The following is a 135,549-nucleotide window of genomic DNA, read 5'->3' as shown; positions in this document are numbered from 1 at the left end:
AAGGGGGCCAGGGTGGGGGGACCAAGGGGCAATGTTCTGCCCCGGTCCCAGAAAGAGGCCCTGGAGCCTAAGGAGGTTTTATCGGGGAACACACATCTGGCCCGCAGATGTGGCTCCCCTCCAGGGCCGGCCTGCCTTCCAGATGGGGGACGGATGGACCGACGGATGGGCCGAGGCTGGAGCATCCGCTCGGCCCTCTCCCACCCTCCCCGGATTCCCACGGGGCGGAGGGGGGACAACGGGCCGCCAGGCTGCCCGGACTGGGCTGGGCAAAGCCAGCTGGAGGCAGGGAGGAGGGATGGTCTCACAGCTTCTCCATTTCCTCAGAGGAGAGACAGCCAAGATATTATCACCGGGATTGTAGATGGGAGAAGCATTTAGCGTAATGCTCTGCCCACAGTAAATGCTCTATAAATACCACTGATTGCTTCATTGAAAGCAACTTCCCTGAGTCCAGGAGCCAAGGGCAGGGTAGCAAGGTTGCCCGCTCTGTGGACGCATCTCTGCTTTCCCACCGTTCTGAGCCACCAAACACCAGTGCCCGGCCCCCATCCTGATGCCCATTTGTCGATAACATGGGGCTGGGAGGACAGGTAGGTAGGGCAGTAGGACGGGCAGAGACAAGGGAATGGCCTAAATAACCTCTTATGGTCCCTTCCCGGTTGATGAGAGACTCAGCTCTTAAAATGGTAAGCAAAAATATGCCAATTCACACCTCCTAGGTTTGAGTCTCCAGGCTAGGCAGCCAGGAATAGGGATGGTGCCCTCTTTCCCGCTTCCTCCCAAGACGGCACGCTGCCCCTCTTTGCCACCAGCCCCCTCCAAAATCTCCCCAGTTGCTCCCGGAGGTCAGAACCGTGGAACCTAATCCCCTCAGGCTGGGAGAGGCTGAGGTCTGCAACTCCGGGCAGAGGGGAGGGAGGGGGAGAGGCGGGACTCCAGGCCTGGAGGCTGTTGTACCCAACCCCAGCCTTTTGTCCTTGGCTAATCCAAATCCCAGCCCCTTCACTGGAAATCACATGGGAGGGACTCCAAAGGTGGTGGATGGAGGGACTTGGATTCTACCTCTCAGCTCAATCCATGACCCTCAGCATGATGGGCCACGGTTTCCACAACTGACCCTCCTCATCGATCAGTCAACATGGCAAAAAGGACAGAGCACAGGCCTGAGAATCAGAAGGTCGTGGGTTCCACCACTTGTCTGTAGCGGCACCTTGGGCAAATCACTTCACTTCTCTGTGCCTCAGATACCTCATCTGTAAAATGGGGATCGAGACTGTGAGCCCCAAGTGGGAAAAGGATTACGTCCCACCCGATTTGCTTGAATCCACCCCAGTGCCTAGTACAGTGCCTGGCAGATAGTGAGCACTTAACAAAATGCTGAAATTGTTATTATTACTTTCACTCAGTGGTATTTATTTATCCCTTACTGTGGTTAGAGCAGTGTACACCGTGCTTGAGAAAGGACAGTACAAGAGTTGGTAGGAAGGATCCCTGCCCTCAAGGATCTTAGTCTTACCGCTACTCCAGTAGTAAATAGCAACTCCTCAATTCTCAGTGAGCTCCCATCCCCCCCCCCCCGCAGGACCCCTGGCCCACCCACCTCTTTCCTTATTCCCCTTTCTCTTTGCCCAGCCAACCGGGGGCGGTCCCTCTCCAGCCCGGAGCGGTTCGCTCACCCGAATCTGCCCCTTTTGGGGGACGGGGAGGATCTCCGCGCATTGAGCAACAAGACGAGCATGCAAATTTAATACAAATTGATAAGCAAATAAGCTTTCTCCCCAGCCCACGTGCAGCCAGGCTCCCCGCAGGTCCCAGTCCCCCCACTCCGTACCACCCTCCGCACTGCCCCGCACCACGCAGGGGCCCGGTTTGAGGGCTGTCTGTGGCGGCATTCCCGAGCAGCATGTGTTTTCTCTCAGGCCTGCACAGGCCGGCGCCCCGAGAGGAGCCGGAGCGGAAACCCTGGCCTGGGCTGAGCATATTTTAGAGCTGGAGGAGGAGCTGGGACACGGAGGAAGCGGGGGCTCTTCCCTTCTCCGCTCACCCCCTCCCTCCAGCAGCTCCGAACCCCCAACCCCTGAAGGCCCCGGCCAGATTGCAGATCTATGCTCTCCCTGGGGGTCGGGGAAGAAGTGTTGGAGCAGGGCCAGGCCCCCCAACCCCTCCTCCTAGAGCTGCTTTTGAGGGGCTAACAGCTAGGGCAAGTGAGACCGGGAGGAAGAAAACCTCACACTGTTTTCCAACCAAGAAGACTTCCAGGAGGAGAGGAGGTTTTACGGTGCTGCAGGGCTCAGAGGAGCTAGTGGGAGGTGGTGATAGAGAGACAGTGTGACTTAGTGGATGGAGCACGAGTTTGGGAGTCAGATGGACCCGAGATCCAATCCCGGCTCTGCCACGTGTGTACTGTGTGACCTTGGGCAAGTCATTTAACTTCTCTGTGCCTCAGTTATCTCATCTGTAAAAAATGAGGATGAAGAGTGTGAGCCCCATGTGGACCAGGGACTGTGTCCAACCTGATTAATCTGTAGCTGCCTCAGTGCTTAGAACAGTGCTTGGCACACAGTAAGCATTTAACAAGTATCATAATTATTATTATGATTATGGGGGATGAAAGGCCTGGGGATAGAGGAGGGGGGCTGGGAGATTTCCAGCCTGGGGCAGCCTGGATGTGCAGCCTCTGTCCCCACCATTTCCCCACTTTCTCTGCCCTCTACCAGGCCCCCCGGTTCCCCTCTGGAGGGGCAAGAACTCCCAGTTGGCCTCATTTGGGGGAGGGATACGAGGGCAGGAGGAGGCCGTGCCCAGGTTCCTGGGCCTTCGTTCTTGCCCTTACTTGGGCGCTGAGGCTCCGCACCCCTCCCCTCCCCAGTCCCCACGGCGCTGTTTATACCTTTAACACAAACACGGTGGGGCTCCCGGGGGGTGAAGGTTGGGGGGGGACGGTGCCGAGAGCCAAGGAGCTGGGAGGCCCGGGACGGGGGGGACAGAGTCTTAACGCTACGTCCCCGGCTCCTGCCGGCCTCAGTTTCTCCTTCTGCAGCCTGGGGAGGCCCCCCCAAACTGCTAATCAGACCCTGCAGACCCTGTGGCTCCAGGGGAGAGCTAGACCAGATGGAAGCGGTGCCCCGGGGGGTTGTCTATGTGAACAACAGAATCAGTCAAGAATAATGACAAAATTTATTACAGGCCAAAAACTACGCTAAGCACTGGGGCGGATACAAGGAGCAGCGCGACCCAGTGGAAAGAGCACGGACCTGAGAGTCAGAGGACCTGGGTTCTAATCTCCGCTCCATCACTTGCTTGCTGGGTGATCGTTTCACTTCTCATCGTCTCAGTTATCTCATCTGTAAAATGATAATTCAATTTCTCTTCCTCCTCCTACTTAGACTGTGAGCCCCAAGGTGAGACAGGAACTGTGTCCAACCTGATTAACTTGTCTCTGCCTCAGTGCTTAGTTCGGTGCTTTGCACACAGTAAGCATCTAAAAATACCATTTAACAAAATAGAATCAAAATATCATTCTACCAGACACAGTCCCTATCCAACATAAGGCTCCCGGGCTACTTGAGGGAGAGCAGGGTCCTTATCCCAGTCAGTCAGGCAATAATATTTACTGAGCGCTTACTGCATGCAGAGCACTGCACTGTACTGATCACCATTTTACGAGGAAACTGAGGCACAGTGGCCACGCAGGTGGCCAGTGGCAGAGCTAGGATTAGAACTTGGGTCCCTTGATTCACAGCCCCACACCCTTTCCAGTAGGGCTGGCACGCCCGATGCCTTGGCCGTGGTGTGGTCAGTCCCGGAGTAGGAGCCTATGATGTCTTCCACGCTGATTGGGTCCGAAAGACATCGCAGGGGTCAAAGGGACCATGGGGGTTATGGGGACCACAGGGGCTTTGGGGGCCGCGGGAGCCACGAGGTTCTTTCCATGAATTGCTGACCCTCCCCAGCCGCCTTGGGGTGGCCGGGATGTTGGTTTAAGCCATTTTGCATGGGTCACTGCTTTCCTGAGAGCAGGGTCTACTGCCGACCCCTTGCTCTCTTCAGAAAAGTAACTTTCAGGGGGGACTCGGCCACCCAGTCTCCTCTCTCGCTGGCCTCCTGCCTCCCCCAGCCTAGTCGAGGAAAGGAAGTGCCGGTCTCCAGAGATGGCCTGTCCAGTCCCTGCCCAGACCCTGTCCCCGGCCCCCATCCCAGCACAGCCCTGCCCATCCCCAGGCACAGCTCAGCCCTGTCCAGCCCTCTAAAACTCCAATCTCACCCTTCCCACATTCCCTACTGGTCCCACAGTGGGCAGAGCCCTGACTCCACCGCCCTGGGCAGCCTAGGGGAGGATGCGTCAGTGAGTTGGCGGTTAAAACATACTTGTGGTTGGTGACTTTGACTTACCCCCTGGTCCTGGTGAGACCTGGCTTGGTGCTTGGCTCTTGTGATAGTGACTTTTGACTTGGGGCGGTGGGGGGAAGAGAGCCCCTTCTGAAGACTTTGGATTGCCCCGGTGTTGGAATTTCAGTCTTGATGTAGGGGAGAGAGGGGGTATTCTCTGAAAGCCTTGTGCAATTACAGCCCCCGACCCCTCAGAGGGCGGGAGGAGGAAGATTCGTTTGGCTTCTTCCCCTATCTGTAAATTTATTTTTAATGTCTGTCTCTGACTAGGTGGTAAGCTCTTTCAGGGCAGGGATCACATCTGAAATGTACTCTTCCAAGTGTTCAGTACAGTGCTCTACACAGGAAGGTTCGATAGATGCCATAGATTGAATGAGCTATCCTTTCTTCTAGGTAATCAATCAACAGTATTTATTGAGTGCTTACTATGTGCAGAGCTCAGCTTAGTACAGTGCCTCAGCGCTTAGTACAGTGCCTGGCACATAGTGCTTAACAAATACCATTATTATAATTATTAAGCACTTGGGAGAGTAATAATGATAATAATAATAGTGGTATTTGTTAAGCATTTACTATGTGCCAGGCACTGTACTAAGCGCTGCGGTGGATACAAGCAAATCGGATTGGACGTAGTCCCTGTCCCAAGTGGGGCTCACAATTTCATTCCCATTCCCCATTTTACAGATGAGGTAACTAAGGCACGGAGAAGTTAGGTGACTTGCCCAAGGTCACACAGCAGACAGGTGGTGGAGCCGGGATAGGAACTTTCTGACTCCAGACCCCGTGCTCTATCCACTACGCCATGCTGCTTCGGTACAACAGAATTACCAGGCATGTCATCTCCCCACAACAAGCTTTCGATCTCCATGATATCTAACCTTATTCCCTCCTGCTGCATCGTGGTTCAGCCTTCTCATTCGGGTGATGGAGTCTCCCGTTATAAACGGTGGATGAGCCTCTATCCAGCCGCCAACGCTTTGGGATGGAGAAACTGCAGGAAAGAATGGATTCCAGTGATTCAGCGCTGGTGCCTTGCTCAGTGTGATGCCCACACTCCAGTCCCAGCCCGTCTTCCTCCCACTGGGGCCCAGAGCTCAGTGAAGGAACGGGCAGGCGAGGGTGCAGTACATTACAAAAAACATTACAACAGAGCAGTGTCAACACTGAGCCTTAGCACCCTCCGTAGCCGTTGCGGTCTTCGCCGTGCAGCCATCTATTATTTAGGATTCCTCCTGGGCTTGTCCGCCTCATGGAACATCTACTAATAATACTCGTGGTATTTAAATGCTGATTAGGTGCCAAGGGTCACACTAGGTATCAGGGTGGATTTAGGTAACCTGGTTGGACACAGTCCCTTTCCCACATGGAGCTTAGTAGGAAAGAGCGGTCTTAAATCCCCATTCTACAGATGAGGAAACTGAGGCCCAAAAAAGTGATGTGACTTGTCCAAGTCTCACAGCAGACACGGGTGACGTCTGACTCCCGGCTCTGGGCTCTTTCCACTAGGCCACAGAAAACGGTTTGGGGATCAGAAACCTTTCCTAGGAGGCTACAGCCCCAGCAACGTCACCCCTCACCCCTCCTCACCAAGCCCTCTGGGTCACACTTCAGATGGTGGGGGAGGAGGCTAACCAGAGGTGAAGGCCTCTGGCTATAATGATCCTTCAAAGATTTATTATTAATAATAATGATGATAATAATAAAATCAGTGGTTTTCACTAAGCACTTGCTATGTACCAAGTACAAGTTAATCAGGTTCCACATGGGTTTCCCATTCTAAGTAGGACAAAGAACGTGTATCGAATCCCCATTTTGCAAATGGGAGAACTGAGGCCCAGAGAAGCTAAGTGACTCACCCAAGGGCACACAAGCAGGTACATGGTGAAGCTTGGATTTGAACCCGAGCCTTCTGACTCCTAGGCCTGTGCTCTTTCCATGAGGCCACGTTACTTCTCAAGGCTTATCGAAGACACTGACCTACTCCTCCTCCCTCGAGGACCCCCAGTCTAACCCCTCAGATGAGGCGAGGACCAGCCCCACATAACTGAGCGCTGCTATCCGGACACCCCCTCCCACCCCCTCACCTTATTAGCCTCCTAATTGGATCCAAACCCGGTTTCTCCCCACCCTCCAAACCCTCCCGCCAAGTGCCTGCAGGTGTTGGAGGAATGCTAATGGATAAGGGTGGAGGATGGGGGTCGGGGGTGGCTGTGCAGCTCTGGTTTTGCTTTCCATTAGCCTGTCGTCTTCCTCATCTCCCTCTCCTCCCCCCAGGCTATATGCAACGTTCACGAGCCAATTACGGGCCTGAAGTTTTCTCTACCCCAAGGAGCCATTCAGCCCACTTAACTAGGCCCAGATGAGGCCGGGGCTGCCCCCGACACCCCCCAGCCGCTCAGGACTCTGGGAAGTGTGGCATTCCCTACAGCCACTCTGGACTCTGGGAAGAAGGATCCCGCCAGCTGCTCAGGACTTTTGGGAAAGAGGTTCCCCGCAGCTACTTGGGGCTCTGGGAAAAAGGCTTCTGGCAGCTGCTCTGGACTTCTGGACTTCTTCTCAGAGAAGGCTCCCCACATCTGCTCTAAAGAATAATTAAATATTATTTATATTTGTATATTTAATATTAATAAACAGCTCTAAATAAACAAATCATTCTATTTATTTATGTGGCCCGTTTACTCATTTTGATGTGTATATGTATCTATGATTCTATTTATATTGCTGCCTGTTTACTTGTTTTGTTGTCTGTCTGCCCCCTTCTATTCATTCAGTTGTATTTCTTGAGCGCTTACTGGGTGCAGAGCACTGTACTAAGCACTTGGAATGTACAATTTGGCAACAGACAGATAATCCCTGCCCAACAATGGGCTCACAGTCTTCTAGGCTGTAGGCCCCATGTGGGCAGGGATTGTCTCTCTTTATTGCTGAATTGTACTTTCCAAACGCTTAGTACAGTGCTCTGCACAGAGTAAGAGCTCAATAATTACAATTGAATGAATGAATCCGCTCAAGACTCTGGGAAAGGTGGCTCCGGGCATCCAGGCTGGGAAGAACAGGTGAACCCTTTCGGGATGTGCCTGAGGCTGGCCCTCCCTGCTGTGCCAGGGAGGGTGACCACTGGAGGACCTCAAAAGCTTGGACACCCGTCTGCCAACTCCTCATCTCCTTCCCCACCAAAATACACATTTGAGTTCTTACTGTGTACAGAGAACTGTACTAAGTGCTTGGGAGAGTACAATATAACAGACACATTCCCTGACTGAGACAAACTTACAGTATAGAGGGGGAGACTGACAGTAACATAAATAAATTACAGATATGTGCACAAGAGCTGTGGGGCTGGGAGGGGGATGAATAAAGGGAGCAAGTCAGGGCGACGCAGAAGGGAGTGGAAGGAAGTGGAAGAGGGGGCCTTGCCCAGTGTATGCACATGGGTACATGGTGTGGACTTATATTTACAATACACAAGTTTCCCCATGAACACACACACATCCTCAAACCCAAGTCCCACTTAATAGTGGAGGAGCTGGGATTAGAACCCATGACCTCTGACTCCCAAGCCCGGGCTCTTTCCACTAAGCTACGCTGCTTCTGTTCAGCTGCGCTGTTAAGGCCGTGCTAGGCATCCAGCCCTGTCCCTAGCCTTGGAGTAGCTTCAAAATAAGCGGATCGCAGATCAGACACAATGCCCTCGGATAACCCCCTCTCCCCTCGGAGCCGCAGGGTTAGTGAAAGGGAAGATAGTAATACTAATGATGGTATTTGTTAAGTGCTTACTACGTGCCAAGCACTGTTCTAAGCCCTCGGGTAGGTACAGGGTAATCAGGTTGTCCCACGTGGGGCTCCCAGTCGTCATCCCCATTTTACAGATGAGGGAACTGAGGCCCGGAGAAGTTAGGCAACTTGACCAAGGTCACACAGCAGACAAGTGGCGGAGCTAGGATTCGCACTCACTTCCTCTGTCTCCCCAACCCGTGCTCTTTCCACTAAACCACACTGCTTCTCAGGTTGGACACAGTCTCTGTACCACAAGGGGCTCGCAGTCTTAATCCCATTTGACAGATGAGGGAACTGAGAGGCCCAGGGAAGCAAAGCGACTTGCCCGAGTTCACACAACAGACAAGGGGCAGAGTGGGGATTAGAACCCAGGTCCTTCTGACTCCTGAGCCCGGGCTCTAGCTACTAGGCCTTTCACGGCCCGGCACGGCAGTGGTGGTGGAGTGAGCCGGCAGTTTCGGCCTAAATGTCACCAGACGAGACCTCTGAACCCACTTCTGTGCCCACCCGGGACCCCTGACCCCACCTTACTTTAACGCCCCCTACACACACACCCACACACACTAATCACCTTCGGGCAGCCAGCTTGACAGAGCAATCCCCCTTTTTTCTCTGTCTTTTTCTCTCCCTGCACCCCTCACCCTTTCCCTCTAGTCTCCTGACCCCGAATCCAGACCCAGTAGGCCATGGTCTTCCTCCCCAGCTTCCAGGCTCCGGTGGGATGGGGGTGTCCCGGGGTCCCCGGGCCCCCACCCCCCCGGGTTAACGATCCGCCGGAGCTGGCCGGAGAACAATGAATGGAAACCAGCTGGAGCGCTGCCCTCCGACCCCCGCTAACGACTTGTTTATGGTCCGAACAGCAGCGCGCCTTAGGCCGGGATTTCAAAGTGTCACTAATTGGCCAGGGACCAGTAAATAGCACCAAATAAATTTGAAGCCCCTCATCCAATCAAGCGATCAATCCATCATCGGCACTCACTGAGCCCTGACCTAGTGTACAGAGCACTAGCGCTTGGGAGAGCCCAATATGACAATAAAGAGATACATTCCCTGCCCACGACGAGCTTACAGTCTAGAAGGAGAGGCAGAAATTAATAAAATTAAATAAATTACAGATAGGGACATAAGCGCTGTGGAGCTGGGAGTGGAGATTGAATGAAGGGAGCAAGTCAGGGCAGGGATTGTCTCTTACCTGTTGCCGAATTGTATATTCCAAGCGCATAATACAGTGCTGTAAATACGATCGAATGAATGAATGAACACAGAAGGGAGGGGATAGAGCACGGGTCTGGGACTCAGAGGATCTGGGTTCTAATCCTCAACCCCCCACTTACCTGCTGTGTGACTTCAGTCAAGTCACTTAACATCTCTGTGTCTCATTTCCTTCATTTGCAAAGTGGAGATTTAATGACAGCTTTCCCTCCTACTTGGAATGGGAGCACCTTGTGAGACCTGATGATCTTGTATCTTCTTCAGCGTTTGGGACAGTGCTTGGCACATAGTAAGCACTTGATAATTACCACCTCGTGGCAGACCGCCCGACCACAACAGCGGGGCCTGAAGGTGAGTCTGCCTAGGGCATTCCTCCAGTCCCACCCTCTCTGCTCCAGGCGGTCCGTGCTATCCCAGCATCTCCTGGAAGTCAAGCCTTGAGGCACAGGGAGTTAGGAACGACCAGGCTCACAGGTGCCAGGATTAGGAACGACCAAGCCCAGAACAGCTGAGTTAGCAACGGCTGAGCTCAGAGGTGCCTCAGCACTTATGTACATAACTGTAATTTTATGTATTTATATTGATGTCTGTTTATTTGTATTGATGTCTGTCTCCTCCCCCCCCCCACCCAAGACTGTGAGCTCGTTGTGGGCAGGGATTGTCACTCTTTATTGCTGTATTGTACTCTCCCAAGCGTTTAATACAGTGCCCTACACACAGTAAACTCTTAATAAATACGATTGAAAAAATGATTGAATGAATCCAGAGGCTAAGCCCTCCCTCTGGGCTATTCGTGTTCCCCATGAGGTGGTCTCGGGTCTCTCGGCCCTTCAGGCCGGACCTTGCTGATTGCTCTAACGAAGGGGGAAGGACGGGCTGGGGTGGGGGAGACAGGGGCTGGGAGCCGCCTGTCAGGGTGTTAATGAGGGGGTCAACTCGAGGCTGTTTATTAGGGGACAAAGAAACCTCTTCCCTCGCCCAGTGGCGGGTTAGACTGCAGGCCGAGCTCTGCCCTCCCCAGCCCTGTGAGAGTCAGAAGGCCACCCTCCCAGGCGGTGCGGAGTTTCTGCCAATGTTCCTGAGCAGCATTCGTCCTTAGTGTCCCCAAGCTCCATGTAATAATAATAATGTTGGTATTTGTTAAGCGCTTACTATTTGCAGAGCACTGTTCTAAGCGCTGGGGTAGACACAGGGGAAGCAGGTTGTTCCACGTGGGGCTCACAGTCTTAATCCCCATTTTACAGATGAGGTAACTGAGGCACAGAGAAGTGAAGTGACTTGCCCACCGTCACACAGCTGACAAGTGGCAGAGCTGGGATTCGAACTCATGACCTGACTCCAAAGCCCGTGCTCTTTCCACTGAGCCACACTCAGTGCTTCCATATCACGGTCCCCAGTGCTCCTGAGCAGTGGCCTGAGCCCAGCCTCCCTAGGGATCCCCAATTTCAGGGTTGCTCCCACAGCCACGGCCTGAGTCGTGTATCTCATCTATCTCGTTGTGGGCAGGGATTGTCCCTCGTTATTGTTGCACTGTACTTTCCCAAGCACTTAGTACAGTGCTCTGCACACACTAAGCACTTAATAAATACAATTGAAAAAATGAATGACTGAATCTCGCTGCCGACCCCTCGCCCAAGTCCACCCTCTGGTCCGGAACAGCCTCCCTCCTCAAATCCGACAGACAATGACTCTGCCCCACTTCGAAGTCTTACTGAAGGCACACCTCCTCCAAGAGGTCTTCCTAAGCCCCCCTTTCCCCTTCTCCCACTCCCTTCTGTGTCACCCTGACTTGTTCCCTTTATTCATCCCCCCTTCCAGCCCCACAGCCCTTATGTACATATCTGTCATTTATTTATTTACATTAAAGTCTGTCTCCTCCTCTAGACTGTAAACTCACTGTGGGCAGGGAACGTCTCTTTATTGGTATATTGTACTTTCCCAAATGCTTAGTACAGTGTTCTGCACACAGTAAGCGATCGATCAATACGATTGAATACATGAATGAATAAATACCCCTCATTCTACCTGGGCACTGATTGTGGCCCCCCACAAGAGAAGCCCAGAACCTCTGGCTGTGCCCTTTTGGGGCTGGGGAGCCACTGAGGGGCTGAGAGGCCTGCCCACCCCCACCTCTCCCACCAGCCAAGTGGGGCTCACAGTCTCCATCCCCATTTTCCGGATGAGGTAATTGAGGCCCAGAGAAGTGAAGTGACTTGCCCAAAGTCACACGGCAGACAAGTGGTGGAGCCGGGATTAGAACCCATGACCTGCTGACTCTACCGCTTCAACGTGGCTCGGTGGAAAGAGCCTGGGCTTGGGAGTCAGAGGTCATGGGTTCGAGTCCCAGCTCTGCCACTTGTCAGCCGGGTGACTGTGGGCAAGTCCCTTCATTTCTCTGTGCCTCAGTTACCTCATCTGTAAAATGGGGATGAAGACGGTGAGCCTCACGTGGGACAACCTGATGACCCTTTATCTCTCTCAGCGCTTAGAACGGTGCTCTGCAAATAGTAAGCGCTTAACAAATATCATCATCATTATTATTATTCTCCAGGCCCAGGCCCCGAAGGGAGGCCTGCAGGCAGTTCCTCTCTTCCAGTTCCCAGCCCCGGCTCAGCCTCCCCCCTGCTCCCCCTGCTCCCGGGGAAAGGGGAGGACAGACACAGAAACCCACTTCAGACTCATTAGTCACCAGCTCCAATCTCTTATCTGGGGACAATTAAAGGTCCTTAATCCGGCCTGAAAGGCAGACGCCGACCCTCCCCCTGTCTCCCTGAGGGCTCTAATGGGGAGGGGGTGGGGGCGGTGCACCAATCCGGTTTACAATGCAAATATTCAGTGAAAAATTCCCCACCTTCTGTAATTGGGTCTGGGGACGGGTCGAGGGTGGGGGGAGGCTGCGGGAGGGGGCGGCCAGTTTCCAGGGGCTGGAATGGAGAAACAGAGAGAGGTAGAGGGCGGGGGGACGGGGAAGGGAGAAGGAGGTGAGGGGGGAGCCGGCTGGCCTGCTTAATGGCAAATCTTGTACTGCCCCGGTAGGTCAGAGGTCATTCAGAGCCCCCCACTCTCTGAGAGGGCTTCTGGGTGCCCACCTGCTCCCCACACCCACCAGACTGGTTCTGGGGTGAAGGGGTGGAGTAGATGATAATATGATGATAATGATGGTATTTGTTAAGCGCTTACTATGTGCAAAGCACCGTTCTAAGCTCTGAGGGGGATACAGGGTGATCAGGTGGTCCCACGTGGGGCTCACAGTCTTCATCCCCATTTTCCAGATGAGGTCACTAAGCCACAGAGAAGTTAAATGACTTGCCCATAGTCACCCAGCTGACAAGTGGAGGAGCTGGGATTTAGAACCCATGACCTCTGACTCCCAAGCCCGGGCTCTTTCCACTGAGCCACGCTGCTTCTAGAATCTGCTGACATCGAACGGATGTCCGCCAGGATCCCCGAACCTAAAGCGTTTCTCCAGAGGGGCCCCCTCCCCACCACCTCTTGCCATTCCATAGCTACCGTGCACCCCATCCTCGGGTCCTCTTCCCACTGATGCCACTTCTGACTCGGACTGGTGCTTTCACGCTTCTCACCGCCACCCTCCACCAGTGCTCCCCAAGATGTCTGCCTCGTTCCAGTGACAAGCGGCCCTGGGCCTGGCGGGGCGGGCAGGGGGCTTGAGCAGCCGAAAAGGACCCTGAGGGTCAGAATGGACCACAAGGTGATGGTGAATCTGCAAGGCATTAGGAGGTATCGGAAGGTTCTTCTCCAGCGAGAAAGTGGGGTGGGGTGGCTGGGCCTCAGAGTAGGCATGGAATTGGGGATCTCTAGGGAGGATGGTCTCTGGCCACTGCTCAGGAGCACTGTGGATCTATGGTGTAGGAGCACTGAGTATACCTGGGGTTCAGAAACGCTAAGGATGAATGTTGCTCAGGAATACACAGTCCCTTCCTACAGCCAAGAAGATCAGAAGGTCTCCCAGCAGGATTTCAGGAGCCTGGAAGCACAAGGTATTAGGGATGGGGGCTGGAAGCTCTCGGCGGGCAGGGGGCAAGCCGTAAAATGTGCTCTCTCTGGGAGTTGGGATTTGGCTTCCCTGGAGCAGCTGAGGCCTAACTGGCCCCAGTGGTCACCCCCGTTTTACCGGTCACCTTCCCCCACACCCTACACCGGCCGCGCTACGTCCCGGTGTGCCCAGATGAGATTGGCGGGAGGGACTGCACAGATGAGATTGGCGTCAGGGACTAAGAGTCTTCATGAGATCCAGATGGTCTTCACACCTCTGACTGACACCTGGTCTCCTTGGCCTGTTCATCTCTCATGAAAGAGACCTGGGAAAAGCTGCTCGGATGTCCCTTTGGAGTTTCAAGAAAACCTGGAACTTTGGGGAAGGGATGTGGAACCTCCAGAAAACTCTCTGGAACTCTAGGACAAGTCACTGGAAAGTCAAGAAACCCTTTGGAATGTAGGGAAAGCGTTGTGAAATTTCAAGAAAACCCTCTGGAAATGTGGAAAATGTATTTGGAACTCCAGAAAACCCCTTTGGGACGTGCTCTGAAAATTTGAGAAAACCACCTGGAACTCTGGAAAAGTGTCCTGGAACTTCAAGAACCCCCTCTGGATCGTTGGGAATGTGTTCCAGAATGTCAAGAAACCCCTCTGGAGTCATGGGAAAGCATTCTGGAGCCTCGGGAAACCCCCTGGAATGCCAAGAAACACTCTGGAACTCGGGAGAAACCTCCTGGAGCTCTGGGAAGGCACCAGGGCTGTCGTCGGGTAGAAGTTGCCAGATGGGACCAAGCGGCAGGCTCGGGAGGGAGGTGGACGCCCTCAGGACGCCGAGGCCTTCATGGAACCAGGAGCAAACGGGTGAGTCCACGCCAGGGTGGAGGGGAGAGGAGTGATGAGGAGAGAAAGGCGGGAGGCCGGAAGGGTCAGGCCCCCGGGCCGAGTCCAACAGAAGCCGGGCCAGGAACTACCAGTGTCTCTCTGGCCTCTGGGTTTACGAGCCTCCCTCCGTTTCCCCATAAAACAGACGCGTGGCTTGGAGGGTGCTGGAAGAGTCTGAGGGGCCCGAATCTGGAGGAGTGGAGGCTGGGGGAGAGGGAGGATCTCCTCCTTTCCCATTCCAGCTCGGGGGCTGGTCAAACCTCCTCCAAGATCCCAAATCCCTCCTAGGTGGGCAGATGGGATGGCCGCCTCAGGACTCTGCTAGCCTGAGCACTGCCCCCTCTCATGAAGAAGTGACGAGGGGCTGCTCCTTCAGGGACCAAACTTCCCCGGTCAGAGATCAGACATGCACGGAGAGAATTTAAGGAGCTCCCAGGGTGCTGGCTCTAGTCCTGGGACGATGAGTTTCAGGGTGAGAAGCTGCATTGCCCAGTGGACATAGGATAGGCCCAAGAGTCAGAAGGATGTGGATTCTAATCCTGGCTCTGTTACTTGTCTGCCGTGTGACATTGGGCACTTCTCTGTACCTCAGTCAACTATAAAATAGAGATTAAAACTGTGAGCCCTAAATAATAATGTTGGTATTTATTAAGCACGTGCTATGTGCAGCACATTGTTCTAAGCGCTGGGGTAGATACAGGGTAATCAGGTCATCCCACGTGAGGCTCACAGTTTTCATCTCCACTTTACAGATGAGGGAACTGAGGCCCAGAGAAGTGAAGTGACTTGCCCACAGTCGCACAGCTGACAAGTGGCAGAGCCGGGATTCGAACCGGTGACTTCTGACTCCCAAGCACGGGCTCGTTCCACTGAGTGCCCAGCTCGATGACTTTGTTCCTATCCCAGTACTTGAAACAGTGCCTGGCACAGAGTAAGCTCTTAACAAATACCATTAGAAAGGGTTCCATTAGATCATAAACCCTCTCCTTCCCCATATTCATATTCAATAATAATGATAATTATAGTATTGGTTAAGCACTCGTTCTATGCCAAGCGCTGTGCCAAGCGCTGGGGTGGATGCAGGATAATCAGAAGAGACCCTATCCCTGTCTCCCAGTCTAAGAGGAAGAGAGAATGGAGATTTTATCATCATCATTAATGTTATTTAATGAGCGCTCACTAGGAGCAGAGCACTGTGCTAAGCGCTTGGGAGAATACAACTGAGTTGGCAGACACATTCCCTTCCCCCAGTGAGCCTACAGTCCAGAGAGGGTCACGGACATCGGTATAAACAAATAATTTATGATATATAATTTAAAGAAATGTACACAAGTGCTGCAGGGCTAAGGCTGGGGTGAATATCAAGCTCCTAAGGGGGCGCTTAGCCCAGAGCCCACCATGGCCACCAACCAATGGATCAGTGATGCTTGTGGAATGAAGGAAGGCCCCACTCGCACCGACTTCTAATAGTAATAATAATAATTGTGGTATTTGTTAAGCACTTACTATGTGCCAGGCACTGTACTAAGCGCTGGGGCAGATACAAGGTAATCGGGTTGGAGACAGTCCCTGTCCCACACTGGGCTCACAGTCTTAATCCCCATTTTACAGATGAGGTAACTGAGGCCTAGAGAAGTGAAACGACTTGCCCAAGTCACCCAGCAGAGCCGGGATTAGAACCCAGGTCCATCTGACTCTCAGGCCCGTGAGCTGTCCACTAGGTGCTTCACCCTTCTCACTGCTTCAGCGAAGGAAGCGGGTTCCACCACCCCGGGCCGATTAGGCCAGAGCCGTGTACTCCTCCTCAACATTTTCTGAGCAGCGCCAGTCACCCTGGGATTGGGACATCCCACCATCAGACCACCGGAACGACAGCTGCCTGCCACAGCTGGGCAATTTTCACAGCCCTCCTCCTCCCCGCCCACCCCGGTGGCTTTCTCCTGCCTCCCCAACCCCGTATCGATCTATCCCCATGTAAAGGTGAAAAAAAAAAAAAAAAGCCCAGAGAGGTTAAGTGACTTGCTCAAGGTCACACGGCCGGCAACTGATGGAACTAGGACTAGAACCCAAATCTCCTGCCTCCCAGTTCACCGTCCTAATGTACGGATCTTTACACTCCTTTGCTTCCCTCCACCTCTAATTTATTTTAGAGGCTCTCTTCCCTCTAGACTGTAAGCTCCCTGAGGGTCGGGATCATGTCTACTCACTCTATTTTAGGCTTCCAAACGTTCAGTACACTGTTTTGAATAAAGTGAGCACTCAGGAGAGACCACTGATTGATTGACCTGTCGCCTCTTCGAGCCTCTCGTCCTTCCCAGCAGTATTGCAAGAGATCTCCCACCTCCTCTTAAAATCTACCCCATCCACCTGCACCTCTGATCCCATCCTTTCTCACCTTAATACAATACGTGCCCCCTCCCTTTTCCCCTCCCTGACCGCCGTCTTCAACGGCTCACTCTCCAAACCTTCTCCTCTCCCCGACTTTCCCATCGCTGTAGACGCCACCACCAGCCTCCCCGACTCAATAGGCCCCTAACCTTGGCGTTATCCTTGACTCACCTCTCGTTCAATTCGCTTATTCAGTCAGTCACCAAATCTTGCCAATTCCACCTTCACGACCACTCTAGAATCCACCCCTCCCTCTCCATCCAGTCTGTTATCACAGTGGCCCCAGCACCCATCCCATCCCATTTCAGCTAGTGCATCAGCTTCCTCACTAACCTCCCCGTCTTCTGCCTCTCTCCCCTCCGGCCCACCCTTCACTCTGCTGCCAGGATCGTTTTTCTAAAAAAATCATTTCGTGCATGTTCCCCTCTCCTCAAAAACCTCTGTATCAAAGAGAAACTCTTTACCATTGCCTTTGGGCTCTTCCCTTCCTCCCTAGTTTCACTCCTCTCCCCCCTACAACCCAGCCCGCACACTTCACCCCTCTAATAATAATAATTATGGCATTTGTTAAGTGCTTAACTATGTGCCAGGCACTGTACTAAGCGCTGGGGTGGATACAAGCAGGTGCCGACCTGCTCCCCGGACCGCGATGATCCTGTCTCGCCATCAACTCCTTGCTCACATGGTTTCTCTTGCCTCTATCAGTATCTGACAGACCACCACTCTCCCCTTCTTCAAAGCCCTTTTAAAATCATATCTCCTCCAGGAAGCCTTCCCCGATTAGACTCTCATCTACCCCTTGTTCCCCCTCCCTCCGGTGTTGTCTAACCACTGTGTTGTCCCTTGGGCATTCGGTTACTCACCCCACCTCAACCCCAAAGTATCGACTCCGCCACTTCCCTTATCGAAAAATTTGTTACAATTTCTGTCTCCCCCTCAGTCTGCAAGCGCAGGGATCTCGTCTACCGAATTTAGTGTCCTGTACGTTCCAAGCACTGAGTACAGTGCTGTGCACACAGTTAGCACTCGGTAAACTGTATTGATTGTTCTGGGGGGGTTGGTGCCTGGAAGATTGAATGTGGAGGAAAAGAGAAGAAATGGTCTGTGTGTGTGTGTGTGTGTGTATACGTATTTACCGTGACTTTGCAGTGTTGTGTGGGATCCCATTGACAGTGCAAGTGTGCGTGAGAGTATGTGTTGTGGGTACAAGTAGCCGAGTGTGTGTCCGAGTGTAAGCGTGTGTATGTGTCAGTGGATGAGAATGTGAGGGAATGTGATGTCTGTGTGACGGAGGGTGTTAGAGTGTGTATCTGGGTGTGTGTGAATGTGTGTGTGTGTGTGTCCTGGGTGAGAGTTAAAACATTCACTTTGTCTTAGGTCATATTTTTCCCAGCCCAGTCTCATGGGGTGAGGCTGGAGAAGGGGGAGGGAGAAAGGGAAGATTTTGCCACTTTTTGGGTAGGAGCAGATTTCCCAGCTCCTGCTTCTCAGCTGATTTGCCCCACACCCTCCTCCTCCTCCTCTTCCTCATCATCATCCCCCTGCCCCCCAGCTGGGCCGGAACCAGGGCCCGGCCCCCCCCGCCCCCGGTCGTCCCCGCCGGACACCATCCCCCCAAGCTTCTCTCCCACGGCTACGGCAGTGTCCGCATCCAGATGGAAACCAGACCCGGGGCGGGGGGCTGGGAGGCTTCATTGCTTCATACTCACTGAGGCTCCAAAGCTTCATAATTCCGCTAATGAGACCCAGCTGGGACCATTTGGGGCGCGGCTAAAATTAGCTGGTTCACTTGAACGAGAGGGATGGGGGACGGTTTTGGACCCAGGCGCGGCCTGGTGGGGGGACCCCAGCCGGGGGCGGGAGTGTCATTTCACCCGTTCTCCCCCTTCCCTCCCGCCCCTGGACCGCTAACCAGGAATCCCAAATGAATGTTCTGACTGCCTCTGGGAAAAGTGGAGAAAATCTGTGGGACTGGACCGGCCTGGGGCCATTTTGGGTCTAGGGGGAAGGATCCATGCCCACGGACCCAAAGCCGACCTTGTCTGGGCCCATGGGATAAGGGGTGTCCCAGACCAACTGCCCTGGGGTGCAGCACCCCCAACCCCCACTGTCCACCCAGGGGACAATCAAAGGACAATCTGGGGAGGGCGGGGGGGGCGGGTGTCACCTAAAGCTGCCCTCGGCCAGGAGACTTGAAAGCAACCAGCGAGCCGACAGGTTGAAAACTCCCCTTTTCCGCCTCTGGGGATCCCCCCGCTAGAATACCCAGTTCCCTCTTGACTCTTGCAGTACAGAATCTATGCCTGTATCTCCTGAGAACAAGAGGAGATTGCAGCCTGCAGCAGGAGGGATTTGGGCTAGATCATCAGTATTGGTTGAGTTGGTTGGGTATAGACCACTGAACTAGCTGACTGCTGTGTGCTGAGAAGGAGCGTGGCTTAACGGATAGAGCACGGGCCCGGGAGCCTTTACCACTTGTCTGCTGTGTGACCTTGGGCAAGTCACATTACTTCTCTGGGCCTCAGTTACCTCATCTGTAGAATGGGGATCAAGACTATGAGCCCCATGTGAATCAGGGACCATGTCCAACCTGATTATCTTGTATCTACCCCAGCGCTTAAAACATGCCTGGCATGTAGTAAACGTTTAACACATACCATAAAAGAGGGGGTCTACCGTGTACACAATGATGTATTGGGCATCTGTTGTGTATTGAGACCCTCCTGTGAGCAGAGCATCGACTGGGCACTTACTACTCTAGACTGTAAATTCATAGTGGGCAGGGAATGGGTCTACCAACTCTGTTATACTGTACTCTCCCAAGCGCTTAGTACAGTGTTCTGCACACAGTAAGTGCTCAATAAATGCCATTGATTGATCGATTACCACCTGCAGAGCACTGGGCTGAGCACATGGAGAAACAGGCTCAAGGAAAAAGAGTATGGTCCTCCCCATCCCTCTCACCTCTGAGTTCTCAACCCGAAGCAGGAGTTGACAATTTTTAAAAAAAAATTATTAAGCACTCATTATATGTGCTCAGGGCTGGGATAAATACAGATATTCACATGGTCATATTGGCCCTATCCCTGTCCCGCACAGGGCTCACGGTCTAAGAGGGAGAAAGAACGGATATTTTATCTCCATTTCACAGGTGAGGAAATGGAGGGCCGGAGAAGTTAAGAGCCCTGCCGAGGGTCACACAACAGGCGAGTGACAGAGCTGGGCCTGGACCCTCCTGGGTCTCCTGATTCCCTGCCGCGGGCTCCTTTTCCTAGGCCACAGTGTGCAAAAACACCATAATTAAGAGTGAGAGAGTAGAAAGCTAATAAGACCTAAATGAACCAATCCTTGATCTGACAAATCCCTTAGATAGATGAGTGCTGAGCTGAGGAAGCTCGGTGGAGAGTGAGCAGAGAAGGCCTCCAGGAGCAGGTGGTTTTGTAGAGGGCTTGGAAAGATGGGAAGGATGAGGTTTGGAGAAGCAGGTGGCAGTGGGTGGGGGGTTGAGGGGGAGACAGCGTGTCTTTACGGAAACAGCACGGGACTGGGTGTAAGGAACCTCAGGTTCTAGTCCTGCCTCTGCCACTAATGTCCTGTGTGACCTTGGGCAAGTCACCCAACTTATTTGACCCTCTTGTTCTCCCTCCTGTGAGCCCGGTGTAGGAGGGGGACTTTTTCCGTCCTGATGATCTCGTCTCCATCCCAGCGTTTCACAAATACAATTATTACTATTATTATTAATTCCTCACCCGTACACATAGCTAAGTGCTTGGAAAAGACCATTGTTATAATTAGGATGATGGAGGGGGGAACTGATTCCCATCTCCCGAGGTGAGAATGAGATCCTGGAATGGGTGAGAGAGGGGCCCGGTACGCAGGACGATCTGTCTCGGAAAATTTTTTAAAATGGAGAGAATCTTTGAGGCGAAGCAGGGGGTGGGCCAAGGGAATCTCTCCAAGTCCCTCCCAGCAACAGGATCCTAAGGGTCTCCAAGAAGGAGGCAGGGGGATGGACCAGTTGACCTCTCCAAATCCTTCCCTCGAAGAGGATCCTGTGAACCTCCAAGCAAGAGGCAGGGGGATGGACCAGATGAGTTGAACAGTGCTTGGCACATAGTAGGCACTTAACAAATACCATAATTATTATTATTATGATCTCCCCGAGTTCCTCCCGGCCACGGCATGCTATGGGCCTCGAGTGACCGGCAAGGGGATGGACCAGATGACCTCTCCAACTCCCTCTCAGCAACAGGATTCTAAAGGCCTCCAGAAGGAAGCAGGGGAAGGGACCGGATGATCTCTCCACGTCTTCCCCGGGAACGGGATTCCGAGGGCACCGGCGTAAGACGGGGGATGGATCCGAAGACTCCTTCTAGGTCCCGAGCCAAGACAGGCCGTCTCCTGCGGGCAAGCAGGGCTGTCACCCTTCTCCCGTAAAGAGGCAGCGGGAGTGTTGGACATCAAAAGCCTCGTAAAAAACAACATTTTGATGACTTAAGAGCGATCGAATGAAAACCACATGGCGCGGTTTCCTTCCCTCCCGGCCCAGCTCGGAGCCCGCCCAGGGGAGGACCGGGGCCGGCGGGTGGGAGTGGCCCACGCGGGGTCCCCGAACTGACAGTCCGCCAGGAGGGGAGACGTGGCCCCCCGAGCCCCAGCTGCAGCATCCACTGCACCGGCAAGCGGAGACCCCAGAGAGAAGCGGGACAGACTCCCCACACATCCCCAGGATGCCTGCTCTGCAGCTGGGGAAACTGAGGCAAAGGGTTCACGGGAGGAGCCAGAGCTAGAACCCAAGGATCGTGACCTCCAGCTCTAGCAAGCACGAGGGGCGGGGGGGAACTGAGGAGCAGCTCGTTCTAGTGGATAGAGCACAGGCCTGGGAGCAGGAAGGATCTGGGTTCTAACCCTGGCTCCGCCACTTACCTGCCGTTAGCACTCAATCCCTTTGCCCCCTCCTACCTCACTTGGCTTCTCTCTATTCCAACCCAGCCCGCACACTTCGCTCCTCTAATGCCAACCTCCTCACTGTACCTCCATCTCGTCTACCTCGCTGCCGACCTCTCTCCCACGTCCTGCTTCTGGCCTGGTACGCCCTCCCTCTTCATATCTAACGAACAATGACTCTCCCCGGTTTTGAAGCCCTACTGAAGGCCCACCTCCTCCAAGAGGCCTTCCCCGACTAAGCCCTCCTTTCCTCTTCCCCCACTCCCTTCTGCGCCACCTTGACTTGCTCCCTTTATTCATCCCCCCTGCAGCCCCACAGCACTTATGTACATAGCTCTCATTTATGTATTTATATTAATAGCTGTCTGTCCCTCTAGACTGTAAGCCCGTCGCGAGCAGGGAATGTGGGTTATATTGCACTCTCCCGAACGCTTGGTACAGTGCTCTGCACGCAGCACGTGCTCACTAAATACAAATGATGGATTGTCGTGTGATCTTAGCCAAGTCATTTCACTTCTCTGTGCCTCAGTTTCCTCGTGTGTAAAATGGGGAGTAAGACTGTGAGCTCCACGTGGGACAGGGACGGTGTCCAACCTGATTAGCCTTTATCTACCCTAGGGCTTAGGACAGTGCATGAAATATAGTAAGCCCTTAACAAATACCATTAAGTGTATTATATATATATACACTGGGGATGTGTACAGAGACGTAACTGCTAAGGTGGGCCCATGGGGCTGATGCCGTTTGGAATGTTGGGAATGAATTTGGAAAAGTCACCTGAAGAAAGTGAAATTGTATGAGGAGCAGCGTGGCTCAGTGGAAAGAGCACAGGCTTTGGAGTCAGGGCTCAGGAGTTCGAATCCCAGTTCTGCCACTTGTCGGCTGTGTGACCGTGGGCGAGTCACTTAACTTCTCTGTGCCTCAGTTCCCTCATCTGTAAAATGGGGATGAAGACTGTGAGCCCCACGTGGGACAACCTGATTCCCCTGTGTCTACCCCAGCGCTTAGAACAGTGCTCGGCACATAGTAAGCGCTTAACAAATACCAACATTATTATTATTATTATTATTAAGAGAGGGAGAGCTGTGTTCTGAGCGAGTTGGAAGGGGTGGGGGAAGCATGAGCCAGGGGTAAGAGGGGAGAGAGGAGAGAGAGCGACCTAACAGGAGGTGTGCTTGGGAGGAGCCAAGAGGAAAGACTGGGGAGTAGCGAGTGAATAATGTTAATAATGTTGGCATTTGTTAAGCGCTTCCTATGTGCAGAGCACTGTTCTAAGCGCTGGGGTAGACACAGGGGAATCAGGTTGTCCCACGTGAGGCTCACAGTCTTAATCCCCATTTTACAGATGAGGTAACTGAGGCACCGAGAAGTTAAGTGATCAGGCAGCAGGTACGTCAGATGAGGAGAGCGAAGCCGGGGAGACCCGGAAAACCAACCTCCGGGGCTTTCTGCTGGATGGGGGAAAGGAGATGGGGGCCTTCGGGGTGACATTCATTCGATCGGATTTATTGACGCTCACTGTGTGCAGAGCACTGTGGTAAGCGCTTGGAAAGTTCAATCCAGCAACGAATAGAGACAATCACGGGCTCACAGTCTAGAGGTCTGAAGATGATCCGGTCGGTAGCGTGTAGTGAGAGCGGGAGAAGGAGGGGAGGCCCCGGGGAGCCCAGCCCAGTGGGGAGGGGTACCTCCATGTGGGGTCAGAGACGGGCAGGCCAGGTGACGGGACATGTTAGATTTGGCCTGGGAGAGTTCAGGGGTGGCAGAGGAGGCGAGACGAGAGGGATGATGGAGAAGGGCAAAGACGGCAGCTCAAAGTGAGGGGTTGAGGGGGATGATCTCCCTTGGGACCCCCTCCCATAGGGGAGAACTGCATAATGCAGCAAGGAAGCAGCGTGGCCTAGTGGAAAGAGCCCAGGCCTGGGTGTCAGAATACCCGAGTTCTAATCCTGGCTCCTTCACTTGCCTGCTGTGTGGCCTTGGGCAAATCGCAACTTCTCTGCCCTCAGTTTCCTGAGCTGCATAATGGGGATTTAATACCTGTTCTCTCTCCCTTTTAGGACTGTGAGCCCCGTGGGGGACGGAGACTCTATCTGGCCTGCTTAATCTGTATATACCCCAGTGCTCAGAACGCTGCTTGCCATACAGTAAGGGCTTAACAAATACTGTTCAAACAAAATGTAAAAAATGTAAATGGGGATGGAATGGGGGAGACTCCGGTCTAAGGCCAGGGTCCCTGAAGGGGGACATGGGGAGGAGAGGGGAGCCGGGAAACCCAGATCCCCTGGAGGGATCCCCTCTCCAAGTCCAGGCAGCAGGGGCGAGAGCTGAGAGTCAATGGAGTAGTGTTGTCCAGGGAGCAGAGGGCCCCACGATCCGCCCGGCCCCAGCCTCCAAATCAATCAATTGTAATTTTTTTTTAGATTGAGCACTTACTGTGTGCAGAGCAGAGCACTACTAAGGGCTGGTGAGAGTCAAAGGGACCTGGGTTCTAATCCCACCTCCGCCACTTGTCTGCCGGGTGACCACGGGCCAGTCACTTCACTTCTCTGGCCCTCAGTGACTTCATCTGTAAAATGGGGATTAAGACTGTGAGCCCCGTGTGGGACGGGGACCGGGTTCAACCTGATGACCCTGTATCTACCCCAGCGCTTAGTACAGTGCCTGGCACTGGAAAGTACACAACAAATGCCACAGCATCACAGGGTTGGTAGACACATTACCTGCCCACGTCGAGCTTCCAGTTTAGAGCAAGCAGACTCTATTCCCCTCCATCCCCGGTTGGGCCCTGGACGAAGCACAGTCCCCTGAATTGGGGTTCTTCCTGGTCCAGGGTAGGGGACTCCCTGGGGGCTGGACCGTTTCTGTCACCCCCGCCCACCCCCATCTGCAGAGAAGGCCCCAGGGTGTAGGTCAGGGGCTCCCACGCCAGGCTGTCCCCACGGCTCTCATCACCCCTCAGCGAGGAACAATGGCACCCTTTCAGCCGGGCCGGAGCCCACCTGGCCTCCCTCCCAGGTGCTGACGGACCCTTGTCCCATCCCCCGGGGGTCTCCGAGACAGAGAACCCACTGTGTCCCCCACCCCACCCCCAGCACATTCTCGCAGGGCCGGGCAGGCGGGCCCCGAAGTGAACGGTTGGCTGGAAGGGGGAGAGCGGGGATAATCCACAGTCCTTGAGGCCGGGAGTGCTGGGATGGGCCTCAGTTTCCCCTCCTAAGGCCAGAGTGGAGCTGCCAACCCAGGGGGTCCTGGGTCTGCTGGTCCTGGACCTCCCTGGGCTGGGGAGTGGGGAGTGGGCGGGGAGCAGGGACGAAGCAGCAGAATCCCTGGCCCCAGCAACTGGCCGGAGGCGTCTGGTGGGGTCCTGGGCTGGGAAGGGGGAGGTTGGGGGGAAGCCAGGAGGCGCTAAGCCTAGGGAACCCCAGGGAATGGGAGGTGGGGGAAGACTGGGGTGAGTCTTGGGGACCGTACGGACTGTGACCCCACTTCTAGGCTGCGGTTTCCCTCCCCCCCACCCTGACCCTGTCCCCCAGGGCTGAGAAATCTGGGCTACTTGGAGAGGAGGGGTTCAGGGGAGGGGCTGCAGGAGGTCCAGGGGAGGAGGCTGGGGGTGAAGGGGGGGGGAGTATTTTGGGGAAGCTGGCGGGGTAACTAATGAGCCAATTAGAGGAACCGAGAGCTGGGCCAGATGTGCCGGTCAGCGTTGAGGTAATGCCCGGGATCCCTCTGGGGACAGGGGCGGGGAAAGAGGGGGAGGAGGAGAGGGAAGGGAAAGGGGGGAGGGAGAGGGGCCCACCAGCCATACCTGTGGCCTCCCCCCATCTGTCCCTCCGTCCCAGTCTCCTGCCCTTCCTCCACATGGTCAACTGGTCCCTCAAGAGGTTGGGTCATAGGGATCACTGCCCTCCCCCACCCCCACACCGCCCCGGCTCTTCCCCTGGGCCCCGGGGCCCCCCGCCCAGCTGGAGGCCAAGCCCTGCTGTCCCTCGACCCGTGAGAACATCTTCCCAGGCTGAGGGGCGAGCCCATCTCCGCTCGCCCCCGACCCCCTCTGCCCTGTTCTGCCCTCCCACCCCCACAGTTCTGCCAACCCCCTACTCAGCTCGCTCCCCCACAGCTCTGCCCACCCCTGTGCTCAGCTCTGCCCGCTTGTCCACCACTCCGCTCCCCGCGGCTCGGCTCTGCCCACTCCCTGCCCCCTGCAGCTCTACCCTGTCCTTCCCACCTCCCTCTCCCTCGGGCGACAAGGGCATTTCTTGAGCTCCGTGGACAGCACATCTCATTAAGCACTTGGGAGAGTACAGTGCGGTTTGGGGGTGGGCGAGGCCATTCCTGACAGCACCCGCCCTGAATAAAGAGGCCGGGAAGGCTCCCGAGGCCAGCCCCTCTCCACCCCCCGGCCCTACACACTTCCTCGAGACCTCTGCCCCGTGCCCCTTCCACGCCCGTACTTCAGAAAACAAAAGTATCCACGTCTTCCCATCCCCACGGATGTCCAGAGAGGAGAGAGGCCCAGCGGGCGGGAGGGATGGAGGGCTTCCTGGACAACCAGGCCGAGTCCCCTGTCAGAGGACCCGAGCTGCAGGGAGGCCGGAGCCCCCGGTGTCCTGCCCACCATCCCTTGGACCTGACCTCTCTCTGCATCCCCAGCCCCTTCCCCTCTTGGGGTCTGGGGTTTGGGGCGGGGGGCAGGAACCCAGAATGGAGAGAAGCAGCATGGACTAGTGGACAGAACCCGCTCATGGGAGTCGGTCTAACCCCGGCTCCGCCACTTGTCCGCCGTGCGATCTAAAAGAAGCGACGACTTCTCTGTACCTCCATTCCCTCATCTGCAAAATGAAGATTCAATACCTGGCCCCCCTCCTGTGGCTCCGAGCCCAGTGTGGGACCTGATGATCCGGCATCTGCCCCAGTGCTTGGCACATAGTAGGCGCTTAACGAATACCACCCTCGTTATTATTATTATGGGGGGGGGGGTCCCTTCAGCCCCTCGTTCGACGGGGAAGAGGGTGGGAAGCGCCGCTGCCATCTGGTAGAGGATGGTTCGGAGTCTTCAAGGTGGGGCAGAAGGGCAGAGGGGGCAGAGGTGGAGGGGCTACCTCACCCACCGGCTCTGCCGCTTGTCAGCTGTGTGACTTTGGGCAAGTCACTTCCCTTCTCTGTGCCTCAGTTACTTCATCTGTAAAATGGGGATTAAGACTGGGAGCCTCATGTGGGACAACCTGATTACCCTGTATACCCCAGCGCTTAGAACAGTGCTTTGCACATAATAAGCGCTTAACGAATACCAACATTATTATTATCTGCCAAGGGGGGAAAACAGTCCCTCGGCCGGCTGCGGGGACCCGGACCGTCTGCCGTCTGACTTCTCAATTCATCAGAGGCCCCGGACCGAAACCTGGGCTCTGGTTCTGATCCCAAGGTAGGGTCAGGAAGCATTCCTGGATCCTGCGGCGGCTCAGAAACGGACCCAGGCATCCACGCCTTGGGAGGCACAAAGAAGGACTGCAAACAAACCGGGGGAGCCGGACTCCGGCCCCAGTTCCTTCGGCCTGCGGGTGAGAAGCAGCGTGAGCTGGTGGAAGGAGCAGGGGCCTGGGCCTCAGAGGTTGGTCTGAGTACAAACTGAGTAATAATAACAATAAGAATGATGGCATTTGTTAAGCCCTTACTATGTGCCAAGCACTGTGGGGATACAAGGCGGCCCCACATGGGGCTCACAGTCTTAATCCTCATTTTAGTAATAATAAAGTGGTATTGGTTAAGCGCTTACTTTGTGCAAAGCACTGTTCTAAGCGCTGGGGGGATACAAGATGATCAGGTTGTCCCACGTGGGGCTCACCGTTTTCATCCCCATTTTACAGGTGAGGGAACTGAGGCCCAGTGAAGTGAAGCGACTCGCTCAAAGTCACACAGTTGACAAGTGGCAGAGCCGGGATTAAAACCCATGACCCTTGACTCCCAAGCCCGGGCTCTTTCCACTGAGCCGTGCTGCTTCTCAGTACCGTTTGTCTTGGTACAGCGCCTGGCACATAGTAAGCGCTTAACAAATCCTGCAATTATTATTATTACTCTGCCTCCGTTTTCTCTTATGGTATAGGTTAAGCGCTTACTGAGTGCCATGCACTGTTTTAAGCGCTGGGGTAGATACAAGGTAATGAGGTTGTCCCATGCAGGGCTCAGTCTTAGTCCCCATTTTACTAATAATAATAACGTTGGTATTTGTTAAGCGCTTACTATGTGCAGAGCACTGTTCTAAGCGCTGGGGGAGATACAGGGTAATCAGGTTATCCCACGTGAGGCTCAAAGTCTTCATCCCCATTTTACAGATGAGGTAACTGAGGCCTAGAGAAGTGAAGTGACTTGCCCACAGTCACACAGCTGCCACGTGGCAGAGCCGGGATTCGAACCCATGACCTCTGACTCCCAAGCCCGGGTTCTTTCCACTGAGCCTTGCTGCTTCTCAGATGAGGGAACTGAGGCCCAGAGAAGGGAAGGGACTTGCCCAAAGGTCGCCCAGCAGACGAGTGGCGGGCGGGATTCGAACCCACGCCCTCTGACTCCCAAGCCCATGATGACCTGACCACTCGACGGCGCCCTCTGCTGGTCACTCCCTCCGCCGGAGAGGACGAGGGTCACTGCCTGTCCCGCAGCGCCCTCTGCTGGCCGCTCCTTCCGCCGGTGAGGCCGGGAATCACTGCGTTTCGCAGCGCCCTCTGCCGGTGAGGCCGGGAACTACTGCCTGCTCAGCGGCGCCCTCTGCTGGCCGCTCCCTCCGAGGAAGAGCCTGACTGCTCAAGGGCGCCCTCTGCCGGCCACTCTGGGGGAGGGAGGAAGGGGATCGCCAAGTTGGCCAACGGGTATATCAAGTCATGGTATTTGTTAATAATTAATAATAATGTTGGTATTTGTTAAGCGCTTACTATGTGCCGAGCACTGTTCTAAGCGCTGGGGTAGATACAGGGTAATCGGATTGCCCCACATGAGGGTTACAGTCAAACAGCGTGGCTCAGTGGAAAGAGTCCGGGTTTGGGAGTCAGAGGTCATAGGTTCGACTCCCCGCCCTGCCATTTGTCAGCTGCGTGACTGTGGGCGAGTCACTTCACTTCTCTGTGCCTCAGTGACCTCATCTGTAAAATGGGGATTAACTGTGAGCCTCACGTGGGACCACCTGATGACCCTGTATCTTCCCCAGCGCTTAGAACAGGGCTCTGCACGTAGTAAGCGCTTAACAAATACCAACATTATCATTATTATTTTACAGATGAGGCCATGGAGGCACAGAGAAGTGAATGATAATGTTGGTATTTGTTAAGCGCTTACTATGTGCAGAGCACTGTTCCCAGCACTGCAGTAGGTACAGGGTAATCACATTGTCCCACATGAGGCTCACAGTCTTAATCCCCATTTTACAGATGAGGTCACTGAGGCACAGAGAAGTGAAGTGACTTGCCCACAGTCACACAGCTGACAAATGGCAGAGCCAGGATTCGAACCCATGACCTCTGACTCCCAAGCCCGGGCTCTTTCCACTGAGTCACGCTGCCTCTTTTAGCTGTGGTATTTGTTATTAATAATAATAATGTTGGTATTTGTTAAGCACTTACTATGTGCCAAGCGCTGTTCTAAGAGCCGGGGTAGATACAGGGGAATCGGATTGTCCCACGTGAGGCTCAGAGTCTTCATCCCCATTTTACAGATGAGAGAACCGAGGCACAGAGGAAGTGAAGTGACTTGCCCTAGGTCACGTAGTCGACAGGCGGTAGAGCCGGGATAAGAACCCGGGGCCTCTGACTCCCAGGTCCGTGCTCTTTGCACCCGACCAAGTTCCTTCCCTACTCTCCCGAGGGCTTAGCGCAGCACCCTAAACAGCGGAAGCGCTCAACGGATAGTCCTGATGGACTGGCAATGCTCGGGAAAGAGAAAGGGGGAGAGAGCTCGGCTCTCAACCCCTCCGGTTGCCCCATTCCTCCCTCTCCCTGGGTGCCCTGTACTCGGGGTGCGCGCTCCGACTCTGCCGCCTGTAAGGGAGGCCACAGTCACGGAGAAAAACCTTTCTAAGGAAGTTCTTGGGGCAGGCGCCGAAAGAATGACTGTTTTCCTTGTGTAAAACCATGCCCGCTTCGGGGTAATACCCAAAGAGCGCAAATGATCCGGGCCACAGCACGAAGGGCTTTTTTTCCTCTTTAAGGTGGGGGTTGAGGGCCGGGGGGCGGGGTGGGGGGGTGTCATCTTTCGGCCCTGCAAGACTGTGCCGGAGGGTCTCTGCTGCCTCAAGAATGAGGCGGGGCAGATAGGCAGTGCTACATTGCGCCTGCCGGGGTCTAAGGGGCTGGACGCGGCCCGCTCAGAGGTGGGGGGCGGCCGGGACCAAGTGACCCCCGGGGGCGGCAGCGAGGGTACCCGCCCCAGTGTCCGACTCGGGACGAGGGGCCACGGCTCAGGGGACTTGCTGGGGTTCCCTCACCCCAGACGGGCCAGGGCCCAGAGCCCAGAGGGCCCGTTCCCCTGCCCGGAGGCTGGCAGGGAGCCGGTCGTCTTTACCGGGCCCGGGGGGGGTCCGCCGGGGGCCGGCGCACGGACCGATCGTGGGAGCCGCTCTCGGTGCCCACGACGTCCGGGAGCAGCCGGCCCTCCGCCTCTCTTCGGCTCACGCGGGCTTCCACGGTCGGTGCCCCCGCCGGCGCTGAGGGAGCGGGGAACGGGCCGGGTCGGCCCCGCCCGCCCGCCGCTTCCTTTCTGCCAGCCTCAGTTTCTCCCTGGGGGCTCCAGCCCCAGGCGAGACAAGCAGCGCTCGAAGAAGGCGGAGGGCGGGCACTCCAGATCAAGGTCCCGGCTGCGGTTTCCCAGGGCGGGCAGGGTGAGCCGCTGGGCGTGCAGGAAGAGGGGGATGTAGCGACTCTTCCTCTGCTCCAGGCCTAGGCTCTTCAGGATGACGGGGGGCAGCTTCTGTGCCAGCAGAAGAGGAGACAGACGGTGGGGGAGGGGGCTTCCCGGGACCGCTCGGCGGGGAGTGTCGGGGTCTGAGTCCGGGGGGGCCCGGTGGGGCCGCAGACCCCGAGACACCCAGCTCTGATCAGATCAGATCAGAGCGGTCCCACCCGGGGTCCCTGGCAACAGAACATCCGGGGTCCCAAGCTGCGGGTGTGGAGCCAGTGGGCGAGGTCCCGCGGCCTCCCCCGCGGCTCCTGGGAACCTCGGAAACCGGCCCCCCCCCATCTCCTTCCCTGCCCGGGGGTGCCCCCCTTACCTGGGGCGCCAGCTTGTTCCAGTTCGAGTACTTGTGGTCACCGAGGATGGGACACCCCAACCCGAAGGCCAGGTGGACCCGGAGCTGATGCTTCACCCCTAAACCGGCGGGGAGGGAAGAACGGTGAACTGAGCGCCCTGTACAGTGCTCTGCACAGAGCGAGCGCTCCGCAGACAGCACTGATTGAAGAAAGGAGAGAGGGAGAAGGGGACACGATGGCGGCCCGACGCCTCGCCACCCTGAAAAGGCCGAGAGGGTCCACTCTCCATCCCGTCGCGGGTCCCCACCCTGGACCGGAAGGTCCCGCCCGGCGCACCCGCCTCCGATCCCCCGTCCCTCAGCCGGGCACGGCACGTACATCCCCCCCACCTGGACAACCGCAGCGGCTCCGGGCGCCGGCCCGGGCTTCGTCCGCCAACCCGGGGCGGCTTGCCCACCGGCGACGGGCCGGAGCCCCGGAAGAGAGCGGGAGCCCGGCCGGCCCACTCACCGGTGATGGGCCGCAGCTCCAGGAGGGTGCAGGAGGTCGTGCCGCTCAGCGTCCGGTACTGGGTGACGGCGCTGTCGGCGTCCCGGCTGACGCGCCGCTTCACCATCTTCCCGTCTTCCAGGTGGTAGTTGGGGGCGAGGGTCATCTGGAGGCCGAGGGAGAGGGTGAGCAGGCGGGGAGGGAAGGAGGACGGCGGGCCAGGAGGCGGAGGGAGGGTCCACCCACCTTGTGGTGCTGCTGTTGGCTCTGCACCTCCTTCTCCACGATGGGGATGTCCACCACCCCCTCAGAGTGCACCGGGACCCCCACGCACACAGCCCTGGGGGAGAATAAGACAGCTCGGAAGGGTGGTCTCGGGGAGGCCCTCGCCAGTCTCGACTGGCCGGGCGGCAAAATCGCAGCGTCCGCAGGGGGAATCAGCCCGCCTGGGCCCTCGGGTCGGAAGCCCGGATCCCCCGCCGGGCTCAGAGGTCAGGGGTCAGCGAGGGCCCAGCCCGGATCCCAGCTGAGCCTGGCACGAGCACCGGGGACGCCGGGGACTCTCCGCTGTTGCCACAGAACCCCCTCTGGCCACCAAGACCCCCCACCTCCTTTCTCCGGGCCTACCCCACCATCCCAGATCGGGACCCCTCAACGGCCCCGCCCCGGTGTAAGCGGACCCCTTCGGGGAGGGGGCACCTCACCGCCCGCCGCCCCGCCCCTCGTACCAGTACGTCTTTGCCACCTGGCGCATCTTGAACTGCCCTTGGACCTGATGGGCCACATCCCTGCTGCGGGCCAGCACCATGACTCCCGTGGTCTCCTTGTCCAGACGGTGGCAGAGATGCAGCGGCTCGGCCCGGAACCCGTCCAGCATCTTGGCCAGGATGGGCAGCACGTCGGTGATGCAGCGCTGGATCCCGGGGCCCCCTTTCGGCAGAGGACCAAAGAGGACTGAGCGGCAGGGAAGAGTCCGGCCCGCACCCCTAGGACAGACCTCCACTCCCGGGGAGCCCAGGGGGATCCCACGCCTCTCCGGTCGCATCCTCAGATCCCCTGGTCTCATCTCCCCACGCCCCAGGACACTCTGATAATAATCACCCTAAGTGCCAACCATATGCTAAGCACAGGGGCTTCCCGCAGATGTGGGCAGAGAGAGGAGAGGCAGGGGAGTACGGAGCTGAGCAGGACTCTGGGTTCCAGCGGAAGATCAGACAGGATCGTCTTCTCTGGCACGGCCACTTCTAAGCCCAACTTTGCCCAGACTGGTCATCCTCGAGGTGACCGGACAACAGGAATTCCCACGGATGCCCCCAGATCTCCTCCCTCAACCGACGCCGAGAGAGGCAGCGTGGCCCAGGGGAAAGCCTGCGCCCAGACCTAATCCCTGGCCCGCGGGGTGATTACGGGCAGGTCAAGTCACCCGCTTCTCTAGGCCTCAGTTTCCTCATTTGTAAGATGGGGATCCAAAACCCGCTCTCCCTTCCTCTTAGATCATGACCCCCTGAGTGGGACAGGGACCCCCGCCTGGACCTTACACCTACCCCAGCGCTTAGCACAGCGCTCTGGCACCTACTAAACCCTCATGAATCCCATTTTCAAGACACCCCCATTTATGCGTACATACACAGTTCTTAATTTGGCTAGGTCAACTGTAGCCTCGTCTACCCTTGTTCTTCCTCCTGCTTCCAAAAGTGGTAAATCACTGTTTTTCCTGTCTTCCCCTGCGAGCTCCCTGAGGACCAAGAACACGTGTCTGCTTCTGCTGAACTCACCCCAGCGCTTACTGCAGCGTGGGGCTGACGGATTCAGAGGCGTCAGTGGGACGATTTCCACTTAGCCGGTGCTGACGAGGAGAGGAAAATGAGAAGTCTTCCTTTCCTGACTGACGCTCCCACATCGGGGGCTGGCAATTCAAACAGACCCAGGTACCCACTCCCCTAACACTCACTTGTGGCCTGGTGGGAAAAAAGCGTGGAACTGGAGGTCAAGAGACCCAGGTTCTAGTCCCAAATCTGCCGCCGGCCTGCTGTGACCTTCGGCAAGTCATCTGACCCTTTGGGCCTCAGTTTCCTCATCTGTGAAACGGGGAGAAAACTCCCCCAGGGCAGGGATTTTATGGTACTTTGCTCCGCACACAGTAGGTGCTCAGTACACGCCTGTCCTCCTTACCTCCTAGATTGTGAGCCTCACCCTGGGTACGGGACTGAGTCCATTCAGATTATGTTGTGTCTACTGCAGCGCCTAGCACAGTGTCTGGCCTTGGAGTAAAGGCTAATAATAATAATAATAATAATAATAATGACTGAGGGCTCTGTCAGGCACTTACTGTGTGTCGAGCACCGTACTAAGTGCTGGGGTAGATACAATCAATCGATCAAATCGGTGGAATTTATTGAGCACTTACTAGGTGCAGGAGCCTATACTTGGGAGAGTACAATTCAGCAGAATTCAAGCGCTTAAAAAAAACTTTTAAAAATACTCAGCACAAAGATAAAGAGATTTAGAGCTGTCCCTTGGCCGCCTAGGGCGAGGGGGAATGGTTGTCCACGGCTCCTGGCCTCTCCGGTCTTTACCAGTGCGGCTTAGTGGCAAGAGCCCGGGCTTGGGAGTCAGAGGTCATGGGTTCTAATCCCAGATCCTCCTCTGGTCAGCCCTGTGACTTCGGGCGTCACTTAACTTCTCCGTGCCTCAGTTCCCTCATCCGTAAAATGGGGATTAAGACGGAGCCCCACATGGGACAACCTCATTACCTGGTATCTACCCCAGTGCTTAGAACAGTGTTTAGCACATAGCAAGAGCTTGAAAAGAAAAAAAAAACCCCTCCTTATAATTATCATTTACCGTGAACGGGGAGCCCATAGGGCTTGTCGATGACCACAAGCTCCTTGTCTTGATAGAGGATGCCATCCTTCAGCACCTTGGCCAGGACGTTGGGGTGAATCCGGTGCAGCTGGCGGGTGTACTGCACCAGCTCCCGGACCCTCCTCTGGAGGGAGGTCAGGTGCACCTGAGGGACAGGGGCATAATGCAGAAGCAGCGTGGCTCAGTGGAAAGAGCCCGGGCTGGGAGTCGGAAGTCATGGGTTCCAATCCCGGCTCTGCCTCTTGTCAGCTCTGTGACTTCGGGCAAGTCACTTCATTTCTCTGTGCCTCAGTTCCCTCATCTGTAAAATGGGGATGAAGACTGTGAACCCCACATGGGACAACCCGATGACCTTGTATCGTCCCCAGCGCTTAGAACACTGCTTTGCACATAGTAAGCGCTTAATAAATACCATCATTATTATTATTACAATGGGGGGCACAGCGGGATGGTCCCTGCTGGGCTTTGCAGAGCTTCCTATGGCAGAGGCTGGTGTGGGTGGGTGGGTGGGTGTTGGGGGGCAGGGTGGGTGTGGAGAAGCAGCGTGGCTCAGCTGAAGAGCCTGGGCCTGGGAGTCAGAGGTCGTGGGTTCGAATCCCGGCTCCGCCACCTGTCAGCTGGGTGACTGTGGGCAAATCACTTCACTTCGCTGGGCCTCCGTGACCTCATCTGGAAAATGGGGATGAAGACTGGGAGCCTCACGGGGGACCACCTGACGACCCTGTATCTCCCCCAGCGCTTAGACCAGTGCTCTGCACCTACTAAGCGCTTAACAAATACCAACATTATTATTATGATTCTTCACTTCTCGGGGCCTCAGTGACCTCATCTGGAAAAGGGGGATGAAAAGTGTGAGCCCCACGTGGGACCACCTGATGACCCTGCATCTCCCCCAGCGCTTAGAACAGCGCTTGGCACAGAGTTAGAGAAGCAGCGTGGCTCAGTGGAAAGTGCACGGGCTTTGGAGTCAGGACTCATGAGTTCGAATCCCGACTCTGCCCCTTGTCAGCTGGGTGACTGTGGGCAAGTCACTTCACTTCTCTGGGCCTCAGTTCCCTCATCTGTAAAATGGGGATGAAGAGTGTGAGCCCCACGTGGGACCACCTGATTCCCCTGTGTCTCCCCCAGCGCTTAGAACAGTGCTCGGCACCTAGTAAGCGCTGAACAAATACCAACATGATGATTATTCTCTCCCCCCAGCGGTGAGGCCAGCGGCGGGCCGCTAGGAGGCGCTCAAGGACTAGGAGCGTTCCTCCGCCCTCCCCGCCCCCTCCCCCGGCCCCGCCGCGCTGCCTTCTGGGAGTTGTAGTCCCGTCCGCCTCACCGCCGCCGCCGCCTTCTTTCCCTCCTTCTCCTGCTTCGCCTTCCGGAGCTTCTCGGCCAGCCGCTGGGCGCCGCCGGGCCGGGAGGCCGAGAAGAAGAGGGAGCGGGAGGCGGCGGCGAGGACGACGTTCCCCGGGGCCCGCAGGGTCCGGGCGCGGGCGCCGCAGCCGGCCGCCGCCATCTTTGCGGAAGCCGCGCGGTCCCGGCGGGCTGCGCGCGCGGCGCCCGGGGAGGGGGCGGGGCCGGAGGGGGGGGGGGCGGGGCCGGGGTCACGTGAGCGCGGCGGCGGGCGCCCAGTGCGGCTGCGCGGACCGGTCAGCACAGCCCGGGCGGCGGCGGCGGCGGCGGCCGGTGAGGCGGGGGGCGGCCCTTCCCCTCCTCCTTTTCCCCCCTCCTCCTTCTCCCCCCTCCTCCTTCTCCCCCCTCCTCCTTCTCCCCCCTCCTCCTTCTCCCCCCTCCCCCCTCTCGTCCTGCCCCTCCCCCCCCCCCCCGGGGGTGTTGGTCCCGTCCCGAGGGTCCCGCCCTGTCTCTCTCTGTCTCCCCCTCCGACCCCGCAGGACCCTCCCTGACCCCCCCCCCCCGCACTCAGCACCCTCCCTGACCCCCCCCCGCAAAACTCAGGATCCTCCCTGACCTCCCCCCCCCACTCAGGATCCTCCCTTCCCCCCCCCTTAGGACCTTCCCTGTCCCCCCACTCGGGGCCCTCCCTTCCCCCCCACTCAGGATCCTCCTTGCCCCCCCCCACTTAGGACCCTCCCTGACCCTCCCCCCCCACACTCAGGATCCTCCCTGATCCCCCACTTACTCAGGACCTTCCCTGTCCCCCCACTCGGGACCCTCCCTTCCCCCCCACTCAGGATCCTCCTTGCCCCCCCCCACTTAGGACCCTCCCTGACCCTCCTCCCCCCACACTCAGGATCCTCCCTGACCCCCCACTTACTCAGGACCCTCCCTGACCCTCCCCCCAACTCAGGATCCTCCCTGACCTCCCTCCCCACTCAGAACCCTTCCTGACCCCCTACTCAGGATCCTCCCTGATCCCCCACTTAGGACCCTCTCTTCCCCCACAGTCAGGATCCTCCCTGACGCCCCACTTACTCAGGACCCTCCCTGCCCCCCCCCACACACACTCAGGACCCTCCCTGCCACCCCCCAGGACCCTCCCTGCCCCCCATGGTCCGGCTTCTGTCCACCCCCCACCCTTGGGCGGCCAAGGTCCTCCGGTCCCCCGCAAAGGGCTCGGCTGGATTCCCTACTGCCTTTCCCCGTCGTGCCGTGCACCCGAGCGCTAACTCTGTGCCCAGCACTGTGCCGAGGTCTGGGGCGGACGCGGGCAGTCAGGAGGAGGGAGCGTGAAGGATCGTCGCTCTTGACACCTTGCAGATCCGTTCCGCCCTCCTGGGATTCCAGTTGGCCACCTTGCCTAGGAGGGGCTGTCGGAGACCCGAGAAATCGTGTCCGAGGAGCGGGGCGGCCATTGGTCCGGTTTTAGGCCGGAGAGCCCAGATTTATCCATTCAGTCGTATTTATTGAGCGCTTACTGTGTGCGGAGCACTGTACCGAGCGCTCGGAGAGACGGCAATAAAGAGAGACGATCCCTGCCCACAGCGGACTTACGGTCTAGGGGACTGGTCCGACTCCTGTCCGAAACTGATAAAGCCCTGGGTACTTTTATATGTCCCCCTATAAAAACCCTCAAAAACCTCCTGGACGGTCTAATTTTCAACCGGTCCGACCTCTGTAGTGCCAGGCCTGGGAGCCAGAAGGACCCGAGTTCTAAACCTGGCTCCGCCACTTGTCCGCTGTGGGCAAGTCACTTAACTTCCCTGCGCCTCAATTCCCGTTTCTGTAAAATGGATATTTAGACTGTGAGCCCCGTGTGGGACGTGAACTCTGCTCAACCTGATTACTCTGTATCTACCCCGGCACTTAGGACAATGCCTGGCACATAGTGAGCGCTTAACAAATACCATAGGAAAAAGAAAAAGCCCCCGGTGCCTTTGTGTCCCCATATTTGGTTTTTAAACCTTCAGTAATCCGCTGCTTGGGCCGCGGTCAACGGGAGAACGATTGTCTTATCGGAACAGCAGGAAGAAACGGAAAGCCCGTGAATGTTGCCAGGCCTGGACAGACGTACCAGCACTAGTTGTTCCCACGAGGTAAATGCTGGTTTTCATTTCTGAAATGTTTAACATTTAAATGAAAATGGGGAGGAAGAGAGGTAGGCAGAGGGGTGTTGGGAAATTTTTAAAGTCTCCGGGGCCCCCCTAAATAGGAGAGAGTCGGGGTGGCACGGGGGACATCTTACCGAAACTTCCCAAACCTTACAAATCTTACCAAAACTCCCAAGCGCCAGTCCTCGAGACGAGGGCATCGGGGCAGAACGTTCTTCACTGTCGCCGGGCTTTGCGGCTCCACCTCGCCGTACGCTTTTTTTGTGGGGGATTTTTCAAAGCTTATCTAGGCTCACCTTTTCTGAGCCCTTAATGCTGACTAAACCCTCCTTTCCTCTTCTCCCCCTCCCTCTGCGTCACCCTGACCGGCTCCCTTTATTCCTCCTCCCTCCCGGCCCCACAGCGCTCATGTCCCTGTGTCATTTCTTTCTTTCTAATAATGTCTGTCTCCACCTGTAGACTGCAAGCTCATTGTGGGAAGGGATGCGTCTTTTTAGTACTGTCCTCTCCCAAGCGCTTAGTGTAGTGCTGAGCACACAGTAAGCGCTCAATAAATACGACCGATCAGATGAATAACGCCGTCTCTCCATCTATTCCAACAGACCGGGCCAGCGGAGTCGGGGTGGGAGGCTTTGTAGGTATCAATAGAGGGTAGACTCCTTGAGGGCAGGGAACAGGATTACTCTGGGTCCTATTTCCTTAGGATTTAGGTACCGCGCTTTGCTCTCAGCGGCCGTTCGGTAAATATTCTCGTTATTATTGGCCCAGTCGAGGGTAAGCGTCCTGTGAGTAGGCCACACGTCACTTCTCCGTGTCATCTCCTCTCCAGGGCTTGCTCAGTCTGGTTCCTTGCACCCAGTGGGTGCTCAACAGCGCTGCTAATCCCCTCCCCTCCCCGCCACCCACTACTGCATGCGGTTGGATCTGCGGTGACCCGGGAGCCAAACGTCCGGAGAAGAAGCAAGTGGGGACCATCAGCCTGAAACGACACCGTGAGTATTTGAAGCGTTCCCCCCGCCCCGACCCCCACCCCTCCAACCGTGTGGCACATTCTAGCTTCCTGACTGGAGTGGGAGAGGAATGGGGCGCGGGTTTGACCAAAAAAAGACCTTCGCTTCTGGTTCGGGGCATAGGCGTCTCAGCACTCTGAGCTCAAGGGTAAGGAATTCATGCAAAAATATGCTGGCAGAGACTTCCTCCTCTGTTAGTAACGTCTCCGAGCCGTCAGGTCCAGGCCCATCTGGCCTCCTCCCATTTTCTTGATGCCCTTCTTTCTTGTGCACAACCATCTGCCTCAGTTTGGTTCTCGTGTTTCCCCCCACTTTACTTGGGAACTTGTTCTGACCCCTCTTTTCACCGGGTTCTGATCCCAGCTAGCGCCCGTGCCATTTTCCCTTGCGTTTGGCTCTCCCCGGGCGTCTCTTCCCATCTTTCTCCGGTGGTCGAGAACGGGTTTAAAAGGCCCGACTGCCCTCGATGCACGCATCTTTGGCTGCCGTGGTACGGCTCAACCCGTGTCCCGCAGGTGGCCATCCGTATTTTTCCTCCTTTTCCGTCGGTGGCTGAAGGAGGCTCGTTCCAAAGGGCATCGGCGGGGCCAGAAAGGGTCCCAACGGCATTTTCCTGGGCCTGGTGTGCCCGAGATTCTCCGGGTGACACTCACGCCCGCCGGAAGGGACCTCGGACACATCCTCCCCACCCGCGGCACCAAGTTTGCCGTCCACGTCGGCCCTTTCTCCTCAAGTGGGTGTGGATGGCTTTCCCCCCCTCTCTTCCCCCATCCCCGCAAGGCAACTCGAATTTTGGGAGAACTTTCTTTTTCCTCTAGTTACTTCCACTGTAGTGGGTGACCGGTTCCTCCAATCCTGGTGAGTTGCTTCCTTATAACCTCTCTCAGCTTATCATCTTTCAAGATCAGACTTTGCCCTTAGAAAACAGCCTCTCTAAGATGCATCAGGGAGTCTTCCTCCACCAACTGATAAGCGGAGGCAAAGCGGTGCTTTGTCCGGGCGGTCTTACCTCCCCGAGACCCCGGGCAGCCCGGCCCTGCCCATTTGACAGGCCCCCGCCGGGACCGGGAACCCAAAGAGAAACCAGTCGGGGTGCCAGAAAGTGGCAACCTTGGGTGGACGGTGCCACCGCAGGCGTAGGCCAAGGGAGGCGTCGTACGGACCGGGAAAGGGGGTCGGTGTCAGAAAGGCGAGAGATCAACGGTTAAAAGGCGAGGAGGGGAAGTTGAAGGGCTCCCTACGCCAAAACGGTGTCTTTGTGGGTGGCAGGGAAAGAGCCGAGGAGGTCCTTGAGACAGCCAGTCCCCTCCTCGATGTAAACGCTAAGCTGATTGCCGACCTCAGTGAGGACAGGGAGGCCGCTTCAGTTCCGTGGGTGGTTGTGCTTGTTTAATCTAGAAGGACGCGTCAAGGCTATCTGCCCCCGACACACACATCCCCCCGCCGTCTCCCCCTCACCGGGCATCCTCGCTTCAGCCAAGATCCTCTCCCCCCTCAAGTCGGCGAGAACCGCCGGAGCGCCGAAAGGACGGCTAATCCTCCGCTTCCTAGGAGTTGGCCGCAGAGTCCCGAGCCGTGTTTGCACAGGCACGTCAGGGTTTCCCTCCCTAGCGACGAGGTGCAGGGAGGTGGCTTCATTTGAGTAGATTTTTTTTTAAAATCCAGAGAGTGAGATAGCGGCAAGTTGAAAAATCTTTGTGGCGGGCCTGTCCCCGGAGCAGCGTTGAACACATTCCCCAAGTCCAAGCGTAAAGAAGTTTGAGAGGAAGCATGTGGTTTACATCAGCAGCAGGAAGCGGGAAGTCAGATCAGACGGGGCCCTGGGGTCGGGAGCCGCGGCAGAGACCCGGGTGAGCCGATTTCGGGGACCCCCGGGGGGCACGTGGAGGAGGATAAAGCCTCCGGGCCCGGCTGTCCTACGCCCTCCGGACTCCCGGGCGGTTTGGGACGCTTGTCCGGAGCCGGGCTCTACGTGGGGCCCGGCCCCCCTCGCCGGCCAGACCCGACTCTTCAAGGCAGGGGAGGATCTTGGGACCACGGGCAGTGCGACTGGCATTCGTTTATCCATTCAGTTGTATTTCTTGAGTGCTTACCGTGTGCAGAGCACCGTACTAGGCGCTTGGGAGAGTACAAAAGAACAATAAACAGATCCACTCCCTGCTCACGACGAGCTTACGGTCTAGAGGGGAGACAGATATTAATATAAATAAGAAAATCGCAGCTCTGTATTCCCTGAGCCGCCTCTCCGGCGGCGGGGGCTGCTGGGCCCGGTAGCCTCTCGGCCCGCCGATCTGACGATGTCGGCCCCCTCCCCTGCCCAGGAAGCCAAACTCGGACCCGGGTCGGCTGGTGACGACGCGGCCCGCGCTCGGGCCCCGACCCATTTCAGCCGTAAATAACCGAGGACATCCTGGATCCGGCCGGCCTGGAAGCCAAGGCCAGCGGCTTCCTCTCCTTTGTCTCGGGCACCGGGTTTCCAGGCGGGGCCGGCCGCCCCGCCCCCTTTCTGGCCCGGAGTCGGGTAACGGTCACCGAGCACCTCCAGGTGCGTGAGCGATGGCGGACAAGCCGGCACAAGCCACCGGAGCCAGATTAAGCCTGAGAGATCCTTTGTTTAGTTCATCTGGCAGCTTGTTTAATCACCTTCCTCCTCCTCCTCCTCCTCCCCCACCGCCCCGGTCCCTGATGGGGGGGCCCCCCCGGCCAGTGGCTGCCGGTCAGAGCGGAGCGGCTGGACCACCGCCCCCGGGCAGGTCTGGCACTTGCCCTCCAGGCCACCGCACGGGGCCTCCTGATTTGGCTGTCGAAGGTCCACGAGGAAAGGAGGGTTCTGAGCGGCCACCCAACGGCCTCGCTGGCCTGGGGTCGCCCGCCACTGTTGGTAGATCGACAGCGATCCGGAACTTTCCTCCTTGGGATTCCACCTCGGCGTCTGGTATTGAGTCTGACGCCCCGGGGATCCGGCTCGTCAGCTGAGGCACGTCGCGCAGTTTCTCTGGGCTTCAGTTTCCTCCTCTGTAAAATGGGGATCAAGTTCCCGTTCTCCCTCTCTCTGGGCACTGCGAGCCCCCGAGTCACGGCTGCTGCCGATCGGGGTTCGGTGGGGGGTTTTCAAAGCCCGAACGCGGCCGTTCCCTCGGGATTCGCTTTCGAAAGCGAACGGCGGCCAGAGGAGCTCTACGCGGCTTGTTTCCGCGCTTTGAATCTTCTCGGGCCGTGGAATCCGAAAACGGTGGGGCTTGATAGGGCTGCTCTGGGAGGAGGGAGAGGCCTTCAAATGTATAAAATTGGATCAGGGCATCTCCCCTGCTCCTTCCTCCTCCCCACGCTGAAGCAGCTTGGGGGTCCGGCAGGACCGGGGGAGCCCCGGAGGTTGCCCGGGAATCGTCCTGGCGCCATTCTCACCAGAGACAGGTCCCTCCCGCCTTAACCAAGCATTCCTAGCCCGGGCTCAGAGAAACAGCCCGGTGGGCTGCTGTCCCGCGCCCCGGGGTGAGGTCAGAAGGTCTCGGGAGAGCGGCGAGATCTTAAAGGAGCCTTTGCAAAGCGCCGAATCTCCTTTCTCACCCACCCGGTGCCGGCGGTGGCTCACCTCCCGCGGCTTGGGGAGGGCGGGGGCAGAGAGGGCCGCCAGTTGCTTCAGGCAGGCTGGTAGATTGACAGCGTTCCGGAACTTTCCTCCTTGGGATTCCACCTCGGCGTTTGGCATTGAGTCTGACGCCTCGGGGATCCGGCTCGTCAGCTTAGGCACGTCGCGCAGTTTCTCTGGGCCTCAGCTTCCTCCTCTGTAAAATGGGGATTAAGTTCCCGTTCTCCCTCTCTCTGGGCACTGTGAGCCCCTTTCGGGTAGGGACCGTGTCCGACCTGATGTTCTTGTAGCTACCTCAGGGCTCAGTACGGTGTTTGGCACGTAGTAAGCGCTTAGATTCCGCAATTATCATCTAGTGAGGTCAAGAAGCTGGGAAAGACCCCTCAGGCCGGGCCAGGCCTTGCCCCCCGGAGCCGGTTGGCTCCTCTTACCGGCCTTTAGGCTTTCCGTTCCCCCCGGAGCTTGGAGCGTGGGGGTCAGTGGGGCATCAGCGGCCTTCCAAAGGATTCGCTCTGGACTTTAGGCCGTCACTTTTTTTTCTTTTACGGTTTCTGTTAAGCACTTATTGCGTACCAGGCACCGTATTAGATGCTGGGGTAGATAGAAGCTAATCAGGTTGGGCACAGTCCCCGTCCCACACGGGGCTCACCGTCTCAATCCCCATTTTACAGACGAGGGAACCGAGGCCGGGAGAAATGAAGCGACTTGCCCCCGGTCACCCAGCAGACAAGCGGTGGAGCCGGGATTAGAATCCAGATCCTTCCGACTGCCAGGCCCGTGCTCTATCCGTTAGGCCGCGCCGCTTTCTCTGTCGGGCAGGGCATTCCGGCATCAGGTGCCCCGTAGGGACCAGGCTTCAGTGATGGCTGACTGTTCTGAGTCCCCGGTGGAAACCCCGGGCAAACGGGATCGTGTCCACCCAGTCCCGCCTAGAATGGGAAAGCTACATAGTGATGATGATGGTGATAACAGTAATAATAATAACGATGGCATTAAGTGCTTACTACATGCCAACCACTGGAGAAGATAGCAGATCATAAGATCAGACATTGTTCCTGCCCCACACGGAGTTCACCACCTACGAAGGAGGGAGGACAGGTGTTTTCATCCTCCTTTAAAAACAAAAAAAAATGTAAAGGGCTTACTATGTGCCAGGTTAGTACAAGATAATCAGGTTGGGCTCGGTCCATGTCCCACACGGGGCTCCCGGACTTAATCCCCATTTTACAGACGAGGCACGGAGAAGTGGAGTGACTTGCCTGAGGTCACACAAGCAGACACATGGCAGAGCCGGGATTAGAACCGAGAGGCCCTTCTGACTCCCAAGCCTGTGCTCTCCACTAGGCCACACTGAAGAAACTGAAGCCTCGAGAAGTGAAGTGACTTGCCCAAGGCCACCAAGCAGGCCGGTGGGCGGAGCCTGGATTAGAACCCGGGTCTCCTGCCCAGTGCACTTTCCATTGGGCCACACCACCTCCTTTCCTTCTGGGCTTCTCCTGGAGACTAGGAGGAGGAACCTATTGAATAGGAATCTGTCGGTTAGAATAGAAACTCCCTGTGGGCAGGGAACGTGCCTACCAAACCTGTCGTATTGGCTTCTCCCGAGCGTTTAGTTCAGTGTTCTACCCACGGGGAATGCTCAATAAATACCGTTAATTAACGGATGGGTTATCCCGCGCCTCGCTGAACCAGAGCAGGGGCGCTAGGAAGTTGGGGATGGAGGTTGGGTGAGGAACAGATCTCTAAATCAGTCAGCCGACGGTATTTACTGAGCACTTACCGTATGAGGAGCACCGTGCTCAGCGCCAAAGCCCTTGGTTTAGAACGCCAGCGGACTATCGGGGAAGACGGTTTTCTCGGTGCGGTGAGATCAGTCCCCGTGGTTATTTGTCTCTGCCTTAGAAACTGGATTGCTTGTACAAGGAGCCAGCCTTCGGAGAGAGAAAACATCTTTGAATTCCTCATGGATGGAGTGCCCCCTACCAAAAAACCCAGGTAGGTGGACAGTAATAATGCCGGTATCTGTTAAGCGCTTACTACGGGCCAAGCACTGGTCTAAGCGCCGGGGCAGATACAAGGGAATCAGGTCGTCCCACGTAGGGCTCACGGTCTTCATCCCCCTTTTCCAGATGAGGTCACTGAGGCCCAGAGAAGTGAGGTGGCTTGCCCAAGGTCACGCAGCTGACCGGGGCGGAGCCGGGGTTAGAACCCGTGACCTCTGACTCCCAAGCCCGGGCTCTTGCCACTGAGCCACGCCGCTTCTCTAAAAAAAACCAATCCGGGGCCCAGAAAGCAGTGGGCGTTGGCCCCGACTCCGGGTCCCAGAGCCCGTCCCCGGAGGACGGCGACGTCCTAGAACCTGGAGAAGGAAGGAGCGGAACCAACAGTCCGAGGCCAGAAGGAAGCCAGCTCTTCCGATAACGTCCGTGGTATCCGTTAAGCGCCTACTCCGAGCCGAGCGCGGCACTGAGCGCTGGGGTAGGGACGGGCTAATCGGGTCGGACTCGGTTCCCGTCCCTCGTCGGGCTCGCCGTCGGAGTAGGAGGGAGAACGGGTCTTCTCTTCGTTCCTCTCACCAGCGTCCTCGGGGCTTTTCTGGAAACCGGGGGGGCTGCACCCCCACCGGTTCAGTCAAGAGAGACGTCTACGAGAGGCCTTGCAAGTTCCCAGTGCCCGAGGGGAGGCTCGGCACTGCCCTGGTGAAGATTAGAGACGGGCGATAAGGGAGGCCCGCCCGAGATGGGGAAAGAGGCAGGATGTCCCGCCGGATCGTGGGCGTGAACGGAAAAAGAGGGGCAGCCGGAGAATTGGGCTGGAGGATGGGGGAGCGGGTGGACCCGGTGGGTCCGGCGGGCGGAGACGGCCAAGGAGAGGCCCCGTTGCCGGGGAGGGGACGAACCCTAGTTCCGCCCCGAGTGGAGAAACGCGCAGGTCGAGGCCGCTGAGGAGGGCCGGGCCACTGGGCACCGTCACCTGGCTCGGGCTCGGCCCCGGGGGAGATAAGGGTGCCCCGACCGCCCCCGAACCCGCGTGCGCTGCCAGGGGTCTCTCTGGGCTCCGGCCAGGAGCGCGGGGCATCGACCGGCGGGATCCTGTCTCTTCCCCGCCGCCGGTGTCCAACAGACATCAAAAGCAGGTTCCTTTCCGCCCCCGAGCGTCCCAAAACAAGCTGACTTTGGCTCCTTGCCACCCTCAGGACGCAAGATCCAGTGGGGTCAAAAATCACCGTCCCTACTGCGCCCGATGCTTTTCGCTCCCCTCGTTTCCCGCTCGAGACTCCTAAACAGAGAAGCAGCCTGGCTCAGTGTCAAGAGCCCGGGCTTGGGAGTCAGAGGTCACGGGTTCTAATCCCGGCTCTGCCGCCGGTCAGCTGGGTGACTTTGGGCCAGTCACTTCTCTGGGCCTCAGCGACCTCATCTGGAAAATGGGGATGAAGACTGGGAGCCCCACGTGGGACCACCTGATCACCTTATATCCCCCCCAGTGCTTAGAACAGTGCTTTGCACATAGTAAGCGCTTAACCAACACCACCATTATTTATTATTAGGGAAGCAGTGTGGCTCAGAGGAAAGAGCCTGGGCCTCGGAGTCAGAGGTCATGAGTTCGACTCCCGGTTCTGCCGCTTGTCAGCTGTGTGACTGTGGGCAAGTCACTTCACTTCTCTGTGCCTCAGTTACCTCATCTGTAAAATGGGGATTAACTGTGAGCCTCACGTGGGACAACCTGCTTCCCCTGTGTCTACCCCAGCGCTTAGAACAGTGCTCTGCACATAGTAAGCGCTTAACAAATACCAACATTATTATTATTATTATTATTATTATTATTATTAAAAGGTGAAGGGGCTCTCCCGGGAGAGTGGCCTCCTTTGAGCCAAACGGGCTCTGGGTTTTAAAAAGGCCCCCCAAAAGGAGCTGTGGTCCAGCAGACCTGCCGAGCTGGGGCAGGGACTCCTGGCAGGGTGAGGATGGGGAAGGCCGGGTTTCAAAGAGCCAACGGCCAGAAAGCCGCCATTCTGGGCCCCTCTCGGCCTCGATGGGGAACTCTCCGGTCTCGGAACGTTCCCGGCCCCCATCGGACCCTTCTCCTCCTCTGAAGGAAGCTGCTGCCGAGCTTGAAGACCAAGAAGCCCCGGGAGCTGGTGCTGGTGATCGGGACGGGCATCAGCGCTGCCGTGGCGCCCCAGGTTCCGGCCCTCAAGTCCTGGAAAGGGTTAATCCAGGCCTTGCTGGACGCGGCCATCGACTTCGACCTCCTGGAGGACGAGGAGAGCAAAAAGTTCCAGAAGTGTCTGCACGAGGACAAGAACCTCGTCCACGTCGCCCACGACCTCATCCAGAAACTGTCTCCAGTGAGTGAGGCCGGGGGAGGGGGCGGGAAGGGGAGCGGCTGTGGGGAGGGGGCTCCGGTCTCAGCCCGCGGCGGGCCTCGGGCCCCTGGCAGAGGTCAGAGCGTGGAGGACGGGGGGCTTTTCGGTAGCTCTCAATTCCCTCCCCGAAGTGCCAAGCACGTGAGGGAGGGAGGGAAGAGAGGAGGGAATCGAGAGCCGGTGGGAGCCGGCCCTAGCAAAGGGGAGTGGGAGGGGGGTCCCGACTGAGCCCCCCGCTATCGAGCTCCCTCCCTTCCCTTGGCTGCTGGTGTGAACGCGCTTGGTCAGAACGGCCGTTCTCAAAAAGGAAGATGGAAGAGTCGCAAACGTCCCCCCGACGTCGCCCCCGTAAAAACGCCCCAGAAACCTATCGGTTTCCCGAGGAATCCCCCTCACCCCAGCCCCTTGTTGCCCCCGTAAAAATACCACAGAAATCTCTCCGTTTCTGAGGAAACCGGCCCAGGTCCCAAGGAAACCCTCCCCACCCCCCATCCCCAGTGTCAACCCCGTAAAAGCGCCAGAGAAGCCTATCGGTTTCGGAGGACACCGGCCTGGCTCCCGAGGAAACCCCTCCCCGCCAGCCTCACCCCCCTGAAATAACCCACTCGAGGCAGCCGGGGTTCCGGCGCGACAACCTTCAGAAATAGCGCGTTGGCAGCCGGTCCCCGCCTTCTGACCGTCACCCTCGGTCTCTGGGACGAAACAGGGCCCGGGATTTCCCCTCTTGTTCTCCCCCCCTTCCCTCTCCCCGCGACTAACCCGGGGCGACCGGAGCCGGTCGCGCCGGCTCCGCCGGCCCAGAGGCGGGAAGGAAGGCCGCCACGGGCGCGGGAGGGAGCCGTGCAACGAGGCGACGCTGTACGGGGAGGGGCGGGAGGGGAAATCCACCCACCAGCTGGGGGGACCCCCTCCTGGCGGGGCGGGGGGCCCGGCACGGCCCACTGGGAGCCGAGCCCGCGTCCTCAGCTAACGCGGTCCGCCTCCGACCGACGGGCGGTAGACGCCACCTCCCGTCGGCCGCTGGGGCGGGGAGGGCCGGGCGCCGGTCGGAGCCCAGATCGTGGAGCGTTTGAACAACGGGGGGTATACTCAGCGTGCAGCATCGCACCCGGCGGGTGCCCAATAAACCCCTTTCCTGCAACCTCGTACTTCCCGGCCACCCCATGGGCCAGACACCGGGTTAGTTGGCTCCTAAGAAACAGAGCGGGACCGATTTTCTCTCCCCACCCGCCCCCCCCGAGCGGAATCGGGACGGCTCCGCAAAACCGGTCCAGAACTGCCCCTCCCGGGGTCTCCGGGCCCCCGCCTCACATCGTTCAGGCTCCCCGGGGCCCCCCTCGGGCGCGGCCTACTAGGAATTCGGGTTGGGAAATGGGAGCCGCCCCGGAGGAAGAACGCAGCGGTTCGTCCCGGGCGGTAGCGGCTCGGCTCGCGCCCCGCCCCCCCCCCAACTGACCATCTCGAACCCCTCCCCCCCTCCCGCCGGTCCAGCGCACCAGCAACGTCCGCTCCACCTTCTTCAAGGACTGTCTGTACGAGGTGTTTGACGACCTGGAGTCCAAGATGGAAGACTCCGGCAAGCAGCTGCTCAGCTCGGTCCTCCACCTGATGGAGAACGGGGCCCTGGTGCTCACCACCAACTTCGACAACCTCCTGGAGCTGTACGCCGCCGACCAGGGCAAGCACCTGGAGTCCCTCGACCTCACCGACGAGAAGAAGGTGAGCCGGGCAGCCGGGGCCTCCCTCTCCGGGGCCTCCGCACCACCGCCGACGTGAAAGTCCCGCCCCCTCGGGCCCCTCCCGCCCACCTCCCAGACCTGGACGGGAAGGGAAAGAGAACAGGGAAGCGGGGTGGCCGAGTGGAAGGAGCCCGGGCTCGGGAGCCGGAGGGCGCGGGTCCTGATCCCGGGCCCGGCCACTTGTCCGCCGCGTGACCTTGGGCAAGCCGCTTAACTTTTCGGTGCCTCAGTTACCTCATCCGTAAAATGGGGATTAAGCCCGTGAGCTCCCAGTGGGACCACCTCATTACCTTGTATCTACCCCAGCGCTGAAAACAGCGCTCGGCACGTAGGAAGAGCTTAAATACTATTATTATTATTACTAGGAAGGGGAGGGGACCGACAACCTCGCCTGCAGCATCGGCTGTTGGCCGCCCCTGCCCCGCTCCGCCCCGCGGCCGGGGCAGCCGACGGGAGAGTCCTCTCCCTGCGATGTGGGATCCGGGGTGGGACGCGCGGGGCGGCGGAAGGAGCCGGCCAGTGGAAATCCCCCCGCCCAGAGGCACCGACCTTCCCACTCCTCCCGATCCGGCCCCCGGCCTCGACCCACCGAGGTCAGCCAAACCCAGGGGATCGTCCGCCCACCGGCGCCCAAAATCCTGGGATCCCGTCCCGGTCCGGCCTGGCCGGCCCGGGATGGTTTGGACGCGGAGAGGGGCGAGGCCGTGAAGGTGCGGCCGGGGCCGCGGCGGGCAAGAGAGAGCCGGCGGTCCGTTCCCGACCTCGGAGAACGGCCCGCCCGTGGAAGGGACGAAGAGGGGGAGGGGGCTCCGAACGACGCCCCGGGGGCGCGAAGGAAGCCGGGCCTCCAGCTCGGGTCGGGGGGCCGGCGCCCACCCCCCCCGCCCCCGGCCACCGCCCCGAGCCGGGTCCGTGGCCCGCAGGTGCTGGAATGGGCTCAGGAGAAGAGGAAGCTGAGCGTGCTGCACATCCACGGCGTCTACACCAACCCCAGCGGGATCGTGCTCCACCCGGCCGGCTACCAGAATGTGCTGCGCAACACAGAAGTCATGGTGCGTGTGGGTATGGGGGCCGCGCCCGTCTCCCGAGGCTGGGCAGGCTTCTCCCGGGTGCCGCGGGGGGTCCGGCGGCTGGGAGGAGAAGCCTCGTGGGATCCCCTCCCGAGCCCCCCAGGAGGGGCCGTGGGGCTCGTGGCCGTGAAGGCGCAAGGGGCCAACGGGGCCAGAACGACCGTCCTCCCTCGGATCCGTCACGGGGACCGGACCCTCCTTTCTGGGGCCACCAGCCGGTCAGCCAGCCAGCCCCCCCAGCTCTCGGAGCCAGAGACCTGATCCTCGGCCTTGGTTTCTGCCCCCTCCGCGCTGCGCGTTGGAAGGCACGCGGGGGGGAGACGGGGACGAGTTGAATGGTTTTTCTCTCCCTGGCGCCCGGTCGGGGCGTTAGTTATTACCCGTTTAAAAGACTCCCCCGTCCCCGGGGGGGGGGCCCGCGGACCCGGCCCCACCCGCTCTGCACGGGCTGGTCCGAGGGGAGCACCGGCTGCCGGCCCGCGACTCGCGCCGCCCGGGACCCCGTCCGGCTTCCTCCGGCGGGCGAGGCCCCCCGGCAGGTGGAGAGTCAAGGTGGTCAGCCCTCTCCCTCCCCACCCCCTAACGGCGGGAGGGGAGCCGGGCCGCCCGGGGAGAGCGGACGGTGGCCAAAACCTCTTCCCCGGCCCCTCGCCCTCCACCCGCTTCCTTAAAGATAATCGGACTCAGTCGGGACACGTGATCCCCGCCGCCCGAAGGGAATCGTTCCGTCTGTAGCTCCCCCCCCCCCCCCCCCCCGAGACTCCGGCGGGAGCTCGACCTGTCCCGGACTCGCCCGGTCCGGACGGTCGCCGGCTTGGCGGGACGCAGGGAGGAGCGGGGCAGCGGCCGGGGAGGAGAGATGAGAGCGGGGGCGCCGGCCTCGCCCCGCGCCCGACGGGTCCCTCGCCCCGCCAGAGGGAGATCCAGAAGCTGTACGAGAACAAGTCCTTCCTGTTCCTGGGCTGCGGCTGGACCGTGGACGACACCACCTTCCAGGCGCTCTTCCTGGAGGCCGTCAAGCACAAGTCCGACCTGGAGCACTTCATGCTGGTGCGGCGGGGAGACGTGGACGAGTTCAAGAAGCTGCGGGAGAACATGCTGGACAAGGGCATCAAGGTCATCTCCTACGGCAACCAGTACGCCGACCTGCCCGAGTACTTCCAGCGCCTGGCCGGCGAGATCGCGGCCCGGGGCAGGGCAGGTGAGGGGTCGGCGGGCGGGCCGCTCCGGGGGCTGGGGCCCCCCCCGGATCTCACGGCGGGGGGGGGCGGGGGAGGCAGCGGCAGGAAACCAGGCCCCCGGGCGACCGGGAAGGGCCGCTCGACGCGGCCCCGGGAAAGAGCGGGAAAGTCCCGCCGCCACCCTCGCCCTCCTTTTTTGAAGAGCCCCCTTGGCGGCAACCGTGCAGGCACTAAGCTGGGTACGTTGGGGCTCGGTCCTCGGGCCCCCGCGGGGACCCCCGCCCACTGACCTTTGGCCCTACCTTAATCCGCCCTCCAGGGGTGGCCAGAGAAGGCCAGCTCAACGGCTCCGCCACGGCCCACGACCAAGGCAGAGGTAAGGGCCACCCCGGGGGACGGCCGAGCTCCCTCCTCCCCCCTTCCCCACCCTCCCCGCCGGCGGGCACGGGCCGGCCCGCCTTCCCCGGGCCTCACCCCGTCCCCCTCGGCCTCCCTTCTCCGCAGGGGGAGGCACCTGAGCGCCCGTCGGCCCGGGACCCCGGCGGACGCCGCCGTGGAACCGGCCGCCGTCCGGGAAGCCGGCGGCACGAGGGGCGAGCGGCCGGCCGCGTGACCCCCGGGGCCGGCGCCGCGGGCCCGCCGCCGCCTCGCCCCCCGCCCCGATCCCGACGTCTCGCCCCTTTGCCGCCGACCACGTTTTTTTAAAGGTGTCCCCCCCCCTCCCCCACCCCAAACAAAGCTCTAGTTTTCTAGGCCCGTCTCAGTGTACAGTATTTTGCATATCTGAGCTGGATTAAAAGCCCGTCCGTCTTACGCCGGCGGGGCCGCCTCGAACGAGTCACCGAGTCCCCGGTCCCCCCGCACGAGCGGCCTTTATTTATGAAATTTATTTTCTTATATAAATTACGTCTTTCTCTGGGCAGACAGCCTTCACCTTATTGCACTAACGACACATCTGCAATACCGAGCGAGGACGGGGCGCTGCCCAGGGGCCCGAGGGCCGGGTTCCGGGTTCCGCCCCGCTGCACGCAGATACCAGGCACGCCGGAGGGGAGGGCACGGGGCGGGGGGCGGGGGAGAGGGGACGGGCAGCCGGGACTCTCCCAGAGGGGCCGCGGGGGGCCAGAACCCCTCTACCTGCCTCCGTGGTCCCGGCCGGGCTTTTTTTGGTTTCTGAAGACGTGAGTGAATGGAGGTCATCGGTCGATCAGCAGCAAGTGCGAACGCTTCCCACCCCTGCGCGGGAGGAGGGGAGGGGTCCCGGGAGGGACTGGGCTTCTCCGCCTCCCGCGGCCCTAGGCCCCGGGAGCCAACCGGTGCGCTGGCGGCAGGCAGAGGGGGACCACCGCCCCCTCCGCGGGGCCGGAGGAGGCGGCGGCGGGCGGGGCCGGTGCCCTATCCGTGCATAACACTGACGAGTCGCTCGCGGATTGAAGCGCATTCTTGATGGGGGGGGCGCGGGGGGGAGGGAGGGGACGGGGGCGGGGGGGCGGGGGGCAGCAGCAGGGCCACGTCAGGCCTTCATGAGGGCGGCCACCACGGCCTTGGCGTTGAGGCTGCGCAGGTCCGAGTAGGTCTGGCCGGTGCCCACAAAGACGATGGGCTTGCTCGTGATGTAAGTCATGGAGATGGCGGCTCCCACCTGGCGGGGGGGGGGGTGCGAGACGGCTCTTCAGCCATCCCCCCGACCCGTCACACACACACACACCCCCCCCGCTCGCCCCGACACGTCCACCCCCTCCGGTCCCGCGCACCTTGTCGTCGATGGTGTCGAACTTGGTCAGGACGATGCCGTCGATGAGGCGGGGGGTCTGGGCCATGGAGTGGTCGGCCAGGGCCTTGTTGAACTTGACCTGGGAGGGGCAGACGGGGGCGTCAGGGCCGGGGGGCGGGGGCCGGGGGGGGGGGGGCGGCCGGGGGTCCTCACCAGCTGATCCACAGCCTCGTTGCCCACCAGGGCCTCCCCGACGAACAGCACCAGGTCGGGCGTGTTGACGGCGATGAGTTTGGCCAGGGCGGTCATCAGGGGCGCGTTGTCCTGCATGCGGCCGGCCGTGTCCACCAGCACCACGTCGTAGCCCTGGTTCCGCGCTGCGGGGAGAGAGGGCGGTGGGGGTGGGGAGGGGTGGGGGAGGGGAGGGGAAGGCCGGCGGGGGCCCGGCCCCAGCTCCTACCGAAGGCGATGGCCTCCATGGCGATGCCGGCGGCGTCCTTGCCGTAGCCCTTCTCGAAGAGCTGCACCATGGTGCGGCCGCCGTGGCTCTCGGGCGGGTGCAGGGCGGCGAGGCGGCGCGCGTGGGTGCGCAGCTGCTCCACGGCCCCGGCGCGGAACGTGTCGCAGGCGGCGATGAGGACGCTGAAGCCGTTCTCCAGCAGCCAGAACGAGATCTGGGGGGGCGCGGGGAGGTGGGCGGCGGGCGGCGACCCCGGCCCCCGTCCCCCCGCCCCCCAGCCCTTCGGCTCCCCGGCCGGGGGGCGGGGGGGGGGGACGCCGCCCCTACCTTGGCCAGGTTGGTGGACTTGCCGACCCCGTTGACCCCACAGAAGGTGACCACGTAGGGACGCTGGCGGCGCTGGGCGTCCATGACGTCACGGAGCATGTCCACCCGGCCCTGGGGCCGCAGGATCTGCACCAGGGACTCCTGCAGCGCCTGCTTCACGGTCGACGTCACGGCTGCGGCGGGGAAGAGGAAGGGGGAACTCGCTCCCGCCGGTCCCCCCGGCCCCGCCCCCGGAGGCCGACGCGCGCGCGGGCCCCGCTCCCGCCCGGCCGCGCGGCTTGGGGTCGCGGGGCTACTCACTGCTGAAGGTTCCCATCACTCTCCCCTCCAGCTTGCCGGCCACCGACTCGCACAGCTGCACGGCGATTTCCGCGGCCACGTTCTTTGCTGGGCGGGGGGGAGACACGACGGGGAGGGGCGTCGGGCCCGGCGGCGCCCCGGCCTCCCCCCCGGCCCCGGGGTGGAGTCAGAGCGACTCCGGGCCCCCCCGCCCGAGCTCCGCCCGCCCGGCGCTCACCGATGAGGTGATCTCGCATCTTGTCCAGCACGGACTCCATGTCCTCGCGGCTCAGGCTCTTGGACCCCACCAGGCCCTTCAGCATCCCGAACATGCCGCCCAGGGCCCCCTTCCGGGCGCTACGGGACAGCGGCCGTCAGCCCCCTTCCCCCCGACCCCGCGACCGCCCCCCCGCCCGGCCCCGGCCGCCACCCCCGCCCGGTCACCTGGCTCTGGCCGCGGCCGGGGCGGCCCGTTCGGCCTCGTCCTCGTCCGAGCTGCTGCAGTCCAGTTCCTTGAGCTGCCCCCCAGCCTGCGTCCCGCGGATCTGGGGGCGGGGCGGGCGGGCTCAGCGCGGGGTCACCCGGACGGCCCCCTCCCTCCCTCCCTCCCTCCTTCCCTCCCTGCACTGACCAGGGCGATGTCCTCGGGCAGGGCGGGCTCGGGGGTGCCGTTGGCGGTGGGAGCGCTGTAGTCCAGGACCTCGTGGCCGCTGCCGCCCCCCAGGGCCCACACGCGCGGCGCCTTCTTGCCCTTCTCCTTGGGGGCCTCCGGCTTCGAGGACTTACTGCGGAGACGGGGGGGGGGACAGGGTCGGCCCCAGCCTGGAGCCCAGACCACGGGCACCGCGGCCGAGGGGAGGCCCCGCTCACCTGGCCCTCTCGCCGCCCCGGCCGTGCTTCTGGATGAACTCCTCCCGCTTCCGCCGCACCTGCTCCTCCTTGGACAGCTCCTCTCCGGCCCCGGAGCCCCCCGGGGGAGACGCCTTCCCCGCCGGGGCTCCCCCGCTGCCGGCCGAGGGGGCTTCGGGGCCTGGGGAGGGAGGACGCGCCGCGGAGGGGTCAGGCCGGGCCCCGCCGAGGACAGCCGGGCGGGGGGCGTGGGGGGGGACACGCGGGGAGCGGGCCGGGGGAAACGGGGGACCGTCCCCCCGGCCTCACCCTCCTTCTTGGCTCCCTTGTTCTTCTTGCCGCTCTTGGGTTTCTCTTTGGGCTTCTCCCCCCGGGTCTCGATCATCGACCTCACAGTTTTCTTGGCCTTCTCTGAGTCTTCGAACTTCTTCATGGCAGCGGGAGCCCGCACCTTACTGCTGTCCTCGGCCTCCCTGAACGACAGACAGCGGGCGGGGGGAACGGAAGGTCGGCCCGCGCCCCCGGCCCCTCCCGGGCCGCCCCCCCCCCCCCCCGACCCGCGGCGGGCGGAGGGGGAGCCCCGGGTCCCCGGCCCGGAGCCCCCTCCTCACCGCAGCAGCCGCAGGAAGTCATCCTGGAAGTCGAAGGTGCCGTGCAGCAGGCTCAGCGCGCTGCGCTGCTGGATCTCGGTGCGGTATTTATCCCGAAAGAGCCGGTGCACGTCGTCGATCAGCTTGTCCACGTACGTCAGGGTCAGGATCTTCTGGAAGCCCACCTGGCGGGGACGGGGACGGGTCGGGGAGCCGCGGGGCTGCCGCGAAACTCCGTCCCCGGGAGGGACGGCCCCCCGGGGTCCCGGCCGAACGGCCCCCCGCGGCCCCGAGCCCTCCCCTCCCCGCCGCCCGGGGCCGCCCCCCGCTTACCACGAACACCAGCTCGAACTGGTTGTCCAGCTTGTACTTGAGCGTGAGCGCCTCGTGGGTGAAGGAGTTGTTGCCCCCGCGCTCCTGCGGGGAGAGGGGACAGAGAGACGTGAAGCGGCGCGGTTTAAGGGCGGGAGCCCGGGCTGGGGACCCGGGACGTGGGTTCATTCACTCCATCGGGCCGACTGAGCGCGGAGCGCTGGACCAGGCGCTCGGAACCGACAGTTCGGCGGCAGGCAGAGACCGTTCCCCTGCCCAAGTCTGAGCCGAGGAGACGCGACAGAACGCGTAGTCCGCGGTCGGCGGCGTCGGGATGAACGGAATCGTCGACACGTAAACGTCATTAGCGAATAGAATGATAAATGATACGTAGAAAGGTGCGCCGGTGCTGGGGCGAGGGGAAGAGAGCGGGGGGGGGGGGGAAAGAGAGGGAGGAGGAGCAGAGGGAAAGGGGGGGCTCAGTCTGGGAAGGCCTCCTGGAGGAGGTGAGCTCTCAGTAGGACTCGGAAGAGGGGAAGGGGGGGAGTCTGACGGAGGTGAGTTTCCGATCCCGGCTCCGCCACTCGTCCGCTTCACTTCCCCGGCCGCCCCCCCGCCGGGACCTCCTCTGCGGCGTGGCTCGGTGGAAAGAGCCCGGGCTTGGGAGTCCGAGGTCGCGGGTTCGAATCCCGCCTCCGCCGCTTGTCAGCTGGGGGCCTGTGGACAAGTCACTTCACTGGGCCTCGGTGACCTCATCTGTCGAATGGGGATGAAGAGGTGGGACCACCTGATGACCCCCGTATCTACCCCGGCGCTTAGAAGGGCGCTTCGCACATAGCCGGCGCCTAACAAATGCCGCCGTTATTATTATTATTAAAACGGGGGTTAAGGCTGTCAACCCCTCGTGGGCCGACCCGATGACCTCGGATCTACCCCGGCGCTTAGAACAGTGCCCGGCGCACAGGAAGCGCCGAACAAAAGCTAATAATCCTGTGTGACCGTGGGCCGGCCCGTCACTGGGCGGGGATGGTCTCTATCTGCTGCCGAACTGTCCGTTCCAAGTGCTTAGTCCAGTGCTCTGCCCTTGGCGCTCAATAAATACCACTGAATGAATTCTCTGTGCCTCGGTTCCCTCATCTGTCAAATGGGGATGAAGACCGGGAGCCTCACGGGGGACCACCTGACGACCCTGTATCTCCCCCAGCGCTCAGAACGGCGCTCTGCATTGAGTAAGCGGCGTGGCTCCGTGGAACGAGTCCGGGCTTGGGCGTCAGGGGTCATGGGTTCGAATCCCAGCTCCGCCACTTGTCAGCCGGGTGACTGGGGGCAGGTCACGTCACTTCTCTGGGCCTCAGTGACCTCATCTGGAAAATGGGGATTAACTGTGAGCCTCACGGGGGACCACCTGATGACCCTGGATCCCCCCCAGCGCTTAGAACAGTTAAGCACGTAGTAATCGCTTAACAAATACCAACGTTATTAGTAGTAGTAGTAAGCGCTTAATACAAATATCTCCCCCAGCGCTTAGAACAGTGTTCTGCACATAAGTGCTTAACACATATCAATATTATTATTATTATAAGTACTAGTAGTAGTAAGTGCTTAACACAAATATTTCCCCCAGCGCTCAGAACAGTGCTCTGCACATAGTAAGCGCTTAACAAATACCCCCATTATTATTATTATTCGTAAGCGCTTAACAAATACCAACATTATTATTATTATTATTATTATTAATGAGCGCTTGACACAAACATCTCCCCCAGCGCTTCTAACAGTGCTCTGCACATAGTAAGTGCTTAACAAATACCAACATTATTAGTAGCAGTAGTAACGCTTAACACAAATATCTCCCCCCGTGCTTAGAACAGCGCTCTGCACATAGTAAGCGCTTAAATACCAGCATTATTATTAGTAGTAGTATTAATAAGCGCTTAACACAAATACCTCCCCCAGCACTTCGAACAGTGCTCTGCACGTAGTAAGCGCTTAACAAATACCAACATTATTATTATTATTAATGAGCGCTTAACACAAATATCTCCCCCAGCGCTTCGAACAGTGCTCCGCACATAGTAAGCGCTTAACAAACACCGACATTAGTATTATTATTGTTATTATTAATAAGCGCTCAACACAAATACCTCCCCCAGCGCTTCGAACAGCGCTCCGCACGTAGTAAGCGCTAAACAAATACCGACATTATTATTATTGTTAATATTAATAAGCGCTCAACACCAATATCTCCCCCAGCGCTTCGCCCAGCGCTCTGCACCTAGCAAACGCTCAACACCATTATTATTATTATTATTATTATTAATAAGCGCTCAACACCAATATCTCCCCCAGCGCTCTGCACCTAGCAAACGCTTAACACCATTATTATTATTATTATTATTATTATTAATAAGCGCTCAACACCAATATCTCCCCCAGCGCTCTGCACCTAGCAAACGCTTAACACCATTATTATTATTATTATTATTATTATTATTATTATTATTAATAAGCGCTCAACACCAATATCTCCCCCAGCGCTTCGCCCAGCGCTCTGCACCTAGCAAACGCTTAACACCATTATTATTATTATTAATATTATTATTAATAAGCGCTCAACACCAATATCTCCCCCAGCGCTCTGCACCTAGCAAACGCTCAACACCATTATTATTATTATTATTATTATTAATAAGCGCTCAACACCAATATCTCCCCCAGCGCTCTGCACCTAGCAAACGCTCAACACCATTATTATTATTATTATTATTATTATTATTAATAAGCGCTCAACACCAATATCTCCCCCAGCGCTCTGCACCTAGCAAACGCTCAACACCATTATTATTATTATTATTATTATTATTATTAATAAGCGCTCAACACCAATATCTCCCCCAGCGCTCTGCACCTAGCAAACGCTCAACACCATTATTATTATTATTATTATTATTATTAATAAGCGCTCAACACCAATATCTCCCCCAGCGCTCTGCACCTAGCAAACGCTCAACACCATTATTATTATTATTATTATTATTATTATTAATAAGCGCTCAACACCAATATCTCCCCCAGCGCTCTGCACCTAGCAAACGCTCAACACCATTATTATTATTATTATTATTAATAAGCGCTCAACACCAATATCTCCCCCAGCGCTCTGCACCTAGCAAACGCTCAACACCATTATTATTATTATTATTATTATTATTAATAAGCGCTCAACACCAATATCTCCCCCAGCGCTCTGCACCTAGCAAACGCTCAACACCATTATTATTATTATTATTATTATTAATAAGCGCTCAACACCAATATCTCCCCCAGCGCTCTGCACCTAGCAAACGCTTAACACCATTATTATTATTATTATTAATAAGCGCTCAACACCAATATCTCCCCCAGCGCTTCGCCCAGCGCCCTGCACGTAGCAAGCGCTTAGCCAGGACCGACGTGATGATTATCGCTCCACGGTAAGGAGGGTAGGGAGAATCCCCCCGGGGGGGGGGGGGGGGGGGGGCGGCACCTGGAGCAGCACGGAGCGGATGAGCGCGTTGACGGGCCCGGTGCACGAGTCGCTGACGCCCTGGAAGCACCAGAGCACGAGGCCGCCCTTGGAGAAGATGGTGAAGAAGTCCAGCATGATGGCGGAGGTCGGGTCGGGTCGGGTCGGGTCGGGTCGGTTCGGTTCGGTTCGGGTCGGGTCGGGTCGATCCGGCGGAGGCTCCGGGGCCGCAACCGAGGCCGGCGCCGCTCCCCACTGCGCCAAGCGCGGGGCCACGTCAGCCCGCCGGCCCCGGAAGTCCCGCCTCCTCCGCTCCGCGGCGCTCGCGCGTGACGTCAGGCGCCGCCCACCGACGCGGGGTCCGCGGGGCGTCGCCCGCCGATGACGTCGGCGGTGACGTCGGAGGGGACGATGCTGGGCCGCCTGCTGCGGGTCGCGCGCCGCCGCGCCGCCCGGCCGCCCGGCCCCGCACTGCGCACGCGCCGGGGAGGAAAGACGCCCGGTGGGGGGACCGGCCCTTGGGTGGGGGGGGGGGGCGGGGGGAGGGAAGGACCTCTCGCCGCGATCGTCATCGTAAATAACACATTTGCTGTGTGTTAAGCGCTTCCTCTGTGCAGAGCACTGTGCTAAGCGCTGGGGGGAGAGACGGGGGGCCCCCACGGGAGGCTTCTGGGCTTAATAATAAAATAATATCTATTAAGCGCTTACTAAGTGCCGAGCACTGTTGGAAGCGCCGGGGGTGGGGGATGGAAGGTGACGAGGTGTGTGTCCCCCCCCCCCCCCCCCCCCCGTGGGGCTCCCGCTCCGCAGCCCCGTTTTCCAGGGGAGGCCCGGAGAAGGGGAGCGACTCGCCCAAAGCCACGCAACTAACGAGAGGCGGGGTCGGGATTAGAACCCACCACCTCCGACTCCCCGGCCCGGGCTCTCGCCACTGAACTTTGACCCCGCGGGGGGGGGCGCCTTAATAATCATCACGATGGGGGGGCGGTTAAAAAGCTTATTAGGTGCCCAGCTCTGTGCTAAGCACCGGGGCGGGGGTACAGGCGATTCGGGGGGGACGCGGTCCCCGTCCCACGCGGGGCTCACAGTCTCAACCCCCATTTTCCAGAGGAGGGAACCGAGGCGCGGAGAAGCGACCCGCCCAGGGTCGCCTGGCAGACACGTTGGTGGGGGTCACTCATTCAGTAGTATTTAATGAGCGCTTACTAGGTGCAGAGCACTGTACCGAGCGCTTCGAATGGACAGATCGGTGAGACGGTCCCTGCCCTTTGACGGGCACACGGTCTAATGGGGATTAGAACCCGTGACCTCCCGACTCCCAGGCCCGCGCGCGCGCTACTCGCCGCGCCAACCTTTCCCCTTCCCTCCCCGCCTGAGTGAGGGCTGCTTTCCCGGCCCGGGGAATGGGCCCGTGACCTCTGACCTCTGCTGGGCGAACCCCGCTGGTCCCCGGGCAGGGGGTCGTCGCCCCCCGGGTGACCTGGGCAGGCTTAGGGGGGGCGGGGCCCCGGGAGGGGCAAAAGCATCTCCTGCCGCCTCTCCTTCCCGGGGGGGGGGGGGGGCGACCCCGCCAAGTGGGACCGAGAGCGGGGTCGGAGAACCCCGCCGACCCCGGTCTCCGCGCCGCCCCTCGCCCCCAGGCTGGGATGAGACGGTGGCGGACTTCAAGAGCAAGCTGCGGGCGCTCGTGCCCGGGGAGTCCTGGCAGCACCTGTACAACACGGACCACCTGCCCCCCAAGCACGCGGACGTGGTCGTCGTGGGGGGCGGGGTGATCGGCTGGTCCGTCGCCTACTGGCTGAAGCGGATGGAGAGCCGGCGGGACGGCGTCCGGGTGTTGGTGGTGGAGCGGGACCCCACGGTGAGCCGCCCCCCGGGGGCGGGGGGCACTCCCGGCCGGCCTCCCCTCCGCCCGCCCCTTCCCCGGCCGACCCGGGACCGCTTTCACGGCCCGGAGAACCGGCCCCCGTGCTCCGAGGCCCCGTGCCCGCTTCCTCCACGAGGGCGGTCGACCCCGGTCCCGGCAGCGAGAGCCGGCTCGCTCGCCGCCGGACGCTCCCTCCCCGCGCCCACGCGACCGCCGCTCTCCTCTTCGGTCGCTTAGTCCCCCCCCGCCCCTCGGGAATCAGCTTGAGCCGGACTCTCCCGCTGGGCCCCACACACACACGGTGGCTCCGAGGCCTCTCCCCTCCGATCGATCGATCGGATTCACCTCACGCTTACCGTCCCAAGCGGTTGGGAGAGTGTGATATGAGGGAGTTGGGAAACACGTTCCCGGCCCGGCATCTTCTTTCCCCACGACTGGGGGTTGGCCCTTCTCATCTCCGCCACCTCGGCTCAGGATCCTCCTCCTCCAGGAAGCCTTCCTCGAACGCTTCCTGGCCCACTGTTCTCCCTCTCCGTACCCGGGTCCCCCCAACCTCCCTCGTGGGTGACGAAGTTGGGGACGGACGGGCGGGGGCTGACCTCCTCCCCCCTCCGGTCTCCCCCAGTACACTCGAGCCTCCTCCGTGCTGTCGGTGGGTGGGATTCGCCAGCAGTTCTCGCTGCCTCAGAACATCCAGATGTCGCTCTTCTCCATCAACTTCCTGCATAACATCAACGTAAGCCCCTCTCGCCCCCCGCCCCTGACGTGACGCAGGCCTCCGCCTTGGGCTCGGGTGAACGAGGCTGGGGGGGGTGGGGGACGGGATCAGAGAAGCCCTGCGATCCGGACTCCTGTTTCCCCCTTCGGAGCTGGGGCCGGGAAGCCCCCGAGGCTCAAGCGCCGAGCCAGCCGGGACCCCGGGACCGCGAGGGGGTAGTTACGCCGCTCCCCTCCACGCCCCCAGGAGTACCTGCACCTTCCCGGGGAGCTGCCCGTCGACCTCCAGTTCAACCCGTCGGGTTACCTCCTGCTGGCCTCCGAGGAGAGCGCCACCCTCATGGAGCACAACGTGCACGTGCAGAGGTGAGCGGGGGGTGGGCCCCGCCGCCCGAGCGCCTTCCCGGTTCCCCCCGGATCGAACGTCCTCTCCCCGCAGGAAAGAAGGAGCCCGAGTGAGCCTGCTGTCCCCGCAGCAGCTAAAGAAGAAGTTTCCCTGGCTGAACACCGAAGGGGTGGCCCTGGCATCCTACGGTGAGGCCCGGGACCGGGGAGGGAGCCGCCCCCCGGGGGTCAGGGGCCGAGGGCTCCCTGAAACCCCCCTCCCGCCCCCCCCCTCCCCCAGGACTGGAGAACGAAGGCTGGTTTGACCCGTGGAGCCTGCTGCAGGGGCTGCGTCGCCAGGCCTTGGCCATGGGAGTTTTCCACTGCCACGGAGAGGTCACGGGTGAGCCCGGGCACCCCGGTCTCCTCGCGGACCGCCGCCTTCCCCCCCGGCCTGCTCCGAGTCCGGTCCCGCTCCCCCGCCAGTCACCCCACCACAGCCGGCTCTCCTCCTCCCTGCAGAAATGGTCAGCTCTTCCCACACCATGATCGACTCCAGCGGCGAACCCGTCACCTTCAAGAGGATTTACAACGTCCACGTGAGCCACGTGGCGGGAGGGGTGGGGGGACGGCAGCCTCCCTCCCTCCAGCCCACCCCGGCCTCGCAGTGGGCATCCCTGGTTCGGTTGGGGGTCCTGGGGAGGGCCGGCCCTTCCTAGCTCCCTCTCCGCCCCCCCAGGTGAAGAAGGACAACAGCCTAGAGTACCAGCCGGTGGAGTGCGCTCTGGTCATCAACGCCGCCGGCGCCTGGTCTGGCCAAGTGGCAGAGCTGGCCGGCATCGGGCGGGGCCCACCGGGCACCCTGCAGGGCACCAAGCTGCCCGTGGAGCCCAGGAAAAGGTGCAGCGGGGGGGCGGGGGGGGGCATCGGCAGGAGGGGCGGGGAGGACCTCCCGCCCACCCTGTGTGACCTCCGCCCCCGGCCTCCGCGCCACAGATACGTCTACGTGTGGCAGAGCCCCCAGGGCCCTGGCTTGGAGACCCCGCTCGTCGCCGACACCAGCGGCGCCTACTTCCGCCGTGAGGGGCTGGGCAATATCTACCTGGGGGGCTGCAGCCCCTGCCAGGTGAGTTGGGGGGAGCGTGGATGGGGGCGACCGTCCGGCCTCCGCCGACCAGTTCGCGGGCCCCCGGGCGCCTGCCGGGCAAAGGGACGTTGCCCGGCCGAGGCGGGGAAGCCGCGGGGGGCCGTGTCCCGTGCCCGTCCCCTTTCCCGCCAGGAGGAAGAGCCGGACGTCGGGGACTTGGAGGTGGATCACGACTTCTTCCAGAACAAGGTGTGGCCTCACCTGGCCAAGAGGGTCCCGGCTTTCGAGTCCCTGAAGGTAACGGGGCTAGAGGGGCGGGGGGGGCTCCATCGAAGGAGAGAGGGAGCCGCGCCCCTCCCTCTGGGAGCACCTGGCTCCCCGCGGCGGCCGGGGGGGCCGGCGGGGGTCGTCCCCCCGGGCCCCGGAGGACCCGCCCGGCATCTCCCGCAGGTGAAGAGCGCGTGGGCCGGCTACTACGACTACAACACCTACGACCAGAATGGCGTGGTGGGCTACCACCCTCTGGTCTCCAACATGATCTTCGCCACCGGCTTCAGCGGGCACGGGCTCCAGCAGGCCCCCGCCGTGGGCCGGGCCGTGGCCGAGCTGGTGCTGAAGGGGGAGTTCGTCTCCATCGATCTGAGCCCCTTCTCCTTCCAGCGCTTCTTCCTGCAGGAGCCCGTCTTAGAGCAGAACATCATCTGAGCTGCCCCGCGGGCCCCGGCTCCAGCCGGACCCCCCCGGGCTCCCCCTGCGGGTCCCTTCCTTCCGTCGGGTCTTTTCCTCGGGGCCCGGCGGAGGCCGCGGCCCCCGACGCGGTGGGACGGAAAGACGAGCGCTCCGGGGCGGCCCCGTGTCCGCCCCGACCCTTCGCCCGACCCGCGCGGGACGGAGCCTCTCCACTGCCGGCCGGCGGGGCGGAGTCCGGGGCGAGGGCCCCGTGCTCGGTGTTTTCTGGTCTCCTCCCGGCTCCACCCCGGCCCTCTGCTGCCGCCGCCGGGGAGAGGGGGCCGCCCCTCAACCGCAGCCCGGGCCCCCCGGGCCGCAAGAACCGGACTTCGCGGAACGAGTCGACGGGATGCTCGCCAGTGCCGGCCGCCGGCCGAGGGCCCGCGACTCGCGGCCGGGCCCGACCGCTCGTCCGGTCACCCTTCGACGTGCGGTCGCTCAATAAAGCCGGTTCACCCGCTCCACGGAGCCCAGGCCCCTCTGTGTCCTAGGATTCTCCCCGGGCCTCCACTGTGTGGGCACGAGGCTCTGCCGGAGGGCAGCCCGGAGTGGGCGGAGGCGGTGTCGGGCGGGCTCTGGGCCAGAGCCGACCTCAAGAAATCCTTGAGGGCACAGGTGGGTTGGGCATTGCGGGGAGGCGGGGAAGGAGAAGCGGGGGCCGCGCGAAAGGGGAAGAGCAGAGCAGGAAGTGGCGGGGGTGGCCTTCCCCGCCCCCGAGCTCGGCACCCTCCCCCGGATCACGCCTTTTCCACACCGGCGGACGCCGGCTCTCTGGCCGTAGAGGGTGGGAAGGGCGGGCAGAGCCCGGCCCGGATCGGACGGCGGGTTTCCTGAGGGAAGGGGGGAGAGCCCGGACACCCGGGGGCCTGCCACCCCCCCGTGAACCGAGACGGGGACTCCACCCACCACCCACCCATCCTTCTCGCTTCCTCCCCGGGGGCGCGGGGCCGCTGGAGTGGGCCACGCTGACGTCCGTGAGTACCGGGGTCAGGGTCCGGGCCGCCCCCGGCCCGGATCTGCCGAGCCGGGGGTGGGAGGTGAGGGTAGGGGTGGGGGGCTGCGCTCTCCAGGGAGGCCTCCTGGCTGCCCTTCGCAAAGACTCCCCTGCCGCGGGCCGGTGAGCGTGGCCGGAGAGTCTCCTTGGGCCCCGGCCCCTGCGTGCCCGGGGAGGGGGGGCCCTGAGGGTCTCCACTCCGGCCCGGCCGGCTCCCCTGCGGGTCCCTGCCCTCGACCTCCCCGCCGTCCCCCACTCTGCAGGGCGGGCCTAGGGCTTCCCGGGTAAGGGTCTCCCGGAGGGGCTCCTGAAGACCGGGGTCGGTGGGGCGGGAAGCCCTAGGGCGGAGCCGGGACTCGGTCTCTCCCACCCGCGGGCCTGGGGTTCTCAGAGGTGGGGTTGGCCCCCAACCCCGATGAGGCCTCGACGTCACCGACCCCACTTCTTCCCCAGGACCGGAGGCATCGGGCAGGATGGCCGGTAAGCGGGGGAAACGGGCCCAGGAGGGAAGGGAAGGGGCATCGGCTCAGATCCGGGGGGCGGCGACCCCTCGGGGCCCTCTCCCCACTTCCCGGACTCCTCGCCCCCTCTCCCGAGCCAAGACCCCGCCTCCTTGCAGGCTGGCTCCAGCGCATCCTCGGGAGGCACAAACACAGCCCCCGTGCGCCCGGCGAGCCCCCCGAGACCGGCCCCGGCGAGCCCCCCGAGACCGACCCCGGCGAGCCCCCCGAGACCGACCCCGGCGAGCCCCCGGAGGCGCCCTCCGTCGCCCGCTCCTCTCTCCCTAGCCAAGAGCCGTCCTCGGAGTCCCGGGCCCACGCCGCGGGGGGTGGCGACGGCGCCCGGTGGGGCAAAGCGTACGACGTGTGCGTGTGCCACAGCGAGGGGGACCTGGCGCCCGCCCACGAGCTGGTGTCCTACCTGGAGGAGGGACCGAGCGGCCTGCGCTGCTTCCTGCAGCTGCGCGACGCGGCCCCCGGCGGGGCGGTGGTGTCCGAGCTGTGCCAGGCGCTGGGCAGCAGCCACTGCTGGGTGCTGCTCCTCTCCCCCGGCTTCCTGCGGGACCCCTGGTGCAAGTACCAGATGCTGCAGGCCCTGAGCGAGGCCCCGGGGGCGGCGGGCCGCACCATCCCCCTGCTGCGCGGCCTGGCCCGGGCGGACTACCCGGCCGAGCTGCGCTACATGTACTACGTGGACGGCAGCAGGCCGGACGGCGGCTTCCGCCAGGTCAAGGACACCGTCCTCCGCTGTAAGCCCGGGGAGGGGACCCCATCGGTCCCGGGGGAGGCCCGACGGGGAGGGGCATCTCACGAGCTGCCCTGCTTTGCCTCTTCCAGATCTGCAGCAGCTCGGCTGAGGACGCCCCCCTCCCGCCCCATCCGAGATGAAGCCCGGGGGGTGAGCCCGTGGACGCGGCCGGGGGCGCCCCGGAAACCGGGACTGGCCCCGACAAAGGAGAGGATGCTTCCCTTTCACCGTCTGAGCCCTCCGCGCCAGCCCTGGGCGTAGCGATGGGGTCCGAGACCCCTCCGTCGCACCCTCGGCCCTCACCCTTACCTCTTCCGGGCTCCTCGAGCGCAAGGGTGACCACTACAGTATCCCCTGGCCCCCGCCCACAGCTGGAGCATGGGGGCGGGGGGGGGTCCCGCCTGGGTCTGGTACCCCCCCGGGGGCCGGACCGGTCTGCCTGCCCACCTGCAGACCCTCCCGGGCGCCCCCCGGAAAGCTGAGCACGACCCCTCCTGGGTCCCACGTTGGGCCTCCTCCTGCCGGGGTCAGAGAACCCCAGGCCAGGCGAGAGGTGAAGCCTGTCCGGCCTCCGGGCCTGAGCATCCTGGACCTCCGAAAGCCTCCACTTGATGGCCCAGTTTGGAGAAGACCCAGCAGGCCTGGGGCAGCGTGGACTGCCTCCCCCTCCGGGTGCGGGGACCTGGGGTCCCGACGGGCCGGCTCTGGCAGGGACCGAAGCGGAGCAGGGAGAGGCGGCGGGGTGGGGGTGGGGGGGGACGGGCAGTCACTGGTTCCGTGGCCTCGGGATTGAAGTGACTTTAAACATCTGAACGGGAGCTAACAGTGGAAAGAGCGGGAGCCTGGGAGTCAGAGGACTTTTTGTTTTCTTAAACGGCATTTGTTAAGCGCTGACTGTAGGCCAGGCTTGGGTTCTAATCCTGGCTTTATCACTTGCCTGCTGGGTAACCTTGGGCAAGTCATTTAACTTCTCTGGGCCTCAGCTTCCTCATCTCTAAAATGAGGACTCAATGCCTGTTTCTCCTCCCACCTAGACCGTGAGCCCCACGTGGGACAGCCTATCTTGTACCTATCTTAGCGCCGAGTACATTGCTTGGCGCAGAGTAAGCGCTTAATAAATCCCACAAGTCTCATCATCATTATTATTATTATTATTATTAATCTCTGCTTTGTCACTGGCCTACGTGACCTCGGGCAAGTTCCTTAACCTCTCCGAACCTCAGTTTCCCTCATCTGTAAACTGGAGGCAAGATCCCAGCTCTCTCTCCGTTTTAAGATTGGGAGGAGGCCGGGACTGCGCCCAATCTGATTATCTTGTATGTCCCTCACCCTTAGCACAGTGCGTGGCACATAATAAACACCATGACGATTAAAAATGACACTGGTTGGAGTTTGGGGCGAGGGGTTGGGTGGCGGTGGCCGGGTGAGGGGCGGGGAGAGCGTGGCCAGATCCCGGCCCCCCCCTGCAATCTGCGGAAGGTGAAACCGGAGCTGCCGAGGCCCCCGTTCCGGACAGCGGCCCGTCCAGGGGAAGTTCTGAAATGCAGAGGGGAAGTTGTGAACGCCTGCTGTTGTGAAGGCTCGCCGGATCGGAGGGGGTGTCTAGTCACGGGTAGGAAACGGGTTTCCGGCTAAGCCCGTTAAAGCTGCGGATGGGTGCCGTTTCGGGGGATGGGGTAAACCGTGGGGTCCCCCAGGGATCGGTGCTAGGGCTGCTTTCACCCAGCGTTTTCCTAACCCATCTGGACAGGGGAGTGTTCAGTGAAGCCTCCAGATTGGCAGGAGACACTGAATTCTCCCATAGGCTAAATGAAAATTACGGCATTTAATAGAAACTGACTACGTGCTGAGCGCTGCAAGAGAAGAGGACTGAACCCACTGCAGGGGGTGGGTGGGGATGAAGGGAGAAACAGCTCACAGAGCAGCGTGGCTTAGTGGAAAGAGCACAGGCTTCGGAGGCAGAGGTTCTAATCCCGGCTCCGCCACTTGTCAGCTGGGTGACTTGGGGCAAGTCACTTCTCTGCGCCTCGGTAACCTCATCTGTAAAAGGGGGATTAAGACCGTGAGCCCCACGTGAGAGGATCTGAATACCTTGTATCTACCCCAGTGCCTACCATGGTGCTTGGCACATAGTATGCATTTAACAAATACCGTCAATACTATTATAAAGCCGGCTGAGGGAGCAGAAAAAAAGGGTCAGTGAGCTTCAGGTTGGTCAAAGGAGCAATAACCTCCTCACTGTGCTCATTCTCGCCTCACCTCCACACTCCCTTCACACCCAGGAGACCACTCTCCCCGTTTCAAAATTCTTCCGAAATCACACCTCCTCCAGGAGGCTTTCCCCAGTTGGCCCCTAACCTCTCTTCTTTGTCTGGGATCACACGATAAGCGCAGAAGCAGCGTGGCTCAGTGGAAAGAGCCCGGGCTTGGGGGGCAGAGGTCATGGGTTCGAATCCTGGCTCTGCCACTTGGCAGCTGGGTGGCTGTGGGCAAGTCACTTCACTTCTCTGGGCCTCAGTGACCTCATCTGTAAAATGGGGATGAAGACTGTGAGCCCCACTAGGACAACCTGATGACTCTGTATCTCCCCCAGCGCTTAGAACGGTGCTCTGCACATAGTAAACGCTTAACAAATACCAACCTTTTTATTATTACTTCTAGAGTGTAAACTCACTGAGGGCAGGGCTTGTGTCTACCAACTGTTATATTGTGCTCTCCCAAGCGCTTAGTACAGTGCTTTACACCTAGTCAGTGTTAAAGAGCTACAATGGATTGACCTATCACCCCAAAACTGCTACTTCAGCCTTTTCACACCACCCAAACGCCCGATCTCTTTGGTACTTATGTACGCATCTTTATACTCTATTGCTCGCTCCCATTCGTAATTTATTTTACTGTCCGTCTCCCCAACTAGATGGCAAACTCCCGATGGAAGCCAACAGAAATCCAAAACTAAAGTTTACTCCTAGATAAAGCCATGGTATGTCCACACCTGGGAGACTCTTTGCAGTTCCTCCTGCCGCATCTCCAGATACGGGTGGGTGGGAATCTCCCGCCGGGATCGAAGGACGGGCCTCCAACCAGAGTCTTCGGGGCTGAGGATCTGTGCAAAGGAAATAATAATAATAATAATGTTGGTATTTGTTAAGCACTTACTATGTGCAGAGCACTGTTTTAAAGCGCTGGGGGAGATACAGGGTCATCAGATTGCCCCACGTGAGGCTCACAGTTAATCCCCATTTTACAGATGAGGGAACTGAGGCACAGAGAAGTTAAGTGACTTGCCCACAGTCACACAGCTGACAAGTGGCAGAGCCGGGAGTCGAACTCATGACCTCTGACTCCAAAGCCCGGGCTCTTTTCCACTGAGCCACGCTGCTTCCTTCTCCATTCCTGATTCCTCCGGTGACCCAGCATGGACCAAACAACACCGTTAATTCGCCTCTCTCTGTCTCTAACCTTCTCTCTAGCGACTCAGTTTGGATGCTCACCGGTGTATCTCTCCAAAATCCTTTTAGTACCTGTTGCTTATTTTCAACCCACACGGTGTCCTCGGGAATTAATTTCATAGGCTTATTCTCTGCTGGGTGAATTTCCTAAAATCACAACCCCTCCAACAAGCCTTTCCGCAAATTCCCAACATAATAATAATGTTGGTATTTGTTAAGCGCTTACCATGTGCCGAGCACTGTTCTAAGCGCTGGGGTAGATACAGGGTAATCAGCTTGTCCCACGTGAGGCTCACAGTTAATCCCCATTTTATTGATGAGGTAACTGAGGCCCAGAGAAGTGAAGTGACTCGCCCACAGTCACACAGCTGGCAAGTGGCAGAGCCCGGATTCGAACCCCTGACCTCTGACTCCCAAGCCCGGCCTCTTTCCACTGAGCCACGCTGCTTCTCAAGTCATCACTCCAACAGCCGCTTCCGGCTTTTGTACATTTATACCCTTCGGTCACATTTCTGTATGTAAGTATAATCAATGGCTCAGTCTACTGCTTCTTCTGAATATCCAATTTCTAAATTATTATTATCCTGGTGCTTAAGAGTTTATTACCTGCCAAGCACTGTACTAAACACTGGGGACGATACCAGTTAATCAGGTCGGGCACAGTCCCTGTCCCACAGGGGGCTCACAGTCTAATCTAGGAGGAGGTGGGATTTAATCCCCATTTTGCAGATGGGGTAACTGAGGCACCGAGAAGTTAAGCGGCTTGCCCAAGATCACACAGCGGACATGTGGTAGGGCCAGTAATAATAATAATAAATTTGGTATTTAAGCGCTATGTGCCGAGCACTGTTCTAAGCACTGGAGGAGATACGGGGTCATCAGGTGGCCCCACACGGGGCTCACAGTCTTAATGAGAAGCAGCGTGGCTCAGTGGAAAGAGCCCAGGCTTGGGAGTCAGAGGTCATGGGTTCGAATCCCCGCTCTGCCACTTGTCAGCTGGGTGACTTTGGGCAGGTCACTTAATAATAGTCATGTTGGTATTTGTTAAGCGCTGACTACGTGCACAGCGCTGTTCTAGGCGCTGGGGGAGATCCAGGGTCATCAGGTGGTCCCCCGTGAGGCTCACAGTTAATCCCCATTTTCCAGATGAGGTCACTGAGGCCCAGTGAAGTGACTTGCCCACAGTCTGCCGGGATTCGAACCCGTGACCCCCTGCCTCTCAAGCCCGGGCTCTTTCCACTGAGCCATGCTGCTTCTCTCACTTCTCTGGGCCTCAGTTCCCTCTTCTGTAAAATGGGGGTGAAGCCTGTGAGCCTCACGTGGGACCACCTGATGACCCTGCATCTCCCCAGCGCTTAGAACAGTGCTCTGCACATAGGAAGCGCTTAACAAATGCCAACATTCTTATTAATCCCCATTTCCCCGCTGAGGTAACTGAGGGCTGGAGCAGGCCCAGCTTGGGCCCCCTCAGGTGAGCGCAAAGCCCCCTGGGAGCCGCGGGGCCTAGAGCATGCTGGGAGATGTAGGCGGCGGGGGCCGCGGGGCACGCCGGGATTCCTTCGGACTGACGGAGGGGAAGGGGTTGGCGCATGCGCGGCTCCTCATAACGGTCGGCATGGCGGAGCCGTCGGTCCCGGGCGGCAAGAGGAAACGGGAGGCGGTGGCGGAGGAGGGAGGGGAGGCGGAGGGGGTTCCCGAGCCGGCAGGGGCTGAGGCGGCCGTCGGAAACGGGACGGCGGAGCCCGCCCGCTTCCCCTTCACCGGCTTCCGCCTCCAGAAGGTGCTGAGAGAGTCTGCGCGGGAAAAGACTCTCTTCCTCCACGGGAAGGTACCACCGCCCTCGCGGGGGGGAGAGCGGCGACGCGCCAATCAGCGCGCGCGCGGCCTCGACCAATGCCTCTTAAAGGGGAGGGCTGATCCAACTCTCGCGAGACTGGCCGGGATAAACCAATCAGGAGGAGGAGGAGGGAGGATTGTACCATTCTCAGTCATTCATTCATTCAATAGTATTCATTCATTCATTCCGTAGTGTTTATTGAGCTCTTACTATGTGCAGAGCACTGCACTAAGCGCTTGGAATGGACAAATCGGCAACAGATAGAGACCATCCCTGCCCATTGACGGGCTTACAGTCTAATCGGGGAGTAATTAATTAATAATAATAATGTTGGTATTTGTTAAGCGCATGCTAATAATATTAATGTTGGTATTTGTTAAGCGCTTACTATGTGCCAAGCACTGTTCTAAGCCTTGGGGAGATACAGGGTCATCAGGTTGTCCCACCTGAGGCTCCCAGTCTTCACCCCCATTTGACAGATGAGGTCACTGAGGCCCAGAGAGGTGAAGTGACTTGCCCAAGGTCACAGCTGAAAAGCGGCAGAGCCGGGATTCGAACCCATGACCTCTGACTCCCAAGCCCGGGCTCTTTCCACTGAGCCGCGCTGCTTCGCCAAGCACCCTGGGCATTCAAGCAGTAGCATTTATAATAAACCGAAAAGGCGCTCTGGCAATTCCCCGTGGATTCAAATATAGAATGGGTGGACCCTGTCTTAATAGTAATAATAATAACGGTGGTATTCATTAAGCACCTACAGTGTGCCAAGCGCTGGTCTAAGCGCTGGGGTAGATTCAAGGTGACCAGGTGGTCCCACGTGGGGTTCCCAGTCTTCATCCCCATTTTACAGATGAGGTCAGTGAGGATGAGGTCAGTGAAGCACAGAGAAGTTAATAATAATAATAATAATAACATATAAATATACTATATATAATATAAATATAATAATGTTGGTATTTGTTAATGTTAATAACATTATTATTATTATGAAGCGCTTACTATGTGCAGAGCACTGTTCTAAGCACTGGGGGAGATACAGGGTCATCAGGTTGTCCCACGTGAGGCTCACAACCTTCATCCCCGTTTTACAGATGAGGTCACTGAGGCACAGAGACGCTAAGTGACTTGCCCGCCGTCACACAGCCGACGAGAGGCAGAGCTGGGATTCGAACCCATGACCTCTGACTTGCCCAAAGTCACACAGCTGACAGGTGGCGGAGCGGGATCAGAACCCACGACCTCTGCCTTCTAAGCCCCTGCTCTTTCCACTGAGCCACGCTGCTTCAACGCGCCCTTCTCCTTCCTCTCCCCGTGAGCCGAGTCAAGTGTCCTCATGCCTCAATTTCCCTATTGGTCCTGGAAAAAGAGACCAGAAGACCTCCCTGGACCAGTGATGAGTTAATATGTCCATCGCTAGCCTCGCTTGATTTCCTTTTTCAGAGCCACTGCCAACACGGATGCTAGTCACGCCAGATCCCGTCCCTGGAATTAGCTGGAAGGGATGGAGGGAGTCCCTGGGCAGGAACCTAGCACAGAAGCGGTGTGGCCTCGTAGCAGCATGGTGGCCAAGTGGTTAGAACACAGGCCTGAGAGTCAGAAAGACCTGGGTTCTAATCCCGGCTCTACCACTGTGGACGAGTCATTTCACTTCTCTGTCCCTCAGTTACCTCGTCGGTAACACGAGGGTTAGGACTGTGAGCCTCCTTTGGATATGGACTGTGACCAACCTGATTAGGTTGTGTCTACCCAGTGCTCAGTACTGTGTCTGTCACACAGTAAGGGCTTAACAAATACCGTTAAACAAAAAAAGTCAACCCTGTCGCAGGCCAAGGGCAATGGGTCACTTCCAACAGGGCACGGTTTCCTCTCCTGTGAAATGACGTCCTATCCGAGCCCCAGCCCGGGCAGGACTTGGGGGGTGAGTGATGGGCGCTTCGCCCTGGGAGCTGGACCAATTGCGGTTAGCGGGGGGCCCTAGAGGATAATAATGTTGGTATTTGTTGAGCGCTTACTACGTGCAGAGCACTGTTCTAAGCGCTGGGGGAGATCCAGGGTCATCAGATTGTCCCACGTGAGGCTCGCCGTCTTCATCCCCATTTTACAGATGAGGTCACTGAGGCCCAGTGAAGTGACTTGCCCACAGTCACCCAGCTGCCAAGGGGCAGAGTCGGGATGCGAACCCGTGACCTCTGCCTCCCAAGCCCGGGCTCTTTCCACTGAGCCACGCTGCTTCCCGATGGTGATCAGGAGCTGGAGTTGAGTGGGCCCGACCTCTTTCTTTCTCCCCTTCCCCATCCCTTTCTTCTCCTTCACCTCCAGCCCCCCCTAACGCTGCCTCGGCCCAACAGGTGAACGAATCCTCGGGGGACGGCCAGGACGCCGTGGTCATCTTGGAGAAGACCCCCTTCCAAGTGGGCCAGGTGGCCCAGCTCCTGGCAGGAAGCCCAGAGCTCCAGCTGCAGCTGTCCAATGACATCTACAGTAACTACCACCTGGCTCCACCACCCCAGCTGAGCGGTGAGGGGGCCCCCCCCCTCCCGGCACCGGGGGTCGGGGGGCAGTGACCGGTCAGTCGTATTTATCGAGCCCTTTACGGTGTGCAGAGCGCTGCACTAAGCACTCGGGAGAGTTCAGTGAAACCATAAACAGACACACTCCCTGCCCACGACGAGCTCACGGGTCTAGAGAAGCAGCGTGGCTCAGTGGAAGGAGCCCGGGCTTGGGAGTCCGAGGTCACGCGTTCGAATCCCGGCTCGGCCACTCGTCAGCTGGGTGGCCGTGGGCAAGGCACTTCACTTCTCTGGGCCTCCGTGACCTCATCTGTAAAATGGGGCTGAAGACTGGGACACGTGGGACAACCTGGTGACCCCGTATCTCCCCCAGCGCTTAGAACAGTGCTCTGCACAGAGTAAGCGCTTAGCGAACACCGACATGATTATTAGAGGGGGAGACGGACGTTAACTGGTAGATGGACCAGGAGTTGGGGGTCGGTTGGCCAGGGGAAGGGCGAGAAGCACGGTGGGGGAGGCGGGGGCAGGCCTGGGCGGGTCGTTCCGGAGGGGGTGGGGTCTGTGTCCGTCGGTGCCGCTCCAAGAACCCAGACAGAGGGCTGCTGGCAGGCCGGCCGGAGCCCGGGGAGCCGGCCTCCTTCCGGCCCGGCCGGACCCAGTGGCGGGAGGCCTCGTGGAGGCGGTGTTGGCGAGCGCCTGGCCGCGGGTCGGCCCGCCCGTGGGCACCGGGCCAGCCCCATGGGCGTGGAAAATGATTTCAGCGCCTGGACAGGATGGAGGGGATGGGCCGGTACCCGGGAAGGAAACGTTCCGGCTCGAGCTTCTCGTCTCCCACCTGCCTCGCCGCTCTGCCTCCCGCTGACCCCGGATAATAATGATGGCGTCTGTTAAGCGCTCATCCGCTGCCGGGCACTGTGCGAGGCGCCGGGGTGGATACGAGCAAATTGAGTTGGACACGGTCCCCGTCCCACCTGGGGCCCACACTCTCAATCCCCTTTTATAGTTGAGGTAACTGAGGCATAGAGAAGAGAAGCGACTTGCCCAAGGTCACACAGCAGCCTGGGATTAAGATCCACGACCTTCCGACTCCCGGGCCCGTGCTGTCTCCACTACGCCAGGGCCCCCCGGGCTCCCCGGACTCCCACCGGATCGGCCCGGAGATGGACCGTGAGCTCCGGTTTGAGTTTCCTTGGGCCCCCCGCGAGCCCCCCACGGGCCCCCGGAAAACCACTGGGCCTGGAGGGGGAGGAAACAACCCCACCTTGACCTGACCTGCCCCCCGGTTGCCCCAAGAGTGCCCTCTGGCCCCAGGTGGGCCATCAATGGGGCCCATTGAAGGGAGCACCGCCCTGGGGGAGACGGTGGGCAGGAGGGTGGGGCTGGAGGAGCCGATTCTGAAACCCAAACTCCCATCTGAAAAGGCCGATTGTTTACTCGGAGGCCAAAAGAGGGCTGGGAGCCAGGAGTCCTGGGGCGAGGCCGGCGGCTGGGGCACGGGACGTCGGAGGGCCCGGTGATGGGAAGGGGTTTTCCGCCGGCTTCGAGGAACGCGGACTCCCCCCCCCCCCCGGATTTCCGTGTCCCCCAAGGTGCCCCTTGGTGTGCCACAGAGGGAAATGAGACCCGGGGGGAGGGGGAGGGTGTCCGGCGGCCCAGCGGCCCAAACAGACCTGAGTGTCGGCCCCCAGGCCCGCCTCTCCCCCCCACCCCAGTCCTGTGAGGTGAAACGTCTAAGTTCAGCCTCCTTCCTGTGGGATTTGCCTAGGAACGGCTCCCGCCGGTGTGTCCTTCCCGGGAGCTCTAGGGGCTGGTGAGGCCCTGGGGGTTCCACCCCGTAAGTAGGAGGCCGAGGTCCCGGCTGTGCAAGTGTCCGGAGCCTCTGTGCCAGACTGATTCCTCCATCGCTGAGAGGAACGGGGTGCCGGGCTAAGTCGCCCCCGCCTGCCCTTGCTGTCGCTGGTGGGTGGACTCACCCAGCAGGCCCAGCAGGGAGGGGTGTCCTGTTAGGTGACGGGCTAAAGTGGGGGTCCACCTGTGCACGGATCTGTCCGTGGTGACCGACAGCCCTCCTGCCCCCACCAAAAGTGCCCACGGGCTGCCCGGAGTCCTGGTCGGCGCCCCGTTGCCCGATCGGGGTTTCCCGGGCCGGGCATCCCGTGGGTTCTGGCCGGCTGGGGCGGGGCGGGGCCGGGCCGCGGCCGGGGGGAGAGGGAAGGTGGGGTGGGGGGGAGTCCCAATCCCCGCCCCACCCCGGCCTGCGGCCCCCGACCGTCAGCACCTTCTCCCGGCGCTGCAGTCAGCGTCTGGATCCCCGGCCCAGACGGCCGCCCGGAGCGGCGGCTGAGATCATTAGTGGGTTTGGGGTTTGCCCTGGGGCAGCGGGAGGGAGCCATCCAGATCCAGATCCAGATCCAGCCCGCTGCCTCCGGGCACCATTTCCCCCAACAGGGCCGTGCCCTCTCTCATCCCGCGGCAGATCTGTCCCTGGCTCGGGGGGCCGAGGCTGGCGGGGGCCCGAGAGGAAAGCCCGAACTACCCCCTCGACCCGGGCGGGCGCCCACCTCTGATGCCCGTTTGGTCCCCACTGGGCTCCAGCCACCAGCTGCCGCTGGGGCCTTGCTGCAGGGGAGGGAGGAAGGAGAAGGGAGGAGGGGGCGGGCAGGCCGGGCCACCCCCCAGCCCCACCCCTCGGGAAGGAACGAGCGGCTTGCGGTGGGAGGAGAGCCGGGCAGGCCTGGCTCCGTGGCCGCGGCCCAGATGAGCTCATGCTGGAACGGCCACTGGGGCCTGGCAGACCGAGCAGCCTCCCGCTCAGTGGGTTGGGGAAAGAGCCCGGCCCGGCCGGGCTTGGTTTCCATGTTCTGGGAGCGGTGGCGGCGTTTTCCCGGGAATCCCTCCCATCGGAGGGGGCCTCCGGGGTCCGGGGGGGACACGAGACGGTTGTGATCCGCTTTGGGCTGGGCCCAGAGCCCGCCCCGCCGCTCCCCCGGTGCGGCTGGACCCTGGAAGCGGCCGACGTCGGTGTCGGCCCGGATCCCGGGCGGGCCCCGGGGCCCGGGGCCCGAGACCCAGCACGCCCACCCTCCCTCGCCCCGCTAACCAGACGTTCCCCCGCGCTCGACCGAGGACCCGGGTCGGGGTCACCGGCCGGCCGGGTGGGTGCTAGCCTGCTCTTCTGGACTGCTTTGGAGGCGGAAACACAGCGTGGCCTTCCCGGGGGCGCCTCCTGGGGGGAAACCGAGTCACAGGCCAGGCTCAAGTATCTCCACTGACCGCCCCCCCCGCCCCCCCCCCACTGTTTTCTCCCCTCCAGACCTTTGCCCGTTCGGCCCCCGGGCCCTGCCTGGCCCGTCCCTCCACCCCACCTCGCCCTCGGGTGAGCAGTCTCCCACCCGGTCAAATTCCCCAGCCCTACCAAACTATGAGGAAGAGGCACCTCTTCCAGGGAGCCCCCGATCGGCTCTGCCAGAGCCGGTTTGGGCACCCCCTGAGCGGTGGCCGGCCGTGGACGATGCGGTGACGATAGGTCCGGCGTTCCGACCAAATCTGTGTTTGTTTTATTCCCACTTGGGCACTCCCCGGGCCCCACCCACCCTTCGACCTAGCAGACGCCCCTGGTCCCTGTCCCCAACGAGCCGGAGGTCAGAGACAGGACAGACGTAGTCCTCGGGTACCGGTAGGGGAGCGACAGGCTGGCGGCGGGCTAGGGGAGGAAGTCTCCGAAATCCCCCCACGGGAACAGCCCCAATCCAAGGCCGAGGCGTAGAATGGAAGGAAAAATCGGCCAGCTGGAGTGGCCTGAGTAATCTGAGAGGACTCCCCAGAGGCGGCTGGGAGCGTAGACTCATTCAGTCGTATTTATTGATCACTTACTTCGGGCAGAGCGCTGTACTAGGAGCTCGGGAGAGTACGATAAAACTACCAGCAGACATAGTCCTGCCCGCAGGGAGCTCACGGATCCCGAAGAGGAGGGAGGGAGGGCTTTTCCGGTCTGGGGGGAACCGGGCGGGGAGGGGAAATGGAGGTGGGAGGGGCGCAGGGAGGCATGGAGAGCAGGTAGACAGAGCGTAATGTTGGTATTTGTTAAGCGCTTACTCTGTGCAGAGCACTGTTCTAAGCGCTGGGGTGGAAGTGCTCCCCCCCATTCCACCTGGGTCCCGCCCCTCATCCGCCCCACTCCGCTCCTGTCCTGCTGCGAAGGCCGACCCTCAGTCAGTCAGCCAGTCGTATTTATTGAGCGCTTAGTGTGTGCAGAGCACCGTACCGAGCGCTTGGGAGCATACGCCATGACACTAAACGGACGTTCCCCGCCCACGACGAGCTTACAGTCTAGGGGGAGAGGCAGACGTTAATAGAAATCAATTACAGATAGGTATATGAGTGCTACGGAGCTGTGGAGGGGGGGTGAGTAAAGGGAAAAATAAGGAACGCTTCACAGATTTGCATGCCATCCTAGCACGGGGCCCGCTCGGTCTTGACAGCTGTCAGACTGAACTGCTTGGGCTTGGGCTCTGTCAGCCCAGACTTGGGTTAGCGTGCCCAAGGACTACCCGGGGCAGAGGCCGGCCCAGAGAGGGCACCGTGGGTGGACGCGGGGGGCTTCAGACCTCAGGGGAGACCGGCTTGTTGATGAAGAGGTAGGAGGGAGGTTGAGGCAGGGAGAGGCGGGAGGGTGTGAGCTCAGCGTGGCCTAGCGGAAAGAGCTTGGGCCTGGGAATCCAGAGACCTGGGTGCTAATCCTGACTCGGCCACCTGCCCGGTGGGCGACCGTGGGAGAGCCGTTTCTCTGTGCCTCCGCTTCCCCATTTCTAAAACGGGAATTCAGTACCGCTTCTCCCTCCCCTTTAGACTGTGAGCCCCGTGTGGGGCAGGGACTGTGCCCGACCCGATTATCTTCTATTAATTATTATTATGGTATGTGTTAATCACTTACTGTGGGCCGGGCACCGTACTGAGCCCCGGACCAGGGCTCAGCACGTAGTGAGTGCTTAAATACCCCAGTGGTGATGATGGCTATTTCTGTTGAAGGGGTGAAGGCCACAGTGGTGTTCCCGGCCACGGCCAAACACCTGCAGAAGTACGGATGCCAGGAGCTGCACATGGTGGAGGAGAGCGGGGAGGATTACACCAACATCACGCTGCCATACCTGGAGGCCCAGAGCCTGAGCATCCAGGTAACCGGCCTCCCCCCCCCCAACCCTCCCACCAGCTCCCAGCCCCTGCCTAGCCTGGTTCTGGCTTCCGGCCCTTCGAGCCGAGGCTGCCTACTCCTCCCCTGGCCCCGGGAGGCCTGTGGGAGCTGACGGGAGCCTGGAATCGGCCCCGAGAGACTCCTCTGAGTCTCTCCTTAGGCTCAGGAGACTTCTCCGAATCTCTCTTCGGGTTCAACGATCGAGGCAGTTATCGCCCTCCCCCGCTGCCCCTTCCCAGGGGCCCTCTGCTCCCCCCACGGGTTTTCAGAGCGTCTCCCTCCCCGAACCCCAAAGCACAAATCACTTTTCCCCCCCGCGGGCAGCGTGGCTCAGTGGAAAGAGCGTGGGCTTTGGAGTCGGGGGTCATGAGTTCGAATCCCAGCTCCGCCACTTGTCAGCTGTGTGACTGTGGGCAAGTCACTTAACTTCTCTGTGCCTCAGTTACCTCATCTGTAAAATGGGGATTAAGACTGTGAGCCCCACGTGGGACAACCTGATTCCCCTGTGTCTACCCCGGCGCTTAGAACAGTGCTCTGCACATAGTAAGCGCTTAACAAATACCAACATTATTATTATTATTATTAGAACTAGGGAGGTGAGGATGGGGGGAGGTGAGGGGCAGGACCTGGAGCTGAAGGAGGGGCGAGAGGGCAGAGAGATGGGGGCGTGGGAGAGGTGGGTCACCTGGGGGAGCGGGAGACGGGGGGAGTCGGGGGTGGGGGTAGACCTGGGAATGTGGATGCGTGGTCGGAAGGAATCCCTTCCTTCGGCCTCTGGGGTGGGAATCGGCCGACTCAGCCTCCCTTCTGCCCGCCGCTCAGTGGGTGTACAACATCCTGGACAAGAAGGCTGAGGCCGAGCGCATCGTCTACGAGAACCCGGACCCCTCCGACGGCTTCGTCCTCCTCCCGGATCTAAAGTGGGACCAGAAGCAGGTACGAGGAGCCTCCCGGCACCCGCTGCCGCCGGCGGATGGACGGGACCTTTCCGCGTTCCCGGCGTGCCCGCCCCTCCCTGGGGCCTCGGGGAGCGGGGCGGGAGGAGGTGATCTGCGCGTTCCGGTCTCATTCGAAAGCCACGTCCTCGGCCGAGTCACCTCGGGCCAGACCCGGGGCCCGCGGACCCGAGGCGAGGCCGGCGGGACGCAGGCTGGGGAGCGGGTTTCTAATGGCGGGGAGGGGTCGGGCCGGGGCGGGAACCGAAAGGATCACGGCCTTCTCCGGGATCCGGGAAAACAGAGGCGGAAGGAAACCAGGCGTGCCGAGGGCTGCCCTCTGAGGGGAGGGGACCGCGTTGGCACGGGCCGGGGATCGTCCGGCTCTCTGCCGTCCACGGGCCGTGGCGTGGACTGGGCAGGACCTGCGGGAGGGAGACCGGGGTGAGGCTCCCCGGCGGCGCCGGGTCGGAGAGACCGGTCGCCCCTCCGGATCTCCTCGGCGTCGGCGTCCATCGGGAGTAGGGGATCCTGGCTGGGTACCCCCGGCCGACCTGTGGAGGGTCTGGGGGGGGGGGGGGGGCCCCGGGCGGGGGGACCCGGACCCCTCTGCCCGACTCAGCCCCGTCCCTCCGTGCAGGTAGATGATCTGTACCTGATTGCCATCTGTCACCGGCGCGGGATCAGGTCCCTGCGAGACCTCACTGAGGAACACCTGCCCCTGCTCAGGAACATTCAGCGTGAGGGCCAGGTGAGGCCCGGGTGGGGGGGGGCCCGGTGAAGCCCAGCCCGGGGGAGGGACCTCGGCAGGGAACGGCTGGGTGCCGCGGCCCCGGGAGCTCCGGGGTCGCGCCCCCTCGCCCACCCGCTCTCGGACACCCGGTCCCCGGGGGGTGCCGGGGAGGGGGCAGAGGGGACGGCCTGACCCGACCCCGCCCGGTCCACCCCGCAGGAGGCCATCCTGCAGCGCTACGGAGTCGGACCAGACCGACTGAGGGTCTACCTGCATTACCAGCCCTCCTACTATCACCTGCACGTGCACTTCACCGCCCTGGGCCACGAGGCCCCCGGCACGGGGGTGGAGCGGGCCCATCTGCTGGCGGAGGTGATCGAGAACCTGCAGTTGACGCCCCGCCACTACCAGCGCCGCACCCTGCGCTACGCCCTGCGGGCCGACGACCCGCTCTTGGCCCGCTTCCGGGCCGCCGCCGGCCGCTGAACTCGGGTGGGATGGGTCGGGGGCCCCGGGGGCCGGAGGGGGTGGGGCAGGGGAGGAGCCGGGGGGTTGAAAGGGGGGGGAGGGGGAGGGGAAGAGGGGCCGTTTTATAAAAATCTGTTTCGTACCGGCCTGTGGCCCAAGAATAAACCGACGGACCGGACGGGGCTGGCGTCCCGCACGCTCGCCGGGACGGGGGCCGTGGGTTGGGTGGACGGGGGCCGTGGGTTCGCCTCCCGCGGCAGAGCCGGCCAGGCCCCCAGGAGGGGCCCCCCTCTCCCTCCTCTCCCCGGCATCCGCTGCCCAACCGGACGGGGAGGAGGAACGCCCGGGCGGCTCAGGCCCGAGCCGCCGTCGGCCGGTGGGGCGAGCCCACGGTGGAGGGGTTTTCCCAGCCAAGTTCAGGGGCGGCACCGTGCTGCGGGAGACCTACGGCCACTAAAGCCCGACGGCCTCTCCTCGGGCCGCCCGGCCGGCGCTTCCCCGGGACTCTCTCGGTCCCCTGAGCCGCGGGAGAGCGTCTCTGCGAGGCCGTGGGCGCGGGTGGGCACGCGCCAGCAGGCGCGCCCTCCCCGTGCCCTTGCACCTGCTCCTCCCCCAGCCCCGGACTCTGCCCCGCCTCAGCCCGCCAGCGACGGATGCCGGTCACCGCCCTCGCAGGCCCGGCCGGGAGCCGTGGGCTCGCTCACCCGGCCCCGCTCACCGGCCCCGCCGACTCCCCCACCTGGGGCCCGGGCCCCGTCTCCCTTGCTCTTTTCCCCCGTCTGCCTCTGCCTGCTCCCGTGGGCAGCTCCACCCCTGCTTGGTCCCTCGTCCGTGGGCTGTCTCCTCGGGCCTGTGAACCGGTGACCCGCCCTGACCTCTCCCCCGCCCCCTTTTCCCTCTCCCCCTCTGACCACCCTCGGCCCCCCAGGCACCGCCAGCCTCGGCACAGGAGCGGCCAAACCGTCTCTCTCCCCGTGCCCTGCCCTGACCGGTCCTGGCCCCGGGGACTTTGGACCTAGATTGTGGAATAGGGCCGGCTCTGATAGCTCCCCTGCTCGGGGACCCCCGGGGCTCATCCCCTCCCCTCCTGAGCCAGGGTATTTCTGGGACGTGGAGGGTGGGAGAGGCAGATGGTGGAAACGACCAAGGGCTAGGGGAGGGCGGTGCGGACCGGAGAGGTGAGTGAAAGGGGAGTGGGAGGGCGGGGGGGTGAGGGGAGGATAGGGTCGAGAGTAAATGGAAAGGACTGCCCAGTGGCCAAGAGCCAACTCCAACCGGTAACCCTGGGAGAGGCCGGAAGGAAGCGGGGATTGGAAAAGCAGATTCAACCAACAGGAACCACGACCCAGGCTGGATTCCTCCATCTCCGACCCCTGGCGCGAAACCACCCCGCCTCCCCGAATCGGTGGTATCGATGGATTTATTTATTTTAAATGGTATCTGTTAAGCGCTTCATATGTGTCCAGGGCTCTTCTGAGGGCCGGGACACATACAAGTGAATTAGATTGGACACGGCGGTCCCTGTCCCGCCTGGGGCTCACGGCAGGAGGGAGAACAGGAGAGGCGAGGCACGGAGAAGTCGGGTGACTTGCCCAAGGTCACGCAGCCAGCAATTGGCCCAGCTGGGATTAGAAACCAGGTCCTCTGACTCGCGGGCCTGTTCTCCTTCCACAGGCCAAGCCGCTTCTCCTTACTGCGTGCAGGGCACACAGCGCGGGAGAGTTCGGTGCCTCCGGACCTCACGGCGCTCCATGGCTCCGAAGGCCCTTCTGAAATTCCACCTCCTCCGGGGTTGCCTCCACCCCGTTTCCCGCCACCCAACTCTGCCGGTCCAATAATCAGCCTTGGCACTTGGGCATCACCTCCATCCTCCTGTTCAATGATCCTCTGTTCCGACACCTACCTTTCTCCGACGTATCCTAACTCCTCCTCGTGTAAAGAATTTGCGTCTGCCTGCCGTCGCGAGCCCCTAAGTCGGTCGGTCGAATTTATTGAGCGCTTCCTGTGCGCAGAACACTGTACTGAGCACTCGGGAGAGTACGACGTAACAATAGACACATTCCCTGCTCATTACGAATTTAGGAAGGGCAGGGACCACGGGCCTTTCTTCTGGGGTTTCTTCCCTAGCGTTTCGTACCGTGCTCTACGCCCAGTGGACATTCGTTAAATGCCACCGAATGACCGATCGCTGTGCGTGACGGGATTCTGCCTCGACATTTTTGTCGACCTGACTGCCCATGTCAGTCAATCGTATTTATTGAGCGCTTACTATGTGAGGGCACTGTACTAAGCGCTTGGGAGAATACAATATAACAATAAACAGACACCTCCCCTGCCCACAACGAGCTTAATAATAATAATGTTGGTATTTGTTAAGCGCTTACTATGTGCAGAGCACCGTTCTAAGCGCTGGGCGAGATATACAGGGTCATCAGGTTGTCCCACGTGAGGCTCCCGGTCTTCATCCCCATTTTCCAGATGAGGTCACTGAGGCACAGAGAAGTGACTTGCCCACAGTCGCACAGCTGACAGGTGGCAGACCCTGGATTCGAACCCATGACCTCTGGCTCCCAGGCCCGGGCTCTTTCCACCGAGCCGCGCCGCTGCTTACAGTCTGCCCTGCCCCCCCGTCGGCCTGGATGGGCCCGGGTTGCGACCAGGCCGGCCGAGGGTACCCAGCCCTCCTCGGCCTAGCCGCCAAGGGCCTCTCTGTTACGGGCACGGTGGTCTTCTCCAAGGAGGGCTCGGCCTTACACAGTTTGCTCTTTCACACCAGGACGCCTGTCCGCTACTCCCTGCCCGGACATCCCCCCCCCCCCCCCCCCCCCCCCCCCGGAAGCTTAGGACACCGAAAGGATGGGAAAGGCTAAAGGGTCGAGTCTGAGGCACGGCGTCCGAGGGTCGGGGGGGCCGACCGAGGCCTCGGGGTCCGCCCCGGCGCCAACCGTCTCGCCGTCCGTGCAGCCGGGCACAGGGAAGCCATCCAGAGAGTGGGGACGGCTCGGCGCAAGCCACCACCACTCCCGCGAAGAAGAACCGAAGCGCGCATCCCGCTGTCGGTAAAGCACGGCCCTCCCCTCTTCACCCCCGGTGTGGAATCGGGGCCCCGCCCAAGGGCAGGGGCCCGGGAAAGGGGCCCGGCCCAAGGGCAGGGGCCCGGGAAAGGGGCCCGACTGGATCTCCGCGGACACGGCGTTAAGCCGATCGCGCCGACGGCGGACCGGAGGACCCCTCCGTGGAGCGAGGCAGCGGGGGCCCCGGTCGAGGTGTGCGAATCGGACCGGGGAGTTGTCCAGGAGATGGGATTCCAGGTGGGGCGGGCGGGGTCCCCAGAAGCAGCTCCCGGGTGGCCGACGGGCCCGAACTGGGTAGGTTCGAGGCCCGGGGGCGGCCGTCCGCCGCCGGCTCTCCGCCGCCGCCGCTCCGCCGCCGGGCCTGGCAGACCGGACGCCTGTGGGCGTCAGGGACGGCCCGGGGGCGGGCCACGTTCCGCCGGGAGCGTGGGGCCGGAGAGAGGGCGGAGATTTAGAAGGGGGGGACCGGGACGGCGAGGACCGGTCGGGGGAACGGGCGTCGAGAGCCCGGCCGGCAGGAGAGCCGCCGCTCGGATCGTTTCGGTCCCGACCGGTCGCCGAGGGAAGCGGCGCGGCGTAACGGGCGGGGCGCGGGCCCGGGAGTCGGGAGGTCGCGGGTCCCGATCCCGACTCGGCCACCTGCCCGCCGGGCGGCCTCGGGCGAGTCGCTCCGCTTCTCCGCGCCTCGGTCCCCTCGTCCTTAAAATGAGGATCGGGACGGCGAGCCGCCGGCGGGCCGGGGACCGCGTCCGACCCGCTCCGCCCGCCTCCGCCCCGGCGCCCGGCACGTGGCGAGCGTTTAACGGGTGCCGCGATCGCCACCGGTCACCCCGTCGCGCCCTTGGGGCGGACCCAAAGAGGCCGGGCCGGGAACGGGCCGCCCTCCTCTCCTATCGGGGGCTCCCCGCGTCTCCCCTCACCGGACGGGCCCGGGCGGCCGTCGGCCCGGCGGAGCCGGCGAGGGGTCCGGGGAGAGGGGGCGACCCGCGCCTCGGCCGGGGAGGCCTCACGCGGGGAAGGCCTCACGCGGGGGCCGGGGAACCCGGAGGCAGGGGGTCGCCCCCCGTGACCTTCGCGTCCCGGGCGGAGGGGATGACCCCCGGCCACCGAGGAACCCGGGAAGAGCCGTGCCCGTCCCATGAGAAGGGGCATCCTTTCGATTCCGGTGCGGGACGGTCATCCCCCAAGGAGAAGGCAGGCCCCGCGCCCTACGCGGCCTCGTCCCCGGAGCGCGGCGCCGGTGGGGCGAGGCCAACCTCGGCCTCCCGCGGATCGGCCTCCCTCCCGGCCCCCACGTCCCCGGGGTGGGGGGGTGGGGGGTCGCTGGCCGGGTGCCCCCCTGGCCCTCCGGCCCTCGTGCTCGGGGCCAGGCGGGGCGGGGGGGACGGGGACCGGTTTCCGGCCCCCTTCGACTCCATCTCTCCGTCGAGTCGGTCTCTCCGCCCGGGGGAGGCGATTCCGGGGAGGGATGGGGCGGGGGGGGGGTGGTGGGGGGGCGGCCTTGGGATTCGGGGGGCCGAGGCCCCGGGAGGCGACGGTTGGGCGCGCGCGGCCGGGCCCGGGGGCGGCGGCGGCGGGTCCCGAGGGTCCCCCGTGTCCCGCTCCCGCCCATCCCCGCGTCCCCCCTCCCCCCCCGCCCCCGCTCCGGCCCGTCTGCGCAAGCGTGTCCGGGAGGACGGCCCCTTCCCCGCCCCGGACCCCGGACCCCGGACCCCGGACCCCGGACCCCGGACCCCGGACCCCGGCGCCCAGCGCGCCCGCCGCCGCCCGGCCCGGCCCGGCCCGGGAGCGTGAGTGTCCGGCCCGTCGGGGCCGGGCCGGGGCGGGCGGGGCGGGCGGGGGACCCGGGGGGCCGCGCCGGCTCCGTCCTTCCCCTCCCCTCCTCCATCGGGACCCGGTCCCCCGCCCGGCCGGACAAAGTTTCCGCCCCTCGGGAGGGGCCGGGGCGGGAGGAGATCCCGGGGGCCCGGGGTGGCCCCCGGTCTTTCCGAGCCGGTGGCCCCGTGTCCATCCCGGGGGGGTCTGGCGTCCTCTGTGTCCCGGGCGCCGGGGGGACCGTATCCCCCGGTCCGGCCTTGGGGCGTTCGTGGGTTCGATCGTGCGGATCGAGCGGTCCCCGGGGTGCGGACCGCCGGACCGGTGCGCTGGGAACGGACAGTTCGGCGACGGAGACGACGGGCTAGCGGTCCCGGAGGGGGAGACGGCCGGCCGAACGAGGACCCGGGCGTCCGTGCCATCGAAATAGATTAATGGAATCAGAGATACGTAACACGGCATCGATGAAATAGAGTCCTAAGTGAGATGTGCGAGGGCCGCGGGGCGGGGAAGGGGGGACGGTAGAGGGAGGGAGGGAGGGAGGGAGGAGGGGCGATGGGAAAGGGAGGGTTGAGGCCGGGAAGGCCTCCCGGAGGAGGTGAGCTCTCAGGAGGGCTTCGAAGAGGGCAAGGGAGGTAGCGGGGAGGCCGTGCCCGCCCTCCATCCGTCCCGGGAGCCCGCGTCTGGGTCGGGCGCCCCGCACCGGCGCCGGTCCGGCCCCGGTCGTCCGGGTGGCCCCCGCCCGCGCTCGGGCCCGTTGCCCGTATCCGCGGCCGGGGGCCCGTGTGGGGGTCGGGTACCCGTACCTACGCCGGGCGACCCCCTCCGAGCCGACGGTCCCGTGTCCGTCCCGAGTGGCCCGCGTCCGTGCCGGGTGGCCGTTTCTGTGCCGCGTGCCCGCGTGCGCTCCGGGCGCCTCCGTCCACGCCGGCGGCCCTCGTCCGTGCCGGGAGCCCGTGGCCCCGCCGGGTGCCGCGGGCCGAGCCGGGCGCCCCGCGTTCGTCCCGAGCGGCCCCTGTTTGCGCCGGCCGCCCGGCTCCGGGCCCGGTGCCCGGGTCGGTGTCGGGTGCCCGGGCCTGCGCCGGGTGTCTCGTGTCTGTCCCGGGTGTCCCGTGGCTGCCCTGGGCGTCTCGTGTCTTCGCGCCGGCGCTTGGGTTTTGGAACCGCCGCTGGACCGGGGGCGAGCCTGGGTTTTTCGAGGACGGGTGGACCCGGCGCGTTTGGGGAGCGGGCCGGCCTGCCGAGTTTGGGTTACGAGCTCGGGGCGGATGAACCGCTTCGTTTTCTGTAGGAGATGTAGGCAGCCGTTCCGGCAGGCGGCCTGGATCCGCCGATGCCCCCGCCCGTCCCCCGACTCCTGCCCGTTCGGGACACTCGAGCCGGGCCGGGCCCGCCCTCTCCAGAGAGGTACTGCGGCCCCAGAGCGGACGCCCGTTCTCCAGCTCTGGTGGCCGGTTGGAAGGAGGCAGAGGGCTGGGAGGTGGGACGCCGGTCGCCCCGAAAGGGCTAGCGCGCCCCGGCCCCGCCTGGCAGACACCGCGGTGGCTCAGCTGGCCTCCCTGGGGCGTTCGGAGGGACCCGGCGGGAGCCAGAGGAGGCCGGGAGGCTGCGGCCGGCTCCGGGAACCTGGACTGGAGTCATCCCCGGGGCCCGGGGCGGCGAAGAGGAGGAGGAGGAGGAGGAGGAGGAGGAGGAGGAGGAGGAGGAGGAGGCCGCCTGCTCGAGCGAGGGACAGGCCCCGAGTCAGCCTTTCGCCGCTGACGTGCGGCCGGCTAGCGGGCCGCCCGGCCGAGGGGTCCAGATGCCGCGGGACCGGCCGGCGGCGCGCCAGTGGGGAGGGCGAGCGGGGCGGGGTGGGTTGTGGGGAGATGCTTTCCCCCGGCCCCCGCCGTGGGTCGGCACGTTTGGTATCTCCGGCTCGGCCCGCTCAACCGTGCCCACGGGAACACCTGTTTGAAACGGACCCTGGCGGCCGGACGCGCTAAGCGGCCCCGGGGGCCCCCAAACTCCACCCTCCGCCGCCCTCGGCCCGAGGACCCCGCCGGTCCCAGCCTCGAGGTGGCCCCTGCTGCCCACACTGGAAAAGCCCGCTCGGCCCTTACGCCCAGTCCCCGCTCGGTGCCGGAGAACCCCTCTGTGTTTTCCTCCTGCCCTCTCCCCGGTGCCACCAGCCCGCTTCTTCTCTCCCCCCAGCCGCCTCTCGACCCCTCGCGGGGAGGGGGCTGCGCCTGGAGCGGATAGGGTTGTGATGGCATTTGGGGTGACCGTCCCTCTCCTCCTCCCTGGATTTCACTGCCCCCCGAGGTCAGCGTCTGCCTTGGTTTCACCCGGACTACCGGCCTCTGCCTGGACGGCTGCAAGTCTGCTCTGCCCCTTGCCCCCGAACCCTAATCCCTTCCCGGCCTGCCGGGACCCTAGGACTGAGCCGTTCGGGTCGGCGGGGCGACCGGGGGGTTTTCTTGGACGATGTCCTTAGCCTTCCGTCCGATCCCGGCGGCACGGTCTAGTGGAAATCAATCGATCGTATTTAGCGAGCGTTTCCTGTGTGCAGGGCACTGTACTAGGCGCTGGGGAGAGTACAACGCAGCAGGGCGCGTTCCCTGCCCGACGGCGAGCTAGAGGGAGAGATGGTAAGCGCTCAGTAAATACGATTGAATGAATGAGAGACAGTCATTAATCCAAACCAGTAAATTACAGATAGGGACATAGGTGCCGTGGGGGTTGGGGGCGGTGGCTACTGAGAGCTCACCTCCTCCGAGAGGCCTTCCCAGAGTGAGCTTCCCCTTCTCCCTCTGCTCCCTCTGCTCCCTCTCTGCTCCCCCTTCACCTCCCCTCAGCTGAGCCCCCTTTCCCCCCCTTCCCCTCTGCTCCTCCCCCTCTTCCTTCCCCTCCCCTCAGCACTGTGCTCATTTGTAGATATTTTTACTACCCTATTTATTTTTTAACGAGGTGTCCGTCCCCTTCATTCTATTTATCGCGATTAAGTCGTCTTGTTTTTGTCCTTCTGTCTCCCCCGATTAGACTGTATACACGTCAGTGGGCAGGGATTGTCTCTATCTGTGGCCGAATTGTCCATTCCAAGCGCTTAGTCCAGTGCTCTGCACCTAGTAAGCGCTCAATAAATACTATTGAATGAATGAATGAATGAATAAAGGAAGCGGGGAAAGGGGAGATGAGGACTTAGGCAAGACATCTTGGAGGAGATGTGCCTTCAGTAGGGTTTTAAAGGTGGGGAGAGTGTCTGTCAGATATGTAAAGGGAGGGCGTTTCAGGCCGGAGGAAGGACGTGGGTCAGAGGTTAGCGGCGAGATAGGTGAGATCGAGGCACAGCGAGTAGTTTTTGCATTAGAGGAGCAAAGCGTGGGGCTGGGTTCTGCCTCCGGGACGTCTCCACCTGGATGTCGGCCCGCCACCTAAAACTCAACATGAGCAAGACTGAGCTCCTCATCTTCCCTCCCAAGCCCGGTCCGCTCCCAGACTTCTCCATCACCGTGGATGGCACGACCATCCTTCCCGTCCCGCAGGCCCGCAATCTCGGTGTCATCCTTGACTCGTCCCTCTCGTTCACCCCACGCATCCTATCCGTTACCGAGACCTGCCGGTTTCACCTCTACGATATCGCCAAGATCCGCCCTTTCCTCTCCACCCAGACGGCTACCTTACTATTACGGGCTCTCGTTATATCCCGGCTAGACTACCGTGTCGGCCTTCTCTCTGACCTCCCTTCCTCCTCTCTCGCCCCGCTCCGGTCTATTCTTCACTCCGCCGCCCGGCTCATCTTCCCGCAGAAACGATCTGGGCATGTCACTCCCCTTCTTAAACAACTCCAGTGGTTGCCTATCGACCTCCGCTCCAAACAAAAACTCCTCACTCTAGGCTTCGAGGCTCTCCGTCACCTCGCCCCTTCCTACCTCTCCTCCCTTCTCTCTTTCTACCGCCCACCCCGCACGCTCCGCTCCTCCGCCGCCCACCTCCTCGCCGTCCCTCGGTCTCGCCCATCCCGCCGTCGACCCCGGGTCACGTCTCCCCGCGGTCCCGGAACGCCCTCCCTCCTCACCTCCGCCAAACCGATTCTCTTTCCCTCTTCAAAACCTTACTTAAAAATCACCTCCTCCAAGAGGCCTTCCCAGACTGAGCTCCTCTTCCCCCTCTACTCCCTCTGCCATCCCCCCTTTACCTCTCCGCAGCTAAAGTCTCATTTTCCCCTTTTCCCTCTGCTCCTCCACCTCTCCCTTCCCATCCCCACAGCACCGTACTCGTCCGCTCAACTGTATATATTTTCGTTACCCTATTTATTTTGTTAATGAATTGTACATCGCCTCGATTCTATTTAGTTGCCATCGGTTTTTACGAGATGTTCTTCCCCTCGACGCTGTTTAGTGCCATTGTTCTCGTCCGTCCGTCTCCCCCGATTAGACTGTAAGCCCGTCAAACGGCAGGGACCGTCTCTATCTGTTGCCGACTTGTTCATCCCAAGCGCTTAGTACAGTGCTCTGCACATAGTAAGCGCTCAATAAATGCTATTGAATGAATGAATGAATGAGAGGAGCGAGGCAAGGTAGGAGGGGGCAAGGTGTTTGAGTATAGTGTGTGGGATCGTTTAGACTGTGAGCCCCTCACTGGGCAGGGATCGTCTCTGTCTGGTGCCAAATTGTACATTCCAAGCGCTTAGTACCGTGCTCTGCACATAGTAAGCGCTCAGTAAATACTATCGAATGAATGAATACTAGGGGCCTGGGAGTCAGAGGACCTGGGTTCTAATCCCAACTCTGCCAAACGCTTGCTGTGAGACCGGGGGCAATACACCCAACTTCTCTGGGCCTTACTTCTCCTGGTCTCCCTCCTACCTAACAGAGAAGTAGCGTGGCTCAGTGGAAAGAGCACAGGCTGGGGAGTCAGAGATCATGGGTTCTAATCCCGGCTCCGCCACTTGTCAGCTCTGTGACTTTGGGCGAGTCACTTCACTTCTCTGGGCCTCAGTTACCTCATCTGTAAAATGGGGATGAAGACTGTGAGTCCATGAGGGACAATCCGATCACCTTGTATCCCCTCAGCGCTAAGAACAGTGCTCTGCACATAGTAAGCGCTTAACAAATGCCAACGTCATTATTATTATCGTTAGACTGTGAGCCCTATGCAGGACAGAGATTGTGTCCAACCTAATTCACTTGTATCTACCCCAGCGCTTAGAACTGTGTTTGACATATAGTGAGGGTTAAAAAATACCTTAAAAAAAAAAACCCTGGCTTCCATTCTGGGGGAAGAGCGTCACCCAGAAACCCCGCCCCCCACCCCAAACCAACCCCAGGAGTCCGTGTCGGATCTGGTCACCCCGAACCTCAGCATCACCTAGGAAGCAGTCTTCCCTGAGGAGACTCCTAAGGATGGTGCTGGAATTAATCCGCGCTGGAGCCCCTCTTTTTGCTTTATCAGCCATTCGTCTTGCCTGCTTCCTCCCCCGACATCCTCTTTGCCCTCTTGGGTCCCGCCCCACACCCTGCCCAGTGAAAGTTTTCAGGGCAGCACCCGAGCAAGTGTGGGTGAAAACGTGTCCTCAGCGCCTCCTGCGGGGAGGGTGGCAGCCGGGTGGCAGGGCCCGGCAAGTCCCGGGGGAGGGCCAGGGGTCCCCATTTCTCTGGCCCCTTCCTCTCTAGAGCCTGCTGCTTCCGGCTACCAGAGAGGCTCCGGAACAGGACCTCTGTTGCCCCAGGACCCGCCCGATATAGCATTCTCAGGCACCCTTCCTGCTCGGGACAGTCCTGGCCGGGGTTGGGGCCGGAGAGACCCTTCGGACCCATCTAGAGGCAGGTGAGGTGTCGGGGAGGCTGGGGGCTGTGGCAAGATGCGGTTTCCTAGTGGGGAAGACGAAGAGGTATGACACAGGCGTCTCTGGGCAGTCTCCGAGCCACAAGTTCTTGCACCGGGGCTTGTTCAGGGCAACGGGGGGAGGAGGAGGAAGGGGAGAGGCAAGAGGGGCCGGGGAGCCCGAGTTCAGAGCTGATTCTGAATCCTCTCCAGGGGGAAGTGGGAGGAAGGCGGTTGGCCCCGCACCTGCCCGCCCCTTCTGCGGGCACAGTTCCTCTCTCTGTCCAGAACAAAACAGAGGGATGGGGACGCTGTGAGTGGAGCGGTAGCCTGCAGCCAGGGCGCTGCCCTGCACCCCAGAGCCAAGCCCCGGGTACCGGTGCCCGGTCTTGGGGGGGGGTCCTCTTGTCTGGCCCCGGAATCTCTGTGTCCGTTTGGTGGTCCCCGGGACCGGTCTGGGGGCACCTGTGTCTAATCTGGGGATCCCTCTGGGCTGAGGGTCCCCGGGTCTGGTTTAGGGAGTGGTCCCTACCCCTAATTTGAGAGGTCCCCGTGTCTGGGCTGGGGGAGGTCGCTGTATCCAGTCTAGGGATCCCTACGTCTGGTCTGGGGATCCCCGTATCTGGTCCGGAGATCCCTGGGTCTGATCTGCGGGTCCCGGGTCCAACCGGCGGACCTCTGGGTCCAGTGTCCTAATTGTTTATGTCTCCAGAGTTGAGCTTGAGGACTTGAAATATCACTCCTGGGCGCCCTTTCATGCCTCACAGGACACCCCCCCATTTCATGCTCCTCCAGTGGGGATCCCCCCACCGTAAGCCTCGCTGCCTCCCCAGTTCCTATCTCCCGCTCCCTGTCTCCCTGTCTCCCTGTCTCCCTGTCTCCCTCACTCCCTCTCTCCCCAGTGTGTCCCCGTCCCCGCCCGGTAATCGCTTCCATCTGTTCCTCCGGCTCCGGCTCTTCCTCTCCCGACGCCTCTCCCGGGCTCGGCTCCCCACACCTCGGCCCCACGTCCCATTATCCTGGGCCAGCGCCAAGGTGGAGCAGCCGGGGGTTTCCCCAGATCCGGGCACCGAGCAGGAATCCGGGCTGCATGACCAATGCAGCTGGCAGCCCCTGGCGGGGGCAGGGCCAGTCCGCCACCCCCTTGGGCCTTCCTTCGGGCTTGCCCAGTCCCCGGGGATGCTAAGAGGGGAAAGAGTCGGAGAGTGAGCGGGACACTGGCTAGGAGCTGCTTGACAGCATGCCGCCCCTGGGGCGGCATCCCTTCTTATCTCCCGTGGCCAGGAAGAAATCTGGGAGCAGGATGGGCACCCCCCCCCCCCCCTTGGATTTGGTTGGGGGCCAAGTGATTCGATCCTGGGTGTGTTGTCTGCCCCGGCCCGGTGCCCGGAGAGATCCAGGCCCAGAGGGGCAAGTGTTGCCCAGCAAGCCCCTGCTCCTCCACCTCGACCCTTGACGTCATGATCTCTGGAGACATCCCTGAATTTGTGGGAACGGTACAATTTCTGGCTGTGGGGGAAGTAGAATACGTAAGAAGCCCGGAGGGTCTGGTCTGCCCCAGACTCTTGTAGGGGTTGAGGCTCCTCGTCACCCGGGGATGACCGTGTGGGTCTGTGTCCCTAGCCGAGGCCAGGACCACGACCCTTCCCCAGCACCCCATCTCCCGCCCACCCAGCCTCCCAGCTGCAGAGCAGTCTCCCTGGCTCCGCGGGCCGGCCGGGCGGGAAACAGCCGTGTTGGAGGGCCCCACGGCCCCGGGTGGATTGGACCCCCTCCGGGTCTCCAGGAGCTGGGGCCGGTGAGAGCATCGGGGAGGAGGGGCAGGGACCGACTGGAAGAGGGGAGACGGAGGCAGACGCACAGAGACAAGGAGAAGGGACCGGCACCTGAAAGTCGTCTTCTCTTCCACCCCCCTCCCCGGCTGCTGAGTGTTCTGAGTCGGGGGTGGAGTTGGGGGCAGAGGTCAGGGCTTCAGGAAAAGTGGGTTCCCAGCTCAAGTCCTGCTACTGTGTGACCCCAGCTGGCCCTCTTGCCCTCTCTGAGCCCATGTCCCCTGCCACCTCCCCGGACTCTTGCCCTGGGAACTCCTCTTAGATCCATCCCCACACCGCACTCATCCCTGTCCCCATCCATTGGCGAAGCTCTGGGCTTGCCTTTCGGCCCCCTCCCCACCCCGCCTGAGTGGGGCCGCCTCCCCTCCCAACCCCCACCCCATGCTTGCAGCTGTCTAAATAGTGGCCGGAAGAAAATGTTCTCTTTTTGGAACAGCTGGACCAACAGGCTGAGTGAGCCGGCTGGGGGCTGGGGGGGGGTGGGGAGGCGCCCGGGTGAAGGAGCTACTGGACTCTGGGACCCTCAACCCTCCTTTCCCCCCACCGTCTGGTTCTCCGGCCTGGGGGGGGGGGGGTGCCGACCCGGTGCTCAGGGGTCACTCGGACAGCTGGCGCCCTGCTCCCACCCCTTAGGCCTTGACTCGGGTGCCGGGAGGGGTTTGGAGGTGGCCCAGGGAGAGAGCGCATGGGGCAGGGCCGGATCCAAAGACCCCAGGCGCGGGCGAGGGGGCAAGACAGCTCAAACCGGCCCTTCTGCCGCCGGAGTAGGGTGCCCACGGGCTGCCCCCCTTTTTCTACCCCCACAGCGACCCTCGCCTGACCCCCTCCCCCCTCCATCTCCCCACAGAGCCGCCGGCGATGGGACTGTAGTGCCCGCCCCCCGGGGGCGACCCCGCCCTCACAGTGGACCGTGCCGACGGAGGGTGAGTCGAGCCCCGGTTCCTCCCCCGCTCCCCAGGCCCCTGTCCGGGACTGGACGAGGCTGACGTGTCCAAGCAGGTGAACGCAGCCAGCCCCACCTTGCTCACCCCACAACTCCGCAGAAACGGGCTCAGCAGGTGCAGCGAGGCCCGGAACCAGGGGATCTGGTGCCGGGTATCCGTGACCCTTGGCATCCGTGGCGAGGGCAGTTCCAGGCCGGGGGCACGGAGGTCAGAGGGGCCAAGCCAGAGGCCGGGACCCTGGTAAACAGGGAAGCGAAGTGTCATCCGAGTGGAGAGTTGGGTCTCCAGGGGCCCGGCTGTGGGGCCGAGAGGGGAAACTGTGGCTGGGGGAGGGCGAGGGGAGGCAGGTGGCTGGTTGCGGCCACTACGTCCCCAGGCTCCACTGTCCTTCAGGGCTTAGCTGGGGTAGGGGCGGGTATCCCTGGCACGACACAGTTTGGGAAGAGAGAGTTCCCGGCAGGCCGTTGGCACGAGGGTGGGGGCGGCGGCGGGGAACGCAGCTCCCCAGGGGTAAGCAGTCAATCAATCGAAGGTATTCACTGAATGCCTCCTGATGCAAAGCACTGTATTAAGCGCTCGGGAGGGTACGGTGCAATGGAGTTGGTAGACGCGGTCTCTGGCCACGGTGAGCTTAACAAACACCAGAGGACCCCGATCTGCCCCCCTCTCTGAGGGAAAGGAGGAGGTTCCCCCCACCCCGGTCCCCGTAGCCTGACCCCAGCTCTCACAGCTCCGGCTGCCCTGGCTGTGCCGACTTCTCTCCCCTGCCGATAGCTCCGCGGGGTCGCGAGTCGACAAACCAGGGCCCGACCCGGGCGGAGGGAGCGGAAGCGGCAGAGCCGGCCGGGCCGGGATGCGGGGCGGGAACGGCTGCTCCTCGGAGGGGGCCCGGGGACTCCTGCGTCCATACGTAGCAGGGGGAGGCCCGAGAAGGGGGAACCCCTTGGGGGACCAGGAGGCTCGCTGGGGAGACGGGAAATGGCTGCTTCAGATTCGTCCCCCAGCTGCCGGTCCCAGGGACCCAGGTGAGGACCACGGCCTACCTACCGGCACCGGTGCAGCTCTGCCACCTACTTGCCTGCCCGCTCCTTTCTCCAGCCCGGAGGTCCCCGGGACCCCCAGGGCGCCGGCGGGGGAGGGAAAACCCAGCTCGCGTGGCCCAAGCTTGGGAGGATCTTGGCCCTTTGCGCTCTTGAGTGGGTGGACGGAGCTGTGCCAGGGCAAACAGCTGTTAAGCTCTAAGGGGGCACTGTGGGACCCCCTAAATCCTGCAGGTATGACCCCGGGAGTGGGGCCGGGGACGTGACTCTTGGTTACCTGAGTGATGTCCGCTAGGCGTTGTCAGCCGCTGGAAAAGCCCTGCCCTAAGCTGCCCGGGGGCTCCCTCACATCCAAGTTTCAGGAATGCTGGCCGCTGGGCATCCGCAGAGGCCCCCGGCATCGGGATAGGGAGCTGGTAGGAGGGCTGGGCGGTCTAGGGCACACTAGGAGAGGAGTGTGTCACAGCCAGAGTTTGGAGGCTATCCACTCCCCGTGAAACTCTCCTACCTCTAATGCCCCCCAGGGTGGGCAGGAGATGCTGTGCTGCAGAGAGCGTCCTCCCTGGGATGGGGGAGGAGGGTGAACGCGGAGCCCTGGGTGGGGGGTTGGAGAGAAACCGACTAGGTGCCCAGGCCAGGCGGGCCCCAGGGCACGGCTTTGTGTGGGTGGTGAGAGGGAGCGTTCAGGCTGGCAGGTGCCTCTGAGCCCTTGCCAAGCCCCATGCCAAGCCCTACGCTAAGCCCCATGCCAAGCTCCGCACGTCTGGGAACCAGGGACGGGATGGTTCGGTGGGGCCAGCCAGGGGAAGGACCCCTCCGCTTCCTGTCCTCCAGGGGCTGGGCAGTGTGCGTATCCAGGGCCGCCGGCTCTGGCCTGATGAGGGGCCTGGGGGCAGCCCTGGCCAGGGCCCCCAACCTCCTCGGGGCGGTTTAACTGGCCAATTCTGACCCTGACCCTACGGGCAGGGACCCTCGGGGCCAGACAGCAGATGCAGCCCAGACCCTCGACCCAGTCCCGAGGCGCTTCTCCGCCTTGACGGGGGGATCCCCGGGAGACGGTGCGGAAGCGGGCACGTGGGAGGGAGGAGAGCGGCCCTCGTGGCCCAGTGCCCTCTGTGCCTCAAAGTAAGATCTTTACCTGGAACTGCGGTCGGGCCGCCGAGGCTAGAAGCCCCGGCTTTTTACTCAACAGCTGTTTGCCCTTCCTCATTGGCACGACACCAGTCCATGCCCAGCTGCTCGCCTGCTCAGAAAAGTGGGATCTGAAAAGTGTACCCGGGCTGTGTTCCAGCTGGCGGAGCCAGAGGGGCTGGCGGGGAGTGGGACTGGAGGCAGCTCTGCCCAGCCGGATCCCGGGGTGGCAGAGCCCGGGGGGTGAGGGATGGCCCCAGTGGGGTGCCAGCCGACTGGTATTTCAACGAACAACTGGGCCCAAGGATGTAGCCTATCTCTCCTATCTCTCCTTTTTGGTTTGGTTTGGTTTTTTTTTTGTTTATGGTATTTATTAGATGCTTAATAGTTATCTAGTTCTGTTCTAAGCACTGGGTTAGGTACAAATTAATCAGATTGGACACAGTCCCTGTCCCACAAAGGGCTCCAAGTGGGTGAGAATGGCCCAGGTGCTCCGGGTGGCTCCAGTGCTGCAAATGGGCTCGGGAGTCAGAGGTCATGGGTTTGAGTCCCGGCTCTGCCACTTGGCAGCTGGGTGACTGTGGGCGATTCACTTCACTTCTCTGGGCCTCAGTTACCCCATCTGTAAAATGGGGGTGAAGACTGGGAGCCTCACATGGGACAACCCGTTTACCCTGCATCTACCCCAGCGCTTAGAACAGTACTCTGCACATAGTAAGCGCTTAACAAATACCAGCGTCATCATCGTCGATAGCTTGGTGGGGGACCCGCGCGGCACTGACTTCGTGCCCAGGGGAGGGTGTCCAGCGCCTCTGCGAAATCTTGGGTTCCCCTTCCCGGGGCCCGGGGGTGCCCGCGTTCCCTCGACCCTCGGGCCGCTTCCTGTGGGAGAACAGAACAATCTGCTCGGTACGGGGGCAGGGGGAAGTGAAGGGACAGGGGGCGTGACCCCCCACCACGCCGGAGCCCAGGACTGGAAGCCGGGAGGCCCCCGCTTCGGACTCAGAATGGTTTAATAATCATTATGGTATTTATTAAGCCCTTACTATCTGCCAAGCACCGGGCTAAGCGCTGGGACAGCTACAAGATAAATCAGTTGGGACGCAACCCTCGGGCCACCCGGGGCTCAGCCTTGAGGTCGAGAGAACGTGCAGAGTGACTAGTGGAAAGACCGCAGGATGAGGAGTCAGGAGTCCCCGGTCTAGATTAACTTGTCTCTGCCGAGTAAATCCCATCAGCGTTTACTTCTCGGTGTCTCTCGGGCCAGGGGGAGGGCTGCAATTAGAAGAAGGGTTACCCGGCTCCCAGCCCCAGGCGCTTCCCCGTAGGCCCCACGGCCTCAGCTGTTCTTCCCTCCCCGGACCTCGGTACGCCCATGTCCGCAATGGGAGGAAGTTTTGTCCACCGGGCCGGGGTGGGGAGGGGTGTGGACCTTACCAGCCGTGAGCCAAAGTGGCCGAACGAGCTCGGGCTCTGCGCCGTCCCCGTCATTGGAAATCGGGCCCCGGGGGGAGAAGGGGCCCGGGATGGGTGGGTCTGCCAGTCACTGACGTCATCTGCCACGTGGATGATAAATAACGTTTGGCTCAGAGTTCGGGGACCCTACCGAGGTCAGGACATAGCCCGCCTCGGACCGCAGAGAGCTGGAAGCCTTTCCCCTGGACAGCCGCCGAAGGTGCCGTCCGGGTGAGGTCCGGCCAGGGCGGGGATGGGAGGGGGAAGAGGGATGGCACGGGGACCCCGAGCAGGAGACGCCAGCCCGGGCAGGGGGGCGGAACCTCTCGGCTTGCTCGCTCGATGCCTTCTTCTGACATCGGAGGAGGCCGTGGGAACCCAGAGAAGCTTGGGGCTTGGGGGTTGCCCCGGCAGGGACCCTGCCAGACACCCAACCGGCCAGGTCGTGCCGGAGCCGGGCCCCGGTCGGGGGAACGATGACGTCCCGGACCCGGGCAGGGAGGGCCCCTGGCTCTGCCGGTGGGTCATCACCTCCGGAGAAGAGGGTACGAAGGGATCGGGGGTGGAAATTGGAGCTGGAGGGTGTCCTGGTTCGCTGGCAGCAGTAGTGACCTGGACTTAACAGCAATACCAATAAGAGTAACTGGTATTCAGTAAGCGTTTTATTGTCATTGTTCTCGTCTGTCCGTCTCCCCCGTTTAGACTGTAAGCCCTTCAAACGGCAGGGACTGTCTCTATCTGTTGTCGACTTGTTCATTCCAAATGCTTAGTACAGTGCTCTGCACATAGTAAGCGCTCAATAAATACTATTGAATGAATGAACGAATGTGCCGGGCACTGTCCCAAGCGCTGGGGTGGAGACGTGCAAATCGGGTTGGACCCGATCCTTGTCCTTCTTGGGGCTCCCGATCTTCATCCCCATTTTACGGCTGAGGTAACTAAGGCCGAGAGAAGCGAAGTGATTTGGCCAAGGTCCCTCAGCTGACAGAGGGTGGAGACGGGATTAGAACCCCGGTCCTTCTGATTCCCAGGCCCGAGCTCTATCCACTAGGATCTGGGGCTAGGACCCCTGGCCTCCACTCCCGGCGGTGGCCGCCGATCAGCTGGGAGGCTTGCGGGGCGGAGGGAGCCTCCGCGAGTCTCAGTTTCCCCTCCCGGGGAGGGATGTGGGTGGCCTGTGAGCCTGTGCCCGTGGGGTCAGAGGGCGGGCGGGGGTCGGAGTCCCGTGCCTCCGGGCAGCCGTTGAACCCCCTGGCTATGCTCTGCCTCCCCTCCCGTGCCCACCCCCTAGGTTGGCCTTGGCGGCCGGAATGAGCCTTGCTGCCATCTGAGAAACATGATCAACAAGTTCCGTGAGTCTCCACGGGCTCCCCGGGGGCTCGGGACACCGGGGAGGGGGACTGGGAAGGGGTGGCGGGGGCTATTTCCTTCTGGCCCCTCCTTGTTAACTCACCTTTCCTGCCACGCAGGCTGGAAGCTCCTGGCAGTGCTGGCACTGTTCCTGGTCATGGTCTGGTTCTCCATCTTCCCAGAAGAACGCTCCAAAGCACTGTGAGTCTTCCCCGGCTGACCGTCCCTGCCGCCCGAGGGTGGGCGCGGGCTTGCCGGACTCTCGGAGCCCGCGCCGGGCCCCGGGTGTTCCGCTGCCGGCGCGCCGAGACTGGCTTCAGCGCCGGCCTGGGAGGGGGCGGGGGGCGGGCCACCCCCCAGAGCCCCGGGGGTCGGGGGCTGGCCCCCCAGGTCCCCGTGCCGACGGCCCTCCCTCCCACCCCCCGCTCTGTCCCAGTGCCCATTTCTCCGGCCAAGATGAGAAGCCAGAGAGGGACTGTCCGCAAGGCGAGGTGGGGCGGAAGGCGGCCCAGCTCATCGGCAAGTGAGTGGACAGAGCCGGGGAGGCCGGGGAGGCCGGGGGCCGGGGGAGGCTGGGGCCCCGGTGGGCCCGGCCCCGACGGTGACCTCGGAGTTGACCCCCGGTCACAGCTACTCGCGGGAGCAGCCCGTGTTCCTGCAGCTCAAGGACTATTTCTGGGTCAAGACGCCAGCCACCTACGAGCTACCGTACGGAACCAAGGGCAGCGGTGAGTGGGCCGGGGCCCCCTGCCCAGCCCTCCTCCCCGACCAGGAACGCCCCCCGCTCCCCGCAAGAGATCCAGCCCCAGAGCCCCAACTGTGCCAGCTGTCCCCCCGCCCCCAGGCCCGGCCCCTGCCTCTCCTTCTCCTGCGCCCACCCGGCTGCCCCGCTACCGTCTTTGCCCACTGGCCAGATGGCCCCACGGGGAGGTTGCGGTGAGGGGCAGCAAGTCCAGGTGACCGGGGGCTGGAGGGGCTCTGGGGCCCCATTACTGACCAGTCCCCCCCTCCCTCCCCCGGCCGGGCAGAGGACCTGCTCCTCAAGGTTCTGGCCATCACCCGCGACGCCATGCCAGAGAACATCCAGCGGTGAGTGGCCCCCGGCCCCCGGCCCGACTCGCCCAACCCCTTGCCCCCCTGTTCTGGGCCAGCCCCGGGCCCGCCCCCTCCACGTCCCCCCCTGGGCTGGCCTGGGGCTACCAGGACCTGCCTGCCCTGGCCACCCCTCCTTCCCCTCTGCCTATCCCTCCTCTGATACCTGTTTCTCCATATCTGTGCCCCTCCGCCCTCCCACAGTCCTGCTCCTCCCCTCTCCCCCTTCCCCTCAGATTGTCCCCTCTCGTCCCTCCAGGGGAGGGGAGGGCAGGGTCTGGGAGTCCCGGTGCCCGTGGCGACGTCGGCAGCGCCCGGGCTTCAGGGGCGGCTGGGGCTGTGGAGGGAGTTGTTGAAGAAACGGGATGGAGTTTGTGGTGGGAAAGGGAACTTGGGTGAGAGTAATGGGTTTCACCCAAGGCCTCGAACCCCACCCTGCCTTCAGCCTCCGCGGCTCTGTCCGTCTCCCCCGCTCGGTCGCTATGCTAGTCTCCGCTCTGCCTCTCTCCCACACCCTCCGTTCTTGCTCCCCCTCCTTCGCACCCGGGCCGCCGGGGCGGCTCCAGGTTCTACCCCCCCCACTCTGTCCCTTCACCCCTTTAGTGCCCCGCTCGGGGCATCGGCCCCCTTCCCCTTCTGTCCGGAGCAGGCGTCGGGGAGAGCCGCGGGTCTCCAGGGGGCGGGAGTAGAGCTCCAGTCCCCTGGGGAGGCGGGGCGAGCCGGAGGCGGGGCTGACAGGTGGGGGAACTGGCTCTCCTGGGGCGGGGTGGGACGAGGGGGTGCCAGGGGATGAGAGGGGCCGGGCCAACCTGGGAGGCGTCCGGGTCGAATCCCCCTGACATCCTCCCCGCCGGCAGCTTGAAATGCCGCCGCTGCGTGGTGGTGGGCAACGGCTACCGACTGCGAAACAGCTCCCTGGGGGACGTCATCGACATGTACGACGTGATCATCAGGTACCCGTTGGTCTGGACGCTGGGCACCACGCGGGGGAGGGGGGGGGAAGCGGCGGCCCCCGGGCCTCAGGGGGCCGGGGAGCAGAGTTGGCACAGGGTAGGAGTGCCCCTAGGGGAAAGGGCCGAGTCCAGAATTCCAATTCAAAGTCCCGGACCCCTCCCAAACTGATGCTCCGGGGCGGTGAGGCTGAGCTGGCCGAGGCCTGGGCCCTGCCCGGCTGTGGCTCCTGGGTCGTGCCCCACGCCACGGATGACTGGCAGTATTGGGCCAATGGTGGTGGGCTGGGTCCCTGGCGCAAGATGACAGGCAGTTTCAGCTTTTGGGTGCCAGGAGGTGGAATATGGGCGGCGACCATCTGTGGGATGGGCAGCGCCCCCGGTCCCGGGCTAGGCGGTGCCCATGACCGTGACGGGCAGTGCCGGGGACCCTAATGGGCAAGGTTCCTGACCCCGGGGCAGGCAGTTCCCGTGAGCGTGATGGGCAGTTCCCGACCCCGGAACAGGCCGGGCCGGGCTCGGGCTGACGGGCGGCGTCTCCCAGGCTGAACAACGCCCCGGTACACGGCTACGAGCAGGACGTGGGCTCCAAGACGACCATGCGGCTCTTCTACCCCGAGTCGGCCCACTTCGACCCACGGCTGGAGAACGGCCCCGAGACTCTGCTGGTTCTGGTGCCGTTCAAAGCCATGGACTTCCACTGGGTGGAGACCGTCCTGAGCGACAGGAAGCGCGTGAGGCCCGGGCAAGGGCCGGGGGGGAGGGCGGGGGGGCCGCTCCCCTCCCCGAGGGCCGCTGGGGAGCGGGGAGACCCTCCCCCCGCCCCGTGAGGCCAAGCCGCCGGTTTACGAGAGCTGATGCGGGGAGCCTCCCCTCCGGCTTCCGACGGCCCACCCCGGTGGTCTCCGCCCCTTCCCCCAGGTCCGCAAGGGCTTCTGGAGGCAGCCGCCCCTCATCTGGGAAGCCGACCCCACACAGGTGCGCGTTCTCAACCCCTTCTTCATGGAAGTCACGGCCGCCAAGCTGCTCAGCCTGCCCATGCGGCAGACCCGCAAGGTCAAGCAGGTGAGGGGCAGGGGCGGCGCGACTCCCTCCCCCGGGACCCCCCCGGGACCGGGGGCGGAGGCTGGGGGAGCCGGAGGCGCGAGGGTGGAGCTTGGAGCGGAGAGGAGGGAGGGGAGCTGGAGCGAGGTCTGCTGACCCCCCCGGCCCCCCCTCCACTCCCGCAGAAACCCACCACGGGGCTGCTGGCCATCACCCTGGCCCTGCATCTCTGCGACCTGGTGCATATCGCCGGCTTCGGCTACCCCAGCTCGTCCAACAAGAAACAGACCATCCACTACTACGAGCAGGTCACGCTCAAGTCCATGGCGGTGAGCGATAGGGCCCGCCGGCCGCCGGCTCGGACTCGTCCGGCCGGAAGGGAAGCGGCGGAGAGGGGCAGGCGGGCTGCGGGGAAGGGACCGTCCACGTGGCTCCTCCACCCGCCGCCTGGCAGCCGGGAGACGGGGACGCCTCGGAGGGGAACGGTGGTTTTCCCGAGGTCCCGCAGCAACGCAGGGTCGGGGGGGTGTCCGCGGACGGGGACCGACCGCACGTTGTCCGTCCCTCCCCGCAGGCCTCGGAGCACAACGTCTCGCACGAGGCTCTGGCCATCAAACGGATGCTGGACATCGGAGCAGTTAAGAACCTCACCTACTTCTGACCCGGCCGAGGGCCACAGAGACATCGAGCGCCGATCCGGCGGCCCCCACGCGTCCCCACCCACTTTAGTCGCGGATGGGACCCCGAAGGCGGGGACGACCCTCCGAGGGCCTCGGGGACGGGGAGAGGAGCCTGGGCCGGACCACGTGGGGAGGTCCGGGGGAAGGCAGGCGGGCCAGCTTTTGGGTCCCCCCGGCAGAGACCTAACGGTACGGTCCCGCCCCCCAAGATACTCCCGGCACCCGGTGCGGGGGGGGAGGGTGGGAGGGGGAGCCCGAAGCCGCCGCGAAGTGGGTTACCGCTCCCTGCTCGTCTGGGTACGACTATTTAACGGGCTATTTAATTACTGTGAGGGAGGGAGGGGCTGCGGGCGGCCCTCACGGCCTCAGGACTGGGTTGGGGGGGGCGGTGCTGGGCTGGGACCCCACCCCCTTGACCACACAAGAGTATTTTGCCAATTTTTGTACCCCGGCACGTTCAGGCCGGGCTCCGGGGGAGAGGCGTCCCCTGGCTGATATCTGGGTTGAGGAGGACGGGGGGACCGGGGAGTGAGGAAATCCGGTTCTCACAACTGGAGATATCCGTTCTCCCTCCCCCTTAGACTGGGAGCCCCACGCGGGACAGGGACTGTGTCCGGACTGATTATTTTGTGTCTATCCCAGCGCTTAGTATAGTGCTTGGCACATAGTAAGCGCTTAACAAACGCCATCATCATTCTCATCGTCATCAACATCATCATCATTAAACTTTATCTTCATCAGGAGCAGTGGCCTCCAGGTCCTGAGTCCTGGGCTGGGCAGACCCCGTTTCCGGACACCTCCACGCCCGGGCCGCACGTTGGAAGGGGGGACAGAGTGGAGGAGGAGTGTGGCGGGGGTCTCCGGCAACCCCCCTCTGGGCTCATTTTCTTCACCGGCCTCAGCTCCCCCCTCCCAGCCGGATCAATTAACCAACCAATCGATCGTATTTATCGAGTGCTTACTGTGTGCAAAGCACTATACCGAGGTCTTGGGAGAGTACAATATAGTGATAATAATAATGGTATTTGTTAAGCGCTTACTTCGTGCCAAGCACTGTTCTAAGTGCTGGGGTAGATACAGGGTAATTCAATCCCATGAGGAGCTCACAGTCTTAATCCCCTTTTTACAGATGAGGTAACTGAGGCACAGAAAAGTTAAGTGGCTTGTCCGAGGTCACGCAGCAGACAAGTGGCGAAGCCAGGATTAGAACCCACATCCTCGGACTCCCAAGCCCGGGCTCTTTCCACTCAGCCACGCTGAGGGGGTAATGGTGGTATTTGTTAAGCGCTTACTATGTGCAAAGCACTGTTCTAAGCGCTGGGGCGATACAGGGTGATCAGATTGTCCCACATGAGGCTCACAGTTAATCCCCATTTTACAGATGAGGTATCTGAGGCACAGAGAAGTTAAGTGACTTGCCCAAAGTCACACAGCTAACAAGAGAACCCATGACCTCTGACTCCCAAGCCCCCGCTCTTTCCACTGAGCCACGCTGCTTCTCTAACACGTACCCTGCCCACAACGAGCTTAGAGACGAGCCGACAAACTGGACGAATCCCTCTGAGCCCCTGTGACCAGTCCCCCAGCCCCAGTCTGCCCTGCTGTGGATGTGGGTTGTTGGGTTTTGGAGGGGAGGGGAGGACTGGTCGAGGCTTGATGTGGAAGAGGAACTGGACCCTCTGGGCCTCCACCCTCCCAACCCCGGGCCTGCAGCCCACCAGCCCCGAGGAGATGGGGACCCAGCCAGCTCCCGTTCTGGCTCCACCGCCCCGGGCCCGGCCCCGGCCCACTCTGTCTCCCCCGGCCCCCGTCGGGCAGCCAGCCTGGGCCCCGTGCCACCTCAACAGCTGGTCCTGCGGCAGCCGCAGCTGGAGCCGGGAGGCCCCGGGGAGCGGCGTCACAGCTGTGTTCCAGGGTTTCTCAGAAAGCTTCCCCCACGACCTGGAAGACAGCCAGTCTGAAGGAGGACCCGTCCCGAAAGGGGGGGATGACCGGGTGGGCCGGCTCAGTCCAGTCCCCTGGGTGCAAAACGTGCCCGGTCCGGCGCTGTGCACCCAGGAGGCTCCCCGCAAGATGCTGTGGAACCGGGAGGTCCAGGCCTTCTGCCGATCCTGCAGCAAGCATCCGCGTCCCTTCCTCCTCATCGGGAATCTGCTCCTCCTGCTGAAATCTCAAGATTCCCCAGAAAAATTCCTGGATGGGGGATGTGTTATAGGGCAGACTTCTTTTCCAGAGGGAGGAGCCCAGGACCCAAGCAGTCACCACGCTGAAATCTGCACTCGGGCACGGGGCCCGTCTCAAACGGCTAACGCCGAATCGCTGGCAGGCAGAGCCGGGGGCCCCAGAGAGGCAGGGGGCTGAGGGCACTGGGCACTCCAGGGGGGCAGGCAACTGGGGAAGCTCGGGGGCCCAGCGACCGAGCCGGTGGGCCGCCTGAGTAGGGTCCCGACCCTCCTCCGGAAGGAGCAGGAGAGGCTTCGGGCCGAACCCGAATCCTGCTGGGACCCAGGCGTGGGGAGAGGACTCACGGCCTAATCTCTGGGCAAGGACACTGCCCTGCAATCCTTCCCCGGCCTTGCCGGGGCACTGAGGGGTGCCACCTTGAATGGCAGCCAACCCAGGCCCCGCCCAGACGTCCTAGGCATCATCTGTAAGTGGGTGGTCGGATCACTAGGAAACTAATTTGCGCTGGCACTTTTTGGGCTCGGCCCGGGCTGCCGGAGAAGTGCCCGGCGGCGGCGGGGAAGGCCGGGGGCCCGAGGCTGCGCCAGGGAGTTGGCGCCCAGCCCGAGGCAGCAGGGCCCGGATGGACGAGCCAGCCGACCCCGTCCCGGCTCAAGGAGCCTGGAAGCGACCCTATCATTCCAGCGGGCTGGGGCGGGTGCCGGGCGCGGCTGGGCCTCCAAGCTGTCGTGTCCAAGGCCGTCTCCGAGGCCGGTGCCCAGGGACGGCTTGGTCCCTGAGGGAGAGAAGTGTCCTTAATAATTCTGGTATTTATTAAGCGCGTGCTATGTGCTAAGTGCTGGGGTCGTTACAAGGTTATCTGCTCACGCGCAGTCCCTCCCCCGTGAAGCTCACGGCCTATCGTTCCTATTTTACGGATGAAGCGCTATCGATCCAGAGAGATTAAATGACTTACCCACGAGTTACACAGCAGTAAACGGTGCCGGTGGTGGGATTAGGATCCAAAGCCCTGGCTCCCAGGCTAATGCTCTTTCCAGTAGACCAAGCCGTCTCTTGGGGAGGGGTAGGGCTTCAGCCAGGCTCAGGGGGGCTGGGGGTGCCACCTTACTCTCCTGAGCAGAGCCTGGTAGCCCCCCCCCCTTCATGTTGGTATTTGTTAAGCGCTTACTATGTGCCGAGCACTGTTCTAAGCGCTGGGGTAGATTCCCCTGTGTCTATCCCAGCGCTTAGAACAGTGCTCGGCACATAGTAAGCGCTTAACAAATACCAACATCATCATACAAGGTCACCAGGTGGTCCCACGTGAGGCTCACAGTCTTAATCCCCATTTTACAGATGAGGGAACTGAGGCCCAGAGAAGTTAAGTGACTTGCCCGAAGTCACACAGGTGTCAAGTGGCAGAGCCAGGGTTAGAACCCATGACCTCTGACTCAGCCCGTGCTCTTTCCACTGAGCCACGCTGCTTCTCTCCTATCCCTTCCCAGCCTAGTGGATAGAGCACGGCCCCGGAAGTCGCAAAGACCTGGGCTTTGATCTCGGCTCCGCCACTTGCCTGCCGTGTGACCTCGGGCAAGCCACTTCACTTCTCTGTGCCTCAGTTACCCCTTCAGTATAATAAGGATTAAGACTTTGAGCCCCATGTGGGACAGGGACTATGTTCAACCTAATAATAATAATGTTGGTATTTGTTAAGCGCTTACTATGTGCCGAGCACTGTTCTAAGCGCTGGGGTAGACATAGGGGAAGCAGGTTGTCCCACGTGGGGCTCACAGTCTTAATCCCCATTTTACAGATGAGGGAACTGAGGCACAGAGAAGTTAAGTGACTTGCCCACAGTCACACAGCCGACAAGTGGCAGAGCTGGGATTCGAACTCATGAGCCCTGACTCCAAAGCCCGTGCTCTTTTTGATTACCTTGTATCTACCCAGTGCTTAGAACAGTGCCTAGCCCGTAGTAAGTGCTAAACAAATACCGTGAAACAAACAAAAACCTCAGGGAGCGTCTTCTGGGATCACGTTATTGGAGGAATCTGGTCCAGGGATCCGTTTTGAGACTCTTCCCTGGGCCAGACTCAGGGTGTAAAGCGCGGTGTGGGGGCTCTGACCCCGGAAAGGTCCGACAGTCAGCTGGAGTTCCCGAGTGCACACTACTCTAAGCGACTGCGGAGGGGGGGACGTAGAGGTAGGAGAGACCGTCGCTCGATTCCTTGGGATCCGCAGCGTCCACCCCGCTCTCCCCGCCGGCCCCTTCTCCTTACCGTTCGTGCCATCCCCACTCCGGCAAACCCTGAGGGCGGGGAGCGGGGTGAGCGGAGGGGGCCGAGCTCCGGTCCGCCCTCCCCGACAAGCCCCAGAGCAGACTGTGCCCGACCCCACCCCGTGCCATGCCGTCTGCCAGGAGAGAGCCGGGCCGGGACCGTCCTCCTCACCGCCCCGTCGGACCGAGGCCTGGGAGAGGAGGGCAGAATAATAATAATAATGTTGGTATTTGTTAAGCGCTTACTATGTGCCGAGCACTGTTCTAAGCGCTGGGGTAAACACAGGGAAATCAGGTTGTCCCACGTGGGGCTCACAGTCTTAACCCCCATTTTACAGATGAGGGAACTGAGGCACAGAGAAGTTAAGTGACTCGCCCACAGTCACACAGCTGACAAGTGGCAGAGCTGGGATTCGAACTCATGAGCTCTGACTCCAAAGCCCGTGCTCTTTCCACTGCACCACGCTGCTTCTCAACCCCAAGAGACCCGGGGTTCAGGCCCCACATGAATCCAGCCATCGGTAACCCAGTTCCAAAGCCAGGACTGCGGGCAAGGACCGGCCTGAAGAGCTAGCTGCAGGGCCAGGAGCTGGGTGTGGGGTGTGGGGGCCCGCCTGGAGGCCAGGATGGGCTGAGTTGGTGGAGGAGAAGGGTGGCAAGGAGGCATGAGCAGGACCCTGCAAGGAGAGGCTGGGGTCGGGGCCAGGGCCCAGGCAAGTAGGGGGAGGCCCCAGCTGGCCCCCTTCTCACCTTTAAGCACGAAGCCAGAGTCAGAGATGGTTTTCTGCTGCGTCCACCAGACCTGAGCCAAGCGGAGGAAGGTGGCGGCGTAGAAGCTGTTCACCACAGTGAACACCTGGTGCTGCCGGTTACACTCCCTGGACAGGCAGAAAGCAGATTCCGGGCCCAGATGTCCGAGTTCAGTGGCCCCCGAGTACCCGGGGCCACCCCCTGGGGCAAGCGAAGAGTGCAGGGAGCAGCTTTTCCCTGCCCTGGCCGCTGGCCGTTGGCCGTTGGCTCCTGGCCCATTAGGGCGTAGTGCCGACAGAAAACAGAGGAGTTTCTGGCATCCCCTGGAGGTGGGAACTTGGAATGCCAAACCATCACAGCCATGTGGGGTTTGGTCACCTGGGCCCACGCCGAGGCCATCTGCCCCGGGGCCTTCTCGGGTCAGCAGGCCCTGGAGTAGGGGAGCTCTGAGGGGGTTGAGGGAGAAATCCGGATTATTAAGGCCTGGCGGGAGGCGGTTGTTCGACGAGTGTCCGAGGAGCAGTAAAAGAGGAACCCTAGCTGGAGTTCACAACATCAAGGGGGGTGGGCTCGTGAATACCGGAGGTCACCGGGCCCCCTGGAAGCACCAGGGTGAGGGATCCCCACCAGAACTGGGGAGGGTGGGTTCAGAGTAACCAAAGAGTACGGGTAAGGAAACGGAGGGCTGTAGACATTAAGTGACTTCCCCCAGGGCCTCCCACCGGGCCTCCGGCAGAGCTCGGCTGGAACCCAGGTCTCCCACCCGCCGGCTTCCTGCTCTCTCCTTCCATCTGAGGAGGCCTGCGGTTATGCTGAGCCAGGCACCTCCTCGGGACTGACTCCAGCCAGCCGCTGTCAGGAGGGGAAGCAGGCTGGGGTGACGCCTGCGGACCCCAGCCGGGAAGAGCGCGGCGTTGGCCCGCAGTTCATCGATCCAGGGACTGGCCCGGTACAAGGTAGGCAGGGGAGCCTGGGCCTCTTCGCTTTGAAAGTCTTTCAGAGGGGACTTGGCTACTCCCCTGACCCCACCAACTTCGCACAGAGGGGCAAAGGGCCGCTCGAGGCAGTTGCGAGCGGCCCCCGCCCCATCCCCCCTCACCCGGACTACCCGCCCTCATCCCTCGACCGAGCCCTAGCTCCCGGGATGGTGTCTGCCCCGAGTCCACAGTGGACCCAGCAATGCGGACAGGAGGCAGGCGAGCCGGCTTGCAACGGGAGCGACCGGGCAGAGTGAAAAGAAAACCAACATCCCCTCATGACAGACTCCCTCGAGAAGCAACACTGGGAGGTGGAAAGAGCTTGGGCCTCTAAGTCAGAGGACCTGGGTTCTCTACTCAGCTCTGCCAATCGGTTGCTGCGCGACCTTGAGCGAGTCACTTCTCTGTGCCTCAGTTTCCTCGACTGTAAAATGGGGATTTAAAACCTGTTCTCCCGCCTACTCAGACTGTGAGCCTCATGTGGAACAGGGGCTGGCTGTCCTAATTAATTTGAACCTACTCCGTGCTTAGACCACTGTTCGAAACAGTAAGTCCTTAAATACTGTTAAAAAGAGAAAAACCAAGGCCGTGGCTCTCAAGGAGAACTGGGAGGGGCCGCTCCTGGAAGAGACTGATAAATCAGAGGAAAGGTATTTTGTTTGTTCTTTGCAGAACTATTTCTATGCCTCGCTCGTAACAGGATGGCTCCCGCTGAAATGCATACTGTTCGTCGGCTGTAGGCTTCTCGCTGTCAATCAATCTTTTATTGAGTGCTTACCGGGTACACTGTCCGTCATCCCTCTTCTTCAGCCACCTCTAGAGCTAAGGAGGCCAGAATCCTTTAGATCGCCAACAAGTCTACCGACTCTTTTATACGGCACTCCTCCAAATGCTCACGGTGCACACGGTGAGCCCAGAATAAATACCCTTGATTGACTGCAAGGAAAGGGCCTCTGGTGCCACGCCTCCTCTTTGTGTGCCTTTTAACAGGCGTGGCATTCTGTAGAGCAACTTCTGGGTACTTCTTTGAAGAACAAACAAGTTCGTGAAAAGATTCGGCGGAAGGAACTCACCGCCACTCGTGCGGAAGGATTAAAAGACGCCACGTAGAAGGGATGGGGCTGAATTATTTCTATCTCCATCTAGGGGGATATGCAATTCCAAAGGAAGGTAAATGAAAACTGGATTTCCTGACTCCTCCCGAGTGTTTCTGGAAAAGGTTAAAAACTCCCTTGAGCTTGTATCCAGCGGCACGTTTTTACAGAGGGACTCTCCTCCGTGACCTTTTGCCCGTCCTCAAGTTTTCATTGTGCCCGAAGGATGAGTGGAAACACACCCAGTTAGTTCATCCTGGGAGGGACCAGAGCCGAGGATGAGAAACAAATCCTCATGAAATCCCATCAGCCTCCAAAAGGGACATCAGATTGCCTGGAGGAGCCGTGTGCTGGTTGCCCTTTTGGACACCCACTTTGTGATAAAGTGTTCTGGATGGTCCAAACCTAGCCATCTCCATTCCTAATCTTCCCTCCATTGAGGACTGTAAGCCCGTCACTGGGCAGGGATTGTCTCTATCTGTTGCCGAATTGCACATTCCAAGCGCTCAGTATAGTGCTCTGCACATAGTAAGCGCTCAATAAATACTATTGAATGAACCTGCACCATCATCCAACACCCCTGACTCTCCCTTCGGCTCCCCGACTCTCCCTCCGACGACCCAGCTTGGACCGTCCACCCGACTCTCCCCCGGTGTCCCAGTACAGACCACCTAACGCCTCTAAACTCTCCCTTCACCCGACTCTACCTCTAACCACTCGGCCTGGACCGACTCAGCCTGGATCATCCACCCGACTTCTTTTTTTTTTAAATGGTATTTTGTTAAGTGCTTACTATGTGCCAGGCACTGTTCTAAGCACTGGGGTAGATAAAAGAAAATGCGGTTGGACACAGTCCATGTCCCACATGGGGCTCACAATCTTCTTCCCTGTTTTACAGGTAACTGAGGCACAGCGACTTGCCCAACATCACGTAGCAGACAAAGTGGCGGAGCCTTCTTAGAACTCAGGTCCTTCTGAGTCCCGGGCCGTAGCCAATCCCCGACTCTCCCCGGCGTCCCAGCAGAGAGCACTCAATACCCCTGACTCAGACCATCCCAACTCCCTGCCTTCCCCCCTGGTAGCACCACTTGGGGATTCCCAAATAGTAGAGCTCTCTCACGTCTCGCCAGGGCTGGTCGGACCCCGGCAGAGCGAGGCTGTGCCCGCTGCTCCCTGAAGAGGGACAGGGAGAACTCGGAGTGTGCTCCACCGACAGTCCCCGAGATAATTAGAGGCCTGAAAAATAAGGATTTTCCTGAAACAGCTAAAGGAACCACCGGGAGAGGCGGCCTCCGGGGGCGACTAACTACCGGTTTCCAAGGGTGAGGAGGGCCTCCTACTCATGGGAGAGGCTCGCTGATTTCTATCGCCGCAGGGGTTGTCCTAAGGCACCGGGCAGGCTGGCAAAGGAGACTGTGGAACCACAATCCCTGGAGACCTTGGAAACCGAGCTGGGCCAATGTGAGTGGGGTAGTGAGGGGGTGAAGAGGAACACTCGATCCCTCTCCCCGGTCCTTCCAGTGCCCGGACGTGCATCTGAGCCTACAATAGCCAATCAGCTTAAAAATCCCCGTCGGCTCCAACCAACCAGAGTCTTCAGGCAACCTCCCCCCACCTCCCCGCCTCCCCCCAAACCCCGGAGATTAAGCCTTGCTCAGCCCAGCCCAGGTTCCCGCTGGCCTCGTCATCCCCGAGGGGTCAGCTGGACCCGGATCTCCACTGATCTCTGGTGGCTGGGGGGATGGGCCGTGGGGCCGAGCGGCCAGAGACCCAGCCCGGAGCCCCCAGCCCCGCCCAGACAAAGCCACAGAGCCATTGCGGGGTTACCAAGACAACTTTAACCAGACCAGAAGCTCTCGGAAACTGAACACACAGAGGGGAAGTTAGGCGGCGACCAGGTTAAAACACTCTCGGCCAATGTCGAGCAGAAGCGTTAAGATCAGAAAGGGCGAGGGGACGGCCCGGAGCCGAAGGGCGGGGGAGAGGCAGGCCGACAGAGAAGGGTGGGACAAGCAGCCTCCCAGCCAGGTGGTCCTCTCCCCCCGGGAGACCGTCTGCGCCGTGCTGAGGCGGAAGGATTCGATGCTTCCTCCGTAGGCCGCCAGCACTGACCAACGATCGACTGACGGGCGCCCCGTGCCCCTGCTCGGGAGGAAAGCTGAAGAGGAAGTGATGGGGCGGCCCACGCCAGGCTCCCGGACGGGCCTCGGGCTTGGCCAAAGCCCCTCTCGTTCCCGGACCGGCGGGGGTGGAGGGCTGGAACGTGAGACCGAGCGACGGAGACGTTGCTGATTTCCCAGGGATTGGGGCTGCCGGCAGCAGCTTCGGGGCGGGGAGGACGCGGTACCCACGAGACTAGGCTGAAGCATCCCCACTTAGCCCTTCCCCACCATTCAGACCTGGGTGGGTCAGGAAAATAACTCGTTTAGAGGCCACTCGGGAGGCCCATGCGCCTGCCTACTTCAGCCAGGAAGGTGGGGTCTCGGGGCGGTTGGCCCCGGGGGAGTCGAGGCCTTCGCGGTGTTCGAGTCAGACCCGAGCCTGGCCGAGCCAGGTCTCCTTGGGCGCTGGCGGAGAGCACAGTGTTGGGATGGCACAAGGAAAGGCAGTAGTGAAGCCCTGGCTGAACAGGCCCGGCTTGCCTGCGGGCCAATGTCCCGTGAAGCCGGACCGAGCGTGCTCTCTTGGGGGCTCCTGGCAGGCTGCCCTCGACCCCTAGGGCAGGAAAAGACAGGGCCAAGTCCGAACCGGGAGTAAGCCTTGTGGGGGCGGCAGAAGACGAGCCCAGTGGCTCCAACGGGCGAGCCCGAGGATGAGAAACTTCAAAATGTAAGGTGAGGGAAGATGCGGCAGGGGAAGTTGAGGTCAGTAATTTCCCCAGGACATGGGGGGGGGGCCCCGTCCCAGCTGGGGACTGGAGACACCCACGCCTGGAGCCCCCCTGGCGCCCCGGGGCGTGGGACCCTCTCACTGGACGGGGCACAAGTGACAGCCCTATCAGCACCCCCTTTTCTGGTGACAAGCGGCGGGCAGCCAGGGAGGTTTCCATTCACGGAAACGCAACCAGCAGTTGCTCCCACCAAGTCACCGGGAAAAGGCCCAGAGGGGAAGGACCGGTCGGCTTTCGGGTCTCCTGGCTCACCGGAGGGGTGTGGACTCTGCCTGCCGATTTTTGTCTGGAGCTCTTTACAGCTGCGTCTCCGGGGATCGGCGTGCCCACCTCCCGCCAGCCGGCCCCAGCAACCCCCGCCACCGGCTCCCTCGGTCTCTCCCCCCGCGGCCCACGGCGGGCCGGGACGGGATTCGGCTGGCTTCGTGGGAGGGTCTCTTCCCAAGAGAGTTAGGGCCCCGTGAACTGTCCCGTTGCTTCTGCCCAGTTCTGCACCCTGGAGCTGCCCGGTCCACACCTGTCCAGGCAGCTTCCCCTTAGTGTCATCCTAATGAGTTTAAAAAAAAAAAAAGCGGAGTGGATCTAGGGCAGATTTGGTCCTGACTCTGGTGAGGGCTTGGCTCGAGGCCTGTCCTGGCTCCCTCCCTGGGGGTTCAGAGAAGGGAGCTGGCCAGTAGTGCTGGGGGTCGCCGAGAATTTCAGGTTTCGCTTGGGCCCCGAAGTGGGACCTTCTCACGGTTCCACATTCATCCTTTTGGAGAAAAACGGTAATTAGACATACGGAGTTCGGCCTCCTTCTCAGCCAGCTCTCAGCCCGAGGCGGGGAGAGGCGAAATGGAAGTCCCCAGACCCGTGAGAAGGAGTGGGTGTCGGTTCAGGTTGGCTCTCCCGCGTCCTGGGGGTTCGACAGCTCTTTACGGGAAAGGCAGCCGGAGTGTCCAGAGCGGGAATCCCTGCCGGCACGGTCACATGATCTCACAGCATGAGTTTTGTTTCCGGGCCTGTGGGGGAAAAAAGCAGGGTGGTCGGGGGTGGTCGACCGTCCCACTCTCCACGCCAACGGGACCGCCCGAGGATCTGCCAGCCGTCCAGTCCACGGAGGCCACCCAGGCGGGAGAGGTGGGTGGTGAACGAGAAGTCAACTGCCCCGTCAGCAGGGTCCACCGCCGACTGACCATCCTGCCATGTGGTGGGGGTCCCGGGGCCTAGGGTCGACAAAAATCTCGGACTCTCAGAGTAGTAGGTTTGAGCTGCTGCTGGTACCATGCCTCGTGCTAAGTGCTCAGCTAGTAAAAGAGTACCAAGGGATACGGGGAGTTTCCGCCCTTACTAGCAATGTCCAAAATCCCAGCTCTGCCACTTGTCAGCTGTGTGACTGTGGGCAAGTCACTTAACTTTCATTCATTCAATTCATTCAATAGTATTTATTGAGCGCTTACTATGTGCAGAGCACTGTACTAAGCGCTTGGGATGAACAGGTCGGCAACAGATAGAGACAGTCCCTGCCGTTTGACGGGCTTACAGTCTAATCGGGGGAGACGGACAGACAAGAACAATGGCACTAAACAGCGTCAAGGGGAAGAACATCTCGTAAAAATATGGAACGCTTCACGAATTTGCGTGTCATCCTTCTCTGCGCCTCAGTGACCTCATCTGTAAAATGGGGATTAACCGTCTACCCCAGCGCTTAGAACAGTGCTCGGCACATAGTAAGTGCTTAACAAATACCAACATTATTAAAATCATTTAATATTATTAAAATCAGGGTGCGCACAAGGATTCAGTCCTGCCGGCCCCTTAACCCAGAGATCAATATCCAAAGGTCAATTCCAAAGGGGTGAGCCGGCCGGTGGGGTATCCTCCAGGGAGGAAGTACCCTCCCCGGGCATCTCCGTAAGTCGTTGGCCTTTCCACGGCTTCAGCCTCGACCCCTCTTCTAGCCCAGAATCTCCGTGATGCCCAAGACCCCTCCCTCCCACTCTCTTTTGGGGTCCACGGTCGGACGACCGGTCTCCCCTCAAACACCGGTCCCCCTACTGTCAGCTCCCGGCCCTGGGACACAGATTTCCCAATGTACCCTGGGCTCCCTGGCTCGCAGGGCACCCGGAGCAGGATCTCGGGAGCAAAGTCTGCCTCGGGGGAAAGGGAAGGAGAAACGGGGCAACAGGGAGGAGCCCCGACCAGCCACCCGGCTCCCCCGTCCCCCAGGCCCGGCTGGGGAGATTCATGCCATCGCTGTCACCTAAGAACACCCGGCTGCCAGACCCGCCTCATGGACGCCAGCCTGGCTCCTCTTCTCTTACCACCATCCCCTACTGGCAGCCGAGGTGCTGGCAGACCCAACCCTTAAGGACGGGACTATCAGAGGGAAATACCAGAGGGAAATACCAGAGGGGGTTCTGGAAATCACCGGGAAGCGGGTCTGCCCCGCCCACCAAGCGTTCGGAGTCTCTGGATATCCATCGGTAGCGGTCCCTGGCCTTCTGAGGGGATGGTGACGGTGAGGTCTGTCTCTCAGACAGCTGGGCAGTGCCACCGGGCAAGTGGCCAGGATGGCTGAACCGTGGACCGCACTAAAACCCGCCCAGCCTCCGGCCGGCCGAGAGCGCGGCAGGCTGCCGCAACAGCGAGTGCAAGCAAGAGTTGGCACAATCCCAGAAGCCCTTGGACGGGGACTTTCCCACAGTCACCTGTTCCCGGTGTGCCCGGAGGCTAGCCTTTCCCCTCCCTTGTTCCTAAGCCAGTGGCCCTAGCAGGAGAAAAGACATGTCTTCCTGAAAACCAGAGGGGGTGTGTAACCCAGCACCTCGAGGGCGGTTTTTGCGTCTATTAACTCTCTTGCACTCTCTCCAACGTTCACTACAGTGCCCTGCGCCCAGGGCAGGGGGTGCTCAAACAAAACTACTGCTCGACTGTCTGATGTCGGTCCTTCACGGACTGGAGGATGGGGGCTTCTAGGTGGGGAGATGCGCGACCAGGGGGCGGGCGGTGACACTCACGGTTTTGTAGAAGGCTTTCGACTGCGTTCCCAGCACTTCCGATTTGGACACCAAGTCGTCCAGCTTCTCCCCTCGTTCCAACAAAGACTCCATGGTGTTGTGCTGGGGAGGGCCACGGGGGCACTTTTACCATTTTACACTAGCCCATCCGCCCCGAGACACACCAGCCTCCCAGGGCCTCTGGGAGAGGAGAGGGGGCCCCCTCGATGGCCACTTCACTGGAATCACAGCTGAGCCCAAGGTCTTGGGGGCCTGACCTGGCCCGGCCCGACTTTCCGGGAGGGGCAGAGGTGGGCACGCTCGCCCCCGGGGTGCTTTATTGTGGCAAGCAGACCCGACAGGCGGGCTGACTACCTCTTCCGTTCCACCCTACTGTCAGTGCAGATCCACCAGGGGCCGACACCTTTGGCTCCAGGATGACAGCCACCATCGCATTTGGCCAGCCAGCGGGATCACGGAAGCCTCCAGCCGATCTGCACTGGCCGGGTTCTCGGGCACCTGGGCCGACGACGTGGCCCGTATAAACCGGGAAAACGGCAACTTCCTCGGCTGTGAAGATCGTCCGCTTTCGCCCTGTGGTCCCCTGCTAGGTCCGGCCCCCTCTGTGACCCGACCGCCCCGGAAGATGTGGAAGCCCCGATCGTTGACACCCCAAATCCAGCTTTTCTGTGGCACCATCCTGCCTGGACCAGGAATTTCCTTTCCCTGCTTCCCTACCCGGAAGGGTCTGGGGCCCCTTTTCTCCCTGGAGGCCATTTTGCGACCCCAGGTCGTCTATAATCATGCTCTTCTACAATCAGAGAGGGCTGAGGGGCGAACAATCCAACCTTCTTTTCTCCTGCCTTATGAAATGACCCAAGCTTTCCCCACAAATACACTCCCCCCGCCCACCTCAAACACTTAACTCCCCGGGGCCCCACAACGTCTCCCCGGGGAAGCCTCCGCACTCAGCCTACCTGGAACCGAGTCCCGAGAGGGGGTGGCAGGAAAAATGCAGAGCAGTGTGTGCAAGGGAGAGTGTCCCCGCCTACTCCAATCCTTCCTGGCTACTACCCAAGTAAGCCACAGAGCTAGCAGGAGCCCCATAGACCCGGCGCCTCCTCCGAGAAATCCAAGTTCCCAGACGTACCCCACTGGAGGTCATGCCTGGAACTATATCGTACAGACGGGCGGGGGTGACCGGAAGGAACGTAGCAGGTAAACCGTGGCGGGGGCCCGAGGCTGCGTGGGCGGGGAGGGGCCAGAGGAAGTGCTCCGAGGGAAAGCAGCCTTCCCCGGGCTCCGGGCCAGGAGTGGATTCCCCGGCAGGGCCCAGCTTCCGCAGCTGGGCCCACGTGGCCCTGGCCCCCGGCCATCCCTCATCGCTCGCGGTGACGGATGCAAATTCGAGGTTGGAAAGGTTCCGAGGGGTCGATCCCGGCCTCCGACTTCCGCGCCTTCCCGGCTCATCTCCAGGCACAAAGGCTCTCCTATTTCGAAGCCCTCCGCCCCCGCAGCCCCCATTCCGGGGTGGTCCTTCCCACAGCTGACGTCGACTCCCCGCTGCACCCCTCCCCTCCGGCAGCTCACTGGGAAGAGAAGGGGCGGGGTGGGGCCTACCAGAATGATCTTGGTCTCGTCCAACTCGGCCTGCACTTTGGTCATCGGGTCGGCCTCGCGTGGGTTCTGAGGAGGAGACCGAAGAGAAGGGCCGCGAGTCAGAGCCTCCGGGCCGGTTCGGCCGAGGGAGGGCTGGGGGGCGGCCCAGAGGGGAAGACGCTGGAGAGCATCGTGCCTTCCACAGTTCCCCCTGCCCCTTCCTCACTCCCTCCTTCCCTCCCGATCCCATCGCGCATCAGAAAACCTGGAAGCCCGCGTGGCGGCGGGAGGGGAACTCAGCTTCCCGAGGTCTACCCGAGGGTGGGGTCCCCGGGCAGACGGACTTCTCGCCCTGGGCCGCAGCCACCGCGTCCCGCTGAGTCCCTACCTTCCCCCCTCCCGAGCCTCAAGATGAGTGGCGGGGGTCCCTCTGCCAGGGGCCTACCTGGTATCTGCTAAGATGGCCGTCCAGGGCCGTGTACTGGATCGTGGCAGGGGATCCCACCGGCCAGTCTATCCTGTCCACCTGCTTGGAGAATTCATCCAGGACCTGCCCCGCAAAGGAATGGCGACGGTCTCTGTCTGGGGGCGTCCCCCTGAGCCTCATCCATGGAGTCACGAGAGGAGACCGCGGAGGGGGGCAGGGGTCCAGTCTCCCCACCCTCCCGCTCCCCAGCACCATCAGGGTTTCAAATCGCCCCCGGGGAGGCCCCACATTTGCATGATAAAGATGGGGAGAATTTTTCCACAGTGGCAGTGTCCAAACACCCCCTGCCCAACCTTAAGAGGTCTGCTCCTCTGAATGGCGCCACCTCCCCAGAGCCTACCCCTTTACCGAAACCTTCCTTCCAGCCCCCAACCGACAAACCTTCTCTAGCAGGGTGAAAGCCACCCGGGGTGGGTATTCGTTGTCCGCAATGGCCACACCTGCCAGCCCATCATGGCGCACGTACCCGTGGCAGAAGTACTCTGGGGGAGGGAGATGAGAGGTCACCCCCGGGTGACGGCGGAGGGAGACGCTGCCCACCGCGGCTAGGCCCGGGTCCCCGCCCGGTTCACCCTCTGGGGTGGACGGGTAACTAAGGAGCTCGGGGACTCTGGACGTGGGCAAGCCCCCTGGGTTGTGGCCGGGTTCTCCCAGTATGGGGGTACCAGAGCCCCTCTAGGTCCCTCTCCGCTCACCCCCACAGTCTTCTGACAACTCCTCTTCCACGGCCACGGCATGTGACTCGACTGAGGTGGAGCCTCAAGACCCACTGCCTTCCACCCCCACCCCCTGCGGGGCCTGGTGCCCCAAATGGCCAGGGGTGCCCAGTGTGGACACCACCACCCGCTACTCTCCCATACCTGGAATCGGGGAGAGCAGCCCATCCGTGAAATCCAAATCCACCAACTCAGAACCCCTTCCAGGGCCTAGTTTCAAAGCTACCCCGTAGACTGCAAACCCCGGGCGGGCAGGGATCGAGGCTTCTGTCTCCGGTGAACCCTCCCAAAGTCCGATACTCTGCCCGTGGCAGATGCTCAATCAAGTGCTATCGATGGACTGAATGAAACGGAGAAGCCCTCCGAGAAGGGACTCGGACATCACTGGCCATGGCTGGGGCGGGGTTCCCGGGCGGGGGTCGCCGACGGAGGAGCCGGGGGGGCAGCCCGAGGTAGCCTTGGTGATGACGGTTTTCCCTGAGCACCTGTGGGCCACTGCCATTTGGCGGGCAGACTCTCAAGCTCATTCCCAAAGGGAAGCATCGAGGGTGACTCTCAACTTTGCTCCCACGGAGCCAGGGCCCGTAAAGAGAGAGATTCCCGCAGGCTCTCTGGGCCACGGTGGCGCGGCTCCCTTCTCAGCATCGCCGCCCGGGCAGTCATCGGTAACCAGGGCAGGATCCAGGGCGAAAGGACTGGTCTGACAGGATGGGCCGGCCCCGCGGATCCAGGCCCTGTTAGATTTTGGGGCAAAGGACGCCTGGGGACAGGGAGGAGGCGGCGAGGGAGAGAAACCCCAGCGTGGAAGAGGCCGGACAGGCAGATGGTCTTCCGTTTCTGGGCCCGGGCTGGAGCGGGGATCGGGGAAAGGTGGAGGATCTGGGCACTGGCCCGTGAGGGAAGCCAGGCCTCGGGAGAGTCATCACCAGAGGAGCTTACAGCACGCTGGACTCTTATTGACCTTCATTTCTCAGGGGGAAAGGGCAGGGAAGGCTGACCCTGGCATTCCAAAGGGCCTTGGAACCAACACACAAGGAAACTTGGAATGTGCATGGGGGAAATGACTTAAATGCGGCAGCCCCAAAAGAGGAGAGCACCAGGCTTCCCGGCACCAGGCTTCCTGGCTCCAGTCTGCCGGAGGAGCCTGAAGAGCCTGCCTGGAAAAACTTCCCCGCGGGGGCTGGACCACCCCCACATTGAGAAATTCCCAGCTGGGGTTCTGGTGGAAAGTCGCCCAGCACGCTCAGGGCCTTCCCGGTCCCACATCAGGCTCAACCTAAGACCGGAGGGGAGGGGCCTGAGGTCAAAGGAGCCTCAGACGGGCATTCCGTTCGGACAGGGAGCCGCGGGAGGAGGGGGTGTGGGTGGGGAGAGGAAGGCAGCACGGAGAGAGAGTGGCAGCGAACGGGGGCTCCCCCAGGAGCCGGCGGCTCCCCGAAGGCAGGAAACACGTCTTGCTACTGCTGTGCTATTCCAAGTGCTCGGTGCAGCACCAGCACTCGGTATCTGTCCGTCGGATGCCACGGATCGACTGCCTGACTGGGAAACTCGGCAACCTGGGCTCTAGGGGAGCCCCCATGAGCGGAGCCCCCAAGAGCGATGCCCTCGACTGCAGGTCAGCCCCCGCTCCGCGCCCTGCTGCGACTGCCTCCTTCCCTCCTCTTACCTTGCTCTTTGACAGAAGCCTTGTTGCCCTTCCCCGTGCGCTCCACGATCAGCTGACTCGTAAAGGTCATGAACTCCTGGACACTGCAAAGACAGAATACGCCGCCTCCGGACAGTCATTCATTCAATCGGATTTACTGAGCGCTTATGGTGTGCAGAGCACGGTACCAAGCGCTTGGAAAGTACAATTCGACGGTCCCTCGGCCCCTCTTCCGGCCACAGAAGCCTGAGCCCGTGGGAAGATGACTCCTGGTCCATATTCCCAGCACAGCAGTCTATAGCCCGGGCTCAGGGAAACCTCCACGCTGAGTTTGGATCTGAATGCTGAAATTTCCACAGGCTGCTCAAATCCCAGGTCTGACAAGTCTACCAGCCGCTGGCTTCCTCCAGCCAACAGAACGGGAAACTGCAGTGAGATGCGGCCTGTCCCCTCCTCCCCTGCCACTTTTTTTTTTCACGGTATTTGACAGGCGCCTACTCTGGGCTCGGCACTGTACTAAGCACTGGGGTAGATTCAAATTAATAGGGTTGGACACCGTCCCCGTGCCACATACGGCTCCCAGACCGAATCTCCATTTTAGAGATGAGGTAACTGAGGCACAGAGAGGTCAGGTGACTTGCCCAAGGTTACAGAGCGGGCGAGTGGTGGAGCTGGGATGAAAACCTAGGTCCTCTGACGCCTCGGCCGGTGCTCCATCCGCTAGACCACGCCACTTCTCCTTTCCTCGCCGCCACTACTGGATACTAAACCAAGTACTCCACAGTTACAGTTTCACCACCCTTTAAAAGCATTGATACCCAGGATGTCTCCCCGACCACGGCTCCACGCGACCCACGGCCAACCCTGCCGGAAGCTGAGTGCCGTTTCAGGGGTAGTGGGGAGCTGCTCTTGAAGAATCAGCGTTCTGACAGGTGAAGGGGAGGAGCCAGGATCCACATAAAAATACAAGAGGGGGAAACCTGTAACCTACCGGCTCCAGCTGAAGATAAAAACACCCGTGCTAGGTCGACTGTGAGCTCCTCAAAGACGAGCATCACGTCCACTAATTCTATTGAGGCCCTTTAAGTGCTCTGCCCACCCTGGGCGCTCAGTCACTACTTGGTAGATAGGTATTTATCCCCAGTGGGGCCCAGGGGGCTGTCTGGAAAGAGGTGAGGGTCGAACAGTTTGGATGGAGGGAAGGTTGGGGATGAGGGAGCGGTCAGGAGGCTGAAGAGTTAGTCGCAAGGTGCAGCGGAGGGGTCAGGCTGGAGGGAAGCAGGACGCGGGGGCCTTTCAGCCGGCGACCAGTTTGACGGAGCAGAAAGAGGAGCCGCCGGGCTCCCCGGAGAGAGAGACTAGACAGGCGGGTAAGAGCCAAGGCTGGAATAAGTGCTGGGGCTGCCCACCCAGGGACCTCTGCCCTTCCTGTCCCCCAACCCCGGGAGAACCCCAGGCCGTCGCCGTCAGCAGGAAGCTAGACGATAACCCACCTTTGCCCTCGGAAGCCACCTCACCCACTCTGTGGTTGCCTCAGGCTCTCCCAACTCTCTGCCCGGTAGTCTGTAGGCTCCTTAAGGGAAGGGATCCTTGCGTCCTAACACTACCGTGCTCTCCCAAGAGCTCGGTCCAGGGCTCTGCACCCACGAGGCGCTCGGCGATTTGCCTGGGGCCAACACTCGATAATTGGACGGTGAGAAAGACTGGGGTGGGGATATCGAGGTGGGGAGAGAGGACTTGGGGGACGTTCGGGATCTTTCGCTGGGACGGGCCTCATTTTCCCGGTGGCAGGAGGTTCCTTTACAGGAGAACGCTGGCTGGGAAGAAATCCTTCGCCAGAGGTTGAGCGGGTGAGAGAAGTCTATCTGGGAGGCAACGTCGCGTGTACATGGGAACTGAAACCACGGCCTGGAGATGAGCACTCGAGAAGGGACAACGAAAGGGGGAACACAGCCAGTGCTCAATCGTCCAGAAGGCCAAGCTCCAAGGCCAGTCTGGATCCCATTTACAATGCGGAAGCGAAACACGCGCTGCAGCTCAGGGTTCCCTGCCCTGTGCTACATTACACGTAGATTTGCACCCTTTATCCACTCCTTCCCTGAGCCCCACGGCATTTATGCACATAGCTGGAAATGCTTTTTATTTCATGTCCATCTCCCGCTCTAGAATGTAAGCTCGTTGTAGGCAGGGAACACGCCTATCAACTCTGTTCTACTGTACTCTCCCAAGCGCCTACTACAGTGCTCGGCACACAATAAATGCGCAATAAATATGATTGATTTTTGACAGTCTCAAGTAGAGACTCTGGGGAGGCTGGACGGCCAAGAAGAGTTTGCGGCAACAGCAGGCCCTGTGACTACCAACCGCCCCGGCCCAGCAAGGACAATCCTTACTTGGACCCAGTCCCGGACTCGAGGTCCGGCCTTTTCGTCCACACACCCCGCGCCCCGTCATAAAATCCAGTCATTGACATCTCCTTCGCCCATGAAACACCGCCGGTCGCTTACATGGGCACGACACTGCGGCGGGGACGAGTTCGGATCCACTCATCAAGCCCGGGGAGTACGGAAAAAAAATTCAGCAGAGGTAAACTTTCTGGATCCCTCAGAGCTGGAGCCAAGGATTTTCAGCTTTAGGAGATGTTTGTTAGTACTATGTTGGGTGGAGAAGAGAAAGAGGAGAATACACCAAGGAAGAGAAACAGTGTGGCCTTGTGGAAAGACCACGGGTCTGCGGGTCAAAGACCTGGGTTCTAACCCCGGATCTGCCACTTGTCTCCTGTGTGAACTCAGACAAGTCTCTAATTTCTCTGTGCCTCAGTTACCTCATCTGTAAAATGGGGGTTAAGACCGCGAGCGCCATGTGGGCCGTGGACCACGTCCGATCTGATTATCCTGTATCTATCCCAGTGCTTAATACAGAGCCTGGCTTAAAATGATAAATTTACAATAGTAAATGCTTACAAATACCACAAACGTCTGTTTGTGCCCATTTATTGTTGCACTGCACTCTCCCAAGTGCTTAGTACAGCACTCTGCACACAATAAACGCTCAATAAATGACTGAATGAATGATTGAAAAATCAAAAATGGAGCATGCAGAAAGGCTATGAGGAGAGTCAGGAGCCTCTGAAGCCAAAGTGGTACTTTTCCAACTGCTTACAACAGTGTTCTACACACAGAAATAATAATAATAGTAATTATGGTATTTAAGCGCTATGTGCTAGGCATTCTACTAAGCGCTGGGGCAGAAACAAGCAAATCGGGTTGCTGTCCCTCATGTTGCTCACAGTCTTAGTCCCCATTTATAACAGATGAGGCAAGTGAGGCCCAGAGAAGCGACTTACCCAAGGTCACACGGCAGAGAAGCGGCAGAGCTAGGATTAGAACCCATAACCTTCTGACTCCCAGGCCCGTGCCCCATCCGCTACGTCCCGCCGCTTCTCAAGTAAGCGCTCGATAAATGCCTCCGACTGATTGTTTGAGAGGAGGAGGTCGGGGTGTCCAGAGAAGTGGAGAGGTCTGACAGCATGGGAGGGAAGCGGTTGCTGGACTTGGCCAGGAGAGGAAAATCAAAAAGCTTGGCGAGTCCCGCTGCAGCGCAGGGGGAAGGATTGGAGCCAGTGGTCCATTTCACATCATTTCCCTAAAAACGGGGAGAAGTCACTTGATTTGGCCTAAGCACCCAGCACCGTTCCGCACAAGGGGAGTGCGGCGGGGAGAGGGGTGTTGACATCACTCGGCAAGCAGTGGTCGCCACTGGCTCCGACGAACCCCGTTCCAGGTCACGGGTTCTAATCCCCGCTCTGCTACGCCTGCTGTGTGACCTTGGGCAAGTCACTTCACTCCTCTGTACCTCAGTTCCCTCATCTATAAAACGGGAACGGAGACTGTGAGCCTCACCAGGGACAGGGTCCAAACCGATTTGCTTCCATGCGACCCACCGCTCAGTACGGTGCCTGACACATAGTAAGTATTTAAATACTACAATTATTATGAGTACTTAACAAATACCACAATCATTAGGAGTAATAATAATAATAGCATTTGTTAAGTGCTTACTATGTGCAAAGCACTGTTCTAAGCACTGGGGAGAATACAAGGTATGAGGTTGTCCCACGTGGGGCTCACAGTCTTAATCTCCATTTTACAGATAGGGTAACTGAGGCAAAGAGAATAATAATAATAATGTTGGTATTTGTTAAGCGCTTACTACGTGCCGAGCACTGTTCTAAGCGCTGGGGGAGATACAGGGTAATCAGATTGTCCCTTGTGGGGCTCACATTTTTCAATCCCCATTTTTACAGATGAGGTAACTGAGGCACAGAGAAGTGAAGTGACTTGCCCCAAGTCACACAGCTGACAAGTGGCAGAGCCGGGATTTGAACCCATGACCTCTGACTCCCAAGCCCGGGCTCCTTCCACGGAGCCACGCTGCTTCTCTAAGGCGCCCCGCCCCACTGGACTGAAAACTCCTTCCTCCCCCCAACTCCCCAATGCAGAGGGCAGTGGCCCGCAGCCGGCAGGTGCTCAATAAATACTCGGGTGAAAGTGTCTATAAACGGAGTCTGGTTTCAGATGCACAACTAGATTGCTCAGTCGAGACTTGAAAACCCTGAAGGGGAAAACTGAACGTGATCTTGGGCCCATTTTCGCTTTCAGAACGGGTCCGGTTTGCTAGCTGAGGTTAGGGAAGATGAACAGTGACTGCCGGCGTCCGAATGAACCCCCTCCGCCCTCCTGTGAGGGTGTTCGGCCCCCTCTGCTTCTCAGGGTGCTTAGAGAAGCCGCGTGGCTCAGCGGAAAGAGCCCGGGCTTCGGAGTCAGGGGTCATGGGTTCGACTCCCGGCTCTGCCACTTGTCAGCTGGGTGACTGTGGGCAAGTCACCTCACTTCTCTGGGCCTCAGTTACCTCATCTGTAAAATGGGGATTAAGACTGTGAGCCCCACGTGGGACAACCTGATTCCCCTGTGTCTACCCCAGCGCTTAGTGCTCTGCACATAGTAAGTGCTTAACAAATACCAACATTATTATTATTATTATTATTATTATGGGACAACCTGATTACCTTGCATCTACCCTAGTGCTTAGAACAGTGCTCGGCACATAGTAAGCGCTTAACAAATACCAACATTATTATTATTATTCTCTGTGCCTTGGTTACCTCTTCTGCAAAATGGGGATGAAGAGTGTGAGCCCCACGAAGGACAATCGATTTCCCTGCACCTACCAGCGCTGACAACAGTGCTGGGCACATAGTAATCAGAGAAGCAGCGTGGCTCAGTGGAAAGAGCCTGGGCTTGGGAGTCAGAGGTCATGGGTTCGAATCCCAGCTCCCCCGCTTGTCAGCTGTGTGACTTTGGGCAAGTCACTTCACTTCTCGGTGCCTCAGTTACCTCATCTGTAAAATGGGGATTAAAACTGTGAGCCCCACGTGGGACCACCTGATCACCTTGTATCCCCCCAGCGCTTAGAACAGTGCTTTGCACATAGTAAGCGCTTAACAAATACCAACATTATTATTATTATTATTAAACGCTAAACACACACCATTATTATCATTATTATTATTATTCTCTGTGCTTCGGTTAGCTCATCTATAAAATGGGGCTTAAGAGTGTGAGCCCCAGGTGGGACAACCTGACCCCCCCTGCACCTACCAGTGCTGAGAACAGCGCTTGGCACATAGTAAGAGCTTAACAAATACCAACATTATTATTATTATTCTCTGTGCCTCGGTTAGCTCACCTATAAAATGGGGATGAAGAATGTGAGCCCCACGAGGGACAACCTGATCCCCCTGCACCTACCAGCGCTGACAACAGTGCCTGGCAGATAGTAAGCGCTTAACAAATACCAACATTATTATTATTACTCTCTGTGCCTTGGTTACCTCTTCTGCAAAATGGGTCTGAAGAGTGTGAGCCCACGAGGGACAACCTGATCCCCCTGCACCTACTAGCGCTGGGGAAGCAGCGTGGCTCAGAGGAAAGAGCTTGGGCTTCGGAGTCAGAGGTCATGGGTTCGGCTCCCGGCTCTGCCACTTGTCAGCTGTGTGACTGTGGGCGAGTCACTTCACTTCTCTGTGCCTCAGTTATCTCATCTGTAAAATGGGGATTAACTGTGAGCCCCACGAGGGACAACCTGATCCCCCTGCATCTACTAGCGCTGGGCACATAGTAAGCGCTTAACACACACCAAAATTATTCTTACTATTTTCTGTGCCTCGGTTAGCTCCTCTGTAAAATGGGGATGAAGAGTGTGAGCCCACGAGGGCCAACCTGATCCCCCTGCATCTACTAGCGCTAGGAACAGCGCTTGGCACATAGTAAGCACTTACCAACCCCCAAAATTATTACTATTACTATTTTCTGTGCTCATCTGTAAAATGGGGATGAAGAGTGTGAACCCCATGAAGGACAAGCCGATCCCCCTGCACCTACCAGCGCTGACAACAGCGCTTGGCACATAGTAAGCACTTACCAACCCCCCAAAATTATTACTATTACTATTTTCTGTGCTCATCTGTAAAATGGGGATGAAGAGTGTGAACCCCACGAAGGACAAGCCGATCCCCCTGCACCTACCGGTGCTGACAACGGCGCTTGGCACATAGTAAGCACTTACCACACACCAAAATTACTACTCCTTTCTGGGCCTCAAGTACCTCACCTATAAAATGGGGCTGAAGAGTGTGAGCCCCACGAAGGACAACCTGATCCCCCTGCATCTACTAGCGCTAAGAACAGCGCTTGGCACATAGTAAGCACTTACCACCCCCCCAGAATTATTACTATTTTCTGTGCTCATCTGTAAAATGGGGATGAAGACTGTGAACCTCACGAAGGACAAGCTGACCCCCTGCACCTACCAGCATTGACAACGGCGCTTGGCACATAGTAAGCACTTACCAACCCCCAAAATTATTACTATTACTATTTTCTGTGGTCATCTGTAAAATGGGGATGAAGAGTGTGAACCCCACGAAGGACAAGCCGATCCCCCTGCACCTACCAGCATTGACAACGGCGCTTGGCACATAGTAAGCACTTACCAACCCCCAAAATTATTACTATTACTATTTTCTGTGCTCATCTGTAAAATGGGGATGAAGAATGTGAACCCCACGAAGGACAAGCCGATCCCCCTGCACCTCCCAGCGCTGACAACGGCGCTTGGCACATAGTAAGCATTTACCCCACACACCAAAATTATTACTCTTTTCTGGGCCTCAACTACCTCATCTATAAAATGGGGCTGAAAGCTGTGAGCCCCACGAAGGACAAGCTGATCCCCCTGCACCTACCGGCGCTAAGAACAGCGCTTGGCACATCGTAAGCGCTTAACAAGTACCAACATAATTACTACTTCTCTCTGTGCCTCAACTACCTCATCTATAAAATGGGGCTGAAGAGTGTGAGCCCCACGAAGGTCAATCGATCCCGCTGCACCTCCCGGCGCTGGGCACATAGTAAGCGCTCCACCCACACCAACATTATCCTGATTACTCTTCTCTGTGCCTCAGTGGCCTCATCCGTAAAATGGGGCTGAAGAGCGCGAGCCCCACGAAGGACCATCGATTTCCCCCCGCTCCTACCATGATCCTGATTACTACTCTCTGTGCCTCAGTGGCCTCATCCGTAAAATGGGGCTGAAGAGGGCGAGCCCCACGAAGGACCATCGATTTCCCCCCGGCTCCTACCGGCGCTGACAACAGCGCCGGGCACATAGTAAGCGCTTAAGAAAGAGGATCATTATATTCTTCTTCAAAGGGCGCCCGGGAGGGAACGGGCCCCTCTCCCATCCCTGAACGCTCAATAAATAGGAATGAATGAATGGATGGATGGATGAATGAATGAATAGGCGCCGCCCACCTGGCCCTCTGGAAGAAGCTGAAGGAGGTGACATCGTAGGCGGCTTTGAGCAGGACGGCTTTGGTGTCTCCCTTGTAATGGACGCTGAGGCTGTAGAGCTTCATGGCGCCGAGGGGACGGGGACGGGGAGGAGATGGGGGCGGGGGGACGGGGGTTCTCCGCCTGCCTGCCTTCCCTCCCTCCCGCCCTGGGAGGGCCGCGGGGCCTGAGGGATCCGAGGCCCGGCTCCTTCCCGACGGCGGAAGCCCCGCTGACCCGGATGCAGAAAGGGGGGCGGCCGGAAGTGAAGCCCGCGCGCGCCGGGGCGCCTGCGCCCTGCCGAAGGCCACGGAGGAGCCGCCTCGCCCGCAGCGGCGCCCACTGCGCAGGCGCCGACGGCCTAGGGGCCCCACCCTCACCGCCGCCCGCCTGGCGGCTACTGCTCGTTCGTTCGTTCGTTCATCCGTCCATTCATTCATTCATGGGTCCCTTCCTTCCTTCCTTCCTTCATCCGTCCGCTCCTTCATTTATTCCTTCATTCATCCGTCCATTCATTCATTCATCCGTCCGTCCATTCCTTCATTTATTCATTCATCCGTCCATTCATTCCTTCATTTATTCCTTCATTCATCCGTCCATTCATTCATTCATCCGTCCGTCCATTCCTTCATTTATTCATTCATCCGTCCATTCATTCCTTCATTTATTCCTTCATTCATCCGTCCATTCATTCATTCATCCGTCCGTCCATTCCTTCATTTATTCATTCATCCGTCCATTCATTCCTTCATTTATTCCTTCATTCATCCGTCCATTCATTCATTCATCCGTCCGTCCATTCCTTCATTTATTCATTCATCCGTCCATTCATTCCTTCATTTATTCCTTCATTCATCCGTCCATTCATTCATTCATCCGTCCGTCCATTCCTTCATTTATTCATTCATCCGTCCATTCCTTCATTTATTCATTCATTCATCCGTCCATTCATTCATTCATCCGTCCGTCCATTCCTTCATTTATTCATTCATCCGTCCATTCCTTCATTTATTCCTTCATTCATCCGTCCATTCATTCATTCATCCATCCGTCCGTTCCTTCATTTATTCATTCATTCATCCGTCCATTCATTCATTTATTCGTCCGTCCATTCATTCATTTATTAATTCATTCATCCGTAGTAATTATAATGTTGGTATTTGTTAAGCGCTTACTATGTGCAGAGCACTGTTCTAAGCGCTGGGGGAGATACAGGCTAATCAGGTTGTCCCCCCTGGGGCTCACAGTCTTCATCCCCATTTTACAGATGGGGTAACTGAGACCCAGAGAAGTTAAGTGACTTGCCCACAGTCACACAGCTGATCCGTCCGTTCCTTCATTTATTCCTTCATTCATCCGTCCGTTCCTTCATTTATTCCTTCATTCATCCGTCCGTTCCTTCATTTATTCCTTCATTCATCCGTCCGTTCCTTCATTTATTCATTCATTCATCCATCCATTCATTCATTTATTCATTCAATAGTATTTATTGAGCGCTTACTATAATAATAATAATGTTGGTATTTGTGAAGCACTTACTATGTACCAAGCACTGTTCTCAGCACTGGGGTAGATACAATGATAATGTTGGTATTTGTTAAGCGCTTACTATGTGCAGAGCACTGTTCTAAGCGCTGGGGTAGACACAGGGGAATCAGGTTGTCCCACGTGGGGCTCACAGTCTTAATCCCCATTTTACAGATGAGGTAACTGAGGCACAGAGAAGTGAAGTGACTTGCCCACAGTCACCCAGCTGACAAGGGGCAGAGCTGGGATTTGAACTCATGACCTCTGACTCCAAAGCCCTTGCTCTTTCCAAGGTAATCAGGTTGTCCCACACGGGGCTCACAGCTTAATCCCCATTTTACAGATGAGCAGGGCACTGTACTAAGCGCTTGGAATGTACAAATCGGCAACAGATAGAGACAGTCCCTGCCTAATGATGGGCTTACAGTCTAATCGGGGGAGACAGACCAAAACAGTAGCAATAAATAGAATCAAGGGGATGAACATCTCATTAAAACAATAGCAATAAATAGAATCAAGATGATGTACATGTCATTAACAAAATAAATAGGCTAATCCGTTCGTTTGTTCGTTCGTTTGTTCATTCATTCATTAATAATAATAAAATGCTGGTATTTGTTAAGCGCTTACTATGTGCAGAGCACCGTTCTAAGCACTGGGGTAGAAATAGGGTCATCAGGTTGTTCCACCTGAGGCTCACAGTCTTACCCCCATTTTACAGATCAGGGAACTGAGGCCCACAGAAGTGAAGTGACTTGCCCACAGTCACACAGCTGACAAGTTTTCATTCAATAGTATTTATTGAGCGCTTACTAGGTGCAGAGCACTGTACTAAGCGCTTGGAATGGGCAATTCGGCAACAGATAGAGACCGTCCCTGCCCATTGACGGGCACACAGTCTAAGCCCATTCACGGGCTCCCAGTCTAATCGGGGAGTGTGAATTTGTTCATTCATTCGTTCGTTCGTTCATTCATTCGTTCTTAATAATAATATTGGTATTTGTTAAGCGCTTGCTTACTATGTGCAGAGCACTTTTCTAACTCCTGGGGAGATACAGGGTCATTCAGGTTGTCCCACGTGAGGCTCCCAGTCTTCAACCCCATTTTACAGATGAGGGAACTGAGGCCCAGAGAAGTGAAGTGACTTGCCCACAGTCACACAGCTGCCAAGTGGCAAAGCCGGGATTTGAACCCACGCTCTCTGACTCCCCAGTCCATCCTCTTTTCACCGAGCCGCGCTGCTTCTCTACTAAGCGTTTGAAATGGACAATTCGGCAACAGATAGAGACAATTGAGAAGCAGCATGGCTTGGTGGAAAGAGCCCGGGTTGGGGAGTCAGAGGTCGTGGGTTCAAATCTCCACTCAGCCGCTTGTCAGTTTTGTGACTTTGGGCAAGTCACTTCACTTCTCCGGGCCTCTGTGTCCTCATCTGTTAAATGGGGATGAAGACTGTGAACGCCACGTGGGACAACCTGATTACCTTGTATCGACCCCGGTGCTTAGAACAGTGCTTGGCACATAGTAAGCGCTTAACAGATACCACAATTATTATTATTATTACAAGGTCATCAGGTGGTCTCAATTGGGGCTCACAGTCTTCATCCCCATTTTACAGATGAGGGGACTGAGGCCCAGAGAAGTCAAGTGACTTGCCCACAGTCACACGGCTGACAGGTGGTGGAGCCGGGATTAGAACCCACGACCTCTGACTCCGGGGCCGGGCTCTTTCCACTGAGCCACGCTGCTTCTCTAGTTGGGGCTGCCCAGTTAGTTGGTGAGAGCCACTGTAGCCCGGGCCTGGGAGTCCAAAGTACCTGGGTTCGAATTCATTCATTCATTCAATAGTATTTATTGAGCGCTTACTGTGTGCAGAGCACTGTACTAAGCGCTTGGAATGTTCAATTGGGCAACAGATCGAGACCATCCCTGCCCAATGACGGGCTCACAGTCTAAACGGAGGAGACAGACAGCAGAGCAAAACAGAACAAAGCAAAAAGACAACGTTTGCCGGCTCCCCCACTTGTCTGCTCTGTGACCCTGGGTGAAACACTTCTCTGGGTCTCAGTTACCTCATCTGTAAAATGGGGATTGAGATTGTGAGCACCATGTGGGACGGGGACTTTGCCTGACCCGATAGGCCTGTATCCACCCCGGCGGTTAGAACAGTGCTTGGCACACGCAAGTGCTTAACAAATACCACAATTTCCACTAGCTTAGTGGAAAGAGCATGGGCTTGGGAGTCAGAGGCCGTGGGTTCTAATCCCGGCTACGCTAAGGTTCTGTCTACCTGCTGATGATATTTCTCCCCTCTCGGACGGATGCCTGGCTTCATGCTGGAAATCAGCAGCTGCATCTGACCGCGAAGGAGGGCCGGGATGCAAATGAACTGAGGACAGAATTATCGTGGCTACTGCTTTTGATTGAACTTTGACTGCCGGCAGAGGACTAGACCCAGCGCCTATCCAGTTGTGTATATTTTGACTTATCCTCTGTAGTCGAACACACCGCTGATGCTGAAGTTCACCCACAAGTGCCCGTGTGACCGAAAAAGCCGACGAGGGTCCCGCAGGCTGGTCCGCACCGTGTCCGCGATGCTGTGTCGCTGTCTTAGGCACTTGGAGGCCCTCGAGAATTTATGAACTTCGGTCCCTGCCCTCGAGGAGTTTACAATCTGACAAATTCTACAAATCATAAGTGTTATTCAAAATGCTCATAAGGCAGTTTGATGAAGTGCCCGGGTTCCAGGCCCATTTCTGCCATTAATGTGTCTGACCTTGGACAAGTCACTTAACGACTCAGTTTCCCCATCTGCGAGATAGGGATGATAACCTCTGCCCCTCCTAACTTCCCAGGGATGTTGCGAAGATAAAATTAGTAACATGGGAGTGAAGTTTGATGGTGTAGGAGAAGAGGAACTTCACCTAAAAGAACAGCAACAGAGTTCAGTTTTTTTAAATTATTATTTTTTTTTGGAGACAGGTGTACCGGCCTTCTGAATGAACTGAGGCAGTCTTGTCAACATACGGTACTAGATTAGTATTAAATATTTTCACCCTGTAAAGTGTCATTTTGCAGACGCCATCTGTCCACGTTCTCTGATCTTTGACTGCTAGGCAGAAGGAAGCTTGTCAAAACTGGAAACCAGAAAGGAGGAAGCTTGAAAAATCCCCTTGGGCTTGGGAGATTGGCTGGGGGTCTGCTTGGTCCTTGGGGGGCCTACTCATCCTGGGGTCCCTTCCCCCCAATAGGGTGCCGGTCCCGGTTCAAAGGTTACCCCAAGGGAGGGATTTGATTTCCTCCCACACATCCCAAATACTTTCACTGTCTCAGCAAGTTGCCCTGGCAAGCAAGAGGGAGATGCATTAGTTTGTACTTCCCTGTGAGTCCACCAGATCCTAAAAGTAGCCCTGCCCAACACCCCCCCCCAACACACACACACACCCCCGACCCCCACCCTCTGTGCCCCTGAGGATGGCCTATCACCCAGGACAGATAAGGTCTCGGGTGCCTCTGTGTCCGCTATTTTTATTTTCAGGGCCCGCAACCCCCATCCTCCTCAGCTCCCGCCGCCCAACCTTTTTACTGTATTTGTTAAGAGCTTACTGTGTGTCAAGTAATGTTCTAAGCCCTAGGGTAGATACAAGTTTATTAAGTTGGATACAGTCCCAGTCCCACATGGGGCTCAGAGTCTAAGTAGGAGGGAGTAGGATTTAATCCTCATTTTACAGTGGAGGAAACTGAGGCCCAGAGAAGTTGAGTGATCTGCCCAAAGTCACACAGCAGACAAGTGCCAGAGCCAGGATTAGAAGTCAGAGGACCCGGGTTCCAATACTGCTCTGCCGCCCGCCTCCTGTGTGACCTTGGGAAGTCACTTAACTTCTCTGGGCCTCGGTTCCATCATCTGTAAAATAGATCCTGAGCCCCTGGGTCAGAGGCTGTGTCTGTCCTGGCTATCTTACATCCATCCCAGCCCTTGCTTGCGTACTTGCTTGCCTGATTGATAATGGTCTTCCCAGCTCCGCTCACACACTCTGATTTCAGTCATTCGTGTTCCCCGGGAGCCGGGGGGACCATGAGGAAGTAGGGACCAGTGGGGGAGCTTGGTAAATAAGACTTAACAAATATCCCCATGATTATTATTATATTATTACTTTCCCAGCCTGGTGGCCAGGCTCAGTGTTCTGCACCCAGAAAGCATTCAATAAATATAAATTCCCCCTCTAGACTGTAAGCTCATGGGCAGGGAGCTTGTCCACCAACTCCCTCTTCCAAGGGCTTAGCACAGTGCTCTGCACATCTTAGCGGTCAATAAATATGATTGATCGATTGAAATGCCATTGATTGATTGAGGGCAGCCGCTAGAGGGTTGGCTTGCCCTTGTCTGGTGACTGGACTCCAGCCCCATTAAAGCCTCAGAAATGGGGGGCCGAGTCTCGAACATCATGGGGAAGAGAGAAATCAGGGAAAGAGGGATGAGGAGGAAGTTAGAAGTTTGGCCAGCCGTGGTCCCAGAAAGGGCGATGAGGACCCCAGCCACTCCTCTGCACTAGAGGGAACCCATTCCGATCGATCAGTCGATCGACTGGCACCATCGTGGTAAGTAAACCATGCAACGCGGGGAAGTGATGCAACGCCACTCAAGCGAGTCGTGGCCGGGACCAGGTGTGCAAAGACAGATGGGATTGTTTGGTCACGTCTTATTCCAACAATCAATCAAGCCTTCGTCTTGATTGAGCTCCCGCCGTAGCCGTGGGCTGCACTGAGCGCTCGGGAGAAGACGATAGAATCAGTCGACCCAGTCCCGGCCCTCGAGGAGCTTCCGGCCCTAGCGGGCGTGGCGGACGTTAAAAGAGATTACGGAGGGGAAGAGGAGAAGAAGCGTCTACGATCTGTCCCCGAGTCAGTGTCTTGCCGTGTTCGGCCTCAGAAATTGTCCCCCGGCCCCAGAGCAGCCCCTCCGTGACGCCGCTGGGTTAGTCAGCGGATGTGGACGCTGTCATCCTGGCTGCGCCTCATCATCGGCGCGCAAGATCCATTGGATTTGGTGGAGCCCTCTGGAGGGTAGTTGCTCTCCGGCACCGGAGCAGGGGGCTGCTCCCATATCTGTCCCCTCGCTCAGGCTCTGACAAACACCTTCGGGCCCGGTGTTGACATTTGTTGTTTGGAAAGGGTTGGGGCGGCTCTATTAGGTCCCCATGGGAACAGGTGGCTAAGCCTTCAAGGCGAATGGTGGCTGCAGCGGGAGAAGATCAAATGGTTGTTATTGGTGACCTGGGAGAAGACCAATCCCCATCAGGACCCGTTTTTCTGCCTGGAAGCCCTAATGACCGGGCGAGGGGGCCGCCCGTTTCCAGGCTGGGAGGGGGTGTGAGAGAAGCGACACACCTGGTTGCCGGGCTAGCTCCCGGCTCAGTCCCCGGAGCAGAGAAGCCCTCGGCGGGAGGGTCCGTGGCTCTCCCCCGACCCCTTTCCCCAGAAGTCAGAAGTCGCTGCCCCGACTGGCTCAGGAGAGCGGAACCAAGTCAGGTGAGGAGCAGCGACGCTTTATTATCACCATCTCAGAGTCCGACGCACAGGAAGCAC

General features: G+C 60.1%; 8 protein-coding genes across 11 annotated transcripts; 5 read left to right on the top strand and 3 right to left on the bottom strand.

Annotated features, from left to right (window-relative positions):
- Positions 1–29,752: 29,752 nt before the first annotated feature.
- RPUSD4 (RNA pseudouridine synthase D4) lies at positions 29,753–35,688 on the bottom strand. Its single transcript, XM_029075222.2, has 7 exons — positions 35,509–35,688; positions 34,164–34,329; positions 32,048–32,249; positions 31,566–31,659; positions 31,341–31,485; positions 30,851–30,948; positions 29,753–30,549 (listed from the first exon to the last, which is right to left on the bottom strand). The coding sequence occupies exons 1-7, from the start codon at positions 35,686–35,688 to the stop codon at positions 30,349–30,351; spliced, it is 1,086 nt and encodes a 361-aa protein (XP_028931055.1). The 3' UTR covers positions 29,753–30,348.
- Positions 35,689–35,801: 113 nt separating this feature from the next.
- Positions 35,802–51,249, top strand: FAM118B (family with sequence similarity 118 member B). Its single transcript, XM_029076200.2, has 10 exons — positions 35,802–35,858; positions 37,541–37,666; positions 38,511–38,673; positions 44,183–44,275; positions 46,376–46,628; positions 48,138–48,365; positions 49,309–49,437; positions 50,371–50,656; positions 50,956–51,012; positions 51,141–51,249. The coding sequence occupies exons 4-10, from the start codon at positions 44,244–44,246 to the stop codon at positions 51,152–51,154; spliced, it is 999 nt and encodes a 332-aa protein (XP_028932033.1). The 5' UTR covers positions 35,802–35,858; positions 37,541–37,666; positions 38,511–38,673; positions 44,183–44,243; the 3' UTR covers positions 51,155–51,249.
- Positions 51,250–51,484: 235 nt separating this feature from the next.
- Positions 51,485–58,970, bottom strand: SRPRA (SRP receptor subunit alpha). The gene is made up of 14 exons (XM_029075857.2): positions 58,694–58,970; positions 55,189–55,272; positions 54,877–55,040; positions 54,575–54,738; positions 54,287–54,446; positions 54,048–54,201; positions 53,861–53,961; positions 53,655–53,773; positions 53,438–53,524; positions 53,138–53,310; positions 52,811–53,024; positions 52,564–52,727; positions 52,391–52,489; positions 51,485–52,278 (listed from the first exon to the last, which is right to left on the bottom strand). Exons 1-14 carry the CDS (start codon positions 58,808–58,810, stop codon positions 52,150–52,152), a joined length of 1,929 nt encoding a protein of 642 aa, XP_028931690.1. The 5' UTR covers positions 58,811–58,970; the 3' UTR covers positions 51,485–52,149.
- A 73-nt stretch (positions 58,971–59,043) lies between these two features.
- FOXRED1 (FAD dependent oxidoreductase domain containing 1) lies at positions 59,044–63,856 on the top strand. The gene is made up of 11 exons (XM_029075805.2): positions 59,044–59,174; positions 60,313–60,533; positions 61,165–61,275; positions 61,504–61,622; positions 61,696–61,790; positions 61,882–61,983; positions 62,103–62,179; positions 62,320–62,480; positions 62,577–62,706; positions 62,860–62,964; positions 63,118–63,856. The coding sequence occupies exons 1-11, from the start codon at positions 59,054–59,056 to the stop codon at positions 63,370–63,372; spliced, it is 1,497 nt and encodes a 498-aa protein (XP_028931638.2). The 5' UTR covers positions 59,044–59,053; the 3' UTR covers positions 63,373–63,856.
- A 73-nt stretch (positions 63,857–63,929) lies between these two features.
- On the top strand, positions 63,930–66,386 carry LOC100084424 (TIR domain containing adaptor protein). Of its 3 annotated transcripts, none has more exons than XM_029075806.1 (4): positions 63,930–64,011; positions 64,844–64,870; positions 65,010–65,639; positions 65,728–66,386. In XM_029075806.1, exons 2-4 carry the CDS (start codon positions 64,864–64,866, stop codon positions 65,745–65,747), a joined length of 657 nt encoding a protein of 218 aa, XP_028931639.1. In that variant the 5' UTR covers positions 63,930–64,011; positions 64,844–64,863; the 3' UTR covers positions 65,748–66,386. The 3 variants fall into 3 exon arrangements, with proteins under 3 accessions (XP_028931639.1, XP_028931640.1, XP_028931641.1); XM_029075807.2 differs by lacking the exon at positions 63,930–64,011 and adding an exon at positions 64,020–64,370; XM_029075808.2 differs by lacking the exon at positions 63,930–64,011 and having other exon boundaries at positions 64,407–64,870; positions 65,179–65,639.
- Positions 66,387–70,661: 4,275 nt separating this feature from the next.
- Positions 70,662–80,807, top strand: DCPS (decapping enzyme, scavenger). Its single transcript, XM_029075773.2, has 6 exons — positions 70,662–70,915; positions 73,270–73,438; positions 78,460–78,605; positions 79,445–79,558; positions 80,198–80,308; positions 80,510–80,807. Exons 1-6 carry the CDS (start codon positions 70,703–70,705, stop codon positions 80,774–80,776), a joined length of 1,020 nt encoding a protein of 339 aa, XP_028931606.1. The 5' UTR covers positions 70,662–70,702; the 3' UTR covers positions 80,777–80,807.
- Positions 80,808–85,980: 5,173 nt separating this feature from the next.
- LOC114815140 (CMP-N-acetylneuraminate-beta-galactosamide-alpha-2,3-sialyltransferase 4-like) lies at positions 85,981–103,918 on the top strand. Of its 2 annotated transcripts, XR_003762914.2 has the most exons (13): positions 85,981–86,128; positions 94,132–94,207; positions 99,146–99,206; positions 99,324–99,405; positions 99,641–99,727; positions 99,835–99,932; positions 100,233–100,293; positions 101,154–101,249; positions 101,791–101,980; positions 102,168–102,311; positions 102,476–102,619; positions 102,865–103,159; positions 103,712–103,918. XR_003762914.2 is itself a non-coding variant. In XM_029075774.1 (12 exons), the coding sequence occupies exons 3-12, from the start codon at positions 99,191–99,193 to the stop codon at positions 102,949–102,951; spliced, it is 1,005 nt and encodes a 334-aa protein (XP_028931607.1). In that variant the 5' UTR covers positions 85,981–86,128; positions 94,132–94,207; positions 99,146–99,190; the 3' UTR covers positions 102,952–103,710. The 2 variants fall into 2 exon arrangements, 1 of the variants encoding a protein (XP_028931607.1); XM_029075774.1 differs by lacking the exon at positions 103,712–103,918 and having other exon boundaries at positions 102,865–103,710.
- An 8,129-nt stretch (positions 103,919–112,047) lies between these two features.
- LOC100092865 (YKT6 v-SNARE homolog) lies at positions 112,048–128,578 on the bottom strand. Its single transcript, XM_029075713.1, has 7 exons — positions 128,422–128,578; positions 120,569–120,651; positions 118,568–118,668; positions 118,145–118,249; positions 117,721–117,786; positions 116,122–116,223; positions 112,048–114,123 (listed from the first exon to the last, which is right to left on the bottom strand). Exons 1-7 carry the CDS (start codon positions 128,523–128,525, stop codon positions 114,088–114,090), a joined length of 597 nt encoding a protein of 198 aa, XP_028931546.1. The 5' UTR covers positions 128,526–128,578; the 3' UTR covers positions 112,048–114,087.
- Positions 128,579–135,549: the final 6,971 nt, after the last annotated feature.

The sequence above is a fragment of the Ornithorhynchus anatinus genome, chromosome 11 (genome assembly GCF_004115215.2).
Source record: "Ornithorhynchus anatinus isolate Pmale09 chromosome 11, mOrnAna1.pri.v4, whole genome shotgun sequence".
Classification (NCBI taxonomy): Eukaryota; Metazoa; Chordata; class Mammalia; order Monotremata; family Ornithorhynchidae; genus Ornithorhynchus; species Ornithorhynchus anatinus.
The sequence above is the reverse complement of the archived record's forward strand: the minus strand, read 5'-3'. Positions and strand labels throughout refer to the sequence as shown.

What these genes read in the sequence shown, in the direction of transcription:
- RPUSD4 (XM_029075222.2), bottom strand. Translation starts at nt 35,688, where the DNA reads ATGGCGGCGGCCGGCTGCGGCGCCCGCGCCCGGACCCTGCGGGCCCCG. An exon ending in GAAAGAAGGCGGCGGCGGCG is followed by an intron (nt 34,330 to 35,508) that starts GTGAGGCGGACG and finishes CCTGTCCCTCAG; the next exon opens with GTGCACCTGACCTCCCTCCA. An exon ending in CAGGTGGCAAAGACGTACTG is followed by an intron (nt 31,660 to 32,047) that starts GTACGAGGGGCG and finishes ATTCTCCCCCAG; the next exon opens with GGCTGTGTGCGTGGGGGTCC.
- FAM118B (XM_029076200.2), top strand. Translation starts at nt 44,244, where the DNA reads ATGGATGGAGTGCCCCCTACCAAAAAACCCAG. An exon ending in TCATCCAGAAACTGTCTCCA is followed by an intron (nt 46,629 to 48,137) that starts GTGAGTGAGGCC and finishes CCGCCGGTCCAG; the next exon opens with CGCACCAGCAACGTCCGCTC. An exon ending in ACCTCACCGACGAGAAGAAG is followed by an intron (nt 48,366 to 49,308) that starts GTGAGCCGGGCA and finishes CGTGGCCCGCAG; the next exon opens with GTGCTGGAATGGGCTCAGGA.
- SRPRA (XM_029075857.2), bottom strand. Translation starts at nt 58,810, where the DNA reads ATGCTGGACTTCTTCACCATCTTCTCCAAGGGCGGCCTCGTGCTCTGG. An exon ending in AGTTCGAGCTGGTGTTCGTG is followed by an intron (nt 55,041 to 55,188) that starts GTAAGCGGGGGG and finishes CGTCCCCGCCAG; the next exon opens with GTGGGCTTCCAGAAGATCCT. An exon ending in CGGGGCGGCGAGAGGGCCAG is followed by an intron (nt 54,202 to 54,286) that starts GTGAGCGGGGCC and finishes CCGTCTCCGCAG; the next exon opens with TAAGTCCTCGAAGCCGGAGG.
- FOXRED1 (XM_029075805.2), top strand. Translation starts at nt 59,054, where the DNA reads ATGACGTCGGCGGTGACGTCGGAGGGGACGATGCTGGGCCGCCTGCTG. An exon ending in ACTTCCTGCATAACATCAAC is followed by an intron (nt 61,276 to 61,503) that starts GTAAGCCCCTCT and finishes CCACGCCCCCAG; the next exon opens with GAGTACCTGCACCTTCCCGG. An exon ending in AGAGGATTTACAACGTCCAC is followed by an intron (nt 62,180 to 62,319) that starts GTGAGCCACGTG and finishes CCGCCCCCCCAG; the next exon opens with GTGAAGAAGGACAACAGCCT.
- LOC100084424 (XM_029075806.1), top strand. An exon ending in CAAGGACACCGTCCTCCGCT is followed by an intron (nt 65,640 to 65,727) that starts GTAAGCCCGGGG and finishes TGCCTCTTCCAG; the next exon opens with ATCTGCAGCAGCTCGGCTGA.
- DCPS (XM_029075773.2), top strand. Translation starts at nt 70,703, where the DNA reads ATGGCGGAGCCGTCGGTCCCGGGCGGCAAGAGGAAACGGGAGGCGGTG. An exon ending in CTCTCTTCCTCCACGGGAAG is followed by an intron (nt 70,916 to 73,269) that starts GTACCACCGCCC and finishes TCGGCCCAACAG; the next exon opens with GTGAACGAATCCTCGGGGGA. An exon ending in TAAAGTGGGACCAGAAGCAG is followed by an intron (nt 79,559 to 80,197) that starts GTACGAGGAGCC and finishes CCCTCCGTGCAG; the next exon opens with GTAGATGATCTGTACCTGAT.
- LOC114815140 (XM_029075774.1), top strand. An exon ending in AGACCCGCAAGGTCAAGCAG is followed by an intron (nt 102,312 to 102,475) that starts GTGAGGGGCAGG and finishes CCACTCCCGCAG; the next exon opens with AAACCCACCACGGGGCTGCT. An exon ending in TCACGCTCAAGTCCATGGCG is followed by an intron (nt 102,620 to 102,864) that starts GTGAGCGATAGG and finishes CCCTCCCCGCAG; the next exon opens with GCCTCGGAGCACAACGTCTC.
- LOC100092865 (XM_029075713.1), bottom strand. Translation starts at nt 128,525, where the DNA reads ATGAAGCTCTACAGCCTCAGCGTCCATTACAAGGGAGACACCAAAGCC. An exon ending in GGCTTCTGTCAAAGAGCAAG is followed by an intron (nt 118,669 to 120,568) that starts GTAAGAGGAGGG and finishes TCCCTCCCCCAG; the next exon opens with AGTACTTCTGCCACGGGTAC. An exon ending in CTTTCACCCTGCTAGAGAAG is followed by an intron (nt 118,250 to 118,567) that starts GTTTGTCGGTTG and finishes TTTGCGGGGCAG; the next exon opens with GTCCTGGATGAATTCTCCAA.